Source organism: Rhipicephalus sanguineus, chromosome 3 (genome assembly GCF_013339695.2).
Source record: "Rhipicephalus sanguineus isolate Rsan-2018 chromosome 3, BIME_Rsan_1.4, whole genome shotgun sequence".
Classification (NCBI taxonomy): Eukaryota; Metazoa; Arthropoda; class Arachnida; order Ixodida; family Ixodidae; genus Rhipicephalus; species Rhipicephalus sanguineus.
In genome coordinates this window covers 44,623,441-44,735,959 of record NC_051178.1, presented here as the reverse complement: position 1 = coordinate 44,735,959, position 112,519 = coordinate 44,623,441, and the positions used below count along the sequence as shown (strand labels likewise).

Genomic DNA, 112,519 nt, shown 5'->3' with positions numbered 1-112,519 from the left:
ATGATAAACAAGTCGCCGTCTTCTACCGAGCTGGATGTTCTTCAAAAGGCACTTGCCAGACACGCGGCAGTCTGATTTTGCTCCAAGCGATCATTGTTTTACGCTTCCACATCCCGTATGCACCACCGTATCAATACGGGAGATGCTACACCGATACCCACAAGCCTTATCGCGTATCCCCTTCGGAAAGGAAAGTGACGCCGAATAGGTCAACGACATGCTGCAGAAGGGCTTTTTCAGGAGTCCTGCAGTGCCTGGGCAGCCTCCGGTTATACACGTCAAAAGAAAGACAACTCGTGGAGATTTTGTGTCGACTACCGCCGCCTTAACGCCGTCACGAAGAAAGACGTGTATCCTTACCCACGCATCGACGATGCTGTTGATTGCCTGCATTCCGCCGCGTACTTTTCATCCGTCGACCTCAGGTCTGTGTACTGGCAGGTACCAATGCATCCGTCTAACAGAGAAAAGACTGCTTTCGTTACGCCAGACGGCTTATTTGAGTTAAACGTCATGCCGTTTGGCCTATGTAATGCTCCAGCAACCTTCGAGATATTTATGGACGCCATCCTTCGCGGTCTCAATGGGAACTTTGTATGTGTTATCTCGATGACGTCATTATTTTTGGCAGGACTTTCCGCGAGCATACCACGGCTCAGCGTTGTTCTCAATTGTACGAAACAAGCTGGTCTCATTCTAAACTCAAAGTGCCTCTTCGGTGAGTGCCAAACCGTTGTTCTTGGATATCTAGTCGACCAGGACGGCACTGACCAGACCCCAACAAGATCACTGCAGTCCGCAACTTCAAGCCACCAAGACGGTGAAGGACTTTCGTAGCTTCCTGGGCCTTTGTTCTTATTTTCGCTGATTTATTAAAAAAACCCGCATTTCCCCGAAGGGGAGTATGAGGAAGTGCGAAGCACGGGGTGATGCTATGAGGGGGCGCGCGCGACTAAACTGCAGAGCCGAGCGAAGGAGACTGCAGCGAGAGAGCACGCGCCAGCCGACCCACCGGAGGTCTGGCCGTTTTAAGTGCAAAGCACTTTTATGATGATGATGATCTGTCTTCCGAACTCGTTCCAAAGAACCCGCAACGCGTTCACTTGTTGGCGGCGTTGCGCACGCCCGAGATGGGCTCAGGTTGTTGTCGAACCCACAGTCGATCGCACACCGCGCAGCTATATCCGAAGCTGCGGTCCAGGAAGTCTCGCTTGAAGCGCGCGTCCGGCCGATCGAATTCGAGGGCCCGCGCTCGCTCACGCATCGCGCGTCCCCGCGCCAGATCGGCTTCGGGGTGCTCGGCTGTGCTCGGCCCGCTTCGCACGCTTTCGTTCGGCGTCTCGCCGCCGGCCTTCATCACCACAGGCAATGCGCGGGGCGCGCGCAGCCACGGAGCGGAGGGCGGAGCGCGCGCAGTCACGTGGGGCGTGACGTCGCTGCGCCGTTGCTACAGACGCTCCTCTCCGCTGCTCGCGCCGTTGCTATGGGACGGCGGATTCAGGGTCGCTTATAAAGTGCATTCGCACTTAAAACTTCGCCCAGCTAGCTCATCCACTGACAGACTTGCTTCGGAAGGACACCCCCTGCCGTTGGACCGCTGAGTGTGAGGCTGCTTTCGAACAGTTCAAGTTCTTGCTCACTTCTGGGCCCCTTTTGCATCATTTCGACCCGGAGGCACCCACGGAACTGCATACCGATGCAAGTGGCGTGGGCGTTGGTGCCGCCGTCGTCCAGTTTCACGACGGACGCCAACACGTCGTTGCGTATGCAAGTCGTGCTCTGACAAAGGCTGAAAGCAATTATACTGTAACAGAACTGCAATGCCTCGCAGCTGTTTTCGCCATACACAAGTTCAGACCTTATTTGTACGGCCGACATTTCAAGATCGTAACCGACCGTGATTATATATATCGGCTTGTTGGACTACGCGACCCAGCGGGCTGGTTGGCTCGTTAGTCCTTACAGCTTCAGGAATACAACTTTTCTGTTGCCTACAAGAGTGAGCGATGCCACGCCGACGCCGATTGCTGATCTCGTCTACCATCTACAAATACAAGCAACGATGACGACGATTTCGACAATTACCTTGCGACGATCTCCTTCGACTTTCCTAGCCTGGGCGTCTTCAGTCAGGAGCAGCTGCGCGACCCATCACTGAGACCAGTTATTGGTGCGACCAGTGGATCTCGACGTGCAACGCAATTCGTAATTTGTGACGGTGTTCCGTACCGCAAGAATTACTCAAGCAACTGTGCCCCACTGCTTCTCGTCGTCCCAGAACGCTTGCGCCTTGCGGTGTTCCGAGCAATGCACGACGACATCACGCCTGGGCACCTTGGATTTGCTCGGACGCTTCATCGCATCCGACAGCGGTTCTACTGGCCTCGACTGTGCAAGACGACGAACCACTACGTTGCTAGTTGTGATGTATGCCAACGCCACAAGCAACCGACTGCTCTTCCTGCAGGTACACTGCAACAAGTTACGCCACCGACTTCGTCTTTCGAAAAAGTCGGCATAGATTTGCTCGGCCCTTTCCCCAAGTCTTCCACCGAACGCCGCTGCATTATCGTATGCGTGGATTATGACACGTTACACTGAGACGATGTGTCCTGGTTCCTACTGCATTCGATTATCATCCGTCACGGAGCTCCCCGTGTGGTACTAAGTGATCGTGGCCAGCAGTTGACCGTTGACGTTGTCGAAGAACTACAGCGGCTCTGTGGGTGCCACTGTCGGCATTCCACGCCTTACCACCCGCAAACCAATGGGCTAACTGAGCGCACCAATCGTACCATCATAAACATGCTTTCAATGTATGTATCAGTGGATTATAAGAACTGGGATGCCGTACTACCTTTTGCAAGTCACCAAAAGAGTCTGCAACCCATTGCAGACTCTTTTAGCACTCATGTATCGGTTTCTTTTGTTTTCTTTTGTTCTTTGATGCTCCCCTTACTCAATGCTCCATCCACATGGGGCCTGTAAGGTACTTTTAAATAAATAAATAAATAAATAAATAAATAAATAAATAAATAAATAAATAAATAAATAAATAAATAAATAAATAAATAACGTATGCCTTTAACACCGCCAAACACGAAGTCACAGGTTATACACCTTTCTTTCTGCTGTACGCTCGTCATCCTCGAAGTTTCCTCGAGACCGTGCTTCCTTTCTCGACTAACGAAAACGCAAGTGTCGCGCCGAAGAGGCACGTCGACTGGCCCGGCTCAAAACTCTGTCGTCCCATTCCCGTGCTAAGGCCCGTTACGACGCAAGACATCTGCCAGTCACCTTCGGAACAGATGATCTAGTGTCGCTGTGAACACCATTAAGAAAGCAGGGACTTTGTCAAAAGCTTCTTTCTAAGAACATGGTCCATTCGTCATTATCAAAGGCTTGAGTGAGGTCACCTACGTCATCGCAAAAGTCACAGCTGGCAACCGCCGTTCACGCAAGACGCAACTTGTCCATCTTGCACGACTGAAGCGCTACACTCGGCGAGCCCTCTGACTTGCTCTCTGAGCTTCGTCTGGCCCCGAGGAAAATGTAACACGGCGCTTGAGGAGCGCGAAAGAAGAACGAAGAAGTAGAACGGGCGAGAGGGATTTGATGATCGGCAGCATCTGGCCGTCCCTTGACTTTTGCCTGCCGCTTCGTTGACCTCGTTGTAAACCCATATCATCCGTAACAATATAGCAGACTCAACAGTACAACTCTAATTTCAGAGCAAGCATCATCGCAGGGTCGAAAAACTTCTCACGAGATCCCTGCGCAGAGAAGCGCCAGCCGAACCGTACTAAAAATACCTTCAGCGTCAGCAGGGGCGTAGCCAGGGGGGGGGGGGGGGGGGGTTCAACCCCTCCCCCCCCGAAATTTTTCAATTTTGCTTGCGTATATATACACGCACACATACAAACGCACGCACGAACATACAAAAAGCATGGTTGAACCCCCCCCCCCCCCCGACAAAAATTTCTGGCTACGCCCCTGAGCGTCAGAAACGTTACCAAGCGTCGTTATTATTGAACCTAAGCTTCAAAAAAATTAATCTATGCAAACCGAAATAGATGCAAACCCACAGGCCTTTATAGCACGAAATTCACTGATAATTACGATACTCCCTCATGCGAATTCTGAGCGCAGCTTTGTGTTGAGGCAACGCCAACTGTGAAATTCTGGCTATCCGCAGTTGTAGCATTGCAAGATTCTTTACGTATTGCCACAGAAAGTACCAGTGCTCGAGTGCTATGCACACCACTCTGTGCAATGCAGGCGTCGCAAACCAAGCGAAACGCCGACATCCTCGTCACGAAAAGCGAGACAGTCGCAGTGCACCTGCCAGCCCTGCATTCGCACGAGCTCCGACCGAAGGGCGAGCGCGCGCGAAGGAGGAAGAAAGCGAGGTAAGAGGCCACTGGCTCGCGATATCGACGGACTCCGCAGTCGCTGTCTTTCGTCCTCGTTCGCTCTATCGGTTACGCCGACGACGCCAGCGGCGACGCCGATCAACGCAGGAACGGGCACCTAAGAGCTGCACTCTAAAAGCACAGCGCGTTGCGTAGAATGTCGTGGACTGGAATCGGCGTACAAAACTTTAGAAGTCAGTTTCTCGATTATTTGAACACATCTAATTCTCTTCATATTCTTCATTAAACTAGTGCTTGCACTATTTCGCTTTCGCAATTTGTTTATCAGGGCTACCTTTCACGAATGAACAGCGCGTACATCACCTCAGCTGTGCGGCCGTCGCGCAGAAAGCGTAAATATGCCGGAGCGGAGGCGTGGCGGTGACGTGTCCAACGTTTTAAATGCGAATGCATTTCTTAGTCGGGCTATGTGAGGCATCCGGCGTTGTCCGCGCGCCTCTCCGCTCTCACTCCCTCTCCCATAGCAACAGCTGCGGGCGCGCGCGCTTATCCTCGCCCCTAGCAACCGGAGCAGGTGGTACGGGCGGAGTAGCGGAGAGTGAGTGGAGAGGAGGAGCGCGCTCTGGCGTGTGAGGGCGCTCGCATCCGAGCTCCCGCGTGTGTGGAGAGTGTGTAGCAGAGGACAGGTGCAGTGCTTCGCCGCTCCTTCTCTCGCCGTTCGCCCTCTCTCCTCCCTGCGCCACCGCCTCAATGCAGTGCGTTTGAAACGCGTTTGTGCTGCCTTGGCACAGCCTGAAAACAGCGCGTTCTAAACGCGTGTGTGCTGCATTGAAGGCGGTGGCAACATCCCTGAGGTGATTACGAACGCACGTAGGAAGCGTTCGTTGAAAGAGGCGCCCAAAAGGGAGACACTTGAGCGCGTCGATTTGTCCAGCTTTACGCCATTAAAATTACTACGCCGTGTACTCTCGGCGCAAGAAATGCATTCGCATTTCCTCACGATTCCCTTCGGGGAGGTGAGGGCATTTTTGTAGCGTTAGCTACACTTGCCTAGCCGGAGCCAGTTTCGCGTGGGTCGTCATGAGCCGTGCTGCGCATGCGCGAGGATGAGTGCGGAACCGGCATCTCACGCGCTCTCATCACCGCCGCTGCTGGTGGCGGAGAGCGAGAGCAGTGGCGTCGGCCGGGCAGACATACTGGCGCCGGCGCGTGCGACTCGCCGCTGCTGCTCTGCGCATTCGCGAGGGCTGACGTAGCCATGGCGCGCGCAGCTATTCGCCTTCGCTGTGCAGTCGCCGTCTGACAATGCGCTGGTGCCGCTTGATAGCGCCTCTGACTGGCGTTTGCAGGTGGGTAACGCCATGGAGGAGAGCGCAAATGCTGCTCAACGGCGCAGAAGAGCCGAGAAGCTTATGTCATCGGATCCCGAAGTAGTTTCCTGGCAATTAGTGGTTCAGCGTACGAAGAATGAACAAAGGAAGGCTAAACGGGCTGCGGAGACACTGGAGGAAAGGGAGGAACATCTAGCAAAGCGGCATCGCCAGGATGCTGAGCGACGTGCCCGACCATCTCTGCAGCAGCAACAACAAGACGCCGTCGATGACGTCAAGGCTCGCCGATCGACTGCTTATACTGTGAAACTTAACGAAAGCGCCAGTGCGACTCGGACCTTCGACACGGACTCCGTAAACACTCCGTTTGGATACGTGTGCGACGTGTGTGAAAGACTATGGCACATGAAAGACTTGACGCCGCTAAGTAGTGCCATGCGTGAAATGTTGAGTTTAGTGGCGGCGCCTGAGTGGGGTGAAACCGTGGCGCGGGTTTGTACAACGTGCAATAACTTTCTCGTTAAGCAGAACATTCCGCTCTTTAGCGTTACCAATGGGTATCGTTACCCGGCCATGCCGCCAGGTCTACCGCGGTTCTGAACGATGTCGCCGAATGTGTGTCATTGGAGCAGCAGTAAGCATGACAATCAAGCTAATCCTAGACAATATGGAAAGCTCAGAATAATCAGCTGAACCTTTGCTAACGCTACGTATATCCTGGCATAGCCGAGCTAAGCCACTGCAATTTTTTTAGAGCCAATTCAGTTTCGCAGCTCCGCTGGCCCCGCTCGCGTGCCGGCACAGGCGGCCGACGCGTGAACTTACGGCGCTGCTGCTCCATTTTGCTTCACTTGCCGTAGCCCCCGGGATCGGATACAGTAACGCACCGTTGCTTTCAATGGCGCGTTGGCGAAACTAATCGCGGAGGCGACGCACCTGCCGCAGCGATCTCAGACGCGCGCGGAGTAGCCGCTTGCGACGCGTTGCGCGTTTCTCTGTGCTCGCTTTCTCCGTACTCCGTGCGTGATTGTTTGCGAACGGTGATCGCTTGGGAAGCAGTTCTTTCGATTTAGCACGTGTGAAAGGGACAAAGCTATGGAGGAAGGAAAAAGAAAGGAGGGAGGATGACGTCACGCAGCCAGCCTTGCCAAGCCAATCCGTTTTGAAGCCAGCAGTGTCGGCCCAGCACGTGACCTTTGCGTCATGATCACCCAAGAAATGAGGTTTGCCGAGACTTCGGGTTATGGCGCCCAGTAGCTTTTAATCGAAGCGCGCTTGTTCGGCGCAGACCAGCCGGCGGTTCAAAAACAGAACTCCGCCGGTAGTACTAAAACCTACCGCGCGCTCTGACGTTTTGATCACGTGTTGGGCCGACACGGTGGGCTTCAATCGCGTGACGTCATGTTCCCTCCTTTGTGTTTCCTTCCTCCATGGACAAAGCTGAAGAATGTCATCTCTTCGCGCGTGTTGCGCGAGCGGCTCGGAAACGAAAATTGGTCATCACTTCTCCGAATCAGGGCAGGGACTTGCAAGAAATATCTTCTGAACGCCAATCCCACCAGAATCTTGAAGACTAACTTCGCTACAAGTCGCCTAACCGAGCTCAGGGAATAAAATCAGGTACCTTGATCAACCATAGTTCGCGTTCTACGCCTTTGTCAAGAAATGAGAATTCGCCCGAAAATTAACAATGGTCCTCTGTTTTACGACTTGCTTAGTATGACAAATGTAAGTCCATGAGCCAGTGTCATTTTCGCCTCCACAGAAAAAATGCTACCGCCGTAGTCGTGATCGATCCCGCAACCTTCGGGTCAGCAGCCGAGCACCGTAACCACTGTTCCACCGTGGCGGCTAAACACAGGTTGACGGCGATGGAATATCCGTGCGAGAGGACAGCTATAGTCGGGTACAACTTTAGAAAAAAGGAGAGGCCCCGCCCATATGACCGAAGCGCGGCAGCCGATTGCCTCCGCGGCAAAGAAATAGTCCCGCTTCTTTTCCTTGAGCGGAGGCACCGGCCGTCCGGCTCGTGACGTCAGTCTAGAGCGCGCGCCCATTGGTGGAAGCGCGTGTGCATCCGCCTTTGAGGTGCAAATGCCGCTTTTTTCTAAAGTTGTACCCGACTATAGACATGTGAGATTGTGCCATTATTATAGGTCACGTTTGATTATCTTTTGATGTTCCTGGAGCTTAGCTTGCGAAATAACCGCTGTTTAAAACAGTCGAGATTATTGAAAAAGTTTGTCTCGGAATTTCGGCTGTCGCGGCCGCCGAAAGCTGCAGCGCCGATAGGTCACATGGGTGTTGCAGCAGACGACGCGTGAGGCATGATGCAAGATTAGTGTGCCTCGATGTGTGCGCCCAAACGCGCAACAAAACGCGTATCAAGGCACCCTATGCAAGATGGAACTGCAGCGCCGCTAGTTCTTGTCTCGGCCGTCGCGTCCACTTCGGAGAGCAACAAGCGTCTATGGGGAGCTGCGAAACTGATCTGGTTCTAAAAAAAATCACAGCATATCCACGGAGTGAATGATGATGAGTGGGCGAGGCTGCGGAGGTTCATCGGTAAACCGTGAATCTTCCGTGAATTCCGCCCAGTACATCATCACCGACGTGAGATCGGGCGCGTTTATACTAAAGGTTCGATGAGTTATGACGACTTGCAGCTCACTTTAATTTTACATGTACGCTGTGAATTTTCATTGTTTAGAAAACCATTGCTTTAGAAAACATCTGGCGTCTATCGTTAAGCAGCTGGCGTCTTTTAACGCGATAGCGTTAGAGAGCTCGTGTCGCAGAAATTCCGCCGTCGGCGTCGGCACCGTTGGTTGTGAGCGAAAAATCGTCCGTGAGCGAAAAATCGAGAAAGAAGCAAATAAAGTAAAGAATACAATGTTCGGTCCCATTGAGGATCGAACCCGGGCCGTTCGCGTGGCAAGCAGGTGTCCTACCACAAAGCCACGATGTTTTTTTTTCTTTATTGCACAAAGCCACGATGTTACTTGCAGCTGTTGCGGAAAAAAACACTACATAAATGCCATGTAGTGAAAGGATTTGAATGGCGCAGGCTCTCTCCTTAACGCATTTTGTTGGACAGGTGTCACGACGAAGACGAGTCCATTCGGCGATTTGTAGGCGCATTTGGGAGGCCATCAAACTACGTCGAAAAAGGCCGGGATAGTGCATCCATCGCCGCTAAAAACACACACGAACTTTCAAACAGCTCTAAAAATGGACAACTATGCCCATTTAGCGGAAAACATATCAAGCCACCACCGGCTTTCCAGAGGAGGCGTTGATCAAGCAAACAGCAAACGCTAGATAATGTGCTGCCGTCTGTGATGCATTGCGAGACTCTTCATGGCCTCCGAGATGGCAAGCGCGCGGCGTCTATCTTGGAGGCCATGCGACTCTTGTTTTAGATCAAAAACCTGTATGTACCATTCGCGCGCGCGCGTGTGTGTGTGTCTGTGTGCGTGTGTGTGTAACAATACACATTAATAAGTATGTACTTACTGGTTGAAGTGCGCACTAGGGGTCGGATTTCGCTATTGCGTTCAACTCTTAAAGGCGAAGCTTAAGGGTCCCCCAATTTTTTCGTTTTGCTTTAGAAACATCTGGCGTTCTTTCGTTTTGCTTTTAGAAAACATCTCGTCTTTCGTTGGTTTATTTCATCAATCAACGGCGTTTTGAACAAAATTTTTATTGTTTAATCACGCACAGGAGAAATCTCACCAGGCACTACCTTGGAGGTAAACAATGGCTGCTAATGGGAATGAGAGACAGAAGAGGTCGGCTTTTAGCTAACACTTACACTTCTACTTCTACTAACGTTTCCTACTGGAACATGCCAATGGCTGCTAATGGGGAATGAGAGACAGAAGAATTCGGCTTTTAGTTAACGCGCACGCTGCGAATTTTTTATTGTTCAACAACGCACAGGAAAAATCTCCCACCGGCACCACCTTGGAGGTCAAGATCTGGTACTACCGTTACGACTGGTTACGCACTACTACGACTACGAGGGACGAACGGGTGCCGCCTTAAGGAGCTTCGCCCCTAAAACGTTGGACATGTCGGCGTCATCGCCGCGCCGCGACGTCATTGCCCTGCCCATTTGTCACTCTCACCATATACTGCTCTAAGCTTGGCCACAACGAACGTTTGAGGCACGGTAACGCTGTTCCCTTAACACCCGCTATCACGTAACGCTAAACTAAAATTATGTAATGTTAGCTGTCATTTTGCTGAGCTTTTGTTGCGTCTGTTAACGCAATTCCTCGCCATACATAACGCTTTTATAGGGTATTTTTCCGAAGAATATTCAAGCACTGGCATCACTTCGTGGTAGAGCCTTTGCTTGCCACACAGCATGCCTGCCTTCGAATCCACTTCGAGCGCGGTGTTTGAAGTATCTCTTGCTCGAGTGTATGTAAGGCGTGGTAATCCGCACGCAGCGTTGATCCGCACTCACATTACGCATGCGCGACTCTCCTCCTTCCCTCTCTCCAACAGCTGCGCGTTACTCTCTCCACTTCTCTACCAGCACCTGCTTGCGCTTCTCCTGCGTTCTCGCTTCTGCTCTCACGGCGCATACGCTACTCTCCTTCTGTAGTCTCCTCTCCTTCAAATAGTAGAGCGCTGCGCGCGTTCACTCCAGCGCTTGCCTCAGTTGGCTCCTCTGAAATGCGAGCTCGACATGCCGAAATTCTCTCCTGCGCAGCGCCGCGATGAGGGCCAGCGCATGCGCGCCCCTCCCCCTCTCTCTCCTCTCCTACGCAGCCTCTCTCTCGCGCGCCTGTCGACCGCGTTCCCCGCACGCCCTGTGAGAATTAACGGCCAGGCTAGAGGGAAGACACGACGCGCGTAGTGTTCCTCTTCGCGTTCCATGACGCGAGGTCGGTAGCATGCCCAGCGAACGCCAACGGAACGCGATCGTGCAAGTGCTCCGGCTTCGCATCGCCTCATGGTCCCCTTTAGCGGGAGATGGTGTAATTTTTTTCTTTTTGTTCTCATTGTGCCCAATAGCTGCGACGGACACCGGCGGCGGCGGACAACGTCGCCACCAAATCGGCTGTTTTGCGTCGATAACAGCTTACGCTGTAAAAGAAATCGTTTCAAACTACGACCCCTTGCTCGGCAATTTCATTTCGATGTTCATTACGTGAGCTGCGCTCTTTATCAGTAGTGGGACATTGATGAGAGTGGCACAGTCAGCTTTGCGTGTTAGCGCACATGTCGGCCTAATTTCCACCATGAATGTGTAAGTTGAGCCTGACTAAAGAAAACTATGTGTGGCTCACATGTGTAAAAAAAGAAAATCCGGCTTCCAGTGGCGTGAATTAAGTGAATTAAGCGTGAATTAAATGTGACTTAACACCTAGGCGACCAAGTCTCAGCATGCAGAACCAGTGATGACGTCTGGGTGACCCAAAAAGAACAAGTAGGGATGAACAATGCAATCGACAGAAAACATCGATGTAATTCAATGACTGTCGTACGAGACCGTACAAGGCTCTCCTCAGCGTACATTTTTTATATCTTTGTAATATGACAGCCTCGTCACGCACTATTTCACAGAATGGTCGACAGGCAGGCCGTTGACGGTGATGAGGTGCCACGTTTAATGGGAATCTACTTGGCCGTGTATGAGAAGGTGATGATGGCGAGCAACAGCAGGGCCAGCGTCCAGACGACGTTGGCGGCGACAGCGTTCTGTACTTGTCGGTTGGCCATCGTGTAATTGCGCAGCATGGCGCCCCGAAGTCCGTGCACGGGCAGCGCCTGCGGGACCGCGTAGCTTATGGGCCGCAGCACGGTCGGCGTGCCTTCCACCGGCCACAGCACGCCTGCGCCATTCACAGTCGAGATGAGAAGAAACCGAAAGAGCAGATATCGCCACGGAAAACACAACTGACGCCCAGCAAAGTTAATCAATAATTATAAGAAAAAACAAAACTCGCATGGTTCCTTTTGTGCATGCGGCTAAGACAACTCGAAGGCGAAAGCATCGGTGTGGCTATTTCCCCACCCACTCTATATCCACGTTCAATGTTCAAAAATCAACTATCACGAATGTCACTGCCACTAATCAAGTCTCAATTATTTAATTTCGCCAATTCACCCAGTACTCACTTAATTAGATTTGTCATCATACAATAAACCAGGCGTCTCAAGCTCACCTCAGCTAGCGGGCCGCAGTCACCCAATTTAGGGCCGGGACCGTGAAGATGGCTGGAGCGGTTAGAGGGGGTAAGGTGGGTGAGGGGTTGAACAAAATGTCAACCAACGTTGTCATATTAAAGAAAGCCTTTTTCATTTCTCATATATGGGTGATTTCAGAATAGGATATGGCGTCAGGATTCGAACAACACATCGATACCAATATCTCCAGAATGACCGGAATGACTAAAATCTGGACGACGATATTGAAATTTAGTCTTCCGTTCCACGGTTTTGTTTCAATGCATAGTGACCGCACGTGGTGCCTCACGAAAAAGGAAGAAATGCTTGTGATCAGTCACGTCTGTGTAGTTTACCTGAGCAAAGCATTATTAATCGCAACATGGCCGTCGGCAACTTTGGGCCTATAAGAAATCACCTTTTGAGCCAAGAACATCCGAAGAGAAAGCCGTCCGTCGGGGCTTGTCCGCCAAGCATGCAGTGTGTGGGAACGGAACGAAAGCGAAATAAAAATCCACAGCATATCCACGGGGTGAATGATGATGAGTGGGGCGAAGCTGCGGAGGGAATCATCGGTAAACCGTGAATACTCCGAGTAATTCGCCCAGTATATGATCTTTTAATGTACTGTTGGTTTACGTGGTCCCTTCATTACAACGGTCCTCCTAGCGTACGTCGCCGCAATAAATCGAACGATTGCCTTCCACCAATGACACGCGCTATATGTGAATCTTCCGTGAATTCTGCCCATCTGCATCATCAACGACGTGAGATCGGGCGCGTTTATACTAAAGGGTCGATGGGAGTCATGGCGACTTGCAGCTCACTTTAATTTTACATGTACGCTGTGAATTTTTATTATTTAATCACGCACAGGAGAAATCTCACACAGGCACTACTTTGGAGGTCAAAATACAGTGCCTATATATACGGGGTGGTCAGTGAACGGTTGTGCAGCGCGAGCAGTCGTTTTTTTTTTTTCAATCAAGAAACTCGCTAGCAGACACTGCCTGCGGCGGCCTCGCGAGGCGAGAGAGGGAGGGGGGGGGTGGACTAGAGCACGCACCTGCAACGCAGCGAGCGCCTCCGCGCCATCTAGGGATCTTTCTGAGAGAGAACTAGAGGTGGCTGCAACAGCGCCATCTAGTGAACACTCCAAGAACTAGAGGTGGCTACCAACTACTACTACTACTACATACTACAGAGGAGGGACAGACCCACACCCAAAGGAGCTTCGCCCCTAAAACATAGTTGATCCTTCCGTAATATGAATCCGTATTACACGAAAGTAAAACGTGTCCTTACAGAAGTAGTTGAATGTTTACTGCACATTGATATAAGGGAGCTTGCACAATGTCTATTGGTGTTTGGCGGCTATAGCACCGTGTAACGTGGATGCATCCACGCTGACGCTTGGTGGCACATCTCCATCCCGACGACTAACGTCCATGATCAATGATTAAACACACCTTTGTGGCAGCCACCGTGGTGGTAGCTGTATGCGTTAACGGTGAGTTATAATAATAATAATATCATCTGGGGTTTAACGTCCCAAAACCACGATATGATGAGAGACGCCGTAGCAGGGGCGTAGGCAGAAATTTTTTTCGGGGGGGGGGGGGGGGCACCTCCTTGATCTGTAGTGGGGACGAGCAGGCAGATGTGGTCTAGTGTCATTTTCTGCTCTGTATGCTATGGCAAAAAAAATTTCGGGGGGGGGGGGGCACGGGCCCGGTGTGCCCTAACGTGGCTACGCCCCTGCGCCGTAGTGAAGGGATCCGGAAATTTCGACCACCTGGGGATCTTTCACGTGCACCTAAATCTAAGTACACGGGCTTCAGACATTGTCGCCTCAATCGAAAATGCAGCCGCGGCGGCCGGGATTCGATCCCGCGACCTTCGGGTCAGTAGTCGAGCGCCATAACCACTAAACCACCGTGGCGGGGCGAGTTAACGGTGAGAGCGTAATCAGATAAAGCGGTGTCACAGCCAGAAGAGCGACGCTGACTGAACGCAGAACTTGGGCATCTCGCATCCCGCCGCATGTTAGAGTTACCACGGCGGGACTACGGGGAAACGCAACGCCCGTCGTGTCTACACTCAAGCCCAGCCATGATTTTTCTCGGGGCGAGCGTAAGCGGGGAACGCGGTGTTACAGTCAGGGGACGCAAGCGCGGATCGTTAGTAGTAGCAATAAAGTGGCGCTGCCTTCGCGTGCGTAATATCCCATGCTCGAGCGTGTCTTGGCAACTTTTCAGCGTGTTAACCGTGCACGCAGTTTCCAGTCTCTAAGATTTTGGAGGACATAGTTTTGCTACCTACACTTCGTCAGAAATGACGCGCGCCACTCGGTGCGGCCGTGCATAGCAGTTACGTTTTATACTTGGCTTCCGTGTATCGAGAGAGTAACGACGCCGGACAAGCCATCCATGACACAGGCGCAGGCAACCTTGGGCGCAGGCGCACACAACGCTGTACAAATACCGAGGTGTATAAAGCCACACATCCATTGTAACAGCTTGCTTTTTTTCAAAATGGTTGGAAAGCAAAATAAAGGTGGTTAAGCAAGTTACAGTAACTCCTGCGAAAGCAGAACGACAGCTCACAAGGGCTAGCGGCATCGCTATCAATTCTCGTTGCTGGAGCACCTCACGGTGTGTTGCTTATAAAATAACTAGGCTTTTCGTTGCTACAAACAAAGGGTGAGCTTCCTGTTGCGTAAAAAACTCGAGAAAATAGTTGTCGGTCCTGAGCGAGGCCGAGGTTCGGGCTTGTCACTGAAACTAAAGGTAGCACCAAATGCTACAAACACACCTCTTATATGTCACACTTTCCGCATAGTGCTCTTGGTCTGCGGGGTGGTTTCGCCGTCGCGAGACGGTAATGCATTAAGACCTGCTGCAACGCGTCGATGACCCGTGCGTCCCATTTGGTGCGTTTTAGGAGAAGGGCAGCAGCCTCAACACACCTAGGTGGCGATAGCCACCTTAGCTAGAGACTGTATAGCTACCTAAAGGAGCATATACAGGTCTTAATGCATTACTTCACTGCACCTCTCGCAGACGGCGACACCACCCCGCAGACCAAGAGCACTATGCGGAAAGTGTGACATATAAGAGGTGTGTTTGTAAAGCCTTCAGCGTGTGTGACCATGGCGCAGTGGATAGTGTGCCCGGCATCTGTTGTCGCGAACCGAGAGGTCGTGGGTTTGACTCCCGTTGATTAAATTTTTTTCTTTGCCATCTGATCGTGTGCATTTTTTCGACGTCATTTCCGTGACGGAAATACGTCACTGAAGTCTTGGTAGACCCCGGCATAAAACACTTTCGTGTTATAAGAAGCGATATTTTTGATCAGAACGAAAACGTAACCAATACGATATCTATTATTTCATTCCGGAGTGAAACCCAGATATTTTTGTCGGTTTTCGGTTCAAGGGTGGCAAAAGCTGGCAATCGGGAACAACTGAAGTCATGTAACGTGAGCATTAATGCATATCTCGGGGGGCAGTATTAGCGCGTATCGCAGTCACGGATTCCAAAGTAAAACAAGTGTTGAATTTTGCGAAAGACGAAAAGAACAGAAACCGGAGCTGTTTATTTTGCCACGCGCGTTTCTTGCTTCATTTCGATGTATTCGGGTCTCACCCGCAAAAAACTGTTAGAAACGTTGGGCGCAGAGCGCATCGCAACGTTCGCGAAGCTTCGCGGTTGTTTGAGATCATTCTGTTCAGATTACGCGCAGAACGCGGATATTCAAGTTTATTCGAGAGCTCGCGCGAGTACCAGCGATAACGCTGGAAGGTTCGATGACTGATTTACAAAAGACAGCGCGTTCCAGCAATGACGTGAAGCATCACGGGAGCATAGACAGGCAAAAAAGAAGAAGGGGCCACAGGACGAAGTCAACAAAATATGGGAAATATATTTAGAGAAAAAATCCATGGTACAGAAATTGGTCGAGGCAAAAATTAAAGGTGAAAGTGAACGCTGGATGACAGAGATTCACGAAAAAAAAAAGGCCGCGCTACGGAATTTTGGGGTCACACAAAAGCGGTAGGAAGTCTGTCACAATGCAACAACATATTGCCACACACGCTCCTTTCTTCGTATCTTTTATGTTACCGCCCCATTGCACGTGTAGCTGCTGACCTGCGCAAACCGCGCCAGAATGTCTGAGAAAATTCGAGATTATTTTAGGATCGTCTGTTATGCTCGAGCGCGCAAACGCGAACAGATGAGTTCATTCTCAAACACCGATAAGACTCGAATGTTCGATGCCGCATCTATAAAGGCCGACACGCCTTGTCGCGGTTGTTTTCGACGGCCGACGCTCTGTTCGCCGCTATCACTGTACAATATGTATTGCTGTAGTTTGGCTTTCCGTTTTCCAGCCAGAAATTCGGCCAAATAAAGTGTTTCATCTTGGACACGCTGACTGCTGCCTTCGTCGACGTCACGGCCCCGTGATAATATTGTAGATGAAGGAGGAAATCAATTGGAAGGGTACGTAGCGCTAGGTTACATCCGAAAGTAACAGCCGATTCGTTTAAAAAAAGCATCCAGGGGATTTCCCCGGTCAGTAAATGCATGACAGAGAGCACAACCAAGGAAGAGCTAGTACTTGAGAATTTCAACTGTAAAAAGGCCCAAGGAAAAATTTCAAAGCGCACTGCCCCGGGTTTAGATGGGGTTCCCGTCAACCTCATTAACGAACTAGGACATGACACTAAAGAAGCACTGTTGAAAGCCGTAGAAAAATGCTTAAAGGACAGACAAATACCGGATAGTTGGCGAAAAAGTAGAATGAATTTAATCTATAAAGGCAAGGGAGAAAAGGATAACATTCGCTCGTATAGACCACTAACCATTACATCAGTACTATACAGGTTGGCGATGCAAGCAATAAAATTAAAAATAGAAACGTCTGCAGAACATAACGATGTTTTGGGAGAACTTTGGAATGGATTTCGAGTCGACAGGCGGTTAGACGGTAACCCATTTGTTCTTACTCAGTGTATGGAAATATCTAAAATAGAAAACAGACCCTTGTACGTGGCTATTCTAGACATCACTGGGGCGTATGACAACGTTAATCAGGAAATATTGTGGGATATATTGAAAGGAATGGGCATAGGCGACGACTGTATACACCTTTGGAGGGAGATATACCGAGAAAAGACACTTTGCCTAGAATGGGAAAGGATGAGTAGCAAAGCGAACGTTGAGATTAGCAAGGGGCTGAGACAGAGATGTCCTTTGTCCCCGATGTTATTCATGCTGTACATGATGAGGATGGAAAAAGCGCTAGAAGGTAGCAACATTGGTTTAAATCTGTCACACAAACAGGGCGGCCGACGACCGCGGGTGAGCCGACGACCTTCGACGTTTTCATCGGCCTACCAGGGGAGCATTCGGCGCTGGCGTCGCGCGCTCAATATTTAGGTTTCCTCGTCTATACACAAAGACAAGGCTACGCGAGACATATAATTGATAAGCGGTTCCAGGAGTATTTATAGCCCTATACCTCTGGGGTACGCAGCTGATGCCAGTGAGCAGCTAGGCTTTAGGATGAATAGTTTAAGTTATGCGTTTGTATTTATATAGCGTACAATTTTATTATGCGCGCGAGGTAACGTAGCGTAGGACTTTTAATCAAGCATATTAAGACAAACAATATGTTATATCTATTTTGCGTAATACCGCCTCAACAAGTCCTAATAAACAAGACCCAAGACGGGTACTAAGGTTACCAATATCGCCTCAATGAACTTGAATGGATCCCCGTGCTAGTAAATTGGTTGTAAAAAGCTCGTAATAGCTTCTAAGATTCGTTTAACAAATTTGTTTAACAGGTGCACGACAAAAAAGTTAGTAACGGTACGCACGAGCTAGTAGCCGTTCAAGAGGGTTTGGACTTGGGCTTGTTGGCGATTCACCTTGATGGGAACTGATGCGCACAAAAGACAGGGACACAAGAAGCTTTGTCTGTCCATCTTGTTCCTTCTTGTGTCCCTGTCTTTTGTGCGCATCAGTTCCCATCAAGATAGTAACCGTTGCAACTTTTAAGTGTCTGCTAAAATAGGTAGTAAAAAGGCAGCAAGAAGTTAGTAACGGTCCAAGAAAGCTAGTAACAGCTGCTGTTACTGTTTGGTCGTGGTTACAAGCTTTTTTCTAAATTTTTTTAAGAGTACATCTGCACGCGAGACGTTCTTAAAGGCGTCGTCTTCCACCTGGGGTGACATTGCACACTTGCCCGACATCAGTTTTCAATGTTGCCATTACTTCACACGTGCCTCCCTAATGAGCTTGTTAGACCGTCGGGCTTTAGGCACAGAATACAAATACCACCATCGGAGAGAGAGAGAATAAACGGTATAATTTTGAGCAAGCGCAGTGTGCACCCAAGGTGGTCGGCCTCCCTATTCCAGGTAGCCGCGGGCCTTCGCCATCTCTCGTGCCCGTTGAACCAGGCTTCGCTGATTCTTCATATCTGGGTCCGATAGCTCGGCCTCCCACTTCTCTTCAGTTAGTGTAGCGGTGCTGGCGTTTTGTATGCGTCCCCATACCATATGGCATAGAGTGTCCGGGACATCACAGCATACTTGCAGATGTACGAGTGCTCAGTCGGTGAGATACGGTGAAGTAATATACCGTGAACGTAAGTGTTTGTTTGCAGTTTCCTGAGGGTTACTGTCTCTTCCCTAGTTAGGCTGGGGTGAGCTGGCGGAACAGCTTTTTCTTTTGATGCGGTGTATACATGGGATGCGTTAGCTTGACACGCGGCGAGCGCAGACGGCTGCGACACAATCGAGAGGCGGTATGTGATGTTACCGGGCAGACACATCGCCTGTCCCGTTGTGCAATGCTATTCGCATTTAAAGCTGTAGCAGATTTAGCGCTCGTGTTGCATTCCACACACAGGGAAGCCTTCCTCCGCATCTTCGTCATGCTCCGATGTGCACTACGCGACTTGTCGTCCTTCCTCTTGAAACTACTTTCTGTGACGAGGTATGACGTCGTCCATCATGTCGGTGGTCATCTATGACCCACCTCGTGCCGGAGGCCTTCCCTAGCTAGGCCGGTAGTGGAGATAGAGAGTGAAGATGTCGGAACCTGAAGGACCAATCGATGTTGGGCCGAAGCCGGAAAAACTCCCGAGGGGTTCGCAAAGAAAAATTTCTCTTTAAAGTTGACTGAAAAGGAACAATGAATATCCCATACGAGAGCTTCATTCAGCAGGCGTCGGTGCGGGGATCGAAATGTCCGACGGCTATAGATGGGAGCTTTCTTTGCCATGTCACCAGCGATCGTCGTCGTTAAAGCGGCACTGACACGAAAATTTTCCGCTGTCATTTTTTTTTCTTGCCTCAAATGAAAGGACAAGCCCTCAAGAGCCTAGAAAACGAACTGGTAAAAGTGAAAGCGCCTTGAAAACTTAAACATAACGTGATTTCAAAGGGTACATTCGGTTTTTACTATACCCTGACGTCACGAGATGGTTTGAGCTTCTCGTCACGTGCTCCCGCAAGATTTGCACGGTGCTTCGCTTCGTGGAGACGTTGGTGACGCGCCAGAGGCCGCTTTTGTACCTGACGGTCATCCCAACTAGCAATTCTGGTGCGTGAAGTCACCAGAATTGATACTGTAGCCTGACGTCACAGCTAGTGTTGATGTCAGTAGGTGCGCCATCAGGCCCGTAGCCAGGAATTTTTTTCGGGGGGGGGGGGGGGGCACTTGCTGAAAACCTTGACTATTTGAGAAAAACACCTTTTTTCATTATTTATTTTTGGTAAAAACGCCTACTTCACCAAAATTTCGGGGGGGGGGGGGGGGGGGGGGGGCTAGGCCCTGGCAACGGCCCTGCACTCTAAGAAAAAATCGAGCATATCGGGAGTATTTCTGCCACACAACAATAATCGTCATCCGGCTTGCTGGCGTTTCCTTTCTTGAAAACGCGGCTCTGGACACTTTCCTATCACGAATGATATGTCACGCTCATAACGCGCGCGCCGTTCATGACCGGGAAGTACCGGGACTGCGGCGACAACGCGAGGAAAGCACGCGAGGTGGATGACGCTTATTGTTGTGTGGCAGAAATACTCCCCAAATACTCAATTTTTTCTTAGAGTGTGTATGCCATGCAGAAGTTGACTTAAATGTCAAAGTAAAACATCTTATAAGAATTTACTGAGCTTCACACTTGCTCAGAGCCGTCCTCTATAAGCAGGAGATTTTTATGGCAGATTAAACTCAGATTAGAAAATTGGTGCAGTAACCCTCGAACTCGCCAGACATACGTTCAGATTTATACCGTGTGTTTCTGTAAGTAAACATGTCCAGACCGCGCGACCTTTCATCTGTATGAAAAATGCCATTCGTCGCGGAACTGTGAACCGATCGTATTCCCGCTCTCGGTCAGCAGCGAAACCGGTTGGCAGAAGGGCACGCATGGCTACGTTGCTGCTTATATGCGTCACCAAGCGGCAGAGACACACCTCTCACTCGCCTTAGCGTTGGCTAGCGACGTCCTGATACAATGATGCTGCCAATGCGTCTTTTTCTCCGTGAACAGGAGATGTGATGCAATGCACGCATTATGATTAGAGCGAGCTCGCTGTGCGCGTGAATTCTGAAAGCTTTTTACACAATCTTGCAATCTACAGTGTGAACGACTCATGTCGTCTCTGATATGATTCTACTCTGTACTCCGTGGATTCCCTTAAAGGGGCCCTGCAACGCTTTTTCAGTATGGTCAGAAAACGCTGCCGAACGGTCGTCGAGGCTCCTGAGAACACGCGAGCGAAACGTTATAGCGCAACACGCGGCCTAGAATTAACAATCAATTCTCAAAGTCAGCTAGCAATCGCTCCCTCTTCTTTTTACTAATCATGCCATACACTCAATGACCGTGCCATATACCCATATTCACGGTCACTGGCTGATTTGAGCCTCGTGAGATGCATAGTTGCCGCGCCGCGGCAGCCGCGGGAGGGCGCCACGTGCCCACGCGCTCACTCGCGATCCCACTCAATGTAAGCCGCGCGTTCGAAGAAAATAAAAAGAAAAAAGTCTCATAGTCATGACTTGCGTGTGACGTAACTTCCTTCCCCCATGCCACACCTCCCTGCTTAGCTTACAGCATTCGTTCGTCGGGGCGAGAGAAGAGAGAAAGCAATTACGGCGTGCGACAAATCTGTAAGTTCGCTCGTACTTGACGGATTCTAAAAATTTTTGCAGCGATCGATTCACGAGGCAACAAAGTACTTTACTGAAGACATTCGATTGTTACTTGGAGCAGTATTGCAGGGCCCCTTTCATAGTTCGTCGTATACAACGCCACTGACCTCCCATGAGTAGCGCCGGGTAGAGTGCAGCCATGGACAGCAGCAGCGCCGTCGCCTCATCCTTGGACACCGACGAGGTGAAGAAACCTGCGAAGAATTTGACCATCTCTACAACTAAATGCGTGCCAAAGGCACTGAATTTCGAAGTAGTTCATTTTGGCCCTGACGAAGTACGTACGTCACTGTTTACTCTATAAGCCACGGTCACCTTCATCGCTTTTCCCGTTTGTGCCTCACCTCAAGTTATACGATGTGTGCCCAAAAAATATCGAACCTCTGGTCAGCAGAAATGAAGTTATTGATTAGACGTCACCAAAGCCAAATTCCTTTGAAAATAGTCTCATCTGTAATGCACACACTTCTCCCAGCACCCCCGCCATAGTTGGAAACATTTATAGAACGCATATTTCGGAAAGGTCGCATACCGCATGATGTTGCCTCTTTACATCGGTTTACAGCGGAATTTTCAGCTTGGAAAAGAGCCAAAAGTCACACGATACCATTTCGGAGAAGTAGGAAGCCTGATATATTACAGGAACGTTGTGTTTGGTGCAGAAAGCCTGAATCAGATGTGCCGAACGGGCGGATGCGTTATCATGATAAGGTTTTGCGGCCCACAGATCCGGTCGTTTGCGTCACACAGCATCACACACACACAAAAAAAAATGAATGTACTAATCCATTCATTCATCATTCGCCCTTCGCCAGTTCCTCGACTGTGATGCGGCGGTAGTTTACGACCAGAGTGCACGCTTGCTCAGTGACATTCTCGTTTCGGCTTGTTCAGCGTCTGCCTGAGTGCGGTTCGCTGCCCACTGATGTGCGGCCATCTTTGAAGTCGTTGTACCACTCTTTACGTGCGAGCTGCTCATGGGATCAGCCACTGAAAGCCTGTTGAATCTTGCCAACGGTTTTCGTTTGGATATCGCCAAGCTTTTCACAAAATTTGACCCAACATTGCTGCATATATGTTGTTCTGTCAAAATGTCAGCTAACGCTGCCAATTACACCGAGCTTTGCGACTTGGTGTGCTGCATGATGTAGTCATAATATCCATAAAGGTTTCGTAATTCATAGATGCCATGTATAGATGCCAGATGCCAGATAACTTGCCGCCGGTCCCCTGCCGGCGGCAAGTTATCTTTTCGTCCACTTTACTTTCTTCACATTTATATTCCAATTATTACAAATAACATCTCCTATACTTTCCTTGGCATTATTGTCTGTTAGTTCTCATTAATATTGGAGCTAAGACAGATACACAATATTAATCAGAAGAACCGTCACGGCATATAACACATATCAGACGTTTCGCTGAATTATGGTTGTGAGAAGGAACCACCACTTGACAATGATAATTTCTCTGGGACAAGCAGGGTTAGAAGTTCCTAGAATAAGTGCTTAATTCTCATTTGTTTTCATTGTGTATATACCATAAGGATGGATTGAAGAGCCCCCTTTGAAATGTTTGTACGTGCTGGCTGGAGTGTATTAAACTTGTGAATAACATCTGACTATATTTTCTGTATCTTAGGGACCGGAAGTTTGACTGAAGTATTTGAAGTTTGGGATCGTCGAAGTTGTGACCTGCTACATTCAAATTCTGTGCCGCTGCTTTCGGTAATGTGCCCGTTTAATCTGTTGCGACGTGACGGCGTCCGACGTAGACGTGCCGTCGTCACTTGTTTAATCAGAAGACGAAGGCGTACGGCCGAGGAAGGAAGCGAGAGGCCGAAGCCGAGCAGCGGCCGTGGCGTCCAGCCATCATCGCTTTTCTCTGCGTCATTGTTACGCGTGCGTGATTGTGTCCTTCGTGCGGTGCTTCATCAGATCTCTTGCTGTGGAAGACCATCTCAAAAGTGAAGCCAAGTAGCCCGTCTCACCATTTCTTCTATTGCCCACCCGTAATGTAATGTGCCGTACTAGGACTGTGGAGCTATTTGTGATAAATAAAAACGTACATCCTAAACCGTGGAGCGCACAAGTGGTCTGAGTGGGGCGCACAGCACATACAAGATGGACAGATAGTGGAGACGAAGGGGAGCTGTCTTGCTGCAACGTGTATCAGGTCTCGGCGCTTTGGGGCAAGCAAAGGTGGAAGGAGAGAGAGGGTGGTCACGTAGCTGAGAGCGGCCGACAGGCAGCGAGTTTACGGCTTGGACATCAGCCATATATGCCCTCGAGGCAGGAGAGTCTCCAGAAATTTTTTCGCGGGTTGGGGGGGGGGGGGGTAGTTGCTTTAACCATGCTTTATGTATGTTCGTGCGCGCTATTGTATGTGTGCCTGTATATGTACACATGTAAAATTGAAAAACTTCGGGGGATTTACCCCCCCCCCCCCCCCGGCTACGCCAGTGCCTTCACGAACTACAAGGAGGAACTTGAAGGCAGCGCTATGTCCAGGATAGAAGCTGCGACGCCGAGTCTGCAGGAAGGCCCCCGCGACGAAATCGGTTTGGAAAACTTCAAGATATAAATTTTTTCCTTTGGTTCTTTTTTGTCTATTCTTGTGTATCGTGAACGTGTGACATTGCAATGCCGGTGCTCTTCGTCGACGCAGTATTGTGAGATGTTTAATATTTTGTGTATATGGGTGCTCCTCTCTCTATTTCGTGCCTGCATGCTTTTGTTCAATAACGATATATTATTACCCCATCGTAACAATATGTAAAAGTATATCTAGAGATCACAGTAGGCAGGAGACGGCTAATTCAGTTAAGGAAACCCGCACGAAGGTCGCAATGAGAAGGATGGTATTCTCATATTCAGCCTTTTTTTTGTGGCTCACCAGTTTCTACAACACAGTGCTGCAGAAACACTTCTCTTCTGGTCGCTACCGAAACATATGGCTGGTGTGGACATTTTTCTTCACTCGTGCAATATTTTGCGTACAAGATCATTTACTGCCACCCAACCAGACGTTTTTGTGATGGTGCTGCGTAGTGGCGTAATTACAGCAAAGTCACAAGGGGGGGGGGGACACATCTTGCCACGGAGGCCATATTCCTTATATAAGTAGTAGGTTTTATTTTTGATGATATAACGTGATATGGGAGCATTGGCTCCCAACTCGCGTAATTGCACTGTGCTATTGAGTCTTCTCGGAAACCATCCGAACGGCAGTTGCACTTTCCATGCAGTCTTACCAAGCAGAACGGTATTGAACACAAGTACACAAAACAAAATAAACAGGCGCAAAAAAAGAAGTTTAATGCCCTATACTTAACTGTCCAGCAATTCAAATATCATGTTTGAAAGATAAATCTCAAGGGAGGGACGCTTGCAAAAAGTGTCCCCGCGAGCCTGAACACAAGGGGGTTCAGGACCTCCGTCCCCGTGATTTACGCCAGTGGTGCTGCGATCGCGGGATTGCACTCTCAACGTTCTTGCAACGAATCCTGGAAAGCCTGAAAAGTATACCGTGTGCAGCATGTGTCTGATGTGATGCGTATGCGTTGTGTAAACCTCGGCTACATGTGGACTGACCGAAGTTCATGCCGGTGAAGGCCATTAGGACGGGAATGATGAATGCCACCAGGATAGATCCGTGAACGGGAGTGTCGAACACGCTGACAAACACGACGAGCATGAATACAGTCTGCACGTACGCCAGCGCCGTCTGCACCATCGCGTGCCCAATTATCACCTCGGTGGTGCTCAGCCCTGCATCGCATGTGCACAAAAAGGCATTTAGTTATTTAGTTAAAGAAAAACGTCAAACAACAATCTTTGCAGGCTAATCTTAGTGCAGCAAGATCGCGAGATCTTTAACGACATCCGAGCATGAGAAATCAGCTCTGCTGAAATCCGCTAGGTAGAGGTCGTCATAGAAACCCATCTTAGAGTAGCACAAGGCTATAAAGTTGGTCTTGGGTTTCGACTGTCTGGCCACTAACAGTCAACAGATCAATTTCTGTGCGGTTGGGGGGGATCGTCAACCGCACAGACCACGCATGGAAGAAAGAGGGGTTTGCCGCAGTGCGTCGAAAGTACGGTCAGTGTACGTGCCTTCCATGGAGATGCTCAGGTTGCTGACGTACAAGAAAACGGTAACAAATGAAACCGAGTTCATTAGCAACGATTGCGCTTCTTTTGATCGACGTTGCTATGGCCGTAGGCGTGCACACGAGGGGTCACCCCTCCCCTAACCCCCTAAGTGCGAGGTTATGGCCATGCAGGACGATCATGGCGGCCGAGGACCACTTATATGTTGCATTCCAAGAGCTCTATACCTCATTTTTAGCCCCGGAAAGCCAAAGGGCAAAAGGCGGTAGTTGTATAGAAGCACGTCATCACTTCACTTTCATTTTTGCATCCACTGTGAAGCTTGTTTTCTTTCGAACGCGACCAGGGGGAGGGATGCTGCGGAAAGACTTCGTTCCCCTCCCCCCCCCCCCCCCCCCCCCCCCCCCAAAAAAAAGGGGGCACCCTGCGCACGCATATGGTTATGAATGAAGAGGAATAAGGCTTGACGCTACCTTCGGCAAACCTTGCGGGAGCACAGTTCGCGGAAACACGGTTGCCATATGGATGCCGCATATAGCTTATTTAATCAATGCATTAGAAGCAGTACAATATCGTGCCGCTAGATTCCTTCACTCACACGACAACAGCATGTGAGTGAAGGAATCGAGCGGCATGATCTCGTGCTGTGCGGCGATGAAAAGAAAGGAGCCGTTGGCCCAACAGTACGTACGTTATGTTGGGCTAGTTGGTGCATCGTTACTTCAAATACGTGGAGCAAGGCTGCAACTTTCTCTTCTTGTTTCCCCTCAGTTGCAACCTTGCGCCACGTATTTCAAGTAGCCTTTGGCCCCTTTCTTTTCATCGCCGCATTGCAAAGCTTCGTCCTGTATCACTTTTTTTTATTCGCCACACAATCAGCCAGCTCATAACATACGCAGCACGTATATCTCATCGCACCAGTCATCCACATCAGGCTGCCCGCCCGTCATCCCGTAGTACAGTCGGAATCACACTTCTCTAGAATGGTCAAGCGCGTGGCTGTGGACGCTAGCGCCGTCCGCAGCTGCTACTTTGCGCAAGCTACAAGCTTCCGTTCATGCTTAATTACAGCACAAGGGCCCAGCATGTGGTACGACTACGTTTCGTATCATAACGGCGTCGTTCTCTGCATATTTTGCAAAAGAACTGCGGCTGAAGCAGCCGACTGGCCGCTCCAGACAAGTCTCATTCCGACTGTACAACTTTCTCTGCCTGGTTCTTTTTTCATGCAGCTACAGACTGGAACGGCCTGCCCCTGGACAGCGCCACAGTCATCTGCTTTTCAATACCGTGTTGTTGATCGCCTCAAACAATGCTAAAACAATATTCGCTTCTTGTTGTTACCCTGAATGAAACCCCATCCCTCATGTAACGCTTCCCCCAAAAATGGGACCTTTAGTCTAATTAATTGAACTGAACTGCTCAGAACCAAATATGGAAGGAGATATGGGTGAGGCAGATGAGGAAGGAGCATAGAGGAAGTAAACGGGAAAGAGGGGCCCAGGGGAGCACGCGCTTCTGGGAGGTCCGACCTCGATAGTCGGGCAGGTGGAGTCACGGCCGGTCTGGAGCGCACGCCTCCAGTTCGGCCGTGGCAGCTCGAGTGGTGCGTTAACCTATCAGTGAGCAGCTGGTGTAGATTTTAAAGGGTCAAATGCAGCGTGGGTGCGGCCCCCGTCAAGTTGAGCCAATCGACGAAGTTCTGGAGAGCATGCACCTTCGTTCTGGTTCGGAAACAGGAGGTTCTTCTGCGATTGGGACGGGATGTCCAGGGTGCAGTAGGCCCGCAACTGATGACTCGTCTGCAGTCTATAGGCATGCGAGCAGCAGTGTCGCTTGCCTACAGACTGCAGTCTGTAGGCAAGCCTGTAGTCTGTAGACTGCTGTCTGAAGGCGGCCTGTGCATCGTGCTCCCCGCATGATCCACAGGCCGGAGAGTTGCCAGCGGAAGGAAGGACATTTTTCTCCCAGAGTCGCTGAAGCGGGTCCTTTTGCCAGATGCGAGGCTCAGCTGTACGTTTAAGGCGATTTTCGACGGTAACTACGCCACGGCTCAGACATATATCTCTCGACTCCCCTTTTTTTTGTTCACGGGACAACGAACTAAAATATATGTTTTGAAGCGGCGCTTGAAAGCTTCAATCTTTGCAAGACTTCCACATATACTTCATACTGTCGCGTAGTTGACTAGTCGATTAAATGTAACTTATGTTTGCGGGTTAACTGGTTACTATAAATGAAAATTGCCGAAGTAGCTAGGTCACGTGCCCGTGTGTTCCTTGAAGTCTCGCGCTTGTTCTATTCATAGAACAAGCGCACAGCTTTCGGTTCAGTTCGAAAATACACGTACGTGCATTCCCCCCCCCCCCCCGAGAAATGTTTCTCGGGGGGGAGGGGGGAGGTGTACGTGGGTGGAGGTGTACGCTTGTGTTTGTATGTATATGTCCACAAGCAAACATAAAAGTTATCGGGGGCGGGGGAGGGTGTTGAGCCCCTTCAACCTCACCCACTCCTCCTCTCGCTAAGCCAATGGACAGTGGCATGAGAAAGTGTCGCACAAGCATGTCTGTCTGCCGTGGTGGTGAAGTGATTATGGTGCTCGGTTGCTGAAAGTGGCCGGTTCTATCCCGGTCGGGGCGGTCGCATTTCGATGGAGGCGAAATGCCAGAGGCCCGTGTAACGTGAGATGTTGAAGAACACAAGGTCCAAACTTTCGGAGCCCTCCTCTACGGCGTGCCTCATAATCATAGCGGGATTTTGGCACGTAAAACCTCACAGGTTATTATTACTGCAGCATGTCTATCGCAGCCTGAAAGCGTCTATCCCACGAACGCACCTGCGACGGCGCAACGGCCTCGGATGCCTCCCTGGTCCTCGCCCACCAGCAGCAGCGCCGTGAGCGTGATGGAGAGTGCGAACAGGGTGCTGCACGTATAAGACACATGCGAGAGACCACTGCCGACATTCTGTTTGGCACTGAGATGAACAGTCCGGCCGTAGGTCAGATACCCTACTGGTGTTGCAGAATGGGCGCTAAAAGAATGAGAGAACAGTCGAGTACAACAATAAAAAAAAAAACAGGTGCGTGTGAAGAAATTCGGACATTTTCATTTCAAATATTAAAAAAAGGGGTGGCGGTATCAGATAGGGCAAAAGAGCGAGAGACGGGTATGGGGACGATGACGACGGCACAGAGGACGGCAACAAGTCAAAGCAGTGCGATGCCTCGTTTTGCGTGTGCATCGAACATAAATATTAGAAAGATGTTTTCTTGTTATTGTCACCAAATGTCTGGAGCCCTCCACTGCGGCGTCCCTCATAATCACACCGTGGTTTTGGGACGTTGAAACCCCAACAATTATCATTATTATGAACGACACAGAACCAGCGGCGTCCTTCCTGTAACTAACTAACTAACTAACTAACTAACTAACTAACTAACTAACTAACTAACTAACTAACTAACTAACTAACTAACTAACTAACTAACTAACTAACTAACTAACTAACTAACTAACTAACTAACTAACTAACTAACTAACTAACTAACTAACTAACTAACTAAATAAATAAATAAATAAATAAAGAATAAATAAATGCAGTGGCGCGACAAATCACACCACAAGAAACTGTGCCATTACTCTTTATACGTAACAATCGCCATTGTATTTTTTAGATGCGAAAGCATCTCTTGCTCGGGGGTATGTCACGCGGCGTGGTAATCCGCACGCGGCGTAGTAGTCCGCACTCACACTACGCATGCGCAACTCTCCTCCTTCCCTCTCTCCAACAGCTGCGCGTCACTCTCTCCACTTCTCTACCAGCACCTGCTTGCGCTTCTCCTGCGTTCTCGCTTCTGCTCTCACGGCGCATACGCTACTCTCCTCCTCTAGTCGCCTCTCCTTCAAGTGGTAGAGCGCTGCGCGCGTTAAGTCCAGCGCTTGCCTCGGTTGGCTCCTCTGAAATGCGGGCTCGACACGCCGAAATTCTCTCCTGCGCAGCGCCGCGATGAGGGCCAGCGCATACGCGTCACCTCCCCCTCTCTCTCCTCTCCTACGCTTCCTCTCTCTCGCGCGCCTATCGACCGCGTTCCCCGCACACGCCCTGTGAGAATTAACGGCCAGGCTAGAGGGAAGACACGACGCGCGTAGTGTTTCTCTTCGCGTTACACGATGCGAGGTCGGTAGCATGCCCAGCGAACGCCAACGGAACGCGATCGTGCAAGTGCTCCGGCTTCGCATCGCCTCATGGTCCCCTTTAGCGGGAGATTGTGTAATTATTTAGTAAAGACAATGCATGCTTGGCAAGCAGAACAGTCAACGCGCAAGGCTCACCATGCGATAATGCCGGGACTCATGAATTCCCGGAAGGTGAAGTCGCAGGCATCGTAGAACGGGTCAGAAATCTGCGAACGGCCGATGAAGAGGAACGTCATAAAAGATGTCTAGCTGTGGAGGCGCTTAGAGTGTTTGCATTGGATCCACGTGGCAACTCCCGTTTCTGGCGCACATGCTCGTCGGATGCTAAATGGCGCCAGGGATGGCGAAACTATCATGTTAATGTGAGGATACGCTCAGTGTCGCACCACTGTGCGTTCTCTGTACCGCGTTAAAGGGACCCTGAAGTGAAATAATTTTGACTGATCAATTATTCTTCGACAAGTGTTCAGTCGTTTATTTCGCCATCTAGTAGAAGACAAAAAGTATGGCAGAGTCGCGTTTTTACATTTCGCGCCGAAATTTGTGCACATAAATGGCAGCGCGACGGCACGAATTGAATTCAGTTCAGCTCAGTGCGGCAATGAATACCGTATTATAATGGCGCCAATCGGTGGCTTTCGAAACATTCGTAAAGAAATAATTCTCCACAGTAGATACAATTACCCATGCCGAGAGTTGACAGCAAACGCCACGCATGTTTGGGTGAACACTTACACAAAAAAGAGCAAGAAACGTGGACTCCAAAAATACTAAATTAAGTAAAGCATTTGTGAATGTATAAGACACTTAGCTGCTCTGCAGAAATGTTTTGAAACTATACACGGGCTGTCGAACGGAAACACGAAGAACACTCATCAAGACTGCTTATTACCTGTAGACGACTGAAGCTACTCAAAACAGAGCAGCCTGCTCTAATCAGTGCCGGCATCGCAGTAGTGTTACCCAAAGTGCTGAATTACAGTCACTGTATAGCCATCGTAACCATCTTGTTTCAAAAGCAAGTTCACTGCCAGTGCAATCGTGGCCTTTTCCTCTGCACACACCGGATTGCGTGTGAGCACACTTGGGAAATCAGCCCAGCTTCAAACGCACTTTTGGTATGACACGCGCATTCAACTAACCCACAAGTAACCTCAGAGTGGAATGATTTCCGCAGTGTTATCGCTGCCGTGACTAGCAACGATGCGCTTCCAGAGCAATTACGTTCTCATTATAACTAGCATAATTTAATTAGCCATTTGCATAAATCGATGCACATTTTGTGAGTGACTGTGCTGTGCTTCAAATTCTGACGTCTTGTTGTTGATGTCTTTGCTGTTATGTTTACAGCGCATACGGACGGGCACAGAGCGAAGCACTTTTCTTCACTCTGTCCCCGTCTGTGTGCGCTGTAAAATGCTTTGAAAATGCTGCACCAACTAGCCAACCAAGCCATCCTCGCAATACCTGCAGTTGCACAGTTTGCGTTTTCTTTCTTCTTCTACGCATGCCGTCTACGTATAACGTCTACGTATGTCCCCCATTACCCTGTATATGCGCAAGTCAGAGCGTGTTAGGTAGTTTAAATAAATAAATAAATAAATAAATAAATAAATAAATAAATAAATAAATAAATAAATAAAATCCAAGAAGGTCTAACGTGCTTTATCAACGAATCCATCCCAAACCGTAAATATTACGTAGCAGCTAGCAATGATTCGAGAATTCAACGTATATGATTAGTGTTTGAATGATCCACTTTTTTTTTACAGTATACACAGTAGCAGCCGTTATTGTAGACTCACTCAGCAGCGACACGAGAGCGGCATGACAGATACGCTCGTTCTGTTAGGATAAGAGTGGATGCTTGCCTTGAGGAGCTCGATGGTGATGTTCTTGTTAATCAGCTTGCTGGTGGCGAACTGCAGCACTTTGTCGTTGGCCCGACGCAGCTCCTTGATGATCACGTTGCGGATCGTGTAGTCTGCGCCATTGGAGAGCGCTATACTCAGACACATCCCCGCTTACGGCCAGTAATATTACGATGTATTTACGGGAAGATGAAGGTTTCTTTAACATATTCAATAACCCCCTATAGTAAAGAACGTCCTATAAAAAACCGTTAAACCTAGTTTTCTTGGCGAATCTCCTTAACAAGCACACTCTAAGAAAAAAAAAAAGAGTATGTGTGACGCCTTTCGGGTAGTGGTGACTTGCCACGTATATGACTCTCTTTAAAGAGGCACGTTAACTGTCTTGTGGGTCAGATGACTCTCCGAAGATAGTATGATGACCCCCAAAGAGAGTTATTGACGTGCTTCTTTAAAGAGAGTCATATATGGGGCAAGCCACAACTCTCAAAAAAAGAGTCAAATGACTTTTTTTTAGTGAACCTACAGCTCGCCGCTAGTGCGATCTGACACTGCTAAAACCAGCGCATGAGGCTATAGCCTCCCGTATAGAAAGCATGCCCGTAAGTCTCGTATGAAATAATGTCGTATACAAACATATGGGGACTCACGTAAAATCCCCCACATTGTGCGCTCGAACCTTCGTGCATCTGCGACTCTTCTACACCTGGGCTCGTATTCACAAAAACGTCTTACGATAAAAACGTTTCGTAAGAGAATATTTCAGCCAATTCCGATGCGGGACACATCAATTGCGAAGCGAGTTGACCAGTGGGCAAGCGCAGTTACGAAGAAGTTTTGTGAATTCGGCCTCTGAGTGGTGGGAACAATACCGAATAAAAAATATCTTGACGCCGCCTGGTTTCATGCGTCGAGGTGCATCGCAGTCTCCAAATTGAAGGATTTTCCGACCACCCTGTGTGCACCTTTCCTCGTGCCTGTTTTATTTTCGCTGGTAATGTGTATTCAAGAATTTTCTTTATGTGTGTGGCATGCGTGAGCTGCCGCGCATGTAAGCGCCTGTATTGTCTGTCTAGCATGCGCCCCTGTCTTTTTGCGCTATTCTACAATAAGTTATTTTGCTGAGAATACACGTCTACATGACGGACGCATTGCGTTTATTTCTTTTTTGTTTATGTCACAGAGTTTGGTTTCTAGCTGTATACCACGTTAACAGATGAAAAGGCAGACCAAGCAAAAGGGTTGTTGGCTAAAAGAAGCCAAGGATCGCTTAGCGTTCAAACATTTACAAGAGAAATACGCGTATGTGCACGCCCCGCGCATTCATAACACATTGCCAGTTTGGTTGGCATTGTGCTAACATAAAGAAAAGCAGTAAAAGAAAAAAAAAAGTTGCTATGCTTGCATACCGGTTGCGTCTAGAAAAACGTCGATCGTGCTGCGCCTCGCGATCTTGTCGCTTACCAGGAAGAGTTGTTCCATCCTGCAAAGAGCGCGCGTTGAAGACAGGATTGCCAGGTTAAAAAAGCGAAATGTAGCCAAAAAGATAGTCACTTGTGGCCTGAGTCTGGAATGTAGCAAACAATGTGCGCACATTTTGAAAAAAACGTTGGATCTAGCTGATTTCATCATGTTGCTCAAGGACGGATATCAAACCTGTAACTGGTCAACTTCTTCATATTACAGTCCGAACTTTATTTTACAGCGATAGCAATCATATGGACACTCTCTACGAGTTTTTGCCGTCGACGTCACCGTCATATTTCGTATAAAGTCCAAATCAATAACATCGCCCTATGCATAGTATGTTCTCCCTACGAGTGCAAGCGTGCGAGCGCTGGCGACGAACGCGGCTGAAGAGATATAAAATGAGCCGGCCATCTCCGTCGCACGGAGGGCGCATGTGATAACATCAACCCGCGTGCGAGGCCTGCGATCTATTGCTCCACAAGCAGAGAGGAAATGCCCCGCCGGTTTTTCGTAGGGCCAGGAGCATGGAGGGACGCCGGGAAATGGGGGGATGCGTCGCTCGAGAACTTTGATCATAAGGGCGAGGTCGCGAGCGCTGGAGCGCGCTATCTCGGCAATCAGCAATGGAGACGTATACGCGTGCTGTGCTTTCACCGCTTTCTTCGTGTTGCAACGACAGACAGCACGAAAACCGCTTCGCTCCCTGGAGCGGCCGTATTCCCTCATACGCAAGCCTTTTGCTGAGGTACGCGAGGTCGGATCCAAAATAATGTGCTGCTAGTCTTACTTTGTATAACGTTCTAATTTGTATAATAAAATAAAGTTGGGCGAGTTGGTGTTGGTTCATAATGAAACGAGGGCGCGAATAAAACGGCACACAAGAAAAGATTGGTGAGCGCGTCGTCCTGTGTCAATCTTTTCGCGCCCCCGTTTCATTATTCTAATTTGTTGCTGTCGCCTTCATTGCTTCGCCTTTGTGGCGAAAGTGATTTTTTTTATAATCGAAGCCAGAAGATGATCAGACACGCTATTTCTAAGGTGAGTTTTCGTCAGTCTTGCCTCTGCTTTTGATATTGGCAGGACAAGCAGCTTCATTGCTCCCTCAGTGAGATGCGCCAAAGGTTTGTGCTACACGGAAATTTGTAGCTGTACATCCTCGTCTAGAAATGGGCCACAGCCTATACCGCACATCCCGTTCAAGATGAAGCTGCGCACATACGATATTCTGGATCTCTGGATATTTTCGACGAAATGATTGTGAAACCGCCCGTGTCTATTGATGAGGATGGACAACGACGAAAAGAATGCAAGTGCCGTGGTCGTGCGGAGAAATAAATATGCGAGCTGTGACAGTCGTTAGTTCGCACTCGCCTTGTGTGTTTTCTTTTTCTGCGTTGTTTGTGCTTGAGCAGCGCGCAGCAAGTTTCTAGCTGCTTGCCGTTTTTCCTGTGACATTCCAATTTCTTGCCATCGCATTCATTGCTTCGCCCTTGAGGCGAAACTGTGACTCTTTTTTCCAAAACTGAGTTGTAACCAGCCTTCTACAGCAGTTGTCGTCCCGAAAAATATGCGACCGCTCACTAGAGTTCTGCCGTCCTGTCAGACGGTTGATCCCTACAAAGTCTATATTTTTCACCTTTTCCCTGGCCTTAGCTGCAACGCCTTACCCGAGCACCAGCAACAGCGATGCGTGACGCTTCATACGGGGCATGGCCACTAGCATCGAAGCACTGCGCAGGTACGAGCTGGTGCACAAAGTGTTCCTACGTTATAATACCGCCCTTCCCTCCAGCGCATGCACTGAGAGAGTGTTGAGTGCAGCAGCCGACCTCTTAACGAAGAAGCGTGGAAGAATCAGCGACGACAACATTGAAAAGGAACTCCTGTTGAAAATTATAGCAACGTGTAAAGCTATATCAGAGAAGCCACAGTAAGCCTTTAGCCTTCTCTCTACCATATGCAAGCCACAGTATTTTGTTGTAGTTTGAGTAAACTTGTGTTATTGTGTTACGGCAATAACATTTGGAAGGCAAGTAACGCAAAAGTAATCGATTACATTTCTGTAATTGCTCAGTTACTCTTCTAGGGCTGTAATTGACCACTGTAATCAATTACATTTTAAAGGAAGTAATTGTAATTGTAATCGGTTGCTTATTTTTTGTAACGTGTACAAGCCTGGCCTACACGGTACAGTCTGTAAAAAATGTATCGTACACGGTAAGAGTACTTAACATTAATACAACATAATTATTTAGAACCTAAATATCTGTAAATTAGTGCAGTCTAATGCAACTTAAAAAAGATCATTCAAAGAACCCATGCTAGGTATATGATAAGAAAGCATGCGGAGACCATAATTGGTGCGGACCCTGTAGACGTGATAGTGTAGATGTCTGAAGTTATAAGTTGAAATACCAATCAGCTCACCAATCTGTCCCTCCGAATTTATTTAAATGCGCTTGGCATCGTTGACATTATAGGGCGAACTGTTTGCATCCTGGGTGCGAATGCTCTCTCTCGGCGACGCGTTCTGGGCATTCCTCGGAGAATCTACGCGCGCCGGTTTCCAACGTTGTAGCCGTAAGATGCAGCCGTACGCCCGCAGCGAAGAAGGCCAAATCCACTTACCGCCCCCTGAGTACCCTGCTGTAGTTCTCGGGAAAGTAGATGGTGCCCCAAACATCCTCTTTCAGCACTGCTGCGAACGCTTCGTCGCGGTTCGGGTACACCGTCTGCGCATACAGAGCCAGCATGAGCCCCCGGCAGTACCATGCGGCTATGACATTCTCGTCCTCGGTACTGGCAGTGATTTCCAGGCGGTATGCCATTGTTAGCTACTGTCGAATCGCACGCGACTCTTAGTGACATCGTTGTTATATGAACACCATTGAGACCTATTTAATGCAAGTTCGTTTAGCTCAGCTATACGCTGCCCTGTGGGCTTCAAGGACACCACCTGAGCTTTTTGTGCTTGGGCGGGGCCTCGTTTTTCTCTTACTTAACACCTTGGTTAGCATTACTTTTCGAAAAGCTCCGTTGAACGGGTAGGCCCGTGAGAGTTACCTATACCTAGATGCATACATATCTTAAAATTTTACCTGCGATATGGGAGCATTAACTGTTCCTGTAATAGAAATGGGGATACGACGCTGGAAACTAAAATAAATGTCGTTGACGAGAAAGCCACTGGTGAGAACCGAACTCCCATTTTCGGTACCATGTGCGTCCGGCAACGTATATATTTCAGTGGCCCGAGCACCCAGTCACGCTCTTATTTCATATTTCAATTTCATTTCGCAAAATGCGTTTCGAAGAATAGAACTGGTACGAAATCGATAGTTCTGGTTCACGTTGAGTTATATTCGATACATATGATATCGGAGCATAACTTTACTTAAGAAAAGGGTTCATTAACGGTCAGAATATTTAATGGAAATTAACTGAGTGAGTTCACTGAAAGAGCAGAGAGTTTCCTTGTCAGCAGCTGGCATCGTTGCGGCGGAGCGGATCTCCGCCACGCTCTTCTGTCTACGTGGCGTCTGAGATCCGCTTCGGCTGCGCGATGGAGCAGAATGTTGAAACACACCACAAAACACCGAGGTCTCCTGTAATTTCTTTAGCAGTACAATTTATTCCTCTTGTCTACAGCGCTCATTTCACCAATAAACCTAATTTAGTTGGTGGCAAAGCATTCTGACATCATTTGCTTCTAGCCAAAGCGTCTTCTATGTAGCGGATACTATATAAATTAATTGACAGACTGCGTTCAGCTGAATTCTCCTTGTTTTCAAACATGCCAGGACAGGTCGCACGTAGGTCCTCTTCCTGTGCTCCATAAGTACGGCGCAATAACAAGATGCCAGTTGATTTTGTTTCCGCATTTTGACAGTATGAGATACACTCGAACCCCTCAATAACGAAATCGCCGGGGAAGCGACTTTCGTTAGTTCTCGGGAGAATTTACTTGTCGCGAAAATAGACAAGTACGCAGTACAATTGCTTCGCACAACCAAAATTTATTTAAAGAAGTCGCTCTTGCTCTGTCGAACTCCTCTGCAATATCCGCCCTTTTTTTTGCCTTTCACAGCTTCGCCGATGGTCCTAGACTTCTCCTGAAGCGTCAAAAACTTACGGTTAATAATAGGAGGCGGCATCTTTCCGAAAGGCCAGACAGTACTGCACGTGAGCAAAGCGCGGGAGATCTCCGCGCGCACATGGAGAGTCGACGCGCAGAAGCAAGCAGTTAGGCAGTCGACAGAATGTCCGTCGGCATGACGTCACTTTCGTGGGTGTTGTCACTTGAAACTTCGTGTGCCGGCGTAGTTGCCAATAGAGGCGCTAGCAAAAAAAAAAGAAACTGTTCTCAGCGAAAAAAAGAAGTCTGGTTGCTATCATCATCATCATACGGGCGAATGTAAAGAGCAGTAGCCGCTGCCTGTGGGTGGAAACCTATGTGCCCGACTTGTCGAATGAGCTAGGGGCGTAGCCAGGGAGGGGGGGGGGGCAGGCCCGTAGCCAGGAAATTTTTTCGGGGGGGGGGGGGGCACTTGCTGGAAGCCTTGACTATTTGAGAAAAACGCCTATTTTCATGAGTCATTTTTGATAAAACACCATGTGTCATCAAAATCAAAATTTCGGGGAGGGGGGGCCGCACCCCCTGGGCACCCCCGGTACGGGCATGGGGGGGGGACACACATACAAATGCACCCACGAACGTACATAAAGTATGCCCCCCCCCCCCCCCCAAGAAATATATTTCTGGCTACGCTCCTGGAATGAGCGGTGCTGCAGTTTTCGAACTTCTGGGTTCCCAACTAATTGAAGGGATGAAAAAAAATGTTGCGGATCACTACCTGAAACTTTCGTTATTGCGGGAGTGCTTTTTAAAATCTCTTCGCTGTCGAGAGGTGGCAAATGCATTGGACTCTATGGATGTTCGCCGGGGACGTCAGATTTCTTCTTTGTCGCGAGAATTTCGTTCTTGGGGGCTTTCGTTATTGAGGGGTTCACTGTGTCCATATCAGGCTCTAGCGCATTCGGTTATTGTGACTGCATTAGTTATATCTTATTTTGCATTTTATTTGTGCGCGCCTGTGCCCTGTATATGTGAGTGCATGCTATACATACACTTCAAAAGTTCTACGTCAAGTAAAGTAATTATGTAAGTGCAATTTTTCCTTAAAGGGACCATGACACGGTCACCAAGCAATCTGTGGTTTTCAGCGAAAAATAGAGGTAAAGGGTTTATTGTACCAATACATATGTGAAAAATGAACTCTAAAAGAGTATTTCAGTGCAAAATAAGCCCTAGAAGTCGCCTGCTACAAACCCCGCCCACGGCCGGAGACCGCCATTTTGCCATGGCGTGTGCGACATCATGTGCTGCATGGAGTGCAGCCGTCGTCTTCTACCGAAGTTTCAGCCGCCGCAAATCGTTCAATTTCAATGAGAAGCTGAAGAAAGCTGAAATAGCTCGATTGCACGCGCAGCTGACCACACTTGCCGGAATGCAGACGCTCACAAAGCAAGCACCTTGTTCCGTCACGGCTCGCGAGTGCGTCAGTGTGTTGCCCGACTGTCAGGCCGCTCGCGTGTTTATAAAAATATTGAATTATAAATTAAGTGCTCGACCAAATGCGCTAAAACTTCTCCAGCTAGCTTGTGAACGTAGAAGGATTTACCCACATAACACAGATTATGATAGAAAAATGGGCGTCATGGTCGCTTTAATTCCGAATTTTCAGATGTTGTGTCGATATTTAGTCGCTATGACCTTGCTTGAAGGTAATATTTGACACGTCTTGGCATTACAGTCTGAATTCAAATCAAAACACGTCGTTGGTCCAAATGATACGCCGGAGTCTTTACCCTCAGAATCCGTTCTACTCGCACAAGAAACATGATAATCATAACTCAGCTAAACGTCCACTGCACCATGCAGAAGGTATTTACAGATGCATGCTTGAACTATACATGCATCACTCCTCAGAGTCGAAAAAAAGCTATCTGGATAGGCGTTCCCATAGCAAGCAGCTGGAGCATTTTATGCGTTTCATACACATATGTACTGTGTTTAAATTCACGTTCATAACTACAATTTCGCATACTTTTGCATGCACATGTTCTGCCAATGAAGGTAACCTGCACGATTCATGTCAGAATTTTCTTTTTCTGTTATACAAAATATATGTGCACTTACCTACAGTGTGGCAAGCAGCGCCATAATACATTGTAATTATGTGAATACTTCGTGTCCAAGCTATGTGCTACGAACGCCGACAGACACGTCAGTAACGGGACGATGAGGGAAAGGAGGAAAAATACATTTCTCAGTACAGTCTTGTCCATAGGCGTGCGCACAGGGGGGGGGGGGCAGGGGGACGCCCCCCCCTAATCATCTAAGGGGGGGGCGCAAAATCGGCCCTTTACATTAACCCTTCTAGTCACCTAAGAGGGGGGGGGGGTAAGATCTGCTCCATACATGGGCTTAGTAGGGGGGGGGGCTGCGATGAACATTCGCCCCCCCTAATGAGGAACCCTGCGCACGCCTATGGTTTTGTCAGTTAACATAGTCCCTAGCGCCTACTCCCACTTTTCTATAATAAAGATAGGACGAAATACGTTAACCTATCGAATAGCGTTGCGACATCATACCTGTCTGATGATGTCGGGGTCGAGGAAGGAGAGGAAAGCTTTCGGGTAGACGCCGTCCTTGTCTTCGTTGACCACCGCCATCGGCAGGTCTGTCGGGTTGGCGCCCACGAAAAGGCAGAACACCACGCCGACGCACGACGGCATCACCAGCTGGAACACGATGGTGCTGCACCACCGGACACACAGATTGTCCGGTCGGCAATCTCCAGAAGGTGCCACTCTATCTTATTCTGCTAATGTCATACGACCTGAACCAGAATCCAGCTCTTCAAGCAGAACCGAAAATTGCTGGCAAAACCAGTCGACAGCGACGTGCCGCTCTACCAATGATGTCATACGCGACGTTTATGCTCAGGTCACATGACTCTCCTGCATGTGACGGCGACAGGAAGTTCCGCTGCAGCATTCTTTAGGGTACGGAAACACACCACGACGTCAAGTGTGAAGTACATCCCGGGTCGTACGAGAGCACCGGCTGTTATGCAGGGATGCATCGTGATTCATGTATAAATAAACATCCGACGGGATAGCTTGATTGACAAGGTTTTCAACGGTCGACGACGTACTCTTCGAGTAACATTGTTGTTCGCCGTCCCAATACTAGTACCTCTGAGCATGCACAACGCCCACGGATAGGCGACCCCACGAGCAGGGAGGCAAACGCACACGAGCCGGCGCATGATCTTGAGCAAGTTCTTGGCGACCAGAGCCCGAACACGGGTGACGGATCGCACCGAGGCCCAGTTCTTCCAGGTCAACAGCGAGTCCGGAACCGAGGCCAACTTCACGTCGCGCGCTTGCACATGCTGCGGAGGCGGTGAGGGGTCCTTCTCGTCGGGGAAGTCCAGTCGGCGGCACACCTGCAGCCCACCGAATTATATAACTCCCTATTGAAACTTGCCTAAAACATTTTGAATATTTCTCATGAAGAAAAAAGCATTTTTTCCATTACAATTGGAGAGTTATTACATATTGCTGAAATACCATGTAGGGACCACCATTATTCAGCAGTTTTCCTAAACGGCTGGAGGTGTTTGCGACAGACACATGGGGTTGGAGGGGGGGGGGGGCGCCGCCCTCAATCATCTGCCCCATACCTTGACTCAGTCGGAGCTGTTCCGCCATTGTTTTAAGTGCGGCGTTATGGCCACTCAGGTATTAGACAATAATGGCTGCCGAGGAGCCCTAGCTGATGTTGAATTCCGAAAACCGTTTACTTCTCACCGTTACCGACGGAAAGACGGGGAACACAGGCAGTTGTGAGAAGCATGACATCGCTTCACGTTCATTTCTGCATCGATTGGGCGCTTGTTTTCTTCCGGACTCAACCAGCGGTTAAGGGGGGGGGGGCGGTGACACTTGGCTCCCCCTTTAGGAAAACCCTGCGCACGCCTACGATGGCAAATCACGATTCTTTGAAGTAACAGGGGGGAGCTTACCTTGAGGTAGGCGTCGGAGAGCGTGCCTGGACCATACAGGTTGATTAGTTGTGAGGGCGGTGTCTCGCACCAGATTTTCGCGTTGCGCATGATGCCCACCTGCGCCAGCACGTTTAATCGAGGGCTACAATCTCTCGTAAATTAACACATTTCGAGCACAGAATAGTTAAGGCACCCACAAGATAGGCGGTTTCGTAAATTACTTGAGCAAGCTGCGGTTGTTCGTTGTGTTACGTTGCTATGCACGAAGGCGCGGGTTCGATTCCCGGCTACGGTGGCCGAAATTTGATGGGGGCGAAAGGCATAAACCCACACTAATTAGATACAGCTGCACCTTAAGGAACCTCAGCTGATTAAAATTTATCGAAACAGGTGGGGAGGTAAGTGAATTAAGAGCACGGCATGCAATCGTTGAGTACCGCTTTTCGAACTCTGTATACTTCCCTAGAATTACGAACCCGGTCCGGTCCTGAACAGTGAACCCAGCAAGCCATTTTCTGAAAACCTAGAGCAAGCCGCCTATCAAGAAGATTGCTGGGCAAATACGTACAGCTATAAAAAGAGAACTTTCTTTTCATGCTTTCTCAGTGCTGCTTCAGCGCAACAACTAATGTTCCATTAGTGGAAGGTAATATTGCGCGACAACGCTGCTAAAAGATGGAGCAGCCGTAGGCTTAATGAATATTTCGAAAAAAAAATGGTCTTCCATGGTGCGTCTGTTAGGTTTCAACCTTTAACACAAGTGTCAGCTATAGAAGTACCCGAGACGTAGATAGTTATTTTGATGTAGCTGCTCATACAATGTAATCGAACAACACTCATGGTAAGACTGTCCGAAAGGTTTCGCCTGGAAGCGGCGAGCTTCTTCGGGCATTCAAGTAACGCGTGCCGAAGCTTCGCGAGCTCCTTGCTCTTTGTTTAGCCTGTCTCTCGTGAAGTACAAATGCAAAACCCTCACAAGAGCAGCGTCGGCAATTTCCTCGATGAAGTGCGTGGTGACCACTATGGTGGTGGCTTGCTCGCGCGACAGTACCACGAAGTAGCGCCATATGGCGTCCCGCAGCACGGGGTCCAATCCCACGGTCGGTTCGTCCAGGATCAAGAAGGGCGGCGTGTGCATCAGTGCCACCGCCAGAGACACGCGCCGCTGCTGGCCGCCGCTGAAAACAGAGAGCTGGTCACTTCAGCAGCCGTGGAGCTTACGACATCTGTGCACCGCTGTGGCCGCAGGACATGGCCATTTTTGACACTGTGTAAACGGTTTCCACACAGGAACCTACTTGTAGAAAGCGTGTATTTTACTATAATCGAGTACGAACTTAATGCCCGCCCAGATGACCGACGCTCGGCTGCCTATTGCTTACGCGACTGAAGAAGTAGTCCCGCTCATCTACTCGACGATATTCTCCGATGGCAGGGTCACCGACCACACGGCTTATAACGTCAATCTAGAGGTCGCGCTCGTTGGTGCAGGCTTGTCTGCTTCCGCCTTTGAGGTGGAAATGCCACTGCCTTCTAAAAGTTGTACCCGACTAAAGAAAGGACGCTCACTGTGCACGAGTGCTCTTTGTAACAGCGGAACTGTTTATGCGAGCTGTTGGATGTAATCAGCGAACATAAAATTATCATAATCATAAACCGACATGCGCTATGTTCGTCCTCTTCTTCCTCTTCATGTCCTGATTCGCTCTCAGAACAAGTGCGCCGATTTGTCCGGCGTTAGATGAAATAACTCTGATGGGTGAGAGAACGACACAAAGAAAGAGCGATAAAAAGAAAAAAGGTAGAATGAAAGAGAAAGAGAGAATTCTTTGAGAAAAATGTTTCTTGACGAGGCGGAATTTGAACCCGCGTACCCACGGTTCGAAGGCAAGCAACGTAACTACTCGGCTATCCAGGCACGCTAGCAGAGCATAACACAGCATTGTTTAGTATAGTGTACCAAGGGGTCAGGAAAGGGGGGAAGTGTAGTTGAGGAAGAAAGACGTGAGGAGAAGGTGAGGAGGAGGGAAGAGAGTAAAGCATAGCATAGAAAGAGAGATTATAGAGAGAAAGGGAAGAAAAACAGAAAGAGAGAGTATCAAACGAAGATTGAAATAGATAGCCAGTCGATAATCGATCAATAACTAATACATTTCTGGAAATTGCTTATGAGTGTCTCGAAATGCATGGTAAAGCACATTGTAAGCCAATCAATATCCAATCGACAGCAAATCGATTATCGATAAATAACCACATTTCGGGAAATTACTTAGTATTGCTCAAGTAAGCATGGCAATACATAATACCTGGCAGCTCGATAGCTAATCAATACATTTCCAGAACTCTGCCATGGCTATATAGCAACGCACAAAAGCGCGTGAAAAATTCGCGCCACTGCATAACCTTCCGATCCACTTACCTGTAAACACATTTCAATTGGTAAAGAGCGGTGGCTTTGAATGGGGCGAGGCTTTAGCTCTGAAGTTGGGTGATTCTCTAACGCTAGTCGTACTATACACCTCTGGAGCTACTACCCAGAACGAACTTAAAGCTTCGTCGCTAGTAGGCTTCAGAAATTGCACGACCGGCGTCATGTCTTGGTTCTGGGTGTCATTAATGTGGACGTTGAACGAGTGAAATGGTTGAGTGAATACGTGACTACCTAGTTCGGCATGGCTTGCTTGTCCGAGAAATGGGGATCTTTGCCTACAACAATTCCTGGAACATGCATTGACTTGGTGTTTGCCAACTTTAACACTAATGACATTTCTTAACATTGCAATCCACTGTCGCTTTACCACAGTTATCATAAAGCTTTGATGCTCAAAATTCGCAAGAGCTCGGAACGGGAGGATGTGCACAAGCATGGTAATCCGCTTACTACGATTATGCAAAAATGGATACATGAATATGAGTGTGCCACAACGCGTCCTTACGATATACAAGTTCCAACGCAACAGCCATGCGAGCCACTGGAATAACTTTTGGAGGTCTACAATGGCGAAGATGAGCTGGCCGAAGGCTTGCCCTTCGCACCGGCCAGATCTGACAAAGAAGATGAGCTAGACGACTAGGACTACTTCCACTAGTTGTATATAGTTGTACATAAATAAATGAGGTCTGACTCGACTTGAAAAAATGCTTGGTTGAGCTCACCCTAGCTCAAAATACATGGCAATACCTTCTAATGGCCAACCGACAGCTAATCGATAATCAAATAATAAGCAATCCTTCGTTGAGCTTAGCATAGCTCAAAATGCCTAGCCGAGAACCGACTTGGTAATGCTTCGCAAAAACTTAGCAAACGAGCATCACTTCGCAAAACATAGCAAAACTATGCATCACCTCGGAAAACTTATCATAACCAAGCATGATCTCGCAAAGGCCAGGACCAGCTAGGTGCCGATCAGATCCGCTGCTTCTCTATCCTTGCGCCACTAGTGCAGGCCACGGTAATTTTTTTTTAACAGGCTAAAGCTCATGGTTCCTAAAGGGCCCCTCACGAAGATTGGGAATCGCAAATGAGCAGGCACGTCGCGTCAATTGGTCGGCAGCAGTCGTGTCTGCAAATTATGATACTGAGCAGCACGAAAACGGTCGAAACTTAACAAAGGCCGCGCTCACTCCCACTCTTGGGAGACGCGCTCAAACAGGCTGCCTACCTAATAGGCACATGTCTAACAGGTACTCCTCGGAATGTCGTCCACTGTGGAGCCCACGATTCTTACGCTGGAAAACAAAATATAAAATAAAAAAATATCGTGGCAGGGCTCGTCACGAGAACATGAGGCGCTCTCCTCTTGCATCCGTTGGTTAGGAGTACGCAGCGCTCTAGAGTGGTTCTGGAGAGAAGCGTGGCAATGCAGCCCTTGCAGATGAGAGAGGGAATGAGATTCTGCTAACAAGCAAACAGTGGGAAGAAAAAATTGCACAGTGTAATAACTATCCCACGTCGGGGAGGATGCCTCAACAGCACTATGCTGGAAGGGAGATAGGAATAAAATACGCGCAAGTGGTGCGAAGACTGAGAAAACAGCAGGGTTGCTGTGGTTTTGGGACGTTAAACCCCAGATACTATTAGCAGGGCTGCTGGCCTTCCCTAGCATGTCTGCAACCTCCACTCGTCTCCGCTAAACTATGCTATACACTCCCTGCTCATCACCCTCACATCATTGCTCCTCCCTCTCACTTCCTTTTCCCACTTCTTGCTACACATACTACACATGCCCATGATATGCCCGACCCTCTCCTCTCCTTTCTCTCACCCTCACATCACTCTTCCTCACCCTCCATTCTCTTTCGCGACCGTTGGGCCAATATTGTTTACACGCTGGCCAACGATGGTCCAATGAAGACCCAGTCAAGCCACTACAAAACCTATGTTGGCAAAGCCATCCTAGAGGATGCCAACAGCGGTCCATCGCACCCAGCCAACACACAATATTGGTGCCGTCATCGCATAAGGACGGCAACAAAGTCCCATCGTAGCCAGCCAACATAAAATATTGGCACCGCCATCCTGTAAGGATGGCAACAATGGAATATCGTTGCCAGCGAACTAACAATATTGGTAGCGCCGTTGTATAAAGACGGGCAAAACGGTCCACCGTTGCCAGTCAACAAGTATTATTGGCACTTCCATTCTATAAAGAAGGAAACAAATGCGCACACGGGATCTTAAAAATTACTCAGTTGGCAGTCATCATCATCATCATCAGCTTGTCTACGCCCACTGCAGGGCAAAGGCATCTCCCATGTTCCGCCAATCAACCCGGTCCTGTGCTTTCTGCTGCCACGTTATAGCTACAAACTTCTTAATCTCATCTACCCACCTAATTTTCTGTCTCCCCCTCACGCGTTTGCCATCTCTTGGAATCCAGTCAATTACCCTTAATGACCACCGGTTATCCTGCCGACGTGCTACGTGCCCGGCCCATATCCATTTCTTGTTCTTGATTTCAACTATGATATCCGTAACCCCCGTTTGTTCCCTGACCCACTCTGCTCTCTTCCTGTCTCTTAAGGTAACACCTATCATATTCTTTTCCATCGCTCGCTGCGTCGTCCTCAATTTAAGTTGAACCCTCTCTGTAAGTCTCCAGGTTTCTGCTCCGCAGGTAAGTACCAGTAAGATGCAGCTGTTATATACCTTCCTCTTGAGGGATAGTGGTAGATTACCATTCATTATTTGATAATGCTTGCCGAATGAGCCCCATCCTGTCCTTATTCTTCTAGTTATTTCACTCTTATGGTTCGGCTCCGCGGTTACTACCTGTCCTAAGTAGACGTACTCCTTTACTACTTCCAGTGTCTCGCCCCCTATCGCAAAGCGCTGTTCTCTGCCAAGATTGTTCCACATTACTTTAGTTTTATGCATATTAATTTATAGACCTACTCTTCGACTTTCCGTATCCAGTTCAGTAATCATGAGCTGTAATTCGTCTCTCGCGTTGCTCATCAATGCAATGTCATCAGCGAATCGCAGGTTACTGAGATACTCCATTAACTCTTATCCCTAATTCTTCCCAATCTAGGGCCCTGAAAACCTCCTGTAAACACGCGTTGAATAGCATTGGAGAGATCGTGTCTCCCTGCCGTACGCCCTTCTTTATTGGGATTCTGTCGCTTTCTTTATGGAGAACTATAGTGGCTGTGGATCCGCTGTAGATTCCTTCCATCACGCTTATATAGGCTTCGTCGATGCCCTGATTCCGCAGTGCCTGCATGACTGCTGATGTCTCCACCGAATCAAATGCCTTCTCGTAATCTATGAAGGCTATGTATAGGGGTTGGTTGTATTCCGCGCATTTCTGTATTGCATTCAGTGTGGCACAAAACATATACTAAATAGTTAGACAAAATTTGTCAGACAAATGTTGTTGAGTAATGTAAAATAATGTAGGTACCCATTTCTTAACAGTTTTGCAAGCTGCTGTAAATACTTCTAGAGAAGGGAAACACAAAACACAATAAAATCGAACTTTGCAATGCCTGTTAAAAGTTATGTTAACTCGTGTGATACAGCTAGTGTATACATCGCAACAAAAAAAAAACCTTGTCTTTACAATGACTGAAGCTCTATATAGCATTGATGAGTTCATTGAGTACAATAGTATTCTAGTTTACTTAGCAATGAACCTTGCCATTGGCGCGGCTTCTGTGAATGCGAACCGAAATTATTCTCACGGCTTTATTAGCGGCGAGCACTCAAGTCATTTCATGTGACTTCCACCGCACCGCATATTTTCGTGTTTGCTACATTAGTGCTTGGATGACAGGATGGTAGCTTTTCTGCGAGCGCGCTGCGGCGATGTGTTGCCCAAGGCTGTGGTATCAGCCAGAGAATCTCCATATGAGCGCTCAGTGATGTTTCCACTCTCAACGGTTCACGCAACCAGACGTGTTCACTTCAAGTTAATGTAGGTGTTCGGGAGGCTGCAGAAGCCGCGCGGCGCCATGTATTGCTCAGGAATGTTACGTCCCTCTCCTCCAGGCAGTGGGGTAGACGCGATGGAGGGGCTTTAGGTGGCTGGTCCTGAAACACTTGACACTGGACGGTTGCTCTGTCCACGACGGCTCGACAGCGATGCCGTGCTTCGCATAGCGTTTGGGAAGGAAAGAGGGGGGCCAGGGGACGATGGGACCTCGGAAGAAGCGTACGTGTTTTTGGGCCTCTTCTGGCCGGCGGTAGGCCACCCTACCAGCGGCTATCCTTTGTTAGGCCTTCACCTCGTTCGGGCTCCTGGCATCGGCGGTCGCGTGCCCTTCCGCAGTCAGTTGGGAGTCATCGGGAAAAAACGGACGCGGATACCGAGAGAGGATGTGATTCTACAGCGATGCTACAGTGAGGAAGCAGCTGCCCTATGCTTCATTGAACCCGAGTGTTTTGACTTTTGGCGAGCCATCCGCAGATAAGCGCCGATGTGTTTCGACACCTCTCAAACTTTTCGTCAGAATTTAGTGTTCGTACCGCGTTCATTAAGTCATTTATTTACTTCATCGCATGTTGCTTGCCGTGTTTTTTCGTATGTGAAATATTTGCTTTGTTTATTAGTGTCTGCGTTACCACGTGTGTTCTTTAGATTTGTTAGTTATGATTTTTTAGTGTCGCAGTAGGTTAGTTAACGCCTCGCCCTTAGCGAAGTTTTCAGCGTTTTTGTGTGTTATTTTGTTCTTGCATCGCGTTGTCATGTGTCAGTGAAAGCCCGTTTTCATTTGCCCATCACCACTCGTTTCGCGCAAGGAAATGCTGTATTAGTAACGCTCAGATTTTATTAGCTCTGAAGTTATCACATTCTTTCAAGCTTTAGCAGCAGTCACCGTTTAAGAAATGTAGTTCCTGGTATATATTAACACACATTTGATAGTATATTCAGGAAATCTAAGCAGGAAATCTGGTAGTTCCGCATGTCAGCACAAGATTTCTTGCTAGCGCGCTGGTATGACACTGGTACGACAGAGAGCTGCAGTGACCAAGAAACGTTTGTTCCGTAGCTATAAAAAATATGCGGCGATTCCGGGGCCTTAAAGGGACACTAAAGAGCAAAACGATTTTTTGCATATCAGTAAAGTACTCTGTCACGATAAGAAAGAGACCACGCTTGCTGCAAGAAGACGCTTAGTAAGCGAGAAAACACGCAAAAACAAAATGTGGGTGGCGACGCCACCTTGAAATTTTCGCACCGTTCGACGTGACGTCACATGTTTTGACGGCGCCTACTAGGGACTACGTAGTTTCTAATTTGTAAAAATGAAGTACATTGTCCTCTGAGGAGGCCATAGACAACATACCAAGTTTGGGGTAATTTTGTTGAGCCAATGGCGCCAAAATACGATAAATACAGTTTGAAATCCGTGACGTCACGCGGGGAGATTTCGGCGTGAAATTTAAAAATGACACTTTGAACTTGATTTTCTCGTCTATTAATAAACCTATGATGGTAAAATTAACAACATTAGAGTTCTGAGAGCACAATTTATCGACCTAAACCGATTCATTGTTTATCTTTAGTGTCCCTTTATTGGTGGCGCATCCGACAAACAGTGCACATTCGTGAAGGCAGTACAGCCCGGTGATAAAGATTCAGGCGTCTACAGCCACGAAATGCTGAGTGAATTTGTAGGTGAAGGTGTTGCAGCCAGGGTTTATAGAGCCTTACATTAATGCCTGCCGCGAAGTACTGTTGCTGTTGACAAACCCAATTTTTAACATTCCGCTGCACAAATACATAGAATAGCCCAAATGTAGCCATGTAACTTTTACATGCCAGAACAGGCCACATGCAACTCAATTTCGCGCTTATTAGTCCAACACGGCAACCTTGAACGCGGATAGCTTCCCTTGGAGCCTCTTTGCGCCATTAACTAATTTTTAACCAATTTTTAACATTCCGCCGCACAATTACATAGAATAGCCCAAATGTAGCCATGTAACTTTTACATGCCATGTAACTTTTACATGCCAGAACAGGCCACATGCAACCCAATTTCGCGCTCATTAGTCCAACACGGCAACCTTGAACGCGGACAGCTTCCCTTGGAGCCTCTTTGCGCCATTAACTAAACGTAAATATGGCGTAGCTTCCGGCGCATTTCAACAATGCACTGGTTAAATCTCTCCCGAGTTTTTTTCCCTTCCTCCGCGGTCTCAGATAGAGAGGTTGCAAGCAAGGACTGCCATGTGGGCCGCTGTACGGCTTCGCACTCGTCCAGCTGCACGCGCAATCACGAACAGAGACATGAGCGCGACCTGAGGTTTTGGACGAATCGGTTGGCGGGCAGTAGCTGGAAGAAGGAGCTGAGGAAGTTGATCCTGCTGTAGATGAGCTCCCACGGCATTCCCAGCAGCTGGCCAAAGAAATACATGTTTTCCGCGATGGTGAAGTCCTCGAGCAGAGCGAGCTCCTGCGACGAGCCGGTACAAGAAGCTTAGCTTTTGTACAGCAGGGGCATATACAGCGCCTGCGCATGTCGCTGGTCGAAATTACGCGATCAGGCACACGAGCACTCGTTTCCCATTCGAATCGTGTCACGAGGAAACACGCCGAGCACCAATGCCTGAGGCATCGCTGTCTTGGTTTCCCCACGAAAATATTTCACGCGTAAAACAGCCACTGTACACTACTACGCGTTCAATACAGGACGCAATGCACGCTACAGCATTTCTGTTCCAGTCCTCGAGCCTCGTTGCATGCGTGTGTTTGCGTGAGTATAGTACATCGCGCATGCGTACGTGTGCCGACGCTTGGAAAATTCGAACTCACCCGCTGTCTCAGGAAGAGTTCGTCTCAACGGCTTATAATGAATAAGAGCTCACTAAAGTAGCGTGAAAATTACAGAGCACACCGTACTAGGAATTCAAGTACGATGCTCATTTACTAATGCTGCGAGACAAACAATACAAATGACATTCCATTGCTGGGGAAATCTAGAAGCACAAAGACAATCATAACGTAGTTCAGCGCAAAAAACAGGCAACAGACGAGCGAGAGGACGAGGACAAGTGTCCTTGTCCTCTCGCTCGTCTGTTGCCTGTTTTTTGCGCTGAACTACGTTATGACTGACTCGTTCCAACTCGCCCAACAAGCAACGTTGCACAAAGACAAGCGTGCCAGCAGTTTCAGCATCTGCAAACAGCGATGTTGTCGGCGTTGTCGAGATACTTACGAAATTATGATTTAACTGAAATGTTTAACTGCGTCTCACACCCCTTTGGGTTGTGCTGCTGATGAAGGTACGAATCCCAAGTAGCCCCACAAGGACACGAACCCTCATGCGGGCACATCGGTGACGATGTGTACGGTGCCATGAGAGCTGTAACCGTGCGTGTACGCACCGCCTATGATGATGGCGCGACGTGTGGTGTCACGTCCGGTCAGTGGCGTAGCCAGGGGGTGGCACACCGGGCCCGCGCCCCCCGCCCCCACCGCCGAAAAAAAATTTTTAAATGCGAAGCATTTCTTAGCGAACTTCTGCGACTTTGAGCGTATCTATCTATCTATCTATCTATCTATCTATCTATCTATCTATCTATCTATCTATCTATCTATCTATCTATCTATCTATCTATCTATCTATCTATCTATCTATCTATCTATCTATCTATCTATCTATCTATCTATCTAGCCGCCTACGACTTTGTGCTCTCCTGGTCGCTTGGTTCATCGAATGTGCACCAAAATTGGTATGGCGTAACATGACTGTATGACAAACATAAATGACAAGTCATAACATGAAAATCATGACACGCATGTCATGTACAACATGATTTACATGCTACGCTCATGGTGCGCTGGCGGCCGTTTCGCTAGTTTGATATGCACCAAAATTGGTATCTTGCGACGTGACTGTGTGACGAACATAAATAACACGAGTTAACATGAAAATCATGACACGCATGTCATGCACAGCATGACTTACGTGCCACGCTCATGGTGCGCTGGTGGCCGTTTCGCTAGCTTCATATACACCAAAATTGGTATCTTGCGACGTGACCGTGTAACGAACATAAATAACACGAGTTAACATGAAAATCATGACACGCATGTCATGTACAGCATGACTTACGTGCCACGCTCATGGTGCGCTGGCGGCCGTTTCGCTAGCTTTATATACACCAAAATTGGTATCTTGCGACGTGACCGTGTAACAAACATAAATAACACGAGGTAACATGAAAATCATGACTCGCATGTCATGTACAGCATTACTTACGTGCCACGCTCATGGGGCGCTGGCGGCCGTTTCGCTAGATTTATATACACCAAAATTGGTATCTTGTGACATGACTGTGTAATGAACATAAATAACACAAGTTAACATGAAAATAATGACATGCATGTCATGTACAGCATGACTTACGTGCCACGCTCATTGGGCGCTGGCGGCCGTTTCACTAGCTTGATCTACCCCGAAATTGGTATTGCGCGACGTGACTGTGTGACGAACATAAAAACACGAGTTAACATGAAAATCATGACACGCATGTCATGTACAGCATGACTTACGTGCCACGCTCATGGAGCGCTGGCGGCCATTTCGCTAGCTTGATCTACCCCGAAATTGGTATTGCGCGACGTGACTGTGTGGGGAACATAAAAACACGAGTTAACATGAAAATCATGACACGCATGTCACGTACAGCATGACTTACGTGCCACGCTCATGGGGCGCTGGCGGCCGTTTCACTAGCTTGATCTACCCCGAAATTGGTATTGCGCGACGTGACTATGTGACGAACATAATAACACGAGTTAACATGGAAATAATGACACGCATGTCATGTACAGCATGACTTACGTGCCACGCTCATGGGGTGCTGGCGGCCGTTTCGCTAGCTTGATATACACCAAAATTGGTATCTTGCGACGTGACCGTGTGAGGAACATAAATAACACGAGTTAACATGAAAGTCATGACACGTATGACTTACGTGCCACGCTCATGGGGCGCTGGCGGCCGTTTCTCTAGCTTGATCGACCCCGAAGTTGGTATTGCGCGACGTTACTGTGTGACGAACATCAATAATAGGAGTTTACATGAAAACCATGACACGCATTTTCCTCAATGACATACAAGACGATGTATGCAGCTCTTTGCTGGCTGCTTCGCATTACATCGATTCCCACAATGCGTGGGATCTGCCGGCTTTTTTTTGCCTTGGCATACAGAGCACATCTGCTTGCCCGGCCCCACTTCAAATCAAGGAGGTGCCTCCCATCGAAGCAAATTTCTGCCTACGCCCCTGCGTCCTGTGTAACCTCACGTGTACAATTTTCGGCTCTTAAACTTCGAATCAATAAAAACTTTTGAAACCAATACATTGAGGCGCAGCGCTGTCACAACCGCTCTTTTTGCCACACTACAACTTTTTTCATCATCTGCTACTTTTTCCACTATTAAAATAATTACATGCCTTATGCTACAAATCGTTATTGGCCTGGTGTGCGACCGATGGCGGCGCTGCGAACGGCGCCTGTATGACGTCGGAGCGGGGATTCGCGCGCTTTCGTCTGCTACGTAGGCCCAGCGCCGTGTTGAAACCACCGTTGCGGTAAATCTCAACAAAAAAGCAGTTCAATCGGTTATCTCGCGTATGGTGGCTACTGACGCTGTTCGAACAACCGTGGGACTGCTTTTAACGTTCATTTAGAACTACAGCTCTTTGTTTCTTAGAACTGCGGCCGCTTGTCTCCGCGGCGATGGCTGCGCAATGGTGCAGTACTGCTCTGTGCCTTAGTATAATTCGTCCGCTCGTGAAAAAGGCGTTAGCTTTCACGACTACCCTAAGGTCCCGAAGCTGAGGAAAAAGTGGATCGTCAAGCTCAGAATGGGAATGCGCCCCACGCTTTCATCGACCGTGTGCAGCAAGCACTTCGCGGACAGTGACTTCTGCTACCCACCGTACGCGCCACTCTTTGGTAAGCTTGTGACTGTGTTTAAGCGCATCGCCAATACTTAAGCCGTTTATTGCACGCAGGCTATAAGCATAGGCAACTTACACCAGGTGCGGTGCCGTCCCACAACCTGCCGCAAAGGCCCCTAGACAAGGAGCCGACGACGCGGCCTCCGAATTGCCTCGCACGTAAGCGCGCCTCGTGAGCTCAGCTGAGCGGCGCAGGATATCTGAGACTGCGGCTGCATTTGGATTGTGTACATACGTATTTTACTTAGGAAGGCAAGCGCGCGCCTAGCGGACTGCTTATCATGAAGTCATAAGCGAAACCTGTTGCTGCTGTTTAGTGCACATTCTCTAAAAGTTTTCACCTGAGGCAGTACAGACACTTTTTTAAAAGCGGAGCTCTTTAAGCTTTTCGTTAGGCTGCGTGGCGTGAAAATGGACCGAGCTTGCCTTTGCCACGTTAATCTCTGTGGCCCTGTCCGTGGTATAATAATCGATTAACTACTTGTTATATTCTAATACCCATGCGACGGCCCTGTGCGGTATTAATATGAACTACCACGTAATATCGTTCTCACTGAACCAACATTACAGGACAAACTGCGATCATGGGCATCAGCAGGGGGTGTGCAACAAGGCGCCACTGGCGCACTTGTTTGCAGGACGAGAGCTGCGACGGTGATGCGATCTCCGTTGACGACCTCGACCGCGCATTCAACAACGTGGCCTGCGTCGTACACCGCCTCGCCCTCGATGAAGCACCGCGACATTTCACAAGCTTTATCTGCATACTTGTAGATGCTGGAGAACGGCACGCTTACTTAAATATCGAAAGAAACACCCAAACTAATTAGTATCGTACGGCGGAAACAAGATAACGAGGGAGAACATTCGCACATAGTTTCACTTTCTTAGCAGCAATGCGGTCGGTGGCATCGGCGCACTCGTCGGCCATCCGGGGGATTTCTCGGCCCTGTCGATAGGGCCGCAACTAAAACAAGTTCAAGATTACACTCGAAAACATTCGTTGTAGGCGTTAGTTGACCGTCGCGAGGCTGTTCGTTCGACAAAGTTCCCGCCTGAAGCAGACGATCCGCTTACAGGAGCAGCGGCTGCTGCAGCGCGGTTGAAAGCGGAGCCCCCCTCTGACGTCACACGCGAGAGGGCGCCACTCCAAGATCTCGAGGCCAATATGTTACAAATCGTTATAGTTACAAGTTAATATGTTACAAGTTGGCACACACCCAAATTTTTACGTTGGCCCAGCCCCAAACGCTCACAAATTTTCACTTGGTTCACCTGCAACATGGGCTTTCCCATCTATTTTCTATGGAGCCCTGTGTATTTCTATGGGATCGAAGGTGTCGCGCTTTCTTGCCCTACGAACACGTTTTTTGTTCCGATTTTCTCTGATACTCGCAGAAAGATGCTCATGTATTAAACGAAGAAGGGCAACGCCCGCCATTGTACGTTCAGCGCCTCAAAGGCCTTAATAGGTGAGCATACGTGAATTTCATCAAGTTGGCGCAACATACGCATCTACGATTTTGGCGCGAATGACATTATCAAACCTCAGTAAGGTGCACTAAGGTTTTACACTTCTGACCAGAAATCAGGACGGTACAAGTGTGCACTAACTGCACTGATTGAGCATTGCTACTCTTTGGTATCAATGTTTTTATGTGTGTACATCGTATACATTTGTATTGTGATACGTGCAACCTGTTGCAGCATGGTGAACAGCGCAGACGATGGGACTTGTTTATAGGCAGATGCATTCTACATTCTCCTGTATTGATTGTCCCATCGTCTGCACTGGTCGCAGCTATAGGTTAAGCGTACAAGAATCAGCGCAGCAACATCGTAGAGCAACGTGGCTTGTTCAATGCAAAGGAAGTTGTCCAGCCATATTATGGCTGACGCAAAACTCTACAGTTACGTTTTAATCTGGTAAATGCGTTACGGTTTCGTTAAAACGCTCATCGGCTAAAAAAACAAGGAACACCACACTGGTTTGAGCATAAAGTGCGGTTCTTGCTGGGACTGGCATGCGGCACTGCTTATCATTTCACGTGCAGCTACCCACCTGCGGCATGTACCCTACGGCTGGTCCAGGCACGAGTCCCTGGTGCAGCTTCTTGCCGAACACGAGCACCGTGCCCGAGTCCGGCTTGATCAGACCAACCAGGCACTTGAGAAAGCTGGTCTTGCCGCAGCCGCTGGCGCCTAGGAGGCCGTAGCTGCACGCGCGAGGTGACCAAGGCTGAGACCTCGGTCAGGACGCCGCCGTGACAAGCGAGATGCCTTGATACAGTTGCATAACTCATTTAAAGGGACCTTCACCAGGTTCGGGCAGTGCAAACAAGCGTAGAGCGTAGACGTATAGGTCACACAGTAGAATTTCTGTGTTAATATTATGAAGCGCCTGTGTGGCATGTAAACGGCAGAAACTTAAATGATAAAATTTGGCATCGTACGGCCAGGCCGGTACCGCAGCCTGGCACTCGGCGTTGTGTGCACTCGTTTCTAGAGCAGGTGGCCTCTCCGTTCCGCTCTCTTCTTTCACTCTCCTCCCCTATGCACGCTGTGCCGTGCTCCCTTATATATGGGTTGCAGAACAAGCGCATTTCCTCTCCGCAATTCACTACTCTTCTGGAGATCGTACGCCTAGGATTCGGGACGCAGTGTATACGACTCCCAGTACTGCCGGTGGCCCACAACTTCTGAAGCAAAAGAATTGATGCCTGGGCAAGTTGGAATTGGTTATGCATGTTCGAAACGGGCGGCGCAAAAACAAGGCGCTCTGTGGTTTGTAGTCTTTCCTTTGTCCCTTGTTTTTGCGCCGCCCGTTTCGAACATGCATTCTGAAGCAAAGCTTCTTATAGGATGAAAAGACTCTCCATGCCAAGTTTAGTTTTTGAGTTTGTCATTTGAAAAAACTGGCCCTACGTTTCGAGGCCCCTTCGGCATCTTCTTCAGGAGGTGACTGTCCGGCCGGCTCCAAAGCTAGCGCTTTTTAGTGCTTGTCTCCGTCGTTGTCCCGCCGCTTTTGTCAATGCATTGCCTGCTCCGTTGATTTCGAAGACATTGTACATACAGGCTCGGTAGCGTCCCCGTTGGCCGGTTGATGTTTCCCGGTGTCGTTTTTATATGCCACGATTCCAAGTATTGTCTTGTGGTGCGGCTGCCTTCCGTTTGGATGACCCCGGCGGCGTCGAAGTTGATGCGGTGGTCCAGCTTCTCGCTGTGTTCTGCGGGAGCGTTTCGTATACTGCATTGAAGCTACGTACGTCATTTCTGTGTTGACGTATCTTTTCCGGGAAGTTTTTCGTTTCGCCGATGTAAGTAACGTGGCAAACAGGACAGAAAACTTTGTAAACTAGCCCCGGGAATCTTTCTTTTGGTGACTGGTATGCATACACAAGGATCTGTGTATGGATGCACAAGGAGCTTCATCCGCCATGTATGCCGACGACCCGTTGCTGCAACAATTAACTTCCGCGAACAATGAAACCTCCCCCAACCAACCCTTTCGCCTTGCCGTTCCAGAATCAGCGAGCAACTGGCGAGGATGTTTGGGAAGGAGGGCATCCGGGTGGCACAGAAACCCACGTCAACACTTCGACGACAAAACACCAAAAGAATGATTCCCGGGGCTAGCCTAAGAAAGGTCCCTGTTCTAATTGCCACTCCATTTACAACGGCGAGACTAAAAACTTTCCGGAAAGGATACCTCAACGCAGAAACTACGTACGTAGCTTCAATGCAGCACAAAGCGCTCCCGCAGAACATAGCGAGGAACTGGACCATCGCATCAACTTCGACGGCGCCCGGATCGTCGAAACAGAAGGTGGCCGCACCAAAAGACAATACTTGGAATCGTGGCATATATAAATGACACCGGGAAACATGAACCGGTCAACGGGGACGCTGCTGAGCGTGCATGTGCGCGGCTTGCGATATCAAGGGAGAAGGCAACGCACTGACAAGAGCGGCGGGAAGTGCGACGGTTGAAAGGGACACAGCTGCTAAAAAGCGCTAGCTTCACAGCCGACCGCCGGACAGTCACCCCCTGAAGAAGAGGCCGAATGGGACTTGAAACGTAATCTTTTTTTCGGTACGACCCCCCCCCCCCCTTCCCCGTCCACACCAGTGGTGGTGTCGTAAGCAAAAAACTCGGCGCTGGCTAGCGTACAGCAACGCGGCCCTCGAAGGTGTGCCGGTCGCATGCATATTTGTGTGCGCTGTCTGGCAATCTGATCTTTTATCTGATCCTAATCTGACGGCAATCTGATCTTTTATCGAGGTCATTTGTCATTGCACGTTGCCACATTTCAGTGTTGCCTGTATGTGAACGCATGACCATCGTTTTTGCCTGTAGCAACTGAAGTGTTGCGCTGCTAAGCACGCGGAAGGTCCGATTCCCAGCATGGAGGAAGGAAACAGTTAGGAGGGCGCACTGCAATACCAGATAAAAAGAAAGAAATAAATAAAGAAAGAGAAGTAGTACCCATCAGGCACGTACACGCCAATCTTCGCTTGCCCCCATTTTGCCGATAGGTCAAAGGCGCCTGAACATTTTTCTTTTTTGAAAGGGAGGGGTACCCCGACCTGGCGCTCGGTAGTGGGGCACTAACCTTGAGACGGTGGGACCTTCCCGCTCTTTTCTACACTTCACTATCAACCCGCCCCCTCATCCCCCATCTCGCACACACGCACACACAGAAACCCAGATGCACAGATGGCACCATGCACCATAAAATTGACAGAATGGCTGGTTGAGCGTGTTCGTGATTCATGTTACTTGGAAGTACGAGCGCGTAACTAATCCAGGACTACGAAAAGACAAGGACAAGTGCATACTACCAACTGTAAGTCTATTGCGACGCAATGAAATACAGGCAGATGAATTTTCGGAAGAACAGTCAAGATAAGAAAACGAGCTAACAAAAATCCGGCGCTAACGTTGTGTTTTGGCATAGTTCCAAATTCATTGTGAAACCCGAGGAACTGCGTAGTACGACCAATCCAGCGATTTGTTTGTCACTCGCGCGCTCGCTGAGGCGGGTGTATCAGCCCTGTTTCAAAAGAATTTTTCGCGATTTTAGGTAAATTATTTCGATTAATTGTTGGCTGTTCCTGTACCTTATGTTATTTTAGACCTTGCTAGTTTATTTTGAGCTGGTTTTGAGCATCGTTAGCCTTGTATTAGGCCTGCATTGACCACGGCGTGTCCATGCGACGGTGGATGGCCGACAAGCCGGGCCCCTAAAGTGCTACGCACTTGAAACAAGTGCCACGCCCTGCCTGCATTACTTGGTAAAAAATGGCTAGCGCCTTCGGCATATGCTACCTTTAAAGACACCGAGCTCCTTATCCGACAGGGCGATTGATGGTTCATAAGGCAGCTGATCACACGTAATATTTGCAGCTTCAACGACGATTAGAGTGCGATAATCTTTAGATTTATCAGTTAGTGTTGTACTCCCGCACTGAACTTTGCACGCACATCCGCTGACATGTTGCGCTGAAAAAGCATCGCTGCCGCTACGTACGTTGAATGCATGCTCTCGTAATCTTTAAGACATCTTCCGGTTTGACCACGACATAACACGCACCACATGAAAGGGTAATATTGTAGACAACGCTGCTAGAACAATGAACAAGATGAGTTCTATAGTTCGTTTTGCACAGTCCTGTTTTTTGCTGCAAGTCAATTTTGCCAGCTGAGTAAGCTTATGTGGCGCGTACACGCACACCCACGCGCTCCCAACCATTTGTCTCACTGCAGAGTTTAATTGAGGTTTGCATGATTACGCATGCAAGGCAGTGAGCACTGATGCAAAGTTGTGACAACGGGTCGCAGGCATTGACAAAGATGATAACGGTTACCCTTTTACGACCGGCTGGCAATAGCAAGCAATGACTGCTCGTCACATCAGGGAAGAACAATGCGCCAATCCTAACCGCCTTGGATGCGTAATCATGCAAACAGCAATTAAACTTTGCAGTGGGATATCTCGGAGCACAGACACGCTAGAAGAATTCTTGCAGCAAAAGGGAGAGTTGGGCTAGTTGGCTTGCGTTCATATTGAAACAGCGCAAAAGACGTAGGACAGTTGTCAGTCAGCGCTCGTGTTGTCAAGTCCTTCTGTGTCCTGTCTTTTGCGCTGTTTCAATATGAAGAATTCTGCCAAGTGGAGCTGTGCAGAAGCGCGACTGCCTCCAACTTTTTCAATACAAAGATGCTCGCTTGCTGTAGTCACTAGAAAGATCATTATTGAATCTTAATTAATTGGGCGGCCGACAGCGATAATTATTGTCTCACTTTGTCTCCCCTGGATACATAATTTTTGTGCACAGGCGGTTTTCCAAGTTCTTCCCAGTGCTGAATTTTAAGAAAACCATAAAGCTTGACTTTCAACACCCTGTATATATCATTACTTCGCAATAAACTTTCAGTGGGTAGTATGCGCTTGTCCTTCTCTTTTCGCAGTCCTTCTTTAGTTACGCGCTCGTGTTTCCAACTGACATGCACCATCATTTATAGCGGAAATGAGTATATTCCCTGAACTCAAACCGCTACCTAGCTGCTTCTCCTGGAGGCATACTGAGAGAGGGTTCAAGTTCTTACAAGATGGACAATCTTGAATCGTTATGAAAAATGATGGCTGATTCCTCCGTCATAGGAATCGGCATAACACGACAGTGAAACGTGCCGTCACAGAAGTAGTTTATTGTTTATAGTGCATTGGTATATGAGAGCTTGTACAGGTCGGTCCACTGTTAGGGGGAACACGCGAGCGCGTGGCCCATGCTCTGCGCCGCGCCATGCACGCGAAACGGCGAAAAGCAAGCGCATGCGCAGAAATGCGAAGGGGTGGTGCATGGCTAGCGTCGTCTGCTTGTGATCCACCCCTTCGCTTCGCCTGCGTGCGGCGTGCGCACGCAACAAAAATATGTATATATTGATGAAACATTTGAAGGTATCGTTCCTTTCTTCTGAAATGCCAGTAGGGAAGCGTGGACAGGCTTTTTGCTCCTGGAAATTCGAAGGATACACGATGGCTAGGGTCCCCGACCAGCAAAGAAGGCAAATCGCTGAACTATCTCTTTAAGGCTACACCCGATTTCAGCCATGAATAATCGGCCGCTGAAGACGGTCAACAGGATCGTTGGGTCCTTGGGCCACTCTTCCGAATCCAAGGGAAGTTCACGGCAGACAAGTATTGTGACTTGTTGGAGAATGTGGCGCTCCCTTACCTCACCAGCGGCATCTTTCATAAATATGATTTCACCTTTCAACAGAACAGGTCACCGATTCATACATCGAAGAAAGCAAGGAAGCTGCTGGAAAAAAATGGCGTTACAGTCTTGGAGTGGCCACCGCAGTCACTTGATATAATGATCATTGAAAATATGTGGGGCATAATCAAAACAGGTCTGGAGGAGTAAGCCGAAACAATGTGTAAAGCGGTTCAAGATGAATGGAATCCTGTGAGAATGAACAGAACGCTCACGGAAGCACTCTATGAATCCCTGCCCTGAACAATGAGGGATGTGCTGGCCGCGAATGGAGACTTTACGCGCTACTAGGCGTACAGCGCGAATATTTTTCATGTTCTTTTTTTTTTCTTTTTTTTTCGTCCTGAAAAGCTGGAATAAATATTCCAGTTTTTGCTTTGCGCAATGGGCGGAAGGTATTAATGTGTCACTGAAAACGTTCGCATCTCTTGACAGGGAACTGCACGGCACTGCCTTAGCAACGCCGGTGCGCGCAAGCAAAGCCAAGGGGTGGTTCGCAAGCAGACGAGGCTCGCCATGCAACGCCCCTTCGCACTTCTGCGCATGCGGTTACTTTTCGCCGCTTCAGGTGCATGGCGCTGCGCTGAGCGTGGGCCACGCGCTCGCGTGTTCCCCCTAACAGTGAACCGACCTGTACATTGTGTACTGTTGTTTGGCAGATATAGCACTGCTTGATGTGGACGCATCGCACTGACGTTGACGCTAGTGGCACATCCCCGTACCGACGACTAACGCCCATGATCATGATTTAACCCTTGCGGTAGCTGAAGTTCTTGACATATACGTGGACACCGCATATGGTGAATCCCGCGCGAATGGCATCAACAAGCACATAATAAACACCGATGCTCGATATGCACTCCTTCAAAGCGTCGTGAAATGCGAAGAGAAACGCTACGCGCGTCGTGTCTTCCCTCGAGCCTGGCCGTTACTTCTCACAGGGCGAGCGGGGAACGCGGTGCGACAGCCAGGCGAGCGTCGGAGAGCTATTTTTCGATATGAATGGATGCTATAAGCTAGGCTTGAGCTAAAGCTGCCACCTCACGGTGTGTTAAAGCGCTGACGAAATTAAACTTCTATTGGAAACGCGCCGAATGGGACGGTCGTAGCAACGGCGCGTTTTTTTTAACGGGCGGTGGCACAGATGTCACCGCCCGTTATAAAGGGGACGCTCATAGCATCCATCCATCTACCCAAGAGCAATGTGAGATGAAAGTTTGAATGATAAAAGGCGCATACATGTATATCCTCCGCGATGTGTTTGGCGGTAGCTCAGTGACTAAACGCCCGCCAGCCATCGTCACGGACCGAGAGGTCATGGGTTCAACTCCCGTCAACGGAACTTTTTCTTATAGTCTTTTTTCTTTGCCATCTGATGTCGTTCATTTTGCTGACGTACTTCCGTGACGAAAATACGTCACGAAAGTCTTGGTGGACCCCGGCATAAAACACTTTCGTGTTAAAAATTCTGTCTGTAATGGACACTGCAGACGGCATCCTAGAAATTCCTGTGAGCAGCAAAAATTTGCAATGGGGCCTGGTAATTTAGTAGGCTTTAGCACAAAAAACACGGACAAAGAGAGGACCACACGAACACAGCGCAAGCTATCAACAGAGAGTTATTGAAAAACAGCACATATATATGGACATGTTAGAAGAAGTTCGGCCAGAGAAAGTGGCATCATGGATGTGATCAGGCCCATAGCCAGGTGAGGGGGGGCCCTAGCGCCCCCCCCCCTCCACCCCCGCACCTGGCTACGGGCCTGATCACATCCATGATGCCCAAAAAAATTTTGGTGAAGTAGGTGTTTTTACCGTAAATAAGTAATAAAAATAGGTGTTTTTCTCAAATAGTCAAGGTTTTCAGACCTTGAGTCAAGGTTTTCAGACGGACCGGTGTTTAAACAAGAGATTATCAGATCATAAGGCTTCATTGAGGGGACCACCTTGTTCAACGTGCCGTTGCATTGCAGGCAGTGCGGCTGCGCGCCCTTGCTGTCAGATGCGAGAGCGCTCTCAAGATTAAAAGAGAAAGTTGGGCGAGAAATAGAAGAAGCGTTTTTCATTAACAGATCTGGCGAGACATGCGTAGCGAGGCCCTCTATCATGTTGCATGCCACGGAAGTAGATTTCTTGAGCGCCAGACACTAAATCAAATCCTGTTTGTGCCTGTTTAGGTTATGACCACGTCACTCTTTGAAGGAGATATGTGCATATATATATATATATATATATATATATATATATATATATATATATATATATATATATATATATATATATATATATATATATATATATATTGTAGCGAAGCCTTGGAACAGTAATGGGTTGCTCTCTCCAGCGCCTCCTAGTGGGTCATCCTTTTTGGTTTCTGAAAGGACGCCACTCGCGCTGAGAGTTCGTGCCTTGCCATGACTGTCGCCATTACGCATTGTTGTTGAGTGCCGTCTATTAAACACCTTAACTATTTGGTGGAGAGTGCTATGCTCCCATTCAATGCCCTTGGAGCTTGGATACCGTACCCTGCCATCTACCATGCCTCAAGACGCCGCCCAGCAAACGCCTCCTCCCGCAACGACCGCATGTCCCGGTGTCCCCCGTGTACGCGATCCACCTATCTTCACTGGCGCCGATAGCACCGACGTGGAGGACTGGCTCGCAATTTACGAGCGCGTCAGCATACCCAATAAATGGGACGAAGAAGGGAAGTTGAGCAACTTGGTATTCTACCTCGCGGGAGTAGCAAGCTTGTGGTACAACAACCACGCGTCCGACTTTGCCACTTGGTCCGATTTCAAGACCGCCGTCATCAGCGTTTTTGGCCGCCCAGCAGTTCGTAAGCTGTAAGCAGAACAGCGCTCACGCGAACGAGCTCAGCAGGCCGGTGAATCTTTCACAAGTTATATCGAAGACCTCCTCGGATTTGTGTAAGAAAGCGAACGGAACCATGTCTGAGTCTGACAAGATCCGGAACGTAGTGAAACGCATTGACGACGATGCCTTCACCATGCTGCTTGCCAAAAACCCTGGCACAGTGGCCGAGGTCATAACGCTGTGCCAGAGCTACGAGGAGCTCCGCCGGCAGCGTTCGATGACCCATCGCACCCCATCACGCGACGCAGAGCTTGCTGGCTTGGCGGCAATATCTGACCAGGCCGCGTTGCTGGCAGAAGTCAAGACATTCGTGCGCGAGGAAATTGCACGCCAGTTCTCTCTCCTGGCCTTTGCCCACCCGCCGCACGTTCAACAGTCGTCGACCGCCCTTCTTCCTCCTCTCCGCCGAGCGACTGAGCAGGAAATTGTGGAGGTCATGCCTGAGTACCACCCGCAACCTCCGGCTCCTGCGCCCCAGAGTTACCCTCCAGTTGTCGCCAGGACGCCCCAATTAATTCCTGCGGCTGCCCCAATGAGTTACGCCGAAGCCGCCGCTAGACCTCCGTTCTTTGAAGCGGGTGTGTCGGTTACATATGCTGATGCCATCCTTCGAACCCGAATGCAGCCCACCATGCAGTCATTTCAGCAGCCGCCCCGTCAATCGCGTCCTGCGACATGGGCGGGACCTACCCCGGCGAACCGATGGCGCACACCCGACAACCGGCCCATCTGCTTTGCTTGCGGTTGCGGCGGTCACGTGGCACGTTATTGCCAACGCGTGCAGCCGCCTCGAGTCGCGTCCCCTGTCGCCAGCCAGTCAAGCCGTGCATTCTACGACCCACCTCCACCTATGTCGCCGACGTCACGCCCACCTCCAGCTACTCGCCGCTCTCCGTCTCCACGACGTCGCTCACTGTCACCCATGCGGCCACGTTCGGGCACACGAGAGCAGGAAAATTAGTTGTCGCAGTCCAGGAGGCCAGGGCTGTGACGCTATCAAACTGTGAAAGCCCTCAGCGAAGTCCATCGAATGTAATCGACGTGTTTGTGGACGGTGTTCGCGCATCGGCCCTTATTGATACTGGAGCCGCTGTCTCCGTTATGGACGCAAAACTTTGCCGCTTACTCCGAAAAGTGATGACGCCACTTTCTGGGATGTCCTTCCGTACCGCGAGCTCCCAGAGTATTCATCCTACAGCAGTATGCACTGCTCGCGTCATCATTCAGGACGTTCTGTACGACGTCGAGTTCATCATAATTGCGGCATGCTCTCACGACGTCATCCTGGGATGGGATTTTCTCTCCCGCCACGACGCCGTAATTCGTTGCGCACAAGCCGAAATCGAACTCTCACCGTTCTCACATTTGACGCCGGCAGACTGTTCATCGGCAGTGAGCAAGATCCTCGTGAAAGACGATACGAAAGTGCCTCCAAACTCGTCAACGGCTGTGTCGGTCTACTGCGCCGGTCTCTCCTACACCATTGCACTCCTTTCGCCATCTGACCGCGTATGCACTAGGAAAGGGTTGCTGGTACATTTCGCGACCGTGCGAATCACTCAGGGCAGCACCGCTATTTTTGTTACCAACCCATTCCCGTACATTGTTACGTTGGTTCGAGGAGAATGTCTCGGCAGAGTGGAACCCGTTGAAGACGCACAAGTTCTGGACGCACCCGATGACTCGCACTGTACCATTTCCCTTACCATCAGTGCTGTTTCCACGTCTGATTCGTCACCCGCTGATGTATTCGGTTCCTCCATTGCTGACAACCTTACGTCGGTCCAGCGTTCCCAGCTTCTGTGCTTGTTGGATGAATTTCGTCATTCTTTCGATGTCGGGCAAACTTCCCTCGGCCGCACGTCCTCTGTTACGCATGGCGTCGACACTGGCGCCCAACCACCACTGCGGCAACGTCCATATCGCGTGTCTCCCGCAGAACGTCGGGTAATTAATGAACAAGTGGACGATATGCTTCGACGCGATGTAATTCGGCCCTCGGACGGCCCATGGGCGTTTCCTGTTGTTGTCGTTGCGAAAAAATCACAGCATATCCACGGAGTGAATGATGATGAGTGGGCGAAGCTGCGGAGGTTCATCGGTAAACCGTGAATCTTCCGTGAATTCTGCCCAGTACATCATCACCGACGTGAGATCGGGCGCGTTTATACTAAAGGTTCGATGAGTTATGACGACTTGCAGCTCACTTTAATTTTACATGTACGCTGTGAATTTTCATTGTTTAGAAAACCATTGCTTTAGAAAACATCTGGCGTCTTTCGTTAAGCAGCTGGCGTCTTTTCGTTTTGCTTTAGAAACATCTGGCGTTCTTTCGTTTTGCTTTTACAAAACATCTGGCCTCTTTCGTTGGTTTATTTCATCAATCAACGGCGTTTTGAACAAAATTTTTATTGTTTAATCACGCACAGGAGAAATCTCACCAGGCACTACCTTGGAGGTAAACAATGGCTGCTAATGGGAATGAGAGACAGAAGAAGTCGGCTTTTAGCTAACACTTACACTTCTACTTCTACTAACGTTTCCTACTGGAACATGCCAATGGCTGCTAATGGGGAATGAGAGACAGAAGAATTCGGCTTTTAGTTAACGCGCACGCTGCGAATTTTTTATTGTTCAACAACGCACAGGAAAAAATCTCCCACCGGCACCACCTTGGAGGTCAAGATCTGGTAATAGCGTTACGACTGGTTACGCACTACGACTACGAGAACTACGAGGGACGAACGGGTGCCGCTTTAAGGAGCTTCGCCCCTAAAAGGACGGTTCTGTGCGGTTCTGTGTGGACTACCGACGGCTGAACAAGATCACCCGCAAGGATGGGCATCCACTGCCGCGAATCGACGACGCGATTGACAGCCTCCAAGGAGCAGAATTCTTTTCATCTCTCGATTCGCGCTCGGGGTACTGGCAAGTACCCATGGCTGATGACGCTGGACCGAAGACAGCCTTTGTCACGCCCGACGGCTTGTACGAGTTCGACGTCATGCCGTTTGGTCTGTGTAATGCGCCCGCGACCTTCGAGCGCATGATGGACAGCATTCTGCGCAACTTGAAATGGCACACGTGCCTGTGTTACTTGGACGACGTCGTCGTCTTCGCTACGGACTTCTCCACGCATCTCCAACGTCTGCGGCATGTTTTGACACGTTTGAGCAACGCCGGCCTGCAACTGAATCTGAAGAAGTGCCGATTTGCGGCGCAGTAGCTGACAATCCTCGGCTACGTCATGTCCAGACGGAATCCTTCCCGATCCGGCCAAGCTTCGGGCCGTGGCCGAATTTCCTAAATCTGCGTCCATCAAAGAACTGCGCAGTTTTGTAGGAATGTGTTCATACTTTCGACGCTTCACACGAAACTGCCACCATCATATTGCCGCTGACGAAGCTCCTTGGAAGTAACGGACCCCTAAATTCGTGGTCGTCCGAGTGTGACGACGCGTTCGCAAAGCTCCTTCGTTTATTGACGTCTCCTCTCATACTACGCGACTACGACCCTACGGCCCCAACGGAGTTACACATGGACGCCAGCGGCGTAGGCCTCGGCGCTGTCCTTGCGCAGCGCAAACCAGGGTTCCCCGAATATGTCGTGGCATACGCAAGCCGTACGCTTAGTAGAGCCGAGACCAATTACACCGTCACGGAAAAAGAGTGCCTGGCGATTATCTGGGCCCTTACAAAGTTCCGACCTTATTTGTATGGTCGCCCATTTGATGTCGTCACCGACCATCATGCACTATGCTGGCTGTCGTCATTGAAGGATCCCTCAGGCCGTCTCGCACGCCGGGCACTTCGCCTGCAAGACTACGACATCCGCAACGGACGCCAGCATGCTGACGCCGACGCCCTCTCGCGCTCCCCCTTGCCTGACGACAATTCCCCCTGCTCAGTATCTTACATTGCTGTTTCCTCCATCGACGTTCACACCATCGCTACTGAACAGCGTAAGGATAAATGGATCGCCTCGCTGATCGACCTGCACACTGATCCGTCGGCAACACCATCCACTCGAGCGTTGCGTCGTCAAGCCCACCATTTTGCCATTCGTGACGACCTACTGCACCGACGCAATTACAACGCCGACGGCCGCCAGTGGCTACTAGTGATACCCCGCAGTTTGCGTTCTGAAATATGCGGGTCCTTCCACTCTGATCCGCAATGCGCGCACTCTGGGGTATCCAAAACTTACCACCGCATTCGACAACGATACTTGTGGCGAGGGATGTATCGCTACGTGCAGACGTTCGTTCGCTCCTGCCTCGGGTCGTCCTCTTTGGTTTCTGATAGGACGCCGCTCGCGCAGAGTTCGTGCCTTGCCGTGACTGTCGCCATTACGCAGTGTCGTTGAGTGCCGTCTATCAAACACCTTAACAATATATATATATATATATATATATATATATATATATATATATATATATATATATATATATATATATATATATATATATATATATATATATATATATATATATATATTTTCTGACGAAGGCCGTGCCACGGCCGAAGCGTAAATGAGTAAAAATATGCAATTTTCGTAAGTGTGCTCCTTCATTTCTTCAACAATATATATATATATATATATATATATATATATATATATATATATATATATATATATATATATATATATATATATATATATATATATATATATATCTGTGTGTGTGTGTTTCAATAAAACTCAGTTCGTGTCCACTCTTTTGAAGCAAAAACTCATAAAGCAAAAAGCGCAACTTGAATGGAGACTAAGAAAGAACACAGCACTGTGTTCTTTCTTAGTCTCCGTTCAAGTTGCGCTTTTTTTTTCATTACGGACATATAGACACACTATCTGGCGGATCCAGATGAGCGGTTTAGGGGGATGTCCCTTCATTTTTTAATGTTTGGTCTCTTCTTGATAGGTCCCCGAGAGAAGGACCAATCTAGAAGAGTACCCTCAAGAAGGGGACTTCGATATGGTCTAGATTCCGTGATAAGGCACTCTGACCGGGAAGCTTCCTGCTGCACTTAAAAAAAAAAAACAGGTACAGTAAATTTTGTTTGTCGGCCCCTTTTACAGAAGTTGTCATATACGTGTACGGTTCCTCTCTTCACTCCCACCATGTAGGGTGGCAGATCAAATCTTTGTTCCGGTCGATTATAATGAGAGCTGAAAGAATAGAAGCAGGATTACTAGAGAGGTTACTGATGATTGAGAAACATCCCGAGTGCCGACGGGCTCCGCTGACCAGCATGGTTTATCCGAACTAGGCGCACACAGACGAAGACGACAAAGGAAGAGCAACAGCCCAGTTCTCTTGTCCTGTTGACTAGGCTACTGCCTTCTTTCGGACTATAGATGCGTATCAGTGCCTCGCACTGGTGAACCTACTGTACGCTTCCTTTCTATAATCACTACCTATCGTTTTTTTCCCTTACGTCACACTGAAATGAAATGCTACATACTCACATGACACCCTTAGGTACGGTCAGGTTGGCACCGTCGATGACCGGAGGTGCTCGCTTACTGTATTGCAGGTTCAGGTCGCGCACCGTCACGGCAGCAGGGATGTCCAGTAGAGCTCTGCAGGAAGCAAAACTGATTTTCGTCGGTATGTACTGAAAGCTACAGTCATAGCCTACAGTACTTGTAAGGCATACTATAAGCTATGCTTTTCATTAGCACGGCCACGTTCCCCCCGTACTAGCGAAAATTGTGTGGCGCTGGAAGGAAGAACCACTTGGCTGTACAATAACCCGGACCCTGATAAAATTTCTGCTGACGCCGCTATACTTCACCTTTTGCATGTATGTTGGTCCATATATATAAAATTTCAAACATCTTTATATATATATATATATATATATATATGTATGTCTGGGCATAATGCGGGTCGTGTCGGTAGCTGTTACAATCCGAAACATTCACCTAATGCTGCCAAGTAGCCGGAGGAGATGCGCATACGGCGTCTCGGAAAGCGGCGGAGGTGCAACACGGCACCGCGTAACGCGCTTGTTCTTCGTGCCGCAGGAGCTCCTCACGGACAATCTGCCGAATGGTAGCTAAAATGTCTGTCTGCTGAATCGTGTCAATGCTGGCCACTGTCGTGACATTGACCAGCCGTCCAAACTTCGGTGTGATTCGGCGAGTTTTCAGCGCCTCGAATGTGCGGCAGTGCCGTATCACGTCTGATACGGTGTTCAGATTGTCTTTTCCAATGAGCAAGTTATAGACGTCTTCCACAATACCTTTTAAAAAGCGTCCCACTTTATCTTCCTCTGACATTCGAGGGTCGATGGTCTTGCACAGCTTAAGAGCTTCTTCAATATACGTCGTGCAAGTTTCAGCGATGACCTGAGCTCTCTGAGCTAATGTTGTTTCCGCTCGTTTCTTCTTAGCGTCCGAGTCGCCAAAGCACTTCTTCATTTCTTCAACAAGGCTGCTCCATGTAGTAAGCGTGTCGGCGTGGCTTTTGTACCAAACCAGAGCCGTGTCCGTTAAATAAAAAACGACATGCCTGAGTTGGCTGGCAGGCCCGTTCCAGTTTTTGCATTGGCTTCGATGAATGATGGGTCAGCCATTCATCGAAGTGCCTGGCTTTGCTGAGAACGGCCGTGGCTCTCGGTAATGCAGATACAGCGCTAATCTTGCCGAGGCATTGCTGAGGGAGTCCTTTTGCTCTACAGACATGATGGGGCGCGATGGCGAAAGTCCGGCAAGGCGACGGCTTTTATGAAGTTCTGGTGCTGATGGCTAGTAGGTCGTGGGACGTACCCAGAACCTCCACCAAATGTGACAAGCAAGAAGTACACCAAACGGTTGAAAAACAGGAGAGCCTGCATGGTTCGCGTTTATTTCCGCAAGGGGCCTCGAGGTAGCACACCAAACGTCGTTTTCCTATTCCACCTTTTTGTCTGCATGCATGTTCATTCGCGCTATATGCGTCGTGCATTGCAACCGCTCGTGACAATATAATGAAATTCGCCCTGTGCTTCTGCTGTGATGATTGTCCTCCGCGTCTCACGACTACGCACGGCAGGTTTTCTGTAGTCCAGGCCGCCTATGCGACGCTTTCGAGCCTTGCGCTCCATCATTGCAGCTACCGCTGAGCAGAGGTTTATAACGTTAGATCACTCTGTCATTCTTTTATCATGCTCTGCCTGGCGTGAAGTTTACATAATCAACGGCGCAAATACGGGATGAAACCAGTAAACGTTTTATGTACCCAGCAAACGCTCCTCCTGTTTCAGGAAGTCCGTTTTCTTTCATCGAAAAGGAATAGCGTCACCGCTGCTCTATATCCAAGCTGCTCCGAGTCGATGAGTGTGCAGACGAGTTGAGTGTTTTAGTTAGGCTGAAATGGGAGAGCTAACAAAAAAAGTTTCCGCTTTAGTCTCCGATTAGCCTGCTTCGCCTTGCTTATCATATGGCAGCTTTCAGCTACCGCGCCGGCTTCTCTATATATATCCGGCGAACGAAGTAAGGCTCCTCTGCTGTTCAACATCGTCATGCAAAGACTCACGCGGGCCTTGGACTGTCTCGCAGCTGGGTTGTACCCTCTACGCGGATGACATCACTATGGGCCACGCAGGGTCGCTTGCCAGCAAGGAGCAGACTCTGCAGGAGGCGGCACTGGCCGTAGAAAACTTTGCCACAACCAGCGGTCAGCGGCGCCACCGAAAAGTCGAAGGAGATCCGAATACATAGCAAAAGTACAAAAAATTAAAGCGGTCACCGTCGCTCGCATCCTGGGCTTCAGGTTTCAGAGCAGCGGTAGGGCAAATCACACTGTCGGTCTCCTTAAATCGGCAACCAAACAAGTGGCTAGGATGATTCAGAGGATCACCTTCCACAAAAAGGGCATGAGGGAAAGCGACACTGTGCGTTTAGTACAGGCGTTCGTAGTGAGCAAGTTGACATACAGCTTGCCATTCCACACGCTCAACAAGAGCGAGGAAGGGCAAGTCTATAGACTCGATTATCAGAGGGGCTTACAAGGCGGCATTAGGCTTACCAATAGGCACTCCGACAGGCAGGCTGCTCGAGATCGCCGTGCATAAATCGTACGCCGAGTTGAAGGCAGCTACATTATACGCTCAGAGGAACCGTCTCAGCCAGACGAAGTCGGGAAGGGAGATCCTGATAGGGGCAGGCATTCCACCGCACCTCCAAAAATTGGACAAGGGGCTGGTAGAAATTCCAGAGCCATTCCGAGCGCATATCTCGATCGCCCCTATCCCGAGGAACATGACCAAGAAACGACATAAAGAAAGAGCGCATAAAATGAATAAGACAATTAGTTAGAGGCAATGAAAACGTGCTATACGTGGACGTTTCCAGATATAATCGGAAGCGCTCAGTAGTCACAATAGTGAGCACCGATACGAGAAGCATGGTATCCAGCGCATCCCTGTACACGTCTTCGATCGCCAAGGACGAGTGTTGCGCCATCGCATTGGCGTTTAAAAATCAAGAGCGAAAACACGGGCAGGCCTACATCACTGTAATCTCGGATTCGCAGGAGGCGTGCCGACTCTCTACGCAAGGCCGCCTCCCATTAAAAATTTGCAACCTCTTGGGAAACGAATTGAAAAACACTTATAGGTTGGTCTGATGCCTGGGACGTGCAGGTCTAGAGGGTAACGAGAGGGCGGACGCTCTAGCTCGAGCGCTCACGAACCGAGCGGAGCACCAGCCTCCATCCCAATTACCACCACCCCACACTACACATGACCTTCGCGAGGAGTAAGACAGTGACACGGCTCGGATGGCTATGCGAGAGCTTCTTGCTCATCACCGATGCTCACGGCGGAAATATGGCCCCCCCCCCCCCCTCCAAATCTCTTAAAAGGAAAGACGCCATGGACCTCTATGAACTTCACACTGGCGTCTGTCCAAATTTACTGCGATTACACAAAATTTTCCCAACGTTGTATAGGCGCGATTGTCCGTGGTGTCGCGACTCGCCAACGTCTACCCCATCTCATGGGGTTGCAATAAAAGGACTGTAGCGAAGCGTTGGAAGTTTGTAATGGGTCGCCCTCTCGAGCGCTTTCTAGTGGGTCGTCCCCTTCGGCTCTTCTCTGACAGCACGCTCCTCGCGCTCAGAGTCCGCGCTCTGTCTTGACTGTCGCCGTTGTGCTTCGTCGACTAGTGCCGTCAATAAACGCCTTTATAATTTGGTGGAGAGTGCTGCGCCGTCCAACCAGCTTCGGTCCGTTCGATGCCCCTGGCGCTTCGATCCCGTACCGTGCCATCTACCATGCCTCAAGACGCCGCCCAGCAAACGCTTCCCCCTGTACCGACACCATGCTCCGGTTCCCCCCGCATCCGCGACCCTCCTATATTCACCGGCGCGGATGGCACTGACGTGGAGGACTGGCTCGCGATATACGAGCGCGTGAGCGTACCCAACAAATGGGACGAGGCAGGGAAGCTGAGCAACCTGGTTTTCTACCTCGCGGGTGTGGCCAGCCTGTGGTACAACAACCACGCAACCGACTTCCTCACGTGGTCTGATTTCAAGACCGCCATCATCAACGTGTTTGGCCGACCTGCCGTACGTAAACTGCAAGCCGAACAGCGTTTACGTGAACGAGCTCAGCAGACCGGTGAGTCGTTTACCAGCTACATCGAAGACGTCCTCGACTTGTGCAAGAAGGCCGATGTAACCATGTCTGAGTCTGACAAGATCCGACACGTTATGAAAGGCATCGACGACGATGCCTTCACCATGCTGCTCGCCAAGAACCCTCGTACCGTGACAGAGGTGATCACGCTCTGCCAAAGCTACGAGGAGCTGCGCCGGCAACGGTTGCCGACCCGTCGACCTCCATCACGCGACGCCGACCTCGCTGGCTTGTCGGCCATTTCTGATCACTCGGGCTTGCTCGCCGAGGTCAAGTCATTTGTGCGCGAGGAAATTGCCCGCCAGTTTTCTCTACTGACCTTGCCGCAGTCGCAGCATGTTGAACAGCCGTCGACCACACTGCTGCCTCCCTTACGCCGCGCTATTCAACAGGAAATCGCGGAGGTCATGCCGGAATACCACCAGCCACCTCCGGCGCTTGCGCCACTCAGTTACGCGCAAGTTGTAGCCAGGCCACCCCCAGCGATCCCGGTGTCTGCCCCACATCCTTACGCCGAAGTCGTCGCCAGACCACAGGCCTTCCAGGCGAGTGTGCCGGCTGCGTACGCCGACGTCATTCCTAGGCCACGACTGCAGCCCACCATGCAGTCCTATCAGCCGCCACCCCGTCCACCGCGTCTTGGGCCATGGATGGACCCCCCCCCCCCCCCCCGCCGAACCGATGGCGCACTTCCGACAACCGCCCCATCTGCTTTGCGTGCGGTTGCGCCGGTCACGTCGCCCACTATTGCAATCGCGTGCAGTCGCCTCAAGTCGCCTCAACCATGCCAAGCCAGTCGAGCTGCCCGTATTACGATTCACCGCAGCCTATGTCACCGCCGTCTCGCCCAGCGCCCTCTACCCGCCGTTCACCGTCACCACGACGCCGCTCACTGTCCCCGATGCGGCCACGTCTGGTCCCACGCGACCAGGAAAACTAGTCGTCGCAGTCCACGAGGCAAGGGCTGCGACGCGATCGAACTGCGAAAGCCCTCAGCGAAGCCCATCGAACGTGATAGACGTGTTTGTAGACGGTGTTCGTGCATCTGCCCTTATCGACACTGGAGCCGCTGTATCCGTTATGGACGCAAAGCTTAGCCGAATACTGCGCAAAGTGACGACGCCACTTTCCGGGCTCTCCCTCCGTACAGCCAGCGCCCAACGTATTCACCCTACAGCGGTGTGCACAGCCCGCGTCATGATTAAGGACGCTATGTACGCCGTCGAACTGATCATAATTCCTGCCTGCTCTCACGACGTCATCCTCGGATGGGATTTTCTCTCCCGCCACGACGCCGTCATTCATTGCGCACCAGCCGAAATAGAGCTGTCACCATTCTCTAATTTGACGCCGGAAGACAGTCCATCGGCTGCCAGCAAGGTGCTCGTCAAAGACGACATCAAATTGCCTGCAAACTCGTCAACGGCGGTGTCCGTCTACTGCGCCAGTCTATCCGACACCGTTGCACTCCTCTCGCCATTCGACCGTATTTGCACGAGGAAAGGCTTGCTGGTGCCTTTCGCGACCGTTGAAATCACTCAGGGAAGCACCTCTATTTTTGTAAACAACCCCTCCCCGTACAGTGTTACGTTGGTGCGAGGGGAATGTCTCGGCAGCGTGGAACCCCTCGAAGACGCACAAGTTATGGACGAACCCGATGACATGCACGGCCGCAGTTCCAGTACGCTCAGTGCTGTTTCGATGTGTGGTTCATCACCCGCTGACGTGTTTGGTTCCACCATAGCTGACAACCTTACGCAGGTCCAGCGTTCCCAGCTTCTGGACCTGTTGGAAGAATTTCGCTCTTCTTTCGATGTCGCTCAAACGTCTCTCGGCCGCACGTCGGCCGTTAAGCACGGCATCGATACTGGCGCCCACCTGCCACTGCGGCAACGTCCATATCGCGTATCTCCCACAGAACGCCGTGTAATCACCGAGCAAGTCGACGACATGCTTCGACGCGATGTTATTCGACCCTCCAATAGCCCCTGGGCGTCTCCTGTCGTTCTTGTTGCGAAGAAGGACGGTTCTGTGCGGTTCTGTGTCGACTACAGACGACTCAACAAGATCACTCGTAAGGACGTGTATCCACTGCCGCGAATAGACGATGCGATTGACAGCCTGCAAGGCGCCGAATTCTTTTCATCTCTCGATTTGCGCTCAGGGTACTGGCAAGTACCTATGGCTGACGACGCTCGACCGAAGACCGCCTTTGTCACGCCCGACGGCCTGTACGAATTCAACGTCATGCCGTTTGGGCTGTGTAATGCGCCCGCCACCTTTGAGCGCATGATGGATACCGTTCTGCGCAACCTGAAATGGCACACGTGCTTGTGCTACCTCGACGACAGGGGCGTAGCCAAGGGGGGGGTTGGGGGGGTTCAAACCCCCCCCGAAATATTTCAGTTTCGCTTGCGTATATAGGCACGCACACATACAAACGCACGCACGAACATACATAAAGTATGGTTGAACCCCCCCGAAAAAAATTTCTGGCTACGCCCCTGCTCGACGACGTCGTCGTTTTTGCTCCGGACTTTTCCACCCATCTTCAACGCCTACGGCATGTTTTGACGCGTTTGAGCGACGCCGGTCTGCAACTGAATCTAAAGAAGTGCCGATTTGCAGCACGGCTTCTGACAATCCTCGGCTACGTCGTGTCCAAGGACGGAATTCTCCCCGATCCAGGCAAACTTCGCGCGGTGACCGAGTTCCCGAAACCTACGTCCGTCAAAGAACTGCGCAGTTTCGTAGGACTGTGTTCCTACTTTCGGCGCTTCATTCGAAATTTCGCGACTATCATATCGCCTCTGACGAAGCTCCTCGGAAGTAACGGGCCCCTCCATTCATGGTCGTCCGAGTGCGACGACGCTTTCGAAAAGCTCCGCCGTTTGTTGACGTCGCCTCCCATACTACGCCACTACGACCCTACGGCTCCTGCAGAGGTACACACAGACGCTAGCGGTGTTGGCCTTGGCGCTGTCCTTGCGCAGAGCAAACCAGGGTTCCCTGAATATGTCGTGGCATATGCAAGTCGTACGCTTACTAAAGCCGAGACCAATTACACCGTCACCGAAAAGGAATGCCTGGCGATCATCTGGGCCCTTACGAAATTCTGACCTTATTTGTACGGTCGCCCATTTGATGTGATCACCGACCATCATGCACTATGCTGGTTGTCGTCACTGAAGGATCCCTCAGGTCGCCTCGCCCGCTGGGCACTTCGCCTACAGGACTACAATATCCGCGTGCTGTACCGCAATGGACGCCAGCATGCTGACGCCGACGCACTCTCGCGCTCCCCCTTGCCTGACGACAATACCCATAGCTCAGTGTCTCACAATGCCGTTTCTTCTATCAACATTCACACCATCGCTACTGAACAGCGCAAGGATCACTGGATCGCCTCATTGATAGACTTGCTGACTGATCCATCGGCAACACCATCCACTCGCGCGTTGCGTCGTCAAGCCCACCATTTCGCCGTTCGCGACGACCTCCTCCACCGACGCAATTACGGCGACGGCCGCCAGTGGCTACTCGTAATACCCCGCAGTCTGCGTTCTGACATATGCGAATCGTTCCACTCTGATCCGCAGTGCGCACACTCTGGGGTATCGAAAACCTACCACCGCATTCGCCAACGGTACTTTTGGCGAGGGATGTACCGCTACGTGCAGAAGTTCGTTCGCTCCTGCATCGATTGTCAGCGCCGCAAAACATCAACGCACCTGTCGCCGGCAGTTTTGCAACCTCTGCCTTGCCCTGACCGGCCGTTCGGGCGCGTTGGCATAGACTTGTATGGACCACTTCCTCTAACGTCGGCTGGTAACCGCTGGGCCATCGTCGCTGTTGACCACCTTACGCGATACGCCGAAACTGCCGCCCTCCCAGCGGCTACAGCGCGCGATGTTGCTTCCTTCCTGCTGCACCGATTCATGCTGCGCCACGGTCCACCCCAGGAGCTGCTCAGCGATCGAGGTCGTGTCTTCTTGTCGGAAGTCGTCGAAGCCATCCTGAAAGAGTGCAACGTTGTTCACCGGAAAACTACTGCTTACCACCCACAGACGAATGGCCTCACCGAACGCTTTAACCGCACGCTCGGCGACATGCTCTCGATGTACGTCGCCGCCGATCACACCAATTGGGATGCCATTCTGCCTTTCGTCACCTACGCCTATAATACCGCCCCTCAGAGCACTACTGGTTTCTCCCCCTTTTTCTTATTGTACGGCAGACACCCGTCGCACACAATCGACACAATCCTTCCATACAAGCCGGATCCGTCTGAGTGTGCGCCTATTTCTGCCACAGCCAGACTTGCTGAGGAGTGTCGGGAGCTTGCCAAGACGTTTACTACGCATGACCAAGAGCGGCAAAAGAGCATTCGCGGTGACACCACCACTTCTGCGCCCACGTTCCGCCCTGGAGCACTCGTATGGCTCTCAGTCCCGACCACTGCACCTGGCCTCTCTTCCAAACTGCTGCCCAAGTACGACGGCCCCTACCGTGTAGTCGAACGCACATCCCCGGTCAACTACCTGATCGAGCCCATTGAACCATCTTCGGACATGCGCCGTCGAGGGCGCGACATTGTCAACATGGAGCGCCTGAAGCCCTATCATGACCCGCTCATAGTGACAAGCAGTTAGGTCGCCAGGCGGCTCCCTTTTTCGTACCCGGGGTAATTGTAGCGAAGCGTTGGAAGTTTGTAATGGGTCGCCCTCTCGAGCGCTTTCTAGTGGGTCGTCCCCTTCGGCTCTTCTCTGACAGCACGCTCCTCGCGCTCAGAGTCCGCGCTCTGTCTTGACTGTCGCCGTTGTGCTTCGTCGACTAGTGCCGTCAATAAACGTCAATAAACGTCAATAAACGGACAAATAACCTCAAGTGCACACAGCACAGGTAGAGAATAGGAAACTCTTTGGAGCAATGGGGGGCACTCCTTGCTAGCTAGGACACGGAGGTGCAACTAGCGCTTCTGGACCCCGTCCGGCTGGTGGCACAGGCCACTGGAGCCTTGGAAATGGGACCCCACCCATCTATAGCTCCTAAACCCCTTCCCTTTCCCACATTAAAAGTTCTTCTTCAGCAAGGACCTGGCTCTAGAATCGGGAGTCCTCACTTCAAAGTTGGAATCTCGCAGCGCATTCCTGGACCCATTCACGAGCGTCGTTCGCAAGGAAAGGGCCGTTTCTTTGTTGGAGACACGGGTACAGCTACCAAACGAAAACGCCACCATCTTCATGAAAGAGATGACCTGACTTTTCCGCCAGGCCAACGCTGCCATGCCTGAAGTCAAAAAAGTTCACCTCCCTATGCGGGGTGCGAAAGAAGAAATGTCAGCAGGGCTTGTCCGCAACCCGCCCAAAACATTAACCGAATTTCTCACCGAGGCTACTACCAAGAAGACACTTGAAATTTGAACGAAACAATATAACCGCTCTCCGCTGTCTGCAACTTATAAGTGCACTCACTGGCCACCGACAACTTGCGCGAGACGATCACAGCGATCCTGCGTGATGAGCTGCGCAAGATGTTTCCCGTGTCGGAACTCCTGGTGCGCTCAATAGCCGACATCGTTCACAAGTAATCCAGTAATCGCTGGGGGCACCTGAACCAGCGCAGCCTGAGCCACAAGCGATGAGCTACGCTGCTGCAGGCCTCCGTGCTGTTCCCATTCCGCGACCACGTCGAGACACCGCATCACCGCAGTTCCATCGCCAGACACCGCCGCTGCCGCCCTCAACGCCTTACCGTCCACCTGTGAGCTAGCCCTACCACAGAGAAAGGGAAACATGACAACAGGGTACACGTCTCTTCAACACCCACAGAGTGCGGCACCGCCCGGCCCCGCCAACAGAGAGCACCGCGCTAGAGAGAACGTATGAGAGATATAACCCAGGCCAGCCACGTAGGCAAGGGGGGAGCCCCCCCCCCCCCCAAATTCGTCCAGCCTTCTACATTGCCGGGCAACTTTATTCTTTTTATCATGGAAAGACTTTCTTTCGAACAATTAGGCCTTGCCCCGCACCCCCGAAAAAACATCTTGGCTACGTGCCTGACTCAGGCAGCACCCAACGTCGGGCCGATATTGGTTTTACGGCGGCTATGCGAGACCCACTCTCGGCCCAATGTTGCCGGCAGTAAGCCAATATTGGCTGAGTCGTTGAATTTGGCCGGACTTTCCGCCCTTCATCCGATATTGACTTTCCACTGGCACTATCGGGCCTGGTTTGCCGCCGTACCGCCGATATCGGCTGAGCCAATGGCTTTCATCGGCAAATAGTGGGCCGGTTTTGCCGTTCTTCAGCCTGTGTCGGCTGAGCCATTGGCTTTCACCGGCAAATATTGGGCCACTTTTGCTGTTCTTCGGCCGACGTTGGCTGAGCGGTCGGCTTTCAGCGGCTAATATTGTGCCCATCTCGCCGTCGTTCAGACAGCGTAGAGCTCAGTTACAGTCTTTTGCCGGAAGCATTCAGCTCTTTTTGCCGACCGTGTGCGCTCCACCTGATAATTGATCCGATCGAGGTAAGCATTACCGAAATTCCATTAACTTATTCTATGTATCAATCAGACGTCGAACGTCCTACGTACGCGTTTCATTGCGAAACATCACGGGTGCGCGCTTTTAAGTAGTTTTGTTCATCTGCTTTTTTTTCTTAAACACGGGATACACTTGCAATGCAATAGAGCAATAGGCGCTTGAATATTTTTCGCCTAAGCAGCTACATGGATTTGTAGCACAAATAAGAAAGTGCGTGTATCGTATCGTGCTAATGCCGCACGTACGATTCGGGGCGCGAAGTATCGCCGACTGAATAGCTTGCATTCTCTCGTTATTTCTGCTATGAAAATGACTAACAGTTATCACTAACACATTCAATTTTCTACCCAAGAAGGTGGCCTTCAGAAGAACGACTGACTCACATTAGATGGCCAGTTCGTTGACCAGTTGTTGAACGCTATCAAAATGTCGAAACTTTATAACACATATCATTAACTTCATGGGCCAAATTCAACGTATTCCTTTGAAACAAGGGGTGTGAAAAAAAAGAAACATTAAACTAGCGACATTTTACTATGTTTCCTCGTGACAAAAAAAAAAACGATGTAAATTGAAAGGAAAATGAAACTCATAAGAGACAGGCGCCTTCGGATTAAGGTAAAGATTATTTCGCAGTAATGACTCACACAAATAATTTTGTGTAAGTTATTTCGCACAGCACATTTCACTTTCGTGCGCAAAGCTACAACCGTTACAATTTTTTTCCCGTAAAATAGTGCATCAATGACTACATCCGAAGGTTGCAGGGTTCCTGCTGGCGGCAAGCTGTGTCTTTGTCCACTTTACTTTCTTCACATCTACATCACAATACTACAATTAAAACAGTGCAGTGAACGTCCTCGATACCTTCTTTGTCTTCATTATCTGTTGGCTTTTTTCACTGGGCGGTCGGAAAACCAGCAGGTACACATCTATCTATCTATCTATCTATCTATCTATCTATCTATCTATCTATCTATCTATCTATCTATCTATCTATCTATCTATCTATCTATCTATCTATCTATCTATCTATCTATCTATCTATCTATCTATCTATCTATCTATCTATCTATCTATCTATCTATCTATCTATCTATCTATCTATCTATCTATCTATCTATCTATCTATCTACAGTGAACTCTCAATTGAGTGAACTTCAAGGGACCCAAGGAAATAGTTCACTTAACTGAAAGTTCACTAAACTGAATATTCACTAGAATATGGAACAGCATTGGGCACAGCAGACATTAGAGTCAAAAGTGTGAAATGCAATTTATTTTGAAAAGAAATCTGTAATTTTCATTTGGACTGGTGCCCTTAAAGCGCAAGAAGAGACAAAGCTTTCCAGAGAGTCTACGTTTCTGCGCACTGCCTCTGGCACAGCTTGTTGCTAAGACACGAAGTCTCGCCACTTTCTAACATACTCTACCGCCTCGGCTAGAGTTACAGGATTTGAACCTGCCTCAGCCGTTACGACTTCCTCATCGCACTCTTCTTCTTCTGGTTGATGTTACAAGGGCGCACGGCGCGTTAAATGCCCTGTTGTTTCCCGAAATGAAGATGACCGCACAATACCGATGATGCCGATGAGACAGACAAAAAAAAAGGGGCGAACTGATGTGCACGTGGCTCGTTTTCGTCACACGCACGGCCGCTTTGCCTCGGCGGCGCCGCATGCACAAGCGATGTCGCGCCGCCGCCGATGGATGGGCGATTTAGTGACGGCTCGCATCGGCTATGCCAGTGCTGCAGTGCACAAAACTTCGTTGAATTGATTTAAAAAATGAGCCTGGGTCCGCGGATCAAGTTCGTTCAACTTAAAAATTCACTATACTGAAATTCGTTTAACTGAAAGATTTTTGCATAGAATGCATAAGAAAATCGCCGGGGATTTTCTAAAAGTTCGTTATTCTGAAATATTCATTAAACCGACGTTCGTACAAGTGAGAGTTTACTCTATCTATCTATCTATCTATCTATCTATCTATCTATCTATCTATCTATCTATCTATCTATCTATCTATCTATCTATCTATCTATCTATCTATCTATCTATCTATCTATCTATCTATCTATCTATCTATCTATCTATCTATCTATCTATCTAGCACGTATCACGCCGCTCAGGGGCGTAGCCAAAAATTTTTTTCGGGGGAGGGGGGTTCAACCATACTTTATGTATGTTCGTGCGTGCGTTTGTATGTGTGCGTGTATATATACGCAAGCAACACTGAAAATTTTCGGGGGGGGGGGAATTAAACACCCCCCCCCCCCCACCCACCGCCCTTGGCTACGCCCCTGACGCCGCTGCTTGTGTTCAAACAAACCCTCTGGTTTTCAAAGTTGAAGCAGATGGGCTATCTGGTTCAACCTCTTGTTTGCATATTATAAAGGAAACGCTTGAAAGACGAGGACAGAAAGAGGCCCACAAACAACCACACGTAGCGCTGAATGATGCCAACTGACAGCCAGGACTACGTGAGGGCTTAGTTACAGCTGGGCCCACAGAGCTAGCTGTGTCACCGAAATTGACATATTCGCCCGTATTATATAGACAGCGCGTGCATCAAATACACGCTCTTGTGGCTTAAGGGGTATAGTGCTGCACTTCTAAGGCGCTGCCCCCCACCTCCTTCCCCCCCCCCCCAAAAAAAAAAAAAAAACGAATGCGTCCGTGTAGTTAGGTCCAGGCGAACAATATAAAGGACCGAAGAAGGTCAAAATTATTTCGGAATACCCCGCCATGGCGTGCCTGATACTCATGTCGTGCTTCTGGCGCATAAAACCCCAGAATTAATTATTTATTAATGTGATACAGCAACACTACGGCGCAACTTGTCTTACATCACTGGAGGAGGAACGTTTGCGCTCTGTTCTCCAATTACGAAAGCGATATGAGAACATAGGAGCCTCGCGTCGCCTATGCTGCAATGTAAAAACACTTTAGCACGCAGATCATCATGCTAAGACGAGAGGGAGCCACGCAAGCTTCGATCGTCTGTATAGTGTGCAAGGAGATCACACCGATTAGTGACGATCCACGCCAAGACCCGCACTGGTGCCCGCTGGCACCAAGGAGGTTTGCGCAGCCTCTTAACATATTCTACTTTGCCAACGTTTGAAGGGCAAGACGAATGTAGGATGCCTATAGCTATCGTTTCCGCTGCACTGAACAGAGAAATACTGCAGCGGCTACTCACGGGGCTTCCATTGTGCTGCTGGATGAAGACGTTGGACGTTGAGCGGCACGTCGTCTTCCTTCTTCTTTCCGTCATTCCATAAAATGGAGGCGTGGCACGCATTGCGTCTCGCGTCAGGATCGATGGCGATGTTACGGTTAAATCTAAGCCCATGCTAAAAGTCAGTGTGCTTAGATTTAGGTGCACGTTAAAGAGCCCCAGGTGGTCGAAATTACCGGAGCCCACCATTACTGCGCGTATCATAATAATAGTGATGTGTAGAGACGTTGAGCCCCGACAGTTATTATTATTATTATTATTATTATTATTATTATTATTATTATTATTATTATTATTATTATTATTATTATTATTATTATTATTATTATTATTATTATTATTATTATTATTATTATTATGCGGCGCGAATTCGTTAGGAGGGCACGGGCCATACGAATCTTGTGCAACCGTATAGGAATCGAATGACAAGTTATGCAAGTCAGACAGTCTTCTTCGGAAGTAAATACGTGCAAGAAAAGACGCAAGAAAGGAATGACATTGCATCACTGTATCGTCAGACTAACTGAAACGAAATTAGAGACGCATATGTTCGACGCATATGTTCGAAGACACTTAATTTATTCGAAGGTTGCAGGTTCGGTCCCTGCCGGCGGCAAGTTATCTTTTCGTCCACTTTACTTTCTTCACATTCATATCATAATTACTACAAATAACATCTATACTTTCTTTGGCATTATTTTCCGTTAGTTTTCATTAATGTATTCAGAAAGGAAATGAAGGACGGTGTCTTCTTCCACTGACAAAAAAAAAAATTTCATCCCTCTGTCATAGGGATTTCGATAACACGAAAATCGGTACGCCACGGGGCGTACAGACCTTAAATATTTGCGCGATGACACCGACAGCGTAGCGCCCACAAAGACAGACGACAATATCGGCTTTCACCGCCGAGCGCGAACCGGCAGTCGCCGACTGATAACATCAATGCATACGACGAGCGAGCGACTGCTCAACCGTGAATCAGCGGTTTTGTTGCAAAGTGGCTCGGTACTTCTTCAAGACGACGGAATCTCGAAAGGGCGCCTTGCCCTTCCTCTCATCTCCGGCCTCTTCAATATTTTTCGCTCTATTGTACTGCCGTTGGCCTCCACTGGTTCCTTTCAAAGTTGGCGAAAAGGCCTTATGTCGCTGCAGCGTTTTGAATCGTAGGAGCTAATTTCGAGAAATTGATGCCATCTTAAATTATGATGATTGTCGCGTGTTTCGGAATGCGCATACTCGGGCTTGACTTTCCTCATTTTTGTTGGCGTCATGTTTACGAACCCAATCAACCCATTATTTTGCACAATTGGGTTAAAGCGCCAAGCCGTGTGTTACAGTCGCTGACAGAGACTTCCTTTTTTAGTGTTCATTGAGAGGCAGAAGTAAGGCACAAATTGATTTAAAAACCGGCTAATGCTCAGTAGCCTTCGTTGAAGCACTTTAATTAGGGCGCCCTAGTTTAAACCGTGTTCCTTTCGTTTCTCAAGCTCATTATAAAATACGCCCTAAACAACGTACGTTCCTAAGCACAGTACGCACATTACAGCCCATCCTCGCCTTTCTTCTCAGTGTTTCTGAAAACGAAACGAAATCGAATAAACTGACCAAACCCACCTCGATGCTTCAGTAGATATCTGCTAGTCTGCAGATTTGTACGAAGTCTTGGATTGAAACCAGTCTATTGCGGCCTGTTTAAAACAGGGAAAAAAACCAAAACAAAAACGCGTTTCTTTTAAAGTACGTTAACAGGCCCCTCACCGAAACCCCAGAAAACTCTTATTGCATCTTGAAAGCTTTCTGTTGCTTATGTAGATAAGGGAACTGCAAAGGTCTCGAAACTCATTTGTACTTGCTCTCTGTGATGAATGTTCGTTTATCGTGAGGAAAATGCGTGTTCTGTGCAAGACGTCGTTTAGAACGTTGGATTACACCTAATATTGTAGGTGCCATTCGGGTAAGATCTTAAGAATAATTTTTTGTAAATCAGTTAATTATAGGAAGAGCTGCTAGATAATGAACTGTCCTGTTACCGCATTTCCAGAAGAGCAACATCACTGACAACTCAGGCGCTCTGCGTCTTTACCTCGGCAAAAGTCCGCAAGCGGAGTTTTTTTTTTTTCCCGCTTTCTCGTGGATACCGTAGCCTCAGTACTTTGTATTATTCACGTGATTATTAAGTCCCTCATGTTTTTTATTGCTATTTTGCATCGCGGCACCATTCTAGTGGTGGCACTGAACGTCTCAGATTAGAGCGCTAACTGAAGTTGCGTATCATAGTGACGCTAAAATCACTTCGCTGCAATGCGTGGCTCATATGCGCAGAAACCCCGGCTCCCTCAGAAAGGCATGACCTTCTGTATCAAATTTTGGCCGCCTTTGTGCGAGGCAGCCATTTGTGTTTTGTAGACACGATCACTACAGAATGATGTACACTGCCCGTTTGTTTCCAGTGCGCAATCATAGTGAGACAATTCAAAGTGCCGGGGAGGAACAAGGACATAAGGCAGGCTAGCCGACGTTTTCATAAGTGGACATATCTTGGTCAAAGGCGTCAATGACCAACCCTTTCAAACCTAAGGTGCCTTTGACGAATATGCCACCCATCGAAACATCAGCCAACCGGTATGAGGCCCTTATTAAGGCGAAAGCCTTAATAAGCCTCATGAGCCTTAACAAGCCTCATCAAGCGCCTCATCATAAGCCTTAATGCCTCATCAAGCGCGAAAACTGACGTCCATGGCGTCTTCGAGATATCGCGAGACCGGTGTCGGCGTCGAAGGATGCAAAAAGTAAGAAAAGTGGTTCCAGAGTCACGTCACAAGTGAATGTGTGCGTGTGCAGTCGGCGTACCAAAAGTCACATGACCCCAGTGCAACATGACGCCATTCTTGACGTCACAGATCGGAATCTGAGACGTCGTAGTGGCAACATCGCAGGACATCGTAGCTTGGCCAAAGGCGGGCCGATCACGGAGGCTCTGCAAAACCACGCGAGGAGCAGAAAGCTTGTAATGCTTCCGATCCTGGAAGCAGTGCAAAACCACCTTAACTTGGGAAAGCTGTTGAATGTGGCAGGGGCGGGGACGATCAATAAGCCGACTTAGAAGAAAAAGAACAAGAAAATGGCCTTTGCCTAGGCAAGGTTTTTGACTAGGCTAGTTCGTGAATCTTCATTATAGCTAGTCTGACACGGACGAAGAAGAGAACCACGAAGGACAAGCGCTGACTTACAAGTGAATTTTATTTCGATGGAACACACATGTATATACACAAACAGAATTGCACATGCGCGAGTACATGCTGTCGAAAACTTTCTTTGACGATGATAACACGTAATAATTTGTCACTCAATGTTAAGAAATGCATGCACGACGATTCGCTTCCCGCAAGGTTGATAGCTGCTTGGTGGATAGCACTATTGAAAGTTTACTATAATCGCCTTTTTTTCTTCAATTGCCGCAGCTTCAATAATCAGCCTTTTTTTGTTCACTTGACGTTTCAGCGATACCAGTAGTGCGACCAAAGATAGGAGTCCAGCCGCATTCGTGTGTCTATTCTTCGTCCGTGTGTCAGAGTGCGCTGTAAGCTATAATGGATAAGAGTTACTGTATATGCTACCTTTAGGTAGCATATACTGTAACTCTACTGCAATTACTGTATATGCTACCTAAAGGTAGCATAAACAGTAACTATATAATGGATCTTCGCCTTGGAGTCGTCTTAGGCGATCGCATAAGTATAGTGCCTAGAATATACTGGCTAGTGTGCGGTGCACCCGCTCTTTTCAATGGGGGAGGGTGGCGCCGGTTAGGATGAATGCCCGCGGTGGCCGCCAGGGGCGCTGCCATGCGGGTGGAAATAAGGTCCCTATATTTATAAAGGTAGCGACAACTACACGCGCGCCCTCTCGAGGGTTCCAAGGAGCAGCGATAGCAGACGACGCGCCGCTCGCTCCCGTGCATATTGCGGGCGCCTGAAACCGAACTGGGTGCTCGCATGAACCGCTAAATTATTAATATTTGTGGCTTAAGATGCTCATCAGTTATCAAACTACAGGGACAAAAACTTTAACGAGCACGGAGCACGTTGAATATTGAAATAAAACGCGTGCGTTTCCGAAGCAGGTTCCGAGCGGGTTCCCCACAGCAGCAATCATGCAGGGCATTTATTTTTTTTCTTTGCATATCTTGACATTCAGCGTAACTTGAAGAACAGGTGGTGTTTGGGTGAGTTAAAAGTGCTTGTTTTCTAGCTCGAATAAAATAGGCAGGTAGTCAGCGTACTGGTACTTTCGGAAACTTCATCGGGCACCTAGCGCTCTTGTATTGCGTAGCGCAAAATACGCGCTATTATTGGTTTGACTGTGTTTGTCAGTGTTCGGAAGTCTTCCCACGGTTACACGGTATTTTTAACTAAACTTATTTTGTTTACACTCTAAGTGGTTTACTTAGGAGAAGAGGGGATATTCCTCATGCATTCCTCCCTTAGGAGAAGGGCTGATATTCCTCATATTCAGTTGCACTGCATTTTAGGAATATCAGCAACTTGAGTACCTTTCAAGATCTAGGAAATATAGCATGCCCGCTAGTACCTCGCCCATTTTCATGTTTAACTGTTTTTAACAACGTGCATTTATCCAAAGCCGTCCCCCTTTTACTACCTCCCGCTGCCTCCGTGTCCCGCAGATATGAAGGTACGTTGCAATGTTACCTAATGTAATTTCAAATAAATTTGGGGTATGTATACACGTACAGGCCCTAAAATATATGGCATATATGGCATATATGGTTTCAGTCTTTTCCTCCCAGCGTCTTGCAATATTATTTATTCGAACATGTCAATAGCATTCTGGTCCTCTAGGGAAAACATCACGCGGAATGCTTCAACAAAGAAGTCTTAATCGATCTCGCACACAACAGTGCGGCAAAACACGGCAAGGTGTGGCAAAAAACTAATCCCAAATGCTCATTTCCCTGTGAGCTTGTAGTGTTGAAGCCACCTCGGTGAGAAAAACAAAGGCAGCTTTATTGGGTTCCGAGCAATTTATTTTTAGAGACACGGGGCGTGACTCTCCATTGACTACTGCGCACAAATCTACGGCATAAAGAATGCCGAAGCAATAATAGCGTTGCTAAGATAATGCTCATGCATATGCACGAACAAAAGCACGCCGGCCAGGCAAAAGGCTGCTTGAAGTTATATCCATTACAAAGTAACTTACTTCGCATTTCCGGGTGTTTTCTGTGGGCGCAAATTTCTTGCGACTGATTTTGTTAGGCCTTCCTTCAGCTTATATTTTTGTCACCGCGAGGAACGAAATAAAAAAAAGAAAAACTTTTTTCTGTCCTCCGCGCGGGGAGGCAAGCGAAGGCATATATAGAGACCCGACATACTAGCACGTCACGCTCCAAACATTAAATTCAAACGCGGAATTCCTGCGTCCACTCAACTTCAGGTACATAAACGCTTCTAGTTTGCAACAACAATGCGACAGAGGCGCGTGAAGTACTCTCTACTTGCTAAAATCGCCACACTCCACGCTAGAAAACACAGTGATCCGTAGCTATCGCCGGCACAGCGCTGCCGCCGCTGGACCCTTTGGGCGGGGCGCGAAGGCGAAAAGATCACGTGGCGCACACCGGCCTATCGCAGGGCGCGGCGGCTGGATCAAGACCTTTCGCTACTTTTGAAAAATAGAGGGACTTTAGGTGGAAAAAGGGAGAAGGCGCGTGTTGCAATTAGATACATAAACATGCAGGGTGACAGAAAAAAGGCAAAATTGTTAGAGATTGAGGAGCAGTTAAACAAAGAACAGATAGGCGTTTATGCGGTTAGAGAAACACACCTTAGAGACTTGGAAGAGCCACAGAATATTGAAAATTTTGTTTGGGAAGGGTGCAACAGGATCATATCAGAAAGGAAAGGGGAGGGGGTGTAGGAATGCTAATTCACCGCGGCGCCAAATGGGTTAGAGTGAAACAGACGTGTTCAGAGCACCTCTGGGTTTTGGCCACAGTAGGTGTAAAGGAAACGTGGCTAGGGGTAGCCTACTTGTGGACGGGGAATAATTGCAGAGAAAAGAATCAGGAGATAGTGGACTGCATGAGTGAGGATATTAATGAATTTGGTAATGGGGCCGAAATCATGCTTCTAAGGGACATGGATGCCCACATACATGATCTTGACGGATATTCAGACACCAATGGGAAGTTATTACTAGATCTCTGCGAGCAACATAGTCTGGAGATAGTTAACACGGGGCCTAAATGTGACGGCCAGATCACGTGGGAAGTCGGAAACAAGCAGTCAAGTATTGATTATTGTCTCATGACTGAAGGAATTTACCAAAAACTGAGAGAAATGAGAATATACAAGGAAGGGATTAAAAGCTTGGGTAGTGATCATAAACGAATAACATTACAAACGGGATACGAAACTGAAAGCTGAAAACTCGCTTCATCAGTTCTGAGTATAGTAGAGGGGTCAGCATTAGTGACATCAAATCATCCATCGGTCTCGACTCCTTAGCCCAACGAAGAAAGACACTGCGTCTAACACTGTTTCACAACCTGTATCATAATCGTCTTGACCTTCGAACCTCCATTTTAATAGCACCTGTGCGAACATCACGTAGACTTTTCAATTCCATGAGTGTGCAGCGTATAATGGCTCTACAACCGCATTCAATAAGTCCTTCTTGTCCTTGGACATAGACGAATGGAACTCGCTTCCCGAATCAATCGTACATCAACGTGACAGTTCGAAATTCAGGCAGTTAGTATCAGCTCACTTAGCAAATGAAATTGACCAACAGCAGACACCTGTACTTCACCGACTCACATAAGAAAGTAGAAGCTTACTTTGAAGCTGCTCCTTTTTCCAAGTGTATAATAAATATTTTGTACTGTACCTTTTTATTATTTATTCTTTCGTAAATATTGTGCCTCTAAAGTTATATAATATCACTGTCCTCGACTCCGTAACATTGTATAACGAAACCAGTCCTTATTGTAGATTCTGCTTACAAAACCAGTCCATCTATCATTTTGTAAACACGTACTATGATGTTTGTTTTCTTTATTTGTTTGTTCTTAGTTTTCTTTCTTTTTCCTCTGTTTTGTGCATGTCAAACCACAATGCAAATACTTTGCAAACGCATGCGGAAACCCATAGCATGGGTCATTTTTGTTTTTATTTTCAGTTTCGTAGCACTGCACGGAGCTAATATGCCTCTTTCTTGAATCAAATGGCTCCCTCGGTAGCCACAATGCACTACGTGCGTACGTCCCTGCGCCATGCTAGTAAAAAACGCATTACGCAGGTTACCCCACCAGTCCTCTTTTCCAGCAAGTGTCCACTTTCGCGCTCTCAAGAAGTATTCATCAATAAGATCTACGCAAATTCCGCATACACGCCGTATTCCTTAGCTAAATGGCGACAACCGGACATTGCGACAGTGACGTGCAATCACTGCGGGCTGCGCTGCCGCGCAGACCTTCACCACTTACTGTGGCAATGTTCCGCATTTGAAAAAGGGCGAATGGCCATACAGGCTTTGCAGTACACAGATTATCGGGAAGCGCTGCTTACGGACCCGGACACGCAGTTAGTATTCGCGCAATATGGAAGTCAGAGCAGCCTGATCAGAGTGGTTTAGGGGGTCCGACAGACCACAGTACTGACCACACACCGCCTCAGTACATGTGATTGTGACTTGAATAAGTGCAAACCCTATGAAACTGTGAAATATTAGTATAGTTTGAAAGTCCCGCTTATCCCCACAGAGGCCATGCGCCTCCCTCTTTTTCAATAAAGGACTTTCCATCCATCCATCCTTGTAAATGTGACCTTGTATGCATATTTCGATACCTCCCCCCCCCCCTTATGTGAAGCCCAACCCAAGGCCCTTAAGGAATAATAAATGATGATGATGATGATGATGATGATGGTGATAAGATCATGGAATCAAAGTCTGGCAGCTCGTATTTAAATGACAAACAAATAATAAGTATAGCCGCAAGAGTCGAGGAAGAAGTAAGCGAAATACCAGGCAAGGACTGGGAGTATAGTGAGCTGTTACATCTAACGACGAAAGAGATAGGGAAAGAGAAGAAAACTATTTGCTGGAAAGGAAAGAAGAAGCCATAAAGTTGGTGGAACAAGAAAATCCGAGAAGCGATCGAGAAGCGACGCGAAGCATCACGGGAGCATAGAAAGGGAAAAAAGGAGAAGCGGCCGCAGAACGAAGTCAAGAAAATATAGGAAATATATTTAGAGAAAAAATCCGTTGTACAGAAATTGATCGAGGCAAAAATTAAAGGTGAAAGTGAACGCTGGGTGACATAGATTCACGAAAAAAAGGAGGCCGCGCCTAGGATATTTTGGAGCCACATGAAGGCATTAGGTAGGAAGTCTGTCACAATGCAACAATATATTGTAGATGAAGGAGGAAATCATTTGGAAGGGTACGAAGCGCTAGGTTACATCCGAAAGGTAACAGCCGATTCGTTTAAAAAGAGCGCGTTCAGGGGATTTCCCCGGTGAGTAAAAGTGTGGCGGAGAGAGCAACCGAGGAAGAGCTCGTACTTGAGAATTTCAACTGGAAAAAGGCCGAAGGAAAAATTCCAGAGCGCACTGCCGCGGGTTTAGAAGGAATTCCCGTTAGCCTCATTAACGAACTAGGACATAACACTAAAGAAGCACTGTTGAAAGCCGTAGAAAAATGCTTAAAGAACAAACAAATACCGCACAGTTGGCGAAAACGTGGAATGAACTTAATCCATAAAGGCAAGGGAGAAGGTACTAAACAGGTTGGCAATGCAAGCAGTAAAAATGAAAATAGAAACATGGGCAGAACAGAATGATATTTTGAGAGAACTTCAGAACGGATTTCAAGTGGACAGACGGTTAGACGATAACCTGTTTGTTCTCACTCAGTGTATAGAAATATCTAAAATAGAAAATATGCCCTTGTAAGTGGCTTTTGTAGACATCACTGTGGCATACGACAACGTTAATCAGGAAATTCTGTGGGATATATTGAAAGGAATGGGCATAGGCGACGACTGTATACAGCTTTTGAGGGAGATATACCGAGAAAATACAGTTTGTATAGAATGGGAAGGAATAAGTAGCAAGGACAGCGTTGAAATTAGCAAGGGGCTGAGACAGGGATGTCCTTTGTCCCCGCTGTTATTCATGCTGTACATGGTGATGATGGAAAAAGCGCTAGTAGGTAGCAAAATTGGATTTAATTTGTCGCACAAACAGGGCGGCGTGATGATTGAGCAGAAGCTTCCAGGTTTATTTAGTGCGGGCGATATCGCCTTATTTGCGAACGGTCGAGATGATATACAGCGGCTGGCGGATATATGCGGAAGGGAAGGTGAAGCTCTTGGACTAGAATTTAGTGTAACGAAGTGTGGATTGATGGTATTCAATGATCCTTGTGATCAGGCGGTGTCAATACAGGGCCAAGAAATACCGAGGGTGAGCGAATACAAGTACCCCGGAGTATGGATAAATGAGCGTGACAGGTACATGGAGGTACAGGAAAAAGCCTAGACGAATGCTGCAATAATGGAGCACAGAACGTCATGGGGATACAATAGGTACGAGGTGCTTCGAGGTCTCTGGAAAGGTGTAATGGTTCCGGGGCTTACTTTTGGGAACTCAGTGGTGTGCATGAGGGCAGAGGTGCAATCGGGAATGGATGCGAATCAAAGGACTGTGGGACGCCTCGCGTTGGGTGCTCACGGGAAGACGACAAATGAGGCTGTAAAGGGCGATATGGGATGGGCAGGTTTTGAGGCGAGGGAAGCTCAGAGCAAAATAAGGTTCGAAGAAAGTCTAAGGAATACGAAGGAGAGTAGATGGGCAGAGAAGGTGTTCCGTTATTTGTATAGGAAGAGTGTGGACACACAGCGGAGAAAAAGAACGGCTCACTAGTAAATATACGGCTGGTAGTGTAAGCAATGTGTCAACAAAGAGCGTTAAGCGAAAAGTGAGAGAGGCGGAGAGGATTTACTGGACGGCGGCTATGGAGAAAAAACCGGCTTTGTGTAACTACCGAAAGGGCAAAAATGAAATAAGGAGTGAGGCATTTTACGATAATTCAAGGGGAAGCGCTTTACTGTTTGAAGCGAGATCGGGTTGCCTTAAAACGCGTAGTTATAAAGCGAGATTCAGTAAAGAGGAAGAACAATGCACATGCGGCGGAACATGTTCTGATTGAATGTGGAGACATTCACCCAGGTCTGTGGAGGGTATCGTTGCTCATTCAATCGGACGAACACAGGAAGGAAAAGACAGAGTAAAAGGAAAGTCTTTTCCTTCCTGTGTTCGTCCGATTGAATGCGCAACGATACCCACCACAGACGTGCACTAACTCGCCCAGCAAGAAGTTCTAAAATCCACCCAGGTGTACGTTTGGGCACGACAAGCCTACATGAAGCCTTGGGTTTTAGAGGCGACAATGGAAAGCTGAACACACACGCGATTGAAATAAGTAAGAGACGGTTAGAGTATTGGTGGCAGAAAACTAGAGAGAAAGGACAAAAATAAATATTGGAAAAACAAATGAAGACATTCTGCCGTAAAGGGCAGAGAACTGGGCTGAGAATTTACGTTTTTTTCCCCCTGTAGTAAGATAGATTTAATTGAAGTACAGACATTAGGCCAACATTAAAAAGAAGAGAAAAGGGAAAGATTTCTTTTTTTAATCGAGCCTGGTGGCACACTTGTCACCGCCCCGTTATAAAGGGGACGCTTATAGCATCCATCCACCCATCGTGCCGACTTACGCGTATCGTCTGCTCCGCACAGCAGATTCGCAGCAGTTGCGTCGACTTCTGTATTCGTGTTTTCAGCGTTATTACCGGGTTGCGTGTTTGTTGTTCGTGTCGTCAGAGGGTGAGTGTGTGGCTGTCGAGTTTGTGTGCCTGTCACTACGGGAACTATGAGGTGCATCTAAGAGAATGTCGAAGCCAAAGCGACATAAGGAAAGGACGTGTTTCGTATCCGCTCTGCACAACTGGTTACCGCTCGAGCAAACAGCGTATATCATTATTTAGTTTTATGCATATTATTTCCAGACCTACCCTTCTACTTTCTGTATCCTGTTCAGTAATCATGAGCTGTAATTCGCATCCCGCGTTACTCATCAATGCAATGTCATCAGCGAATCGCAGGTTACCGAGACACTCTCCATTAACTCTTATCCCTAATTATTCCCAATCTAGGGCCCTGAAAACCTCCTGTAAACACGCGGTGAATAGCATTGGAGAGATCGTGTCTCCCTGCCGTACGCCCTTCTTTATTGGGATTCTGTCGCTTTCTTTATGGAGGAATATAGTGGCTGTGGATCTGCTGTAGATTTCTTCCATTATGTTTATATAGGCTTCGTCGATGCCCTGATTCCGCAGTGCCTGCATGACTGCTGATGTCTCCACCGAATCAAATGCCTTCTCGTAATCGATGAAGGCTGTGCATAGGGGTTGGTTGTATTCCGCGCATTTCTCTATCACCTGATTGATAGTATGAATATGGTCTATTGTTGAGAAGCCTGTACGAAATCCTGCCTGGTCCTTTGGTTGATTGAACTCTAATGTCGTATTAATTCTGTTAGCTGTTGTAGTATGACATCGGGCACATAGTAGAACGTATTTATTCTCGAGGTGCACACTGGCAGCCTCAACACAAGAAGTACAACGCAGAATATCCGCCCACACGATACTGTGGCCTGTATGTATATATACGCTATCTCTTGGCGCATGCGCAGGCATCAGTAGCTTGTGAGCACGCACGCAGGTCACTCGACTGACGTCACAACATTACCAATTACTTTTGTAAATAGCTTGTAGACAACGGACAGTAAGCTGATGCGCCTGTAATTTTTCAGGTCCTTGACGTCCCCTTTCTTATGGATCAAGATGATGTTGGAATTCTTCCAAGATTCTGGTATCCTCCCCGTCGAGAGACACTTCGTATGCAGGGTGGCCAGTTTTTCTAAGATAATATCTCCACCGTCTTTCAACAGGTCTGATGTTACCTGATCCTCACCAGCGGCTGCCTCTTTGCATTCTCTTTAGGGCTTTCTTTACTTCTCCTGTCAATGCTGGTGGGATGTCAGATTCCTCTGGCCTATTACTGCTTCTTACGTTATCATCCTGACTGTCTCGGCTGCTGTACAGATCTCTGTAGAACTCTTCCGCTACCTCAACTATTCTATCCATATTGGTTGTGACCTTGCCTTCCTTGTCCCTTAATACATACATCTGATTTTTGCCTATGCACAGTTTTGTCTTCATAGCTTTGAGGCTTCTTCCGTTCTTTAGAGCATGCTCAATTCTCTACATATTATACTTTCTTATGTCGGCTACTTTACGCCTATTGATTAACTTCGAAAGCTCCGCCAGCTCTATTTCGTCTGTTGCATTTGAGGCTTTCATGGCTTTAACCGAGGAAACCGACCTTAGCGTTGACGCAATGAGTGATAATCTGACTAGTATCATTTATAAAGAGTGTGCAGTGGAAGTCGGGGGTACAGTCGTTAGACAGGACACCGGTAAGCTATCCCAAGAGACGAAAAACCTCATTAAGAAATAATAATGATATCTGGGGTTTAACGTCCCAAAACCACGATATGATTACAAGAGACGCCGTAGTGGAGGGCTCCGGAAATTTCGACCACCTTGGGTTCTTTAACGTGCCCCTAAATCTAAGTACACGGGCGTAAAACATGTTCGCCTTCATCGAAAATGAGCCGCCACTGTCGGGATTCGATCCCGCGACCTTCGGGTCAGCAGTCGAGCGCCATAACCACTAGACCATCGTGGCACCCCTGAAAGTCGTCACCCTCTCTTCGAACTCACTATTCCTGTCACACTGGCTGAAAGTGCCGTCTCTGCCAGCAGGAGCAGTAGCGTACGCACATTTTGAAAGTGAAGTGAGCAACTTCGGCGCCCTGTTCATCGATAAAATGGTTTACTTCGAAAAGCCTTTGCCTGAACGGCAATCAGCAGTAGCAACGGTGTACCTCAGAAGACGGGAAAAATCAAGGCAAATCTTCACACGTAGTAATCAGGCAGAATCCCTCATCAAGGAAGTTTCGATAACAGCTCTTTGTGGTGGTTGTGGCTTAAAGCCAGCTTCATCGAGACACAAATCATTCAGAGGCATGTTTTTTTTTTTTTTTTTTGAAAAGTGCTTGCTATCAGTGCAGTCAGACAGGAAGTCTTGTTTTTTGCAAGTACCAGAGGGTTCTCGTTCAAAACCAGGCCTGCAAGAGAAAGAAAAGGGGAAAGGAAAGCGCGAGAAATGATGCGGAAAATAAGCACATAAGAGCATTGCTCGCAATTCGTCGAGAGGAGACTCGCAAATGAAAAAAAAAAAACAAAAAAACAGGAGGCGTATGAAAGCGCGAAATGGGGCAGTTAGCAAAGATGCATTTGAAAGTAAAGTTATTAAATTAAGCCTCTTCCCCCAAAAGAGCAACTCGCTCTTTACTTGCTGCAAGACGAAAGTCGCATAAAGGCGTGCAATGCAACGATGAGTGGATTGCGGAATACATCATGATGAAGATGCGAAGCCCGAAGTTATGGACACCTCCGCAAAGAAGCCATTATGGTGCTGCCTGGGAGAACTTGTCTGCGAAGGTACCTACAGCGTTTCAAGGGCGGCTTTGGCCTCAGTGCCAATATTTTTAATGCCTTGACTGAGAAGACGAAGACCATGGAAGTTTACAGCCGTCATAGTGGCCTCGATCGTCATCGACGAGACCAAGCTTTCCGAGCATCTAAATGTAAAATCAGCTGGTGAGTATAGCTTTGCATCACATATTGAAAAGTGCTGCTGTGCACATGAAGGAATAGTCGCCATGATTTCGCTCAAGAGAAATGTATTACGAAAGATGCATGCGCCGTGCCAGTGCTTCTTTTTTATTACGATAGCAATTATACGAATATTCCGAGCGAATCTTCGCCGTCGCCGACGTATATTTCGCCTATACTATATAACCCTGAACGCGCTGTATGCTGTGCATGCGAAGGAGAACCGAAATTGATAACAGTTTTATGCGCGCCGTCTTCCCGTGCGCTCGGTGTAGGAGGTCGCTTCATCGGGTGCGCGCAGGACTTTTCAAGAAACTTATCCGAAAATCTTCAAATTAATGGAACTGCGATGTTTGCTTGCTACCTTCGCGATTATTTTTGCTTTGGGGAAAGACATTTAAAGGGGTACTAACAGAAACTTTTGCGGCCGAGATAGCCTGCGGCATCGATTCCGGTGAACATGCGTATATCATCTGCAAAATACCAACAGCGAATATAGCTTGGAAGTTATTTTAAATGAATTTTGAAGTTTGCGTGAGCGATCGACATCCTCGCGCTACTGACACTCTCAAAGGGGACCCTTGGGGACCCCCCTGATTCCCCACGTGACCACGCTGCAATGACTTATGATGACTTCATAGCCGACACGTTTTTTTGCCGCGTTTGCTCAACAAGCTAGTCCAGGTGGTGTTGGTTTGCTCCAGCAGCCTACTTCTCGGCGGCTGCTCGCGAACCGTGCGGAAGTGCGTCACAGTTCTGTGTACTGACGTGATCTAGCGCTGCACCCGCTAGGTGGCGATAGTTGCACCCGGAGGCTTGTCGTTTTTTAAACCGAAACTGACACTGGTCGGTAATGAGGAGCCTGTAATTAATTATCTGTCGCGCGCTGCAGCCAACGATGTGCCGTGTTATGACTAACAGGAGAGAGAGAAACGGGAGAGGAGAAACGAAGCGGAGGCAGCGCTCACGCCACCTCCCCCACCTCACCTCCTCGCGCTCGTGCGAGGAGAAGAGGGAGAGTTGGCGCATGCGCAGTATGGGTGTGGACGCCGCAGAGCGGACACTGCCCCGAGCATAAGATGCTTTCGCATCAAAAAGTCACAGTTTCGCCGCAAGGGCGAAGGAATGAATGCGATAGCAAGAAATTGGAATGGTCACACGAAGAACGAGAAGCAGCTCGATACATGCAGCGCCTGTCACAGTTGTTACGTCTTTGTGCTTGAGCAACGCGCTGCAAGTGTCGACAATGGAGACTCAGATGCTCTTAGATATTTCTTTTTCTTTTAAACAGCGGCTCGTGGAGTGACCCCCTGCGTTTCTTGCCACACGGGGGGCGTCTAATGCAAAGTGTACCCGGTTTGTTTTTTTTTCTCCTTCCACATCATGAGTGGGTACAGAAAAGGGCCACTTTGTCCTCTGCGTCTCAACGGCAGTTTTTAAAATGAAAGAAAATTAGGAGCGTTGCGTGATAGAAAACACGCTCAAGCTCCTCCGAGATTCGCTAACCACCCTGCAGCGGTAAATGGTGTATATAAATAGCTCACCGTTATTTCACCGGCGCATGCATGGGGCATGGTCGAGTTCCATCTCGACTCGACTCGACCTCGACCTCGACCATGCCCCATGCATGCGCACAACTTTTGTCTTTCTTTCATGTCTTTATTGTTCGATGTACATGTCTAATAACAGGCAATGAAGAAAAAAAAATGGGGCATGGTCGAGTTGTCTAATGCAGCGGGCTAGGGAGCAAGGAGTCGATGGCTCGAACCCCCGGTCCGAAGCTTCGGATTTTTTTCTGCTTTATTTTTCTTTGTGCCTTATATATATATATATATATATATATATATATATATAGACACACATATACATATCCGGGGCATGACGGCGACGGCAAAAAGCCGCCGAGAGTGTCCATATAATTGCTATCGCAATAAAATTTTACCGGAGAGTGTTTATCGGATTTTTTCCATTTTATCCGAAAACACGAAGGTCTAATTATAACGAAGTAAATTAACAATATTCTTGTCATAGATACAGTGTTACAAATAAACGTTGATAACGATTTTACGGATATAGTGAAGTTATTTTCGTGGTAGATGTCCTTGTTATAATTAGGTTTGAGTGTATGTGTGCTGAAACCAAGTGGTGCAGCCTGAGTGCACATTCTGCCAATGCAATGCATTAAACCAAGCGTACTCTGTAAGCTGTGCTAGGTGAAATTCTTACTTTTTGCTGGTGCTGTGATCATAAACTTTTGCTTGCGACTGTACAAACGCTGTACTATATTCACGACCGCAATGCGATTTTCGCAAGGTGAACACTATGTTGTACAGTTAGTTTGGCCAAAGAAACAAATAGGTATCGGTACAAGATGAACAATACAGGTAGCATGGAAGAAAATGCAGGCCATGTGCAAATAAAAAAAAATGCATATTGGTTACACAATATCAGTGCAGTGTGAATGCTTATTGCAAAGAATGAGTTGACTTCACGAGCATCACTAATTATAGTTTTAAGCGACTCAAGGTGTAGAAAAGAAATGAGTAGGTTCTCTGATGATTAGAAATTATTTTGCAGAATTAAGTTTGTGTTGTCATGAAGAAATCAAAAGCTCTTACAACATTGACAGCTTTTACTTTTTTTCTCCACTAGACTTGCACTGAACAGGGTATATTTGAAACGACTGTAATGGACCCAGCCGTCCCCACATCCACACTCGTAAACTGGCAATAGGCCTTACAGCAGTACTTTCTGAAATTGAAGTGAAACCGAAATAAGAACCACATCAGACTCTATCGTGCCCAGGGCTTAAAGTCTGCCTTCATTGGAGGGGGGGCCCTCATAAAGCGGCAATATATATATATATATATATATATATATATATATATATAATATATATATATATATATATATATATATATATATATATATATATATATTAATTCAAAAGAAAGTTCTGAAGGTCCGGTGCACATGTAGTTGAAGAAATGAAGGAGCACACTTACGAAAATTGCATATTTTTAGTCATTTACGTTTCGGCCGTGGCACGGCCTTCGTCAGAATGACGAAGGCCGTGCCACGTTGTACCAACGGCGCCATAGGCTGCTCTCGGGCGTCCATTGGGCCCGCCAAGCAGGCTCCCATTGTAACGCGAATTCATTACTCGTCGCCCTGACATCAACGCGACAAGACGTTCGACCACTCAAGAGTCACTGACATACATCTCGCATCTTGCCTCTGCCTGTGACGAGTGTCAGCTGCAAGGGCGACCACGTGCTTTGCGGCGAAGCACCAACAAAAAGAAATGCAGGACGCGTTCGGAGGGCCGAATTCAAAAATTATTTTCTTCCTTAAAACATAAAATGATTTAATTAGACTTTCTTCATTACTTAGCGATGTAGTCTACTATCAAACGCCGCATGACGAGGATTTTTACTTGGACCGCATCTGTATGAAAAATACGGTCAAAATTGCGACAAATCGCACATTTTCTCTACTTTCACATTCTTTTTCGAGAAGATTTGAAGTCTATTTTACCCCTAAACATTTTTCTACTAAAATACACTTTCCTGAAAATCATACTATTATTTATATTGGTTAGGGAGAGTTCCAGATAGATCAAGGAAAAATCACGAACTTTGAACATTTTTGTAGTTTTTGAAGATACGTAGCTGGTAGTGAAACACAAAATTTTCGGAATTAAAGAATAGGACAACTAAACAGAACCTCTGCGATGGCGCAAGCGTGGTTTCGAAGCTCAACACACAAAAAATGGATTTTATACACATTTTTCTATAAGGCACGGTTTAACAAATACAAGCGAAATTCGAGGGGGCGCCATGGCCGTCAAAATTTTTTTCGAGCAAAAATGTTTTGCCACGTTACTCTATGTGGCACAGGAAAAAGGCATCAATTTTATCAGCAAAATCTACGATGTGCGAGCGCCACGTCTGGGACACTTGGCGTGGAATGACCCATATATATATATATATATATATATATATATATATATATATATATATTTATATACGTACGAGTCTGTCTGTGATAAAATAATTGACAGCTCGATTTTGATGATCCCTTTTAAAATTCGTCCTGGAATCTAACAACTTTGAATTTGACGGCATTCATTACCTTCAAGTTAATGGCACCTCGATGGGCACACCCATAGGTCCTAATTATGCCAATATTTTCATGGGCACACTCGAAAACGAATTTCTGGCAAACCGTTCACTTAAACCATTGTACTACAAAAGGTACATTGACGATATATTCATGATTTGGCAGCACGGCGAACCCCATCTCTTATCGTTCATTCACGATTTCAACAACGCCCATCCGTCCATTTCATTCTCTCATACCTACTCAGGACAAGCTATTAACTTTCTTGACGTAACAGTGACAATGTGTGACGGCCAGCTTGCCACTAAAGTTTACAGAAAGCCAACTGATACTCAACAGTACCTTCATTTCAATAGCAACCATGTCAAGCACTCTAAAACCAGCATACCCTATAGCCAGGCCCTTCGTTTTAAAAGAATATGCTCCCAACAAACTGATTTTAATTCCAATTGTGCGCAGCTTCGTAGTGCTTTATCAAAACAGAAATACCCTTCTAAGATTATTGATGACGCCATTAAAAGGGCAAGTAACCAGGACCGCCGGTTTTCTCCTACACTAACCTTGCTCTAACTTATTCCGCGCCTGCGCAGCACGTAAATGCCGTTTTAAGAAAGCACCATAACATACTTCTACAAAGCGAACGACTGAAATCAATTTTCCCAGAACCTCTGCGTGTGACGTACAGAAGAGCCCAAAATCTGCGTGACCTACTCACGTCGTCAAAAAGTGCACGCAACAAACCTACTGGCTGCCGTCCTTGCAACAAACCTCGTTGTAAAGTCTGCCTCCATATGACCACTTCACTTATCGCAAACAGCACCGCATCTAACTTCAGCGTGAAAATAAATGGTGGCTATAACTGCGACACGCGTAATGTAGTTTACCTCCTGGAATGCTCAATCTGCAAAATGCAATACGTAGGCGAAACCGAAACACCCTTCCGATATCGGTTTAACAATCACAAGGCTCATATCTCTTCACTTCCTCACCTTCCAATATCAAAGCATGCTAACGCAATGGGCCACTCATTTGACAACATTAGAGCCACGATTCTGGAGTCTGGCTTCCGAACGCATCATGACAGGGAAGTTCGCGAATCATTTTTCATCTTAAAGCTCAATACAATCGCAGGCGATTTGAATGAGAGTGCAGGGAAACTTAGTGTCTTGCATCAGTGACCGCTGTAGATGTTATTCCTTGTACCACCTGTAATCCTTATGCACGTGTCGTGACTAGTGAATTGATTGCTTGTAAGTAGGATGTGATACGGGGCCCCAATATATATTTCATGTCTGATTGTTGCACTTGCTTTTATGATGTTTGCGCTCACGTGATCATTGCAAGCGAAACGTATGCGCTTATATGCTGTAGCACCACTGTCACTTCTGTTATTCTGACGAAGGCCGGTCCCACGGCGGGGAGGGGGCCGCCCTCCCCCCCCTGACTTTAAAGGGGCCCTGCAACACTTTTCGAGCATGCTCAAAAAGCGCTGCCGATCGGTAGTCGAGGCTCCCGAGAACACGCGAGCCAAATATTATAGCGATGCGCACGGCCTGGAATTTACAATAAATTCTCAAAGTCAGCTGAAAATCGCTCCCTCTTCTCTCGACAAATGATGTATTAGTCCGCAAAATATGACGCGATAGTCGCCAGTTCCACCATTGGCTGATGTTATAATCACGATAACACAGTAGCGCACCCAGGATTTCTGTCAGGGGGGGGTTCAAATTTTGACGAAAGTCATGTGATTGCATATTTGGTGTGTATGTGGAGGGGGGGGGGGGACCTTGCGTAACATGCCGTTTCCTTGCTTCCGCTGGAAAAATCGTAGAGCAAATAAAATGCCAAATAATAATAACAACAACAATGATGATGATATTTATTATTATTACTTCTTCGGTGTTTTCCAGAGACATCCTAACTGTTAACTTGCAAGAGCCTGACAGGGCCATGAATCCATTAAGCGAAGCAGTTCACGTAGAAAAAAAACGGCAAATTTATTAAACCAACGCATAACAGTTCCCAACAACCTTGTCTATCACAAAATTAGTTTTGCCGCTCCGTGCAGTGAGAAGGGGGGCGATATGCCGGCCGGTTGGCGGTCGCGCAATGCTGTTAAGAAAAACTCTGCAGGTCAGCATGTTCTAAATTATGAGAGCCGAACATCATATATTATGTTTCCTTTGAGCCTCGTGAAACTATATCTCAAAGTGAATTGTCAGCCTTAACTAGGTGCATTTGTACGAAAGGCATAGTCTGAATAAATACACTGACTCCATGACAACAGTTCATAAAGAGCTCATATAATATCAAGGGAATAAATCATTGCATAGAAACAATGTGACTAGGGTTAAAAAAGTAGAGAAATGACGCCACACAGATTCAGACACCGAGAAACTTTTTGTTCGGGTCTACAAGAGGTCTATAAATTTAATTCTGTCAAGGTCGTCTCGTATGTTTGAAATGTGAAAGATTAACCTGACATCATGAAAAATACTTCCGAAATTCGTTTGGGTAGGGTAGGAAAATCAGTTGGCCGTTGACGCGTACTATCATAGCATCGTTGGCAGAATTAAAGTCGAATCAGGTAAGTGCCTCAGTCGTGTTTGCCAACATTGCGACAGAAGGATTTGCGTCTGTCAAGGCAGCTGCGTCATCACAGGCGTGTTTGGTGCAGTTGTGTGCTCGTTCTCTTGTCTTGCTGCTGATGTTGGCCACCTGAGGAACAAAACTCAGAGAGAAGTAAGCATTATGCACTATTTCAGTCACCAGCATGGGCACAAGAAAAGCGCCTCGCTTCTGATGGTAGAAAGGGGGTTAGGATCAGGGAGAAAGTCTGATGAAAATTCATACTTAGGGAAAGCACGCAAGTCGCGCTGACGACAGACACGATAGCGGCGCCGATGGTTACGTCACAGAAGACGGCAAGTTGTAGAGATATGGTCATCCGTTTAAGCTCTTACCTAGACAGCCGTGGCAGCGGTGAGTTTTGTAAGCATTTTAGAAAGTTATTAATGACTGGTGAAGTGGACTAACTCTAGAAATGCGCAAGCTAAATCAGTTGGAACAACGAAGAGAATGTGCGAGCCAGATAGGTTGACCTATACAGTCCTATACTAACATTAGGAATGCGTTAATAATGAACTGGCGGAGTGAGTGAAGAGCAAGATAATATATCATGTGGACAGAGCCCGAAAGTTGCAATCTGTATGATTAAGCACAAGTGAAATAGCTAAACCAAGCGAAGAAAATTTTTAAACGAACAACTACAGGCATACGCATGTAGTAGAAGCTAGTTTAAAACCACTCAATTCAGTAGGCAGCGTACATAGGTCTGTTCTCAAGCAGGCGTTTGTAGCAGTGGCGCGTTTGCGGATGAGACACTCTACAGCTTAAAGTCCAGCCGTCGTGGCTTCGTTGCCAATTCGTCCAAAATCTCCTCAGGTGATAGAGGAACTTCTCGGTGAATATTTAGCAAAGCTAGACCATTTAACCTTAGTGCTCCAGTCGTGTTGCGAAGATAGGTTTTAAGACGTCTCAGAGTTGAGAAGGACCTCTCACTTGTAGAAGTCGTTACTGGGAGAGTAGCCATAATTTGAAGAAGTTTTCGGATCACAGGAAAGATACCAGGCGGGCAGGACTGCAGGGCTTCCAAAGGACCCATTGGGCGTTTTTCAAGCCGCTGAAGCTTTCTGTACCAGAGATGTAGCTCCCCCACGGCAGACGACACGGAGTCCCCGACATCAGAATGGTAGCTCTCACAGAGAATGCGCATTGCATTCTCGTCGTCCTTGCTCGGTAACAGGCTTAATGAAGAAGGAAGGAGAACTTTAAATTGAGTAAGAATGCTCTTGTGCTTCACGAATCTCTCATCGATTTGTTCTGTGAAAGCTTCGAGAAATGGAAGGAACACACAACGACGGAAATACTCCTCCGGTGTCGACGAAGGCACATTTGAGCGCATCCTTTGCTGACCAACGATCCTTGGCATTTCAATAACCAAGCCAACCTCTTCACAAACTGACGTAATATGTTCAAAAAGTTCATGAAATACCTCGTGAGCTCGGGACCTAAGGTTACGAGCAGTAAACAAAACGTCATCAGCCAATGTGAGAGCGGATGAAAGATCCATGTTTACAGTTTGCAAGTATTTGCTTAACGGCAAGCTTATGGAGAAAACTTTTTCCGCCACAAAGAGACAGACAAGAAACTCGCTTCTCTGCAAAGCGCACAGTAGGATTTGAGCGTTCGACGAAGATTCCCGATCACTCCAGCTGTCGCTAATGTTTTGGAGAGTAGACAGAACGGGATGGAGAATATTTACAAACACATTCAGAGCATCGTGTCTCTGAACCCATCGTGTTGGACAGAGCGACTTCAAGCGCGTCACGCGAGCTGTTGGTACTAACTTTTCAATTTGGTCACCTAGAGCAGCTTGGCGTTTTGGACTCGCATGAAAAAACTCACAAACTTTCGCCACGGTTCCCATGCAATTTCTAATCTGAGGCACAGAGCACGCACTTGACAGACTTAAATTGAGGCTGTGAGAGGCACAGTGAACATAAATGGCGTTAGCACACTGCTGTCGGACGTGTGCTTGAACGCCGTTGTAAGCACCACTCATTGAGGCTGCACCGTCGTACCCTTGAGCTCTGATATACTCGGTTGCAATGCCTATATCATGTAAGCTTTTTAAAATTGTATCGGCCAGGCCCCTTCCCGTTAGGTCAGTAACAGGAACAAACTGCAGAAATTCCTCCCGAATTTCGATTTTTTCCATATCCACGTAGCGTGCGCAAAGCGAAAGTTGCTCAACGCCGGCTATATCGGTTGTCTCATCAGCCAATACTGCAAAGCATTTAGCAGCATTCACTTTAGAAACTAGCTCTCGCAGAATAATGCTATTACATGCTGAAATAATCTCATTTTGGGTTCTCCAACTCGTGTAAGTTGCATTAGCTCCGCATTCTTCTAGGTGACTCTTTAGAGAATCATCGCCGTTGCAGGCGCGCAACCTAAGCAGGGCCTTGAAATTTCCTTCGTTCTCTACAGGCTCACGCGACAAATCTATTCGCCCGCCATCTCTATGACCTCGAAGAGCAACTCCCTGCCTTCCGCACCAGATTACCGTTGTAATAACAGGAGTCAGGTTTTTTCTGTTTTTGGCTATTTGCTCTCTTAGCCCGCGGTCAAGGTCCTGGTCAATAGGGTTCTTCTTGCCTTCTAAAATTTCTAGAAAATTGTCCGCACCAAGGACGCTGTTTCTGTGAAACGACTTTTTCTCATGCTCGTTAAAAGCCTCAATTGCATTTTTCCAGTTGTCGAACTTTGACATCACAAGTTTGCCAGAGGGCAAGCCTCGCGCACTGACCCCAGGTGGAGCGAAAAGGACGCAATACTTACAAAAGGCGCCATTCTCCTTTTTTGAATAGACGAGCCAGTTCCATCGCTGCAGCCACCGGTACTGAAATTTCAAATTCCTTGTTCCCGTTGGCCTGAATGGAAAGGTTGCGGCAGGTGTCCATGCGCTCGTCAGTAGCTCCTTTTTCTTGACATCGGTAACCTACAAAAGATTTGTGTAATTAATGTACAGGGGCTAACCAGAAATGCTCGCACTGGCAGCGTCAAGGGTTGAATCATAGCAAAATATGTTTTTAAAAAGAGGCTACGAAAAAAGATTGCTTTTATACACGCAGTTTGTGTCGCTTAGATTAGGAAGTAACAAGCACCACTGATACGTGTACACATAAACATTAATTATTAGACAGCAATTATGCATATTGAAGGTTCTACTAAAGTTTGTTCATTCCCTTCTAAACTAATAGTCTGAGGGCACTGGGGGGGGGGGGGGGGGGGGGTGTTTGCTCGGATATAAAAAACCGACGCCTTCAGTTTGATCTCGAAAATTTAATAAACTCTGGGGTTTTACGTGCTAAACCACGATGTGATCATGAGGCACACCGTAGAGGAGGGCTCCAGAAATTTCGACCACATATATGTGGCTCTAGTTTGTGTGTTTTTTGAACATTGCGCATGAATTATTTATTTATTTCGTGGGCGCTCCACAACATAAAAAAGCAGCTGCAGTCTTAAACTGCGTAGAAATGTGCAATCCTTCTGTAATTTTTCTTTTCGATGTTCTTTAAGCGCTAGAAATGCACGAAAAGTCAGTTTACAACTAGCCGAGCCTTTAAGTAATGCCCCTTCAGCTACACTCATAAACAGTGAAATCCACGTGAGAATTCATAAGAGCATAAAACGGTACGGGCGTCACGAACATCCTCCGAATTTGCCAAGGTCTACAAGGGCTGCGAGGCAAATCTGACAACCCTCAGACTCCGCAGGAGTGGCTACAGCCATGCACATGTGACACAAGCAGAATAGGTCTTATGGCTGTCCCCGTTTCACTCGCCATTCTAGACTGTAGTTAACATATAGTTTAATGATTGATTCGATTTCAGTTTGTACCTGGCGCGTTAGAAAGGCGAAAGGAACAAAATACATGGCTGAACCCACGACACATTTCCCTGTATGCGAAGTGAGGGACAGAACGTGCTCACAACTGGGAAAGCATCCCAATTTCATAAACCCATTTTGAACAGAAACCAAGCAATGGCATCGGATCGAATAAAACAAGTGACATTATGCAAAGAGCTAAAATCTAGCAACTAGAGTCAGCCTAATTTTTCAAATAGGCCCTCAGAAATCCTGAACCTCACGAATTTATTTTTACGAGTTGGTAATTCGAACAAAAATATAGATTTCGGAATTGATGAGATTATTCTGCGTAAATGCACTAAATAAAGAGAAGTAATTAAGGAATGGAAAATGAGACAGCTGCCCAATCATTAGAGTGCCCCAAACAACTTGCGTACGCAAGCTGCTGCTTTCTCTTGTGCTCGCCTTGGGCGCAGCTGCAGGAGAACAGAAAAAAACGGGCAGAGTACAAAACAGTACATACCATATAGATTGCTCCGATGTCTCATTTTCCAATCTTTAATATTGGAAGCCGGGAGATTGCGCGTAATCAACCACCTGCCAAAGGGAAATTTTGTATTTCCGTTTAGCAGGTTGCTTTGTCATTAGGTACATATTGTAAGTTTTGCCATGTCGCAAATACCGAACTGTCTACATATTTTGCTGGATAAACTCAATACATGCGAGTTACGCACGTAAAAGACTAATATTTAGCTGTTAAAGATTGCCAATAGCTATGATTGTTGTCGAGTTGTGCCACTGTAAGAATGAATTTTCGAGATATCAAAACGGCGGTTGTTGCCATATACAGAAAAACCCACAATATTAATTAAGTGACCTATAGTAGATAGAACCATCTGTCTCATTGCACTTGAATGAATGCATATCGGGTACTACTGCGCCCGTTTGTACACTCTGTAAATATTGATTATATACAAACATTATGTACAGTGCTCGTCAAATGAAACCCGAACAGCGGCAAGCCCCATTGACAGGCGCGCGCATCCGATTTGACCGCACTGCGCATATGCGCGCCTGTCCATGGTGATAACTGGACGGCGCGCACTGTATACCACTGCGAAGGCTTGCCGCTGTTCGGGTTTCATTTGACGAGCACTGTACAGTTCAATGCAGCACACGTACAATTCTCACATCATGGGTAAACTGCATTATAGCCACACTTACCGACTTGCCGGCGTAGATCCCCAGGTCATTTGGGTGCGCAGGTTCGTCGAATGAAGCATCGTCGGTGAGGACTTGCTGACCGATGGACTCATCTGACGACGATATCTGATCAGTCAACGGTTCCTCTACGACTGGAATTTGGCATTGCGGCGTTGTTGCTGCATCTCTTGAATCCGCACACGGACTCTTTTTGGGGAAGTAAGTGAGTAGCGTGTTCGGCTGGCGCTTCAGCGAGGAGGCTTTGGCTAAGTAGCTCATTGTCGACGCTGATTCGCGCAGCAGACACAAAAAGAAGTTCCAGCAAGCGAACTAAACGTAGGTATGGGTGCACACCAAACTTTATAGCTTCCGTCGGCTATAAAAAAAGAAATGGTAAAGAGAGAGAGAGAGATGTTTATTGAAAAGGGGAAACGTGGCGCCCGAAATACCTTTCGCACTTGCCCAAAGTCCTTCCCTTTCCTTGCTAAACGTACCCAAAAACATTGACTCATTGTGCCACGGCTTCTTGCTCCGCCCACACACAGACGCGGTGCAAAAAAGCGCTCTGGGTAGGTGGGATGCTGACAGCACACACGCTACGGTTTTCCTAACTTTGAAGATACCGCACCGTCCGTGCTTTGACAGACGAAAAATGACACTCGTGCACTGAACCAGCGTACTAAAAGCAAGGCTTGCTCAGAATGCAGGAACCAATATGAATGTGCTTAAAGTAATTTCGTCGTGCGGCCGTGCTATGCAGCCTCGGTGGGGTCGCAGTAGCTTCGACGAACGAGCCGTGTTTGAGGTCGCCTTTCTTCTCGCCGCACTAACGCGCCACGTTCAGAAAAAATGCACGATCACTCCGCTGCAGCCATTAAGGAACAGACGACACGACTCGTCTGCCTGCGCCACAGCAGCTGTACTATAGCAGGCACACACAAGGGATGCCCTTGAAGCAGTGGCTCATTGTTTCCCTGGTGTACGAGCGGCGCAAGGCTGGTCTGTGGAAACACCCCCCCCCCCTCCTCTTCGTCTTGCGTTTCTTCAGTGGCTGCAATGTCCGAATCGTGGTGGGTGATTCCAGACGATGAGCCGGCAGTAAACAAGCTCCTAAGAAAATACAAAACATGTGTGTCGTCGGGTCGAAACTTGCTTCAAAATTGAAAACATGTGCCTTAAGGGGTATTCAGACGGGGGAGAAATGCTCGGGGGGTAAAGGCGGAGCCTAGTGACGTCAGCTCGCGAGGAGAAATCTCCACAAATGCCCCCCGCTGCCCCAAAGCCACCTCGCTGGGCAAACGGAGGGGGAGACCAGTGTTACTAGACTACTCTGGTGGCTTGCACCACCCGTTTGACGAGCTGCTGACGACGAGCTGCAGACGACCATCCAGCTGCAGACTGGACACCCACTGCCGCTCTCTGCAGGAGCAAGTGCAACAATGTGGCCAAACAAGAGCCCGAAATTCCGCCACATCCCCCACCGCAAGGGGATCGTTTGTCCTTTCGGGGAAAACGTCCCCGTCTCCGCCGAGAGGGCGCGGGGGGGTCACGCCCACTCGCTAATCCGTGACGTCGCGGTCACGTGATCCGCAACCCCCCCGTCTCCCCCGAGCATTTCTCCCCCGTCTGAATACCCCTTAAAAGGTCGGCGGATGGATCGGACGCCGCCGCCGGCGCGTACGCCGTCGACGCCTTATCTTTGGAAGTTTGGGTGGGCATTTTGCAGACGTGGGGGAAACGCTCCTTCTTCAAATTTTGAGGAAAGGAGACGCATGAATAGGGCTTCTTTTCTTGTTCGGCATGCATGAAAGGGTGCGTCAGGCGGCGGTGGTGCATGTCCACAAGAACACAGCCGTGCGCCGAGTGCCCCTCATCGTACATCGGCGAGACCAAAAACTCTCCCGAACGAATTAGACGACACGTAAACGACGTCCGGAAATTCAACAAAGAGCGCAGCGCCGTCGCCGAACACGCCGAGACGTTTGACCACAAAAGAGACTTCAACAGAACGGCCATCCTTGAAAGTGAAACCAAATGGAGGAGGAGATTACTACTGGAGTCATGGCACTATCAGCGAACCACTCTAAACATCAATCGTTCCCTCGGAACCCTTCCCCCTGTGTATTCGCATGGGCTACGCTCCGCGGTAATGCGTGGGGTCATTGACCGCACCGAGAGTGCGCCTTCAAAACGCCGCTGCAAAGTCCCCCCGAAGGATGGAACCAAGCCGGTTCCGAAACGTCGGGTTCTTCGGTGTTTACGCAAATTTGGTTGGAGATTAAATAATATTTTTCTCAGTTTACTTATCCAACCAGACAGACTTCTGTCTAATGTTTACCTTCAAGAACACAGGAGTTCGAGGGCTTGACGGGTGTTGAAGTTGGGGAGGTGTGTGGCTGTGTGTGCCTGTGTCGGTGAGATGGGGGCAGAGAAAGGGGATACTTGGAGTGCCGGGCTGTGCGAGGCTGTACGCCCACGTCTTTCTTTTTTTTTTTTTTTTTTGCACTGCGCAGAGAGGAGCGAAGGCCCAACGTGTACATAAGAGGCAGGTCGCCTTCAGTGAGGTTAGCGTTGTTTGAGGCCCTTTGGATATGCCAGGATTCATTTCCGGTAATTGGTTGCGAGGACTCCAGTTTCAGTAAGATTAACTCAGTGGTATACGTCTTGGGATGTTCGGCTAGGGGGTTGCGATCTCTTGTAAAACTGGGGACTTTGTTTCCGTTTTTCTTTGAGGTTCTCGGTTTCGCTTATGCAGCTGGCGTCGCAGCCATATCAAGCAATTTTTTAGACAATGCCTTGGGTTCTCTCTTTCGGCGGCCAGTCTTTGGAAGCAGGCAGAGAACGCGCATAGCCGAAAGTGACGTATTTCTGTGGTGGTGTTGATTGGGAGGGCCTGTTGCTGGATTTCTCTGCTTCCGTGGCTGTGTTTGTGGAAGTGAATTGCTTTCTGAATAAAAGATTTTAAGTAGCCATTTTTGGTGATTGTCCTGAATATCGTGCCTTTTTCCTTTTTTTCTTTCTTTCAATTTGTGTGCAGTGGTATGTTTCTGCCCCTTGCGTTAATGTCTTTACGGCTGACGTACTGTGGATTTTTAAATGGCTAGAAGTGAACTGAACATATCGACTAGTGTAGGTGTTTCCATAGTTTTATTTTCAGGTTACGAGAACTTGCGAAAACGGCAGGGAGTCTGATATTTCAAGGGTGAACGAAATTCTATTCCGATGGAATTTAGATGAGAGAGGAAATTCATGACTTAGCATCTCTTGACGATCAAAAAACAGTCGTTGAGAGTATCTGAGAAAGATTTTCGGCTGCGGCTGGAATGAGTTGAGAGCTTGTTCCTCGGTGCGTTCCATAGTTATATTTGCATGATGACAGAGATGGACACATAATTTCAAATAGTCAAACATTTGTGTGGAAGCTTTTATATTTAGCAAACTTAATGTGATGCGATAAGCACGGAAAAGGGAGGTTCGCACTACATGTACCTGGAACGTCGCAAGTGCTCCAAATGATCTTTTTTTTTTCGTGGATCGATAGTTACTTTGATTTGGTCCTGCCAAATAGAACAATATTGTGCCTCGTTCGCACATTGAAAGCGGCGCTAATTGCTAAGACCTTTAATATAAAGCGGTGGCACGTGATTATAGAATTTAGGGCTTGATAACATGCATTTACAGCCTGATAAGCTCCCTCAACTCAAGTTGGCCGTCGGATGAGTGCTGTGAGTGCCCTCGTTTTCAGTTTGTGTTCTGCAGAGCTGTGATGCAAAAAGAATGTATGTTGGCAAGGAGATCGCTTATCATTGACTATTTAAAAGAAAACAAGGATGCTGCTTGACGGACACAATTCACGTTCACTATAATATCAAGGATTTTAAACGAAGTGCCGAAAATGCCGCTGGCAGCGACACTGGAAATGTGCATCACTAAGCGTGTTTCGTGACTGCTCTATAAAATGCGCTTTATGATGTCGAATTTGAAGAAACATGCACATTCAAGGCAAAACGACCATAACATGTTTATTGCGCAACTATCGCTCTCGCGCCTTAATAGCCATTAAATCCTGCCGTG

General features: G+C 48.3%; 1 protein-coding gene across 1 annotated transcript; it reads right to left on the bottom strand.

Moving 5' to 3' along the window:
• Positions 1-11,254: 11,254 nt before the first annotated feature.
• On the bottom strand, positions 11,255-108,724 carry LOC119385431 (ABC transporter G family member 23-like). The gene is made up of 16 exons (XM_049413989.1): positions 108,467-108,724; positions 70,958-71,052; positions 68,905-69,018; positions 55,340-55,493; positions 49,603-49,757; positions 41,830-42,031; positions 40,872-40,970; positions 40,099-40,292; positions 39,433-39,598; positions 35,407-35,510; positions 32,718-32,791; positions 31,309-31,421; positions 29,573-29,643; positions 28,075-28,163; positions 21,234-21,320; positions 11,255-11,553 (listed from the first exon to the last, which is right to left on the bottom strand). The coding sequence occupies exons 1-16, from the start codon at positions 108,722-108,724 to the stop codon at positions 11,339-11,341; spliced, it is 2,190 nt and encodes a 729-aa protein (XP_049269946.1). The 3' UTR covers positions 11,255-11,338.
• Positions 108,725-112,519: the final 3,795 nt, after the last annotated feature.

Bases quoted from the DNA above. Each gene is read 5' to 3' on its own strand.
- LOC119385431 (XM_049413989.1), bottom strand. From the start codon at position 108,724: ATGAGCTACTTAGCCAAAGCCTCCTCGCTGAAGCGCCAGCCGAACACG. The intron at 40,971-41,829 runs GTGAGGGTTTTG...GTGCTGGCGCAG, and splicing joins AAATTGCCGACGCTGCTCTT to GTGGGCATCATGCGCAACGC. The intron at 11,554-21,233 runs GTCAGTGGCGTT...TGAATGGCGCAG, and splicing joins CCCGGCGCTACTCATGGGAG to GCGTGCTGTGGCCGGTGGAA.